This window comes from Periophthalmus magnuspinnatus, chromosome 22 (genome assembly GCF_009829125.3).
Source record: "Periophthalmus magnuspinnatus isolate fPerMag1 chromosome 22, fPerMag1.2.pri, whole genome shotgun sequence".
NCBI lineage: Eukaryota > Metazoa > Chordata > Actinopteri > Gobiiformes > Gobiidae > Periophthalmus > Periophthalmus magnuspinnatus.
Window position 1 is genome coordinate 21603454 of NC_047147.1, and position 144179 is coordinate 21747632.

Consider the following 144179-nt stretch of genomic DNA (forward strand, 5'->3'; position numbering starts at 1 on the left):
ATAGACAAATCGAGCGCCTTCTTTCCCCGAGGTAGCTCCCATTAGCATTAGAAATACGTCCGCTCCTTGCTAAACCAGTGGTGCGGGTGGGAAGGGGCGTGACCTTTGACAGCCTCGCTCCGGATTGGCTCTTTGGTTGCTATGATACTCGCGGTCAGAAGTCCAAATATGGAACTCGGGTCCAAAGTCACCCCTATAACGGCTCTAGCCTCGATGAGCTTCATTTGACTGGAGCTGAACGCTACGGGTGACGTCACACTCTATGATATTATTCCATCAAATTAAGTCAGAACTGGAGAATCATCAAAAACCTGGCACACTACTTATGGAACATGATTCAAATTGGAAAAAATAAACATAAAAACATAAAACTCAAGGTAAGATGTGGTTCAATTTGTTACGCATTTTCAAAATTATTTCTCTTCCACATATATCAAAGTCTAATGGCATAACACCTCACGGGTATTAATATATTTATACCCCTCAGATATGATTAAAATTTAGCATTTGTAATAAAACTGCTCTTTCCTGTATTCCTTTTAACATTTGAAGCACCACTTGCCCTGTGGTACTGCTCGCATTTTTCATCAAACAAACATGACTCACAAATGAAACAGGCGCTCTGCATTAAACAGAGCTTCAGACAGCCCATTGCCTCACCTCCTCAGAGAATGTTGATGACATTAGCTGTAAATTATATAATTGTATAAGCAGCTCTTAAGGTCAAAATGTGTCTACTATGCGCTGTCTGTATCCATAAAGTGTTTAATTGTCAGAGAATCAGGAAGTGTGTTAGCATGCTAGTTGCTGTGAGCATTACCATGACAGAATAACTCCGCTTTGGTGTCTGAGAGGTGTGAAAATCACTTATAAACTCATCGTGGTGAGTAATTAGGATGCTCTGAATGCATAAGGTAAGTGAGGAATAACTTTGGACCACTTAGCTCTGTTTTTCACATTTTAAAGACAATAAAAGTTCATTTTTATTGCTCAGAATTTTTACTGTGAGCGGTGTCGCCTCTCCACAGACATGACCTGTAATGTCACCTGGTAGACATGTTTAATGCCATACTGCAGAATTTTCTATACAAAGCAATAACAGTTACATAGAGACAAGCAGATGGGGTACAGTCTTCTAGAAAATGAGCACTACGTAATTTTTCTGTTGCGGGGTTGTCTCCACGGTGATGTAATCGTGTTGCCTGAATTCTCCACAGTATGGCATTAAATATAATTTCCATCTATTTGGCATTTATTGAGTTACAGGGGTGCGTACTGCGAAAATAAACGTCTAAAACCTCTAAAACATGCATTCTAATGGTGAGCTGGATCGCCTCTCCACGGATGTGACTTGTAGCCTTGTAGCTTCACCTGCTCGTTGTGTTGATAGAGACAAGTTTTAGATGAGCAGCTAGGGCAAACTACACTGTCGCCACCTTGGACTAGCTTGTTTTGTTTGGAAAATCTGACTCTAATCGATACTGAAAATGGCATTGAAACTAGATACTCATCTGCACAGGTATCGATACTAAAAAAGTCACATTCACAGGACAGTAATGAACCTTTATATCGATATCGAGCCTATTCCTTAGTGATAAAAGCGAGTCATTTTAGCATCGTGACAACACTAGTTCTTAGCATGTCTGAAAATCAAACAATGAACGTAAATAAGAGTTGCAAAATGGCCTTTTTTATTAGCAATTATAAAAGTTTAAGTGTCAGAGCTGAATTCCTAGATGCCCCTGAACGTCTCGTAGCCCCCCGTTCGCACCTATTCTGTTCTTGGATTGGGTGTAGACTGGTGGTCTGACAGGTTCTGGAGCAATCTGAAGTTGTTTGGCGCACTTGGGAGCTCCTTGCGCATATAAACGTAGTAACTCGTATCTCTTCGTCACCCTGTAGTAATGATACACCTGACAAACATGGAACTCCGAGCTTTTCTCGAGGTGTTAAATCGATGGGTTGTAAGGAGCGGGGGTTAAAAATAGCCGGGCAGACTTTATTACTCCCAATTAGGAAGTGGAGCGTTGCCATGGCAGCAGCCGCCTCCACACGGCCTGGCAGTGTTCCAGACAGAAGAAGGAAACTACCAGTGAACTTATGAGGAGGGGAGGTTTGACGCTGCAGAAATCCACATCCACATTGACTTTTTTTTTTTTTAGCTTTATAACATTATCCCCTCATCAAAAACATACCTGGAGTTGTATTTACGTTCAGTCACGCTGGTTTCTATACTCCTCTGAGCTGCAGATAATGTGCAGTTTGAATTTTCCCAGGATTTGAGATGGTGTAATCCCTCATTCGTTCAGGAGAGGAGCAGGTTTCAACGGTGGTCATCTAGACACTGTTTTTGCAATCCCATCCAGAAGTCATTTTACATTTGCTGGTGCTGGCTCTAGAAGAAGAAGAAGAAGTTCTAGAGTGAAACTGACTATCCTTATTTACAGGACAGGTCAGGTCATTATGGGTCCTGGACATGCGCTGGAGGAACTATGTCTCTCGGCAGAACTGGGAATGCCTTGGAAGAGCTATAGGAAGTGTATGTAGAAACGGAAGTCTACGCATCTGTTTAGACCACAGCCTTTGTGACACGGCGCCGGGTAAAGCAGAAGAAAATGGATGTATGGATGTGCCCCGATACACAATAGGTGCACAATGACCCATATTTACTCTAAAACTCCTTTCCCAGGATTGTGATGTCACAGGTAGAAACAATGTTCTTTTAAAAACTCTTTTCAAGTACATAAATCATCACCAGACTTGTTGTCAAATCACACCCATTACTACTTACTGCATGCTCACATTAATGTCTTAAGGCATGTTCGTTATTAGCTAAGATTAGATGTTTTCCCACATGGTGAGTCGCTTTGCTGCCAGTAAAGGGAGTCCTACACCAGCCCATAATAGATGTTGTTTAATACATCAGGATTATTTAGCATTTTTCAATATATTTTTTCTGGTTGAGCGTCTGCAACGCGCTGCTTGTCGCCATGGAGATGTTGTTGCTTTGCTTGGAATGTGCCGCAGTATGTCATTAACATATTTGTCTAACTTTTTTGTTTTTTCAAGGTATTTTTTTTTAGCAATAAATGTCTCTGTAATTTAATAAAGGCAAGACGTGGTGAGCTAACATTCCATTCAAAGCAATGACATCTCCATAGAGACTTGGAAAGGCTTGGAAAGTGATGCAGTGTACCTTTAATTCAAGTTTTAGTTTTTTTTTTTTTTGTATTTGGAAGAAAAAAGAAAACAAAATGGTTTGAAACAAGTTTATTTTGCTGACTTTTTATATAATTTTTTTTACAAAACCTTCAAAATATGATAGATTACAAGCCTAGTATGTGCTATTTAAGGTGTGGCTTTTGAGATAATCCAAAGGCTGATGGATGTGGATGTTACTGAGTCTATGTTACTAAAGTACAATAATAAACAAAAGCCTACACATTTCAATTGCCCTTACAAATAAAAAATAAAAAAACTTGAAGAAATATGCAGCCAAGTGGTGGTCCATCTTTCAAATTAAGAAGTATCACTGTCCAAATGTCACTGCAGAATATGTTCCTCTGAGGACAAGACAGGAGCAGACAGGAGGAAACAGGAGGAGACAGGAGCAGGGAGGAGGACGCAGGAAAGAGCGGAGGAGGCAGGAGAAGACAGAAGGAGGCAGGAGGAGGCAAGAGGGAAAAGGAGGAGGCAGAAGGAGACAAGAGTAGAGAGGCAAAGATAGGAGCAGACAAGAGAAGGCAGGAGCGAGAGGAGGAGACAGAAGAGCAGAAGAACAAGCAGGAGGAGATAGGAGGAAACAATATAAGAGAGGAAGAGACAGGAGGAGGCAGCAGGTGACAGGTGCAGAGAAGAGGAGGCAGAAGGAGAGCTGAAAGGACAGGAGGAGAGAGGAGGCAGGAGGAGAGAGGAGGAGGTAGGGAGAGAGAGGAGGAGACAGCAGGATACAGGAAGAGAAAGGAGGAGGCAGGAAGAGCACTGAAGAGACAGGGGGAGAGAGGAGACAGGAGGAGACAGAAGGAGGCAAGAGGAGAGAGAAGGACACAGAAGGAGGCAGCAGGAGAGAGGACGAGGCAGGAGGAGGCAGGAGCAGAGAGGAGGAGACAGGAGGAGGCAGGAGGAAACAGGAGGAGGCAGCAGGAGACAGGAGGAAGCAGGAGGAGGCAGAAGCAGAGAGGAGGAGGCAGGAGCAGAGAGGAGGAGGCAGGAGGAAGCAGGAGGAGGCAGGAGCAGAGAGGAGGAAGCAGGAGGAGACAGGAGCAGAGGGAAAGGACCAGTTAGGAGTAGAGTCAGGTGAGCAGTCAGGAGTAAACAGGAGGAGACAGGAGCAGAGCCAGAGATGCGCCTCCTCATTTTAGTCCAATATTACAGAGAAGCAAGAGGAACAGTGCCAACAAGACTGAAGGAGACAGAAATGGACAGGTAGACGTCTGGTAGAGTAAGTTTTGTTGGAGCTGTCATCGCCCCTTTCGTACCAGATTCCCACTTAGCGCCTTTAGCATTTAGCATCTATAGTAAGTTTACAGATTATGATGTTTATTTTATAACACAGACTCCAAAATGAATAAAACAGTATTGAAGGTCTTATAAAAAAACACAACTCCAGGTCCGTTTGTGATGAGGAAACAACGTTATAACATAGATCTAAAAATAGCCTAATATGAGCTCTTTAAATAACAGGTTTAGCTAAAAGTAGGAAAGAGGCGATGACAGGAACGTGGCCAATACCGTCTATAAGCTCAAAACTAATGTAACTGATTCCTATGAACATTCAGTTTGTATTTACAACACCTCCTCACTCATTTGGGGTCGACCAATCACACGGCAGTATTAGCATGAGAGTGGGCGGGGTCTAGATTTACACTGTAACGATACTAATAGTAACATGGTAACTACATGGTGCACATTTACAAATTCAATCAAAAATATATTGTTTACTAAATCCATCTGGTTTGGGAGTTTAGCTACAAAATAAGAGGAGTTGCTGCGATTGGCTAAAAAATCCTCAGCGTGAGTCCCTTTTTTTTTCATAAACTATTTAAAAATAAGCCTTTCCACAACAGCCAATCAGATACATCGACAAGTATGGACATTTCGACAGAGGTGGATAGAGCAGCCATCATTTGTACTCAAGTAAGATTACTGTTACTTACACATAGAAAGAATTACCTTGGTGAGCAAAATATCGATTCAGCTGATATCCTCGTCAGGCCTTTAATTTGATGTTATACAACTGTACTGGCTGATGTAGGCCTAGGACGTCTCTTAATGTTTGAAGTTTTATTTATACAAAGTTGTTTTGTAATTGCTTGCCAGATAATAATAGTTACATGTCACAATATGTTACCTGTGTTTTGGGGAGAAAAGGCCATTCTCAGAGCCTCACGGGTATCGGTTGATATTGGGTATGAGCAGAAATTTAAAGCCAAAGTATCAGTGTCAGACCTGGAAAAGCTGGATCAGTGCATCCCCAATTGTCTGAACATAACATTTGATATCTTATTGAAGTTGCTGAAACTAGAATGTTGCGTTCACACCGGGGCATCAGGGGCGTTGAGTTTACATGCAAAGTCTATGGTGGACGCGCGTCTTGGCCGCCCTGCGTCTTTACAGCGTGTTTTCAATCGTTAGAGCAGCGTGAATCTGGCGTTGACGTGGAGTATCTTGAGCATTCAGGCACCAGATGCTCTGTTTGCACACCCAAAACGTCTGACGCCAGAGTTGAAAAAGCTGAACATTTTACCTTTGATGTGCAGCGTCAACCAATCAGAGACTACGCTCCAGTGATTTAGCAGTGTCATTATCAGGAAAAAGTAGAAAGACATCAGCCAGAAACAATTTAATTAGTATAGGTAATTTAATGATGCCAGGCGGACCAGCTAGCATAAAGGCTAGTCACAGACCCAGACATGCCACCACCGAGCGGATCGCCTCCGTTGATGAGTTTTATGTAATAAATACACTAAAGCCAGTCTCTCAACCTGGTCTGTATAGTTCACAAAGACACAGAGAAAACAAAACATCCAAAGGCACCACAACGGACGCTCTGGACACGCATCAAGTATTTTTCTCCGCGTCCACGGCGTCCATGATGCACGTGGGAGGCGTTTGTCCTCCCACGTGCAACGCATTTTTGACGTCCCGGTGTGAATGCACCTGAAGGTTCTGTACAACCACAACTGAACCTGTGCTGCCAGAGCTTTAACCTGCAGATGAAGGACATATGCATTTTTCTCATACTCAGCTTATGGACAGGCCTCATGTGAAAGCTCAGAACCTCCAGAATTCACTCACTGAGCTGCAGAGGCTGCACTAGCACTAATTCATGATTGGCTGCAGGTGCTGGGTTTAGGTAGTGACCATTCAGATCAGAGAGAGTCATTTTAGGTTTAAACCAACTGGAATTCAGCTTTGAAACTGACAACCAAAACAAACGGCTTATTCTGCTTTCTGATTGGATAATAATAAACAACACTACATATGTGCATTACAACTGTTATCAATAAAACCTATATTTTACCTCATATTTACGGACACAGGTCATGTTTAAATATGGTTTCTTTAAATAATGCACAAATTTGGCATTTTCAAAAGCCACAAAAAAATCTGATCTGAAGGAGCGGTGCAAGAAACACAATTATACAAATCATTTCATATTGTCGACATAAAGCTTTTGTCACTTGTCGACTTACTCACAGTGGGAAGAGGAACCACAACTTTTACTCAAGTAAGAGTACTATTACACTGCACAGTACTACTCAAGTAAGTGTATGATATCTAAAAAGTGACTTAAATAAAAGTACTTGAGTAAATATGACTGCTATCCACCTCTGCACTTCATAAAATAAAGAGTTATAGCTCAGTTTCCACTTGAATATTAATCACACGTTGGCCCTTCTCCCTCAGACGTGATAGTACAATCTTCTTAATCTTTTTTCCACTTGTCAAGACGAAGAATTCAAGATTTCAAATTCTACATCTCGACATCTACGAAGCTATCACAAGTTCATCCGATTCCTCAACATTCCCTCTTCAGTCCATCCCTCATTCGATCACCCTGTTTGTCCATGGTCCTTGTTTAGGGGCGGGCCTATGTATCAGAAGGTGCAGGCATAGACCACGCCCACCACCACGATGTTGCCGATGGTTGCGATGATGGCGATCCACAGCCAGATGGCGTCGGAGGACATGCTCTGCTGCTCCTCCTGCTGGCTCTGTGCTGACGCTGCGGCGGCAGCTGCGTGGACGTTAGCCGAAGAGTTGAAGAGAGAGTGTTCTCCGCTGTAGTCATCGTTCGGGGAGGAGTCCATGAAGGCCCCCGTCATCACTGGGATCTGCAGACAGACAGAGAGAAAGAAAGGATCATATCTAACTCCAGGTAATAAGGTAATATTCAAGGTAATACTCTTATGATCAAGTTTGGGTCATGTTCTGATGAATCATATTGTGTATGACTGTACACTGCCCTCCTCTGGACTCATAAAAAAGCCATTCTCCAGAGGCTGCAGCTGGGTTATAGTAACGCTTTACGGGTGCGACTGAGGAGGCCTCGATGGACTAGTGTGACCAAGAGGTTTTGTCGCTGCATAAGTGAACATTTTACAAGGTGTACTAAGAACTTTAAAGTACAGATTTATTTGCAGCCGAAAATAAAATAATAATGTCACTCACAAACATAAGATTCAGTGCAATCTGCTATTAGTCCAAGATGTGGAGACACTGGTATTTCTGTCTTTTTAAAACGTAAATGTTTACTGTCTTTTTTTAAAAAATGGACCATGAGTCCGGAAAAAAAAAAAATATTGAAATTGTCACTCCCGCTAGCAGTAGCAACAAGTTTGATTGACAGCTTTGCTGCGGGCCGGCCCCCTGCTAAACCAGTGGTGCGTGCAGGAAGGGGCATTACCTTCAACAGCCTCACTCCCGATTGGCTCTTTGGTTGCTATGATATCGGAAGTTGAAATATGAACCTCGGCTCAAAATTCGCCCCAATAACTGCTAACCTCGATGAGCTTCATTTGACTGGAGCTGAACGCCATGGGTGACATCACACTCAGTCCACTTCTTTACACAGTCTATGGTCCAAACTCGTCTGAACTCTGGCCTGGTTAGTACTTGAATGGGTGACCTCTAGGAATAACAGGTGCCACAGTTGCTCGAGTGCAGCCCGTAAAGTCAAACTTTGCCCTCCAGGGTTTGGTGAGATTTGTAAATCAATTAATTAAATTAATTTGCAAATTTGAAGTAAAATGTAGAAATTAATTTAATTTAATACATTTTTGCATCTATAGTTGGATGAAAGACCAAACTAATTCTCTCTAAACAATAATCAAATACAATTTACTTTTAAAGGGCTCTCTAAAAAGTAGGCATTTTGGCCAGTCAAGGTCAAAGTCAAAGAAGAACTATAGCGTTATGACATCACAAAGTGGGACAGACCATTTTGAGCTTTGGAATGGAATGGAATAGACAATGTATGTAGACAAACTAATAATAAAGGATTATTCAAACATGTGTGAATGAAACAAAACACAACTCCAGGTATGTTATTGAGGAAGTAACAGCATTATAACATGGGTTAAAGTTCACAAGAGTCCATTCTGTGTAATATATGACCTTTAAGCGAGACACTTCACTTTGATACAGGGCTAGGCCCTGTATCAAAGTGAAGTGAGTGATTGAACTTCAGGGCAGCTGTGGCCACAATAGCAGTTTATTGCCACCAAGCCTGACGTGAATGAATAATGTTCCCCAAAGTGTCTTTCAGTGTCCAAAAAGGGTTATATAAATAAAATGCTTTATTATTTATTTTTTCTCTGTTGTGTTGGTAAATCCAGAGAACACATTTCAAATATGTATTATTTAACCAAATACTTCAACAGACTCTGTGACTTGTGCTGTGTTCAGCCTGTGATGCAGACGCAGGACCAGATGGAGCAGAGCTAAACTAAGGCTCAGAGCCAGAGGAGCCAGAAGAGCCAGAGGAGTCAGAGCAGCCAGAGGAGTCAAACGAACCAGCGGAGCCAAAGGAGCCAGAGGAGCCAGAGGAACCAGAACAGCCAGAGATGCTAGCGGAGCCAGAGAAGCTAGAGGAGCCAGAGGAGCCAGAGGAACCAGAGAAGAGTCAAAGGAGCATCCAAACCTCTACCTACCCCACCTTCTATTATGGGATGACATACTTCCTAGCTGTCCCCTGGCATGGAGACACCAGGAAACATCTGGAAACAAGGTCTAAAACCACCTGCACTGATCAAACTGGGCTGTATACATTTCAGACCACTCAACGCCCATAGTAACAACACAACATTTGGACCTTCAAATCCAAACTATCCAAGTTGAAAACTGTTTTGCTGTCAGCAGGGGGAGCTCTAATACCAATCTGAGCAACATTTCAACAAAGGAGGATACAGTAGCCCACAATAAAAAAATAAAATAAAATAAAAAGTAAAAAAAAAAAAAGTCCAGGAAGTAGCGTTAAGTTCTAAAAATAAACAAAGTAAAGGTTTTATTTGTCAGAAAATAATTAGCCTATTGTATTGAATTAGCTTTAGTGCGGTTGCTAGGTAACAGTTATGGCATTACCTCTATGTAGTTTTATGGAACCGCCAGCAGTGACATCATAATCAGACGTTTTTAACCCCCCCCCCCCCCCCCCCCCCCCCCCCTCGTCACACGCCGCTCTGTTTAGGAAGCACGCCTTAATTACCCCCATGAATATTTCAAACGCACCCAGAGTGAGTGATTTATGGCTTTGGACAATGTGAGCGTGGTGAAGGTTGGCTTGTTGTGTGTGTGTTCGTGTCAGAGAAAGTAGAGACAGGAGGCCAGATGATGCATGTGCAGAGGAGGACAACAATGCTATAAATATGCCATTCACACAGCTCCTCCACTCCGCTGTCATGCGCCCACGCTCAGAGCACTTTTAGGGGGAAAGACAGGGACGCACCCACACGGAAGCGATGGATAGATGGAAGTTTGGAGGCAATTAAAAATGTAATTCGCCCATCTCAGGACAAAAACATGGTGGACAAAAAGTGCACGGAGACATCAGCTGTGTGGCACTACAACATATTTAGATCACCGTGTTGCATTTTATTGTTTTGAAAGTGCTATATTCGGCAAAAACAAGTTTCAGTTTTGAGTCAACCCTCCCTTTGCTCCCCCTTTAGAGTGCTATCACAAGACCATCAGCTTGCTAATGAAACTAATTCACATTGCGCCAGGTTTGTGAAGTTGTAGTATACAGTTTTGTAACATGTTTTTGTATATTTATGGAGAATCGTCGTGTAAGAGCACGGTTGACATAGGCTTGTGGGCGGGACATTGGGCAGAATCTTACTGCTAACTGTAAGGACGGTTTGAAAAGTGCCTGGGAGAGATCGCTAGATTACTCAAACATGCGTGACATCTAAGGTAAGGTAATGCCCCATCCCACTGGCATCGCTGGTTTAGCAAGGAGCTGTCAATCAATCCTAGCGGTGTAAAGTCAACTGGAGCCAGAGTTGATGGAGCCAGATACTCACTTCCTGTTTGGAACGCATCAGCTAGCACGTTAGCTATGTCCATTTATATATACAGTCGACGAGTAAAACGCAAGACTGAACAACAGCTCTTTGGGGATTGGTTTTGGCTGTGCGTACTCTCTCAGGCGCCCCTGAATTCAACTACCGCACATCACATCAGGTTTGTCAAGTTGTTGTGTACAGTTTTATGTATTGCTTTTGTGTATTTATGGGAAACTGTCATGTGGGAGCGGCTTGTGGGCTGAATCGTACAGTTAAATGTACAGAGGGTTTGAATAGGGTCTGAAAGAGATCACTAAATTACTCAAACATGCATGGATGGCATCTAAAACATCTTCAGGCATTTTTTTGATGTAACATAACATGGTAGAACTCTAAAAAAAAGTCGATTTTGCATAATACTCCCTCTTAAACATCTTATTCTGGCTTGTGTGGGCTCATGTAAACAGGGTTACAAATCCCAAATGCATGACTATTACCTCCTGCTCATTTTACACTAGAGTTTGGTTGTTTATGAAATACTTGAGCTGCTAAAGACCTCTAACTTCCAAATCTTTGCAAATAAAAGCCAAATAAACAGACGATGTTCCACAAACAAACGCTCCGGTCTCTTTACAAGCTAACGAGTACGAGTGCGTCTGCTGCAGCTAAACCACAACACACGCCTCTCTAAAGTCAATCAAGAGCGTGACCCTCATTTTTATGCTAATGCGGGTGACCCATATAACCACCCAAAAGTTTGTGAATTAATGAGTTTCATCCCCAGACAAGTTGGTGTTAGCTTTAAGAGACAGAGAAGGGTAATATGAATGATGAGATAAAGGTGCACTATGTAACTCTTCAAGTGGAGGGTCTGCCACTTGCTTGTTTCCACGGAGATTTTTCCACGGTTTTCATGTTTTTCTAATTATGACTTGGTAAATATTTAGGGTTGAAATTATCCCAATTCTAGTGAAGGTGTATGGAGCTTAAAAAGACATTGAAGCACTTCCTGTATTACCAGATGACATCACAAGGTGGAACAAAGTGTTTTCTGTTTGACAGAAGAACTCAGCCTAAATATGTAGAGTTTGAGTGTTAAATATGTGTGAATGAAACAAAACACAACTCCAAGTCTGTTTGTGATGAGGAAACAACATTATAACATAGATCAGAAAATAGTGTGATACGCGCTCTTTAAGTAGCAGTTTGTGGGAGAAAAGTGGAGACAAACAAAAAATACCTCCACCTATATCATCAACACAGAAACACGACATTTATGTTTAGGTATTGTGCACTTTAGACACATTTTGACCCTCGTTAACATTGTTGCCAGGTAATAGTTGTTACCTAGTAGTTACCTCATATGTCATATCAGCTGCTCGTGTCCAACCAGGAAGTAACATGACAAACCTTTTACAGTCTTAGGAAGTTCACTCATTTTCCCAGTAACAACCCAAGAGAATCTAAAAATACTACACTCTTACAGTTAACCTGCTACATATCAAATCCCAGCCCATATGAACCGTGACACACACACAGACACACACCGACACACACAGACACACACAGACACACACCGACACACACAGACACACATAATGGGTTTCCATGCTTTTTGGGGACATTCCATTGACTTACATTCATTTCCTGGAGACTGGTCCAACCCTTAACCACAGTCACGACTTTTTTTTCCCCCATGTGTTTGTGCAAAATGTGTCTTGCCCCAGTACAGATATATTGTATAAGCAGCTCTATATGTGGAAAATAAGCCTGCTAAGTACTGTCTGCACCTGATTTTTGTCCCCATAAGACAGGCAGGTCCCCATAATGTAAATGTAAGTCACAAACACCCACGGACGCTCTGAACGGGGTCTTCCCTCTCTCTGCGGGGGGATGGGGGGGAGCTCATTGGCCCCTGGTGGTGAATAATGGCATGACACATGGTCTGAACCCTCCTTCTGTTCACATGAGCGTAATGAGAGCGGACAGGCGTGTACCCCCCCCCCCACACATCTCACCCCACACACACACATACACACACTTACCCATCACATCCCCCCTCCTCCCCCCTCCGCATTCCACGCTTTCCCTGCCACAACAGTGTACTCCGCATTCATCACAAACATCTATATTTATAAACTGTCAGAAATAGTCTGTTGCAGATTTGTTCACTTGGTTTATGATTAATATCCCTGTAATTACTGGGCCTATTTAAGGTTTCCCCTGGCAGCACAAATATGTATTTATGCCGCCTCTACTGAGTTATAAAAGGGCCTACATTACACAAAATGTATTCTTGTGAGCTTTAAGCCATGTTATAATGCTGTTACCTCCTTAAATAACATACCTGGAGTTGTGTTTTGTTTCATTCACACATGATTTTTTTATTCGTCTGTCTACATTGTCAAAGTATCAGGTTTGTGAAGTTGTAGTGTGTTGTTTTGTATATTTATATTAAAAAAAAAAGTTAACCGTAACCGTAAGGCGGGTTTGAATAGGGCCCAGGAGAGATCACTGAATTACTCAAACATGCATGGATGCTGGAAGAACAAAGATCGAAGAGTCGTTTATCGCAGGGGTTATGTTCTAAAAATAACCCGCAATAGGCGAAATCCGCAAAGCAGTCAGCTTTATTTTTTACAATTATTCTACATGTTTTGCAGCTGTAAAACCTCTCACCACACACTTTATACACTTTTCTCACACAGGAATTAACATTTTCTCACATTTCTCTCTTGTTTAATTAATTAATATTGACTTATGTGTATTTCACGGTTCACGATTTTTGTCCTAGTGCCACTCTGCTGTAGTGTTGATCCAACATTTATGTAAATTTGTCTGAACACATTCTGTACTGTACAGGAGACACGGCACGGAGGAGACTGATGGACAACGGTCTACAGTCCCTCAGCCAATCAGAATGCAGAACACAATGCACGTTCATACACTGTACAAAAAAAAACAAAAAAAAAACAAAACAAAAAACATGTAAAATTGCACAAAAAAACTCCATGAAACAGCGAGACCGTAAAAGGTGAACTGCGATATAGCGAGGGACCAGTGTAGTTCAAATCTGAAAACATCTTTATTTTGTTAAATGAAGGTTTGTAGGGTTAGAAAAACATGTTCCTTGTAAATAAATTGTTATTGACTTTTGGATGGAATTATAATTGAAAATAATAATTATCTAGTGTGATGCTATCAATGTTTTACACCTCAGCTTTTCCCACAAACTGCCATTTAACTGAAGTAAAACTATAATAAATATTGGCCCCAGATCAGTAGTGGAATATAACGAAGTAAAAGTGGTAAAGTACTTTTTAAAGTGAATACTCTACTTTTACTTCACTATCTGTACTTTCTACTCCACTACATTTTTGAGCAAGATAAAGTAAAAGTATTTTTCATGATAGTTTGAGACCTGCTGAAAAGTCTGAGGGTTTATATTTCACAAGTTCATAATATGAGCGAACAAAAATATGCAAATCAAAACAGCTAATTTCTGTTGAATAAAATTCTGCTCAAAATCACTACACTACTACATTTGAAGCTTTATTAGATCTCAAAACCTGCATTACATGCTTTAACTTTTTGATCTTTAAGTACATTTTAAACAGGTATTTTAATACTTTCATTTAAGTAGATTTTTTTTTATGTGCTACTTTTACTTGAGTATTTTTTGGCCCTGGTATCTGCACTTTTACTTAAGTAACAAAATGGAGTAGTTCTTTCATCTCTACCACAGGTACTATCCCACTAAAGCAAGTCAGAATTAGAGAAACATGGTCTGATTTTTATAAAAAAAACTTTTTTAGCCGATACCAATATTTGATATTTGTCTTGCTGGTAACTGTTTTCCGATATTGATATTAAGTTTTTAAAATCCACAGCAAGGACCACATTTATGTTGCATTATAGTGAAGCTTCCAAATTAAGTTTTAAAATAATAACAACATGCATTTTTATCTAGCATTTTTTTTCCACCTTCAAGGCACTCAAAGCACTTTACATCAAGAAAACAATCACCCATTCACACACACACACACACGCACGCACGCACGCACGCACACACATTCATACATAAATGTACACAGACAGAAAAAAATATTGGTGTCAAATATCGGTAAAATCTTCAACATCGCACCAATACTGATGCCTCTTACTGGTATAACCAATAACTTATAACCAGTCCCTTTGACACCCCATAATACACATCTCCAAACGGCTGTATAATAATCCTAAAATGAGAAATGAAAGAAATAACAAATGAAGAATAGGACGTACAAAGGGATGAGAGAAAGTGAATCATCAGTCCATCATTATTCATAAGCACATACATAGTTTATGTTGAAGACTCCTGAAGTGCACTCACACAACAGAAGACTACTGCAGTGTGTTCACACAGATGTTAAGGTCTAATCAAACATCGAACATAACATCAGCTACCTAAGATTTACAGGCACTGAGCAGGTCTCCGGCTACAGGGGGCAAGCATGAGAGGCTCTTAAAAAAGAGAGATCTTATATATATATATATATATATATATATATATATATATATATATATATATATCTTAGGTAGCTGATGTTATGTTTGGAGTCATTAAAGTGCACAGCAATGGGATAGTCGGTATCGTTCCTGTGAATAGAGCTCTTATATGTGCACCAAGTCAAAACTGTTTGGGACATCTGAATGTTACAAAACATAGGACTAAACCAGGAACATAACCAGGTCTATATCAAGTGTAAACGCAGCCTAAAACATCAGTTCTCAACCAAGTCATACCACACCTACTCCAGAACTAAACCAAGTCTAAAGTAGGACTACCCCGGGTCTAAAGCAGGTCTAGATTCTGTCCCAATTTGATGAACATGATCAGACATAGGAGCTGGAGGATACAGGATTGGAGGTCACTCAGTGGAGCACTTCTGAGACGGATTTGTCCCTGGAGTAAAAACAAGGTGCAAGGACATGGGGACATTCATGCCTGGACTGATATATTGACTTAAACACATATAATGCATTCCTTTTTAAACCTGCTTTTGTTCACCTTGGGATAAGTGTTTCAAATTGTATTTTTTGAAAGTTTTAACCAGCCAAGCAGAGTGCATTAAATCAGGATCACAGTGAATTTTACAAAGGACACAGCTGAATGTCAGTATTTTACATGTTTTAACTGAATAATGTCTGCATTTGGGAAATATATTTTAGAAACAAAATCTCAGTTGCCAGTGAGGTATTTAGGCGTTGAATTACATGACCCAAATACAGGACAGCAGAACTCTGGCCTTTGACGTAACAATCCTGGGAAAATCTAAATTGCACGTTTTTGTAATGCTCAGAGAGACGGTACTAAACAGGATTCATCATACAAGCATGAATGAAGCTAAACACAACTCCAGGTATGTTTTTAATGAGTGTACATCTGGACTGAACTAGGTCAAGACTAAGGCTGTGTTCTCACTTTGAAACACACATAAAAATTTGTATTAAACCAGGTGTGACTGAAGCCTCAGATTACAACGGGTCTCAAACCAGTCAAACAAAGATTAGACCATGTCCAAACCAAGACCAGAACCGGACTAAACCAGTACCGAAATGGTCACTAGCATTAAGAGTGAGGGTACAAGAGGGTACAGGACTTGATCACTAGCCAGGACAAAACAAGTTCTAACCCAGTAGGAAGGAATAAACCAGGATTACAATAAATGGCACATATTATACATTGTTTCATCTTACTATTGACCTTTAAACATGCTGAAAATGGAGTATCTTTGGCATTTCATGATTTAGAACTTAACGTAAGACAATGGAGACCTTGTTCCTACAAATGTGCTCACTATATTTGAAACTGATGTTAGGGCACCATCTACTGACAGTACAGGGAATTACTAATGAAAAAAGCAAACAACTAGGATTAGCAGTCATAATGAACACAATTTGATATGTGAGTCTGGTCATGATTTATAGGAAAGCTCTCGACTTTTACCTGTGACGTAACAATCCTGGGAAATTCAAAACTGCATGTATTTTTAGTGGACTTACTAAGCATGAATGAAGCTAAATGCAGCTCCAGATATGTTTTTGACGAGGGAACAATGTTGTGACACAGTTAAAAGCTCAAAATAATCAATGTGGCTTAATTGTATCCTTTAAGACCCCAGCTAAGACTAAACTCAGCCAAGGAGTTTGTGTCCTAAGAGACATAAGTCCCGTACGACTCAAACAAAGCAACAATTGGTCTAAACGACTCTGCATCACTAGTCCGAGTGCATCCCTGGAGTACTGAGCTCTAGGCGTGTTGACATCTTCGCATGGCTGACTAATCCTCCATCAGAAAATATACTCAAGTTTACACCACACTATAAACTAGGACCAAACCAGCACTCAAGCAGGTTTAAACTAGGTCCAAACCAGGACTGTACCCTGTCTGAAAATAGAATTAAACCATGAGAAAATGGTCAACCAGGTGAAAACTAGGTCTAGGATTACACAAGGCCTTAACCAGGACTAACATTAATAAAGTAGGTCTAAATCCGGACTAAACTAGGTTAAGATTTACCTGTTCTCACACTTTCACAAATCACATCGGGATTAAACCAGGACTAGAAAAGGACCAAACCAAGACATCAAAACTAAACTGGCCTCAAACCAGACTAAGCTTAAGACTTCTCAACCCAGTCAAACAAGCACTAAACCACGTCCAATCATCTACTGGCTACAGAAGTAATTCTATTGAAAAAGTAAATAATAGCTAGGGTTATCCACCTTTTTTGATGTGTGAACACAAACACACACTTGTAATGAATAGCATTTGATGGCAGAAAGCCTTAGAACAAATCTGGTGATGATTTATGGACTAAAAAACTGCACAGGAGCGAAGGAGGACTTTTACCTGTGACGTAACAATCATGGTAAATTTAAATGTGCTTGTTTTTTTTTTTTTGAGAGGACTTAATAAACTCATCAAACAAGTGTGAATGAAGCTAAATACAACTCCTGGTATATTTTTGATTAGACAACAATGTTGCAATATGGCTAAAAGCAAAATTTCTATCTATTTTGTATGAGCAGAGCAACAATTTGGTGTAAAGAGCTCTCCATCACTTCTGGGGCCTTCCGAGTACATCCCTGGACTACTGAGCATCAGGAGCAGAGCCGTGTTGACGTCTTCGCATGACTGACTGCTCCTCCATCAGAAAATATACTCAGGTTTACCTCATGCTAAGATGAAGGACACAACCGCGAGCTCTCCTGGTTAAATGGACTGAAACTAATTTATAAATGCATTGGAATAATATTTGAATGCATGTGCAGGGAGGTTTCTTCACATAATGCATTAAGTAATAGAACAATATCTGTAATTTAGTAAGATTTGAAAGATGTTTAAAGATGTACTAAGTAACCTTTCTGCTTTAAATGAGAAAAACATTACTATTTTTTTCAGTTTTTTGGTTTTTGGTCAGTTTGGTCTCTCAGAATCTAAGCTTTCATGAGGAAACAATCATCTACAGGTGTTTTTTTTACATCCAAATAATTTTTTTTATGTAATTTAATCAACCAGCATCCATCAAGTTATAGTGGACACTAACTTCAAAGACAAATGTGTTTTACCCCCATAGAGACATAAGGATCAGCCCTTCATACACCAAAATTTACAATTCTGTACTTAACAAGATTTTGAATGAGGTGAAATCAGATTTTTTCAAAAGAACCAGTTTACTCAAACACTAAAAAGATATCCAAAATCCCCTCTGTTATTTTTTTTTGTCATATAAACAAAACAAAATGAAGCAAGAAATTAAATTAAGCTAGAAATTTAAACTCCGGTCTATCGATTTTGGAGATTCAGATGTCCCAAAAATGGTCAATTTTGGCTGTTTTTTGGCTGTTTTTTTTTATAAATGAACATAGCTGCTAACTGCCCCATTCCAAATAGGAAGTGATCATGGGCACACTTCTGACTCCATCGACTTTTCACTTTACACTGAAAAATTCTCCCCTCTGTCTGTAACTGCTGCTGTCACTCTTGTCATTTTGGTTTTGGAATATTTGTATTAACCCGCTCTACATGATCTTGGTGTTTTTATTTCGCCATTTTGTCCATGATTCAAGATACGAACATTAATACTAGAAAAATCAAGTGGTTTAACTGGTTTAACTGATAGTGTTGCTAAGCGCCCGCTCCCTACCAAACCAGCAATCCAGACGGGAAGGGGCGTTACCTTTAACAGCCTTGCTCCGGATTGGCTCTTTGGTTGCTATGATACTTGCGTTGCGAATTTCAAATGTGGAAGTCTGCTCCAAATCCGCCCCTACAACTGCTAGCCTCGATGAGTTTCATTTGAATTAGTTTATAAGCGCTTTTCAAAACTTTCAGAAGCTAGAGTGGAGTTTACTGTCATGTAATAAAAACTAGCATGCTAAGAACACACTTCCTAATTCTTGAAGGGTAAACTTTTATAATTAGATGCAGACAGTACACAGCGGTCTCATTTTGACCTCGAGAGATGCTTGTATCGTATATCTACACTGGCAAATTTCACTCAAATAAATGGAAACAATCAGGTAGAGGCACTTTAATCCTCCGGCTGGTCTCATTATTACTAAAGTACACTGAGATCCTCCCTTCTTTGTTTTGTCCCTTCAGTTTTGTACTCTTTGCTAATGTGACGAGCAAAACCACTTCTCATTTGGCTCAAGAAAATATAATGAAATATAAGTCTTATGTTTACTCCAGCTCAGAACACAGGGCCGCTAATCATTTTGGGCTTGTTTCAAATTACAGTCTGCTGCTGCCAACGCGCCCCGTCCCAGTGAGGAAGGATCCCAGACGGAGCTAGCTTTATTTACTTTATATTTACAATCCATTCTGCCAGTCCAATCGTAAAGCGCTGTGTGGTAAGCTGAGGTCGAGTCCGCCATTAGGGAAAGCGCCGCGGGATCATTTTGAGTGGCGTTCGAGTGTCGTGATGAAATAAAAGCAAGATTGATAGTACCATTAAGAGCTTTATATAGAGAAGGAAATATTCAAGTGACAATTGAGTGGCGAGCACACTTTCCTCACATCAAGAAGGTCCCGGTAATGGAAGTGTAGGTGGAGTTTGTATGTTCTAACTAAACTAACATAGACAATATTAAAGTTTTCTTTTTTCGAGCAAAATATGTCTTGTCTTTGGGTCATGTTTGGAGACCACAGGAGCTCCTCCAAATTTGTGGCCATGGTTCTCGACCGGAAAAAGATAAAAAGATGGCGCCCTCTCCAGGTGGGTGGTGGGTCCTTGCCTCAAGTGGAGGGTTAGAGTTAGGGTGAGACTTCAAGTATCTCGGGGTCTTGTTCATGAGTGAGGGACAGATGGAGCGTGGTAAAGAAGGAGCTGAATCGAGGTCAGTCTACGTTCTCAGGACACTTTTGAGGGCCTATGTCTCTCGGCTGGCCTGGGAACGCCTTGGGGTCTCACCGGAGGAGCTGGAGGAAGTGACTGGGGTGGAGGAAGTCTGGGAGTCTCTGCTTAAACTGCTGCCCCCACAACCCAGCCCGAAATAAACAGAAGAAAATGGATGGATGTGCCTTTCTCCAGTACAGATATATTGTAGAAGCAGTTCTTGAGGTCAAAATAAAAGCGCTGAATACTGTTTGTGTCTATTTATAAACTATTTATAATTACAAAGTGCTTGGTTAGCATGGTGATTGTTGTTAGTATTACCGTAATGGCAAAACTCTGTTCAGGCCTCAGATTTTCCACCAGCTTGTCTCTATGCTTGGAATAGAGTTGTCAAAAGTATCGAAAATCAGATACCAATCGATACTAAAACAAGTATCGAAACTAGATACATGTCTGAGCAGGTATCGATACTAAAACAGTCACATTCACACGACAGATATGGAGCTTTCCTGAAGAACTTTAGAATGATCTTGAGCTCCATCAGAACAAGTATAAGACACACAGACACCCATGGACCAGCATGGAACCTACCTGGACGACTGGTATAAGGCCACAGGGGATTATAAAAGAAAGTACTACTATTTAATGTTGAAAATCACATTCCATTGTCTAAATAAAGCCTGTTTTTAATTATCATCATGGTATTGGAATGAATTTTAGATATGTTTAATGCTATACCGTGCAACATTCCAGGCAAAGAAACAAGGTCACAAAAGGTTAAACATAATTAAAATGTATAATGGGTGAATCAATGTTAAACTAGTTCAACTTGGACATTAAATTTGAAAGCTATTGTGAAATATGTTTCAACCAAGACAGAAGCAAGACTAAACCAGAACTAAACCAGAACTAAACCAGAACTAAACCAGGACTAAACCAGGATTAAACCAGAACTAAACCATCACATTCAAAGCTCTCCACAACCTGGCCCTTCCTTACCTCACAGACCTGCTCCACCACCACACTCCATCTCGCTCCCTCCGCTCCTCCAGCTCCAACTTCCTGTCCCTGCCCTGTAGGACCAAGCTCCTACAGGGCAGGGACCAACCTTGGGGGGATAGAGCCTTCTCCATCGCTGCCCCCACCTTCTGGAACTCACTGCCCAAACCCCTCTGTGACTGCTCTGACCTCCCCACCTTCAAAAAAACACTCAAAACTCACCTGTTCAAAATTGCTTTTAATGTTTGATTTTATGTTGTAAATTTTGTGATTTTATTTTTATTTTATTCTTGTATGTATTGTGAAGCGACTTTGAGTGTCTTGAAAAGCGCTATATAAATAAAATGTATTATTATTATTATTATTTGGACTAAAACAGCACTAAACCAGGACTAAACTAGGACTAAACCAGAACTAAACCAGGACTAAACCAGAACTAAACCAGGAATAAACCAGGATTAAGCCAGAACTAACCCAAGACTAAACCAGGATTGAACCAGGACTAAACCAGGACTAAACCAAGATTAAACCAGCTCTAAACTGGCACTAAACCGGGACTAAACCAAGACTAAACCAGCACTAAACCAGAACTAAACCAGGACTAAACCAGGACCAAACCAGAACTAAACCAGGATTAAACCAGGACTGAACCAGGACTGTTTACATCTTGCATTTCAAGATTATAAATAGGGATTTTTTTCCTTCTTTTTTTTTTTTTTTTTTTTTTTTTGAGCTGTTACCGATATCACATACTTGTCCTGAGGAGTAGCTGATAACTGATATGTGACTTTTCCAAAGCAAACTCACTGAAACATATTTAATCCCACTTGGCAGTAAAACCTCATCATTTCTCATTTGCTTACCTCCAATTCACCCCAAAACATAAGCTTATTTTGACTCTCTGTCTCTTTTTGTCCCGTTGTCGACAGATTTATGACAAACAGAGCGCGCACCGTCGAAGCCAGAGGAAATCAATGGCCTCCGTGTTATAAATCTGCGCTCGGACCAGCCTTAAACGCGCTGGGAACGGTCCTGACCACGTTTACTGCATAGGAAGCATATATCATTGTAAACGCTATTGTCTCGGCTATAGGGAACGTAAACTGGGGTTGTTTAGTAGGCCAACCCTCCATTCCCGTTTTATTACAGCGAGATATGGATGGGGAGTTTGATGGGCTTTGTTTTAATCAGAAAGCTGTCAGAATAAAGGTATATTTGAATAAGGAGTGAAACATCGCCTCATAAGAGTCATGTTGGGTCCAGTCTTCCATTGAATAACTCTATTAAAATGTCTCTCTAGTAATGCATGAAAAACCAGCCCCTCGTCCAATGATCTAAGAGGAAAACAGGACCTAACCAGGACTAAAACAGGACTGAAACAGGACTAAAACAGGACCTAACCAGGACTAAAACAGGACCTAACCAGGACTGAAACAGGACTAAAACAGGACCTAACCAGGACTAAAACAGGACCTAACCAGGACTAAAACAGGACTGAAACAGGACTAAAACAGGACCTAACCAGGACTAAAACAGGACCTAACCAGGACTGAAACAGGATCTAACCAGGACTGAAAGAAGGTCCTAAATTGTTCTAAATCAAGACTAAACCCCATATATATATATATATATATATATATATATATATCCAATTTAATCCAACTTTATTTCTAATGCACTTTAAAAACAACAGAGTTGACCAGAGTGCAGTACACAACAGACATTTTAAAAACACAGATAAATGACAGACATACAAATAAATAACTACAAACTGTACACTATAAAAGTCAACATATCAATAAAAAGTTAAAGAGAAAAAGTGCGTTTTAAGAGCTGATTTAAAAGTAGAGAGTGACTCAGCCTGTCTAATGTGCAGGGGCAACACGTTCCACAGTTTGGGACCAGCCACAGAGAAGGCCCGGTCCCCTCGAAGTTTCCTCCTCATTTTTGGGACCACTAAGAGTGAATGATCTGCAGACCTGAGCGATTATATATATATATATATATATATATATATATATATATATATATATATATATATATATATATATATATATATATATATATATATAAATAAATCCAAACTGATCAAAGCTACAAACATTTGCAGTGATAATATTATGCAAAAACATATATTGATGACTTTTGTGTTTTCTTTTGAGTTTTATTTTTTAGGGAAAGATCCACATTTTTCACTCTCAAAACATTTTTTAATCTCTTTTTGCTACTCTATCTCTGTCTTTTCCAATCCCTTATCTCTCCTACACACATTCACGCAGAAGCACAGGCCAATTATAATAAAAGAATATTAAAAATCATACTTTCAGTCTAGCTCAGTGAAAAAAAGTAAGTACATTGCTTAACTGGTCTGTTTGCCGTTCCATGCTGCAAATGTTTTCATGCATGTATTGATTTTTTCCTACATTGTTTAGTCAAATCACGAGCTGATCACCCATCAAAATATTAGACCTGAAACCCGTTAGGACACACCGTTACCAGATATCGCAGAGATGACACTTTCTAAGCTCATAGTCCTACTGAAGCCATGAGCTGAAACTGGACCTAGACAGGGCTGTTTTTTTTAACATGACCTGCATTTGCCTTTGTATATTGTTAAATCAAAAAGTGAAGACTATGAGTTTGTTTTTGTCTTTTGTACGGACGAACAGACACTGCAAATGAGGCTTGCTATAAATGTATGGAGTATGTTAGATGTCCATATCAAACAAACAAACAAACAAACAAATAAATAAATAAATAAATAAATATTGGGCTCATTTAAACTAACAAAGTAATTAGTACAAAGTTGTTGTTTTTTTTGTGTTTTATTTATTTTTTTCACATCTACAATACAAATCAATCTAAACAAGTCAGAGGCTTTTTTGCTAAACCCACATTTCTAAGTTATTGTTTTTTTCTATCTTTGCCACTCACAACTTATATCCATCGCTTATCCTTCTTATCCTCTGATCCGTTACACCCTGACTCAGAACACAAATAAATCTGCTGTCAAAACAATATGGTAGAAATCTATTTTTCATGTATTAAGGTTTGCCTTTTTTTGTATGTTTCAGTTTTTGTTTTTTGGAGGAGATTTTTTGGCAAAAGACCCGCATTTACTTCCGAGCACTGCGTTGTTATATCACTCTCTCTTCTCAGATTTGTATCGTTTCCTCTTCCTTATCTCTCCTCACATTCGCTCAGAACCACAGGCCTGTTTTAATAAAAGAATATTAAAAATCCAGCTTTGACTCCAGCTTTTTCATATTGTCCAATAACATGATGTATGGACCTAATGCCTCCTGTCGTTATGTAGATTAGACATCACAACTCTGATACAGACACAGGAGTGCCACATGCATCAACAGACCTGAACCAGGACTGAAACAGGACTTAACCGGGACTGAACTGGGACTGAACCGGGACTAAACCGGTACTAAACCAGGACTGAACCAAGTCTGAACCGTAACGGAACTGGGACAAAAAACAAGACTGAATCAGGACTGAATCAGAGCTGAACCAGAACTAAACAAGGACTAATCCAGGACTAAACCAGGACTAAACCAGGACTAAAAAAGGTCTAAATCAGGGCTAAACCAGGACTAAACCAGGACTAAAATAGGTCTTAAACTGTTCTAAACCAGGACTAAACCAGGACTAAACCAGGACTAAACCAGTGCCACATGCATCAACAGACCTGAACCAGGACTGAAACAGGACTTAACCGGGACTGAACTGGGACTGAACCGGGACTAAACCGGTACTAAACCAGGACTGAACCAAGTCTGAACCGTAACGGAACTGGGACAAAAAACAAGACTGAATCAGGACTGAATCAGAGCTGAACCAGAACTAAACAAGGACTAATCCAGGACTAAACCAGGACTAAACCAGGACTAAAAAAGGTCTAAATCAGGGCTAAACCAGGACTAAACCAGGACTAAAATAGGTCTTAAACTGTTCTAAACCAGGACTAAACCAGGACTAAACCAGGACTAAACCAGGACTAAAATAGGTCTTAAACTATTCTAAAGCAGGACTAAACTAGCACTAAAACAGGTTTCAAACTATTCTAAACCAGGACTAAACCAGAACTAAACCAAGATTAACCTTCCCTCACCTAAACCAGGACCATTTCCATAACTAGGGATGGGCCTATATAGATTTTTGTGCTGATTTCTGATATTTGTCCTGCTGCTATGGCTGATAAACTGAAGAGTTGCAAAGATCAGGGCAGTGGCAAAAAAAATCTGTATCAAAATTAGTCAATATCACCTGATATGATACTGGAACCGATATATCACCCATCCCATCAGGACAAATAATCAAGACTCATATGGACGAATAACTTATAAATGAAGTATGGCCCTTAATGGCTGCCATCATTATGTAGATTACACAACAAATCTCCATGATAAATACACAGTAGTGCCACATGCAGATCAACAATTTTCTCCTTATTATTCATACCATGGCCTCGTTAAAGAAACATACACATTTATTACCTTTCATGCATATTTGATGCCGTCTCTTGTAATTGGTCAGGTTTGGAGTAGCTGTTTTGTTAGCTGGTAGAGGAGAACTTGTGTGGAGCTGAATGAGCGATAAATCAAATGTTGTTTTGAAGATCAGCGAAATTACAACGTGGAGTCAATGTATTAAAGGCAAAGGTACACAAAATGGACTCTTGTGAGCTTTAAGCCATGCTATAAGGCTGTTCCCTCATCAAAACACATCTGGAGTTGGGTTTTGTTTCATTCACACATGGGGGTAGGTGAAAATATATTTTCTGAGCAAGCCTCAAATGCAGGACAATACAGGATTACTCAAACATGTGTGAACCAATTGAAACACCACAATAACACAATTTTAGAGACAGCGTGAGTAAAATTGTGTTATTGTGGTGTTTAACAGCTAGCCCCACCTCTCCATAGTAGCAGTTTACTGTCATAAGTCTTTGATTTTTGTTGTGGAAAAAAGTGCTATGGATAACATTTTTTGAACATTTGTGTTTGATCTGGCGTCTGAAATGTAAAAGTTTATGATGCTCTCCTTACTGGGAACTGGTGCAGCTCACCATCTTCTGGCATCCAAGGGAATTACCATAAGACAAACAATGAAACTAGGTAAAAATGAACATGCCCCGACATGTTCACGTTAGAACTAATCGAAATTAACAGCAGAAGGCTTAGAATTAGTCTTTATTCTGCACTCTTCTCTTTTAATGTGTCTTTTAATCTGATGATTATTTATCTTTTGATTTGTTGTATTGTGATTTTAATGTATTTATTATTCTGTAAAGCACATTGAATTACTTTGTGTTTGAATTGTGCTATACAAATAAACTCGCCTTGCCTTGATGATTTATAGACTGAAAAAATACAGGGTTTCTAACTGTGACACAACAATCCTGGGAAAATTCAAACCAAGTGATTGGTGGCGGTTAAAGGGCAAAGGACTCTTTATGTTTTTAATGATGTTATCATTAAATGTTATGTTATATCATTAATGTTATAACATGGCTATTTTGCATAATATGCGTCCTGTAATTCTGCATAATTGGTGGTGGAATTAGCACAACAAGACATGGTCTGCTGGAGCGGGGTTCAAACCGGCAACCTCCTGGTTATGAGACAATATAATGTATGGCTTCATCCAAGATTTAGAGATAAGGAGACAAGGAAACATGTTCAGAACTCAACCAGAACTCAGGACTGGAACAAGACTAAACCAGGATTAAACCAGAACTGAACCAGGACTAAACTAGGACTGAACCAGGACTAAATCAACACTAAACCAGAACTCAACCAGAACTTTACACAAAATAAAGAAACGACACATTTTTATTCAAATGTGTTCAAAGTCATAATTATCATAAAAATAACCAACATTTGACACATACATTCTGGTCCATCTCTCACCTTTAGTTCAGATAAGCGATTCCCAGTCCTGTGAATAAATGATTGATAAAGCAGATATAGGCTACAGTGTGTGAAATATGCATAAGCGTTGTGTTGTGTTGTGCAGTAGCGAGCATCAGCAGACACTTACGACTCTGGAGGTTAGCCTGTGTATGGTGAGACTCGTACTTTACACTTCTGCATGGTCCGTCTGGAATAGAGAGCACTATGTATCTAGGTAATATCATTATGAAATAAATGTAAATAAATGTATAAGACAGGTGAGAATACTGATTTCATTAAAACGTAACTAGCATCATTATATTTACGATCTGACTAAATATCTTACCTACTTTTTTGTAGTGTTTACTTTCAAGTTCATAATTTTACTTCCTGGTTGGACACGGGATATGTAGAGGTAATTCCAAAACTGTTACCTAGCAACCATCATGTAAACAAGGGCCAGACCAAAATTCCATAATTGTTTTTTGCAGCTGTGCAAATATCTCATGGATATAGGAGCAGTCTGTGCCATATTGGTTCTATAAAAGGGTTTTTTTAAAGTTATTTCTCATGGACTTTTAATGAGAAGGGGCTGTTATTCATCTAAAATTTTAAAGAAAATACTGAAATTTTCATAGATTTTATGTTTGCTTACATTTGCAACAAGAACCAATATGGCAGCAAGTGGCAAAAATAAACGTTAGTTACGAATAAGCTAATATAGTAAGCAAGTCATAATACGTTAATTTTGTTAACTGACGTTTCCTTTTGCATAGACCGTCTGCATTTTGGATGGAAGTTCCGTGTTGGTGACAGACTGAACCAGAACTGAACCAGGATTGAACCAGGACTGAACCAGGACTGAACCAGGACTATACCAGGACTAAGCCAGAAGAATATATTTTTTATATTTTAGTTTGACCACTCTTGCTCCAGTATTCTCTTCTGGCTGAACATTAAAAGCAGTTTTATTAGAGGCAGGCAGAGTAGCCAAATAGTTAACATTACTTCAAAATAATGTTACGTTAGTAGAAGTACAAAGTAGTGGTCCAAGAAATGACTCAAGTAAGACAAAAAAGTATTCTGGAAAACAACTACTCAAGTAACTGTAATAACTAACATCAGATTTACTTTAAGTTAATGTAATTTGAAGGATAAAACATGAAATAATCCACAAAATCTGGTATTTTCAAAAGACAGATGCAAACATGAGACAAACTAAATCATATCTGAAGAAGCAAAGCAAGAAACACAAACGTTCAAATTATTTCATATTGTCAACATGAACCTTTTGTCACTTGTAGACTCACTCACAGTGGGAAGAGGAACCAAAGGTTTTACTAGAGTACTGTTAAAAATATCTAAGAAATATCTAGAAATATGCTGCTAAAAAGTAAATATAACTGAGTACCACCCACCTCTGAGTATTATGACTATAACATTTCAGAAATTCCCACGTATTGTCAGCTTGGAATTACTCTTTTTGCCATGCTCCCAGGTTTGGAAAAGTCTATTTTACTACTGTCCCTGCTTCTACTGTGGCGAGTGTTCACATGTCACACTGGCTGTCACTGTGTCCCTGTAAAACACTATGGGAGTCATATGTAGCATTATTGCTAACAGCACACATGTTAAAAATGCATAGTGGTGGTGTAGCTAGCATAAGCAGACACGTAGGACTCAGGAGGTTAGCTCGACACTCTCCTTTCTCGTTTTACACTGGGAGCTGTCAGCTGTTATGGAGAGGCCAGAAGGGGGTGTTATAACTTTCCTGGAGTTTTACGTATAAAACGTATTTATCGCCACGGAAACCAGCAGGTAACCACACTGTGCCAAGTATTTTTACCAGTATACACTTGAAAACGAATATGTACATCATAGTTAAGTGAAAGATGAAGTTTAAATCTGTCAACTGGACAAATCGTTGTAGGAGTGAAGACGTTTTGCTGCTCATCCAAGCCGCTTCTTCAGTTCTGGTCAGATTACTGGTGGACACTGCCTTCGATTAGATTAGAAACAAAAGAAAACAATAGGAGGGCCATTAAAGGTTGAATAGGGTTGTTAAGGCTGAAACTGGAAACAATAGCTGTTTACAGTTTCAGTGTAGTTAGCTCCTCCCTTCAGATAAATATAAAACAGCGTCCACCAGGAATCTGCTTAACATGGGATGAATGGGATGTTTTCAAATTATTTTCAACAAAAAATCCCATCCGTTTGATTTACACTCTTCATGTTGGGATAGGGCTAGAGTTGATAAAACCTCTGAATTAGTGGGCACATGCTCTACCACTGAGCCACTGCCCATAATTCCACTTTGAATTACTCAGATATTATTACATGTAGGTAAGAAAACACAATACCGCATGCATTTTGTAATAATTTGTCTCAAGATGTAATAACTCTTGTTTATTACAAAATGGGGTTTTATTACTTAATCGATGGACAATTTTACTACTTATGGATTTTTATTTATTGTACAGCCCCACCACCCGAAACGTTAGAGAGATAAAACATTATTGTCCAATTATTGCACCTTTAAGGTTTTTCTATTTAATGAAAAAAGTGCCATCAGGACCATGGACAGCGCCCTGGGGAACATACACAGAGATGCTGAAGTAATGTCTGCTTTCCTTATTAGGTCCTCTCGTACAGCTCCGGTCTGTAGTGTCCCAGGCCCATCCTCAGTGTGAAGAACCAGATCAGCTCTTTAAAGCCCATGTGGGTCTGACTTGTACTCTTTTACACTGTATCACACATGAATAATGGGTTGGGTTTATATCACATGAGATAAACTGACAGGTTCCATAACAGCTCATGCATTCACTCTGTAGAGGTGGGTAATTTCAACAAAATTGAATATATTTTTTATTTGCTTTTACTAGCCCTATGAGAATATTTAGACAATGTTATGCAACCCATCATAAATGTGTTAAACCATGCCTGTAAATGTTAAAGTATTGCACAAAAACCACACAAGTGCAGAAACACGACTATTAATAATAATGCACTGGTCTTATACAGCACTTTTGCAGACGTTCAAAGTCGCTTTACAGTTTCGTGCATTATTCACTCACTCCGCGCTCGGTGATGATAAGCTGTTATTGTAGCCACGGCTGCCCTGGGATGGACTGATGGAAACGAGGATGCCAATCTGCACCATCGGCCCCTCCCACGACCACCAGCATTCACGCACCCCATTCACATCATTAAAACACAGTAGAACATGTATTTCCTCTTTTGTGTGAACACCACATTTCCACTGGCATGTTTCATTTATTTTTACGCAGGTGCAGGACATTCATTATTTTTCTCAGCTCATGTGACCACAAAGACACGCACCTCACTGGCTGTCAAAAGAAAAACAAATTCATAATGGACATTTTAAAGTAATTACCGTATTTTCCGGACCATAAGTCACACTTTTTTCATAGTTTGTCCGGGGATGCGACTTATACTCAGATGCAACTTATATGTAAAAAGTCTCACATCTTCATTATTGTCACACTGACAACTGCGCGAGGGCACTTTAGGCTAGTCTACTACTCTTGCATCATTAAAAATTAAAATTTTCAACATTATGGTAATTTAAATGACATCTGAGAAAGACTGAACCCCCTAAAAGAAAATCGTATTATGCAGAGGCTGATGACGGCCACGCAGAAGAGGAAGAGGTAAGAGAGAACGAGAGTTTGGTAAACTTGTTAGCTTGTTTTTTATGCTTTAGTGATCTGATTAACTGTTAATATCTTACATTAACAAACTAGACATGTATTCAGTTCTGTCTATGCGTTATGTAGCTGAATAAATATAAATGTGTTATGTGAGCGTGCTGTACTGCTGTTCAGCCTGTTATTCTCTATTTTTTTATTATTATTATTATTATTATTATTGTTATTATTATTATTATTATTATTATTATTATTATTGTTATTATTATTATTATTGTTATTATTATTATTATTATTATTATTATTATTATGACTTGCCTTTACAGATAATAATGTCTGTTCTTGTCTTGGATTTTTGATAAATTTCTGCAAAAACTGTGACTTATAGTTCAGTGCGACTTATAAATGTTTCTTCATTATTGTGCATTTTTTGGCTGGTGCGACTTATACTCCAAAAATAAATAAATACATAAAATGAGTACATTTCAACACTAGGCAAAGTGGGTGAAGTGTCTTGCCTAAAGACACAGCAACAGTTATGCTACCAGTGTCTGGGCAGTTTCCCATTTAGGTACCAACCAGGCCCGGCTCTGCTTGGCTTCTGAGATCTGACGAGTTCAGACTTAACTAAATAAGCTTCTTTAAAAAAATCACATTATGAGTTTATTTTATTTTTCTATCTGTTCTTTCTACAGCCTTTTTGCACAGCTTACATTATTGACGATATATTCTAATTTGTCCAAAACAGCATTTGCAGTATTGACCATTCCTTAACTTTCTACTCAGTACTGACAAACTGCCACGTGACTGAAAACCTGCCCAGCAACACATCACTTACCCACACACATGTATATGCAATGTGTGTGAAGTGTCTTGCCAATGGACACCCCGACAGTTTGCCCTGGTAGTTTTTTTCAAGTCTAACACCTGAACCACGTCGTCTATATGAGGAAGTGCATCTCATACAGAGGATTACATAACATCACACATCCCCCACAGCGCCCTCTTGTCTTCACAACTTGTATAACACTTCACGCAGGAAACACTGGAAGGTAACCCCGCTCCCAGAAGAGAACGGAAGTGAATTTAATGTCCCCACAAAGCACGGAAACTTAACGTGTGTGTTGTGTGGACGTGTGTGTGCGTGTGTGTGTGTGCGTAGTGAGGTGTGAAGTCCCCTCCAGCGCCTCCTCTGCTCGCTCGCTGTAAATGCACGCGGCCCTCAGCGCAGAGACGACGGCTTTTAATTGGACATGGTGTTTGATAGTGAAGGAGAGGAGGGAGGAGGGAGGAGGGGAGGAAGGTGGCATTATGTGCGCACAGCCAAAAAAAAAAAAAAAAAAGAAGAAAAAAAAAAAGAGAAAAAAAAAGAAAAAAGGTTAAAGAGGGGGTATTTTACTTTTATGGGGAATTATTAACATACAACATATTTACTGTAGATCACCATGTTACCTTTTATTGTTTTATAATGCTATATTCACCAAAAATGTATTACTTGTATTTGTTTGTTTCAGCTCTCTACGCTAAGTCACTCCCCCTTCAGAGCGCTATCACAACACAATCAGCGTGCATTCCGCTAATTAAACTACTGCACATTTCATCAAGTTATAGTGTATTGTTTTGTATCCTGATTTTGTATATTTATGAAAATGGCCGTGTGGATGACTGCAGACCTCCACCCTGAAGACCGTCACATGACTTACCTCCATCCACAGATTCCTTAAAGTAAACAAACAGCGTGGCCATGCCAAAAGATCGCCAAAGTCATGTTTCCTGACCGCGGAAGACAAGCCCAAACCATTTAGTCTAATCTTAAGCAGACACAGGGCGTACGACAATACATGCATGGACGAACTACATCTATATATGCCTATGCTATAATGCCCTTGCACATGTAGGCCTGTGTTGACAGTTAAATATCTGTTTTTGTTTGTGACAGCTGATAGCTAACCTACACACGCAGAACAAAGCATGGACAACACAAAGCTAGTTCACTCATTTATAGTAAACTAATGAAAAATGGTGAGGGACGTGTGGGTGGAGGTGCATCCTGGTAGAGGTCTGCGTGGTAGGGTCCTCTGGGTGGAGGTCTGCAGCTAGACTCTCTTGTAAGACACTGGCAACCAAGGTTTAGTTGTGATTGTACAAGCTGTTTAAAAATGCTAAAGTGCAGGCTGCAAACGGTTCCTTTAATCTTGATTTGTGTGGGGCGTGCTGTACAAAAATTACGCAGACACGGGAATAACTCTTGATTTTCCAGGTCTTTAACCCTGAACCATCTCACAATGACCATTCAGTGTCTACCATGCCAGCAAAAACATACCAATGGTCACATTTTAGTCACATTTATATATAGCACTTTTCCACCATCAAGGCATTCAAACCGCTTTACATCAACCACTCTCCCATTCATACACACACACACACACACACACACACACACACGTTCATACACCAGTGTACGCAGACACTGTCTTGCCCAAGGACACAACAACAACATTCACCTGTGGGAGCTAGAATAGTAAATCAACACTTACTATGCATTTCTAACTTAAAATAATGTATGGTGATGGTTTATGAAAGTCTTTTTTTTTTCAGTGATGCAACAATACTGGCAAAATGCAAACGCAGCATTTTTGAGTACTCAGAGAAGACGAATGTGAATGAAGCAAAATACAACTCTCTCTCTATATTTTTATATTTGTGTACAAGCTACCAGAAGTCCCCAGTCCCGTCTCATGGTGCATTCAGTGTAGGAGATATGCCGTTTCTCCTCAGTGTCCCTGAAGTAGCACGCCGCATGCCGTAAACGATAATTAGCACAGGATCATTAAGAAGAGATGGAGAAAATGTATGCTGTTCCGGTCGTGAGGTGTGCGGGGTTATACGGGCCTGGAGTGGAGTGAGAGACCACCAGAGAGCCTGAGGAACACCCGTCTGTGGTCACATTCCTCTGAGGTCATGAAAGACGTTACTAAGCTTCTACGGGCCTGCGTCAGAGTCCGAGCCATGACCAATGAAACATGAAAACGAAAACTTGAACATACAGAGGTGGAATTGTTCTTTAATATCTTGTGTTTTTCATAGCAACAGTTTTAATAGTTGGCAAAATGGCGTCTAACCTTTACAAACAAAGAGGTTTCTGGATTTCATAAGTCCATTCCTCATGTTGGGAATGGGACAAAAAGTGAAGGTGTATGGAGTTTAAAAACACAGTGGAGCAATCAGATCTTACATACAGATCCTTTGAGAACTAACAAGCAAAACGCGCAAAAAATCTACACAGAGGTTTTGCCCGAAGGATCTGAAGTCGTAAATGTATAAACAGATTTGAACATCTGGAGTACTTCTCCACCAACACTGCCCTCCATTCCAACTCCGAGGTATCTCCAAAGACTTCAGCTTGAACAGGAGATAAAAGTCCAGCATACATTAGTGCGTACAGTGCGACAGGCGTGCTCGGTTCTAAGGGCGTGCACAGAGGTATAGGCATACGTGTGTGGGGCATATTGAGCAGTCTCATTGATGTTCTTCAGACTGATCTCCAAAGCCCGGCTGCTGTTTGAAGATGGCTGACGGAGAACGTAGTGAGAGGAGCAGAGAGAGGAGGAGGGGTTTTGACAGTACGCTGACATTTACAAGGATTAGGGATCTACCAGAGGCGAAATCTGCAGCGCTGTTTCAATTCTTATGGTTTCAGTATAAGTGAATTAGGAATATACAAGATTTCCCTCTCCTTTTCATCTATATATCTGCTATAATCATGAAACCTGTTTTCAAAATACATGTCAGATTCGTTGCATTCTGGGGCAGTTGAAAAGTTTTCTGTAGCTGGATGAAGTTGTAAATTGCCTCTGTCCTATCTCATGCACCTACTGTCAAACCTATTTTGTAAAAGAATCCTCTTTAGCCATTTCAATTAAAACATATTACACAGTTGTGCAGACGTGGACACTGCAAATTTGTAGGTGGAGGGTGTGAAGCTGTCTTTTCTCAAGCAGGTGACAACACCAATTTTAATGGCAATAAAACGCAGTATGGTGTTTGCTAATAGGGTGAGAGAACCCATTAGGGGCCTGAAGGATTATGCAAAATATGACTCTGGCACAGTTCACACTTAGTGAAGCTCATTAGACCTATCGACAAAACAGAAACTGTAAACAGGTGTGTTAGTTTTAGTGTAGTTAGTTCCTCCCAAACCACATGCTATAGCTGACAGAGGACTGGCTGCAGACCTGTTGAGTAAAAAGACCAAAGCTGATCATGTACCATTTTCAACTACAGAATTCCAATAAATGTAATGGTTAATTTTTTATATAGCGCTTTTCTACCTTCAAAGCACTCAAAACATTTTATATCAAGAAACCACTCACCCCTTCCCACACCAGTGTACACAGACAATGGGGGCGAGGTGGGTGAAGTGTCTTCCTAAAGGACGTAACGGCAGCATTCATCTGTGGGAGCTTGAATCGCACCGCCAACCTGTGGGTCAGTGATCAAACACTCTACCAACTGAGCTACTGCCGCTGCGCATTAAAAATGTGATTTATTGCACCGTGCCAGTATAAAAGAGGACATTAAAGTCACAATATGGCATTTGCAACATTGGAAAATGGTTAAAATGTACCCAGATTTTATCAGTTTTATTTTTATGGTTTATGTCACTACGATGAGTAAATGCCGTAAACCATTCTATGGCTATTTTGATCTTTCTATAGAACCAACATTTGGACATCTGCCTTTGCCTTCTACACCTGAAGTCTGCCATCTCTCCTCCTTTGTTTGTCATAAGTCTGGGTGGACAACATCATTTCCTTTAACAGCAGCCTAGAAGATTACACGGCGCTGTAACCTACCCTCCTCCACCCTCGCTAATGTCATCTCGCTTCTCTGGTGGCTGCTACAATCACATTTTCCCACAATACACCACTCCTCCTTCCTGCCTGAACCTCCGTGAGCGCCTGGGGGTCCAGCCTTCAGACTGCTGTTTTGTTTTTTTCATTTTTTTTTATTTTTAAGCTGTGTCTGCTCTGACCTTGTCATCGCCAGCCCCCTCCTTGTTTCCCCCCCTCCTCGCCTCTTTTCCTTGCTTCCTTTTCTCCCTGAAGGCTTGGGGTTTGGAGGAGGTGTGGTTAACGCTTTTCTTCGCGCGTTATGGTGCTAGCGCTCACGCCACTCACGGTACATCAGATCACAGGGTCATGCTCACTATTAGCACGCTCCAGGACTCTTCTTTTCTTTAGGTTGCACTCCTGTCTCTGCGAGTGACAAAAGCTTTAAGCACATATTCCGTAGATGTGATATCCATTGTGAGCTGTTGTCACGTTACATTAAAAGGATGGTATGTAAGGTTTTGATTTTAAACTCCATGAACATGACCTAACAGTGTCCCCGCGTACAAGCTAGACATGTTCAAGTCAAATATAGCTTTTACTGGTAACAAAGTAACGCTGATTTATTCTTAAAGAGCTTTTAACCATGTTATAATGTTCCATCATCAAAAACATGCCAGAAGATCCATGCATGTTTCTGTAATTTAGCAATCTCTCCCGGACACTATTTGAACCCTCGTCACGGTTAGCTGTAAGACTCTGTCCAATACTCTGCCCACAAACCTACATCACCCATGCTCCTACACGACAGTTCACCATAAATGTACAAAAACATGATGCAAAACAATACACTACAGCTTCACAAACCTGATGCGATGTGCAGTAGTTTCATTAGCGGCACACACGTTAATTGTAATGTGAGAGCGTTCTGGAGGGGAAGTAACTTTTGGCTCAGACTATCAAAAACGAAAGTGAAACTTATAAAGCATATTAATATGTTGACTGTACCATTATCAAAACAATAAAAGGAAATATTGTGATCTAAATATGTTATGTGTTATGTTCAGTAAATATACCATAGAATTAAAATACCCACTCTTCAATAAAGTGTAATCCCTCAGTTGCTATGTCTGATCCATAGCAAAAGAGAATTAAGACAGTTTGAAATTCCGGTCTATTTCAAACCTACAAACACTTTAAGACGGAAACTGGTTCAACCAAAAGACAAAACTCCGAGCCACAAACAAAGTAATGTGGTCTACTCCATTCAGTGTAGTGAAGAGTGCAGTGAGAGTTACACTGGAGAAACTAAACAGCCACTTCACAAGAGGATGTACCAACACCGGCGTAAGAGCTCCTCAGGACCCCAGTCTGCTGTACATCTCCATCTCAAAGACACTAACCACTCCTTTGAAGATAGTGACGTTCAGATTTTAGCCAGAGAAAATAAATCGTTTGAGAGGAGAGTTAAAGAAGCTATTTTTGTCAGAAAAGACAATCCGTCCTTGAACAGGAATGGGGCCTTAGACATCAACTACCCCTCATCTATAACTCTATCCTCAGACCCAAAACAAAGAAAACACACCTCTGCTAACAGGTATGAAATCACTCATTAGGGGCTTGAATGACTATGCTTAGTAGGACTCAGGCACAGTGCACACTTACGGTAGCGCAATAGACCTAGCCTAATAACAAAACCAGAGGAGACAGAGCCTTTTCTGTGGCTGGTCCAAAGCTCTGGAATGTTCTGCCTCCTCACGTCAAAACAGCTCCCACTGTGGAGTGTTTTAAGTCTCGTCTTAAGACCCACTTTTACTCTCTGGCTTTTAACTCTGCGTGAGTTGTATGGTCCTCTGTTGTCTTTTATGGATTTGTTCCTTTTGATTTTATTTGCTTGTTTTATTTGATTTTATTGGTAATTGTTTTATTGCTTTTATATACATATTTATTATTTTAATTTTGCTATTTATTCTAGTCTAAATGTTGATTTACTTAATTAGTTGTTTTTATTTATATGTGCAGCACTTTGGAAACTGCATTTGTTTGTGAAATGTGCTATATAAATAAAGTGGATTGGATTGGATAACAAAAACTGTAAACAATAGGTATTTTTTAGTTTCAATGTAGTAACTCCTCCCTTCAGACAGATATAAGGCAGTGTCCATCAGTAATCTGACCAGAACTGACGAAGCGGCTTGGATGAGCAGCAAAATGTCTTCACTCCTACAACATTTTGTCCAGTTGACAGATTTTATTTTTCTTTTGCTTTACTGCCCAATGCCCCTCATGGACATTTAAAGTTTTGTAAAGATTTTGATTGATTTATAGTGTTTTTTTTATACCTCCAATGAGCACTCAAGTGATAAAGGAACCATTCACAGGCTGAGGTCTATAAGGACGCTCATTAAAAACAGTTTGGACCTTTGTTTTGGTTTTAATAATGACTCTTAAAAGATATTATTACATCATCTGCACTTCAGGCACTTCTCTGCAATTAAAGTGGAACTAAACACTGAATCCATTTTCACCACTAAACTGTGTATATGGTGTATGAATAGCATTATCTACTGTTCTTAGTAGTTTTTCTTTGCAACTTTACCACAAACTGGCTACATTTGCAAAATCGTCAAAATCTATGTTTGTGCTGGCTTCAGTGGCCCCTGCAATTTCAAGCACTACATGACATCACACATGACTACCATGGTTACAGCCTGGTAGGGGCAGAGTTTGAAGTGTGGATAGCTGACCGATCACACTGTTCCTCATATCTCCAGACCCTCCTCCTCCTCCCCTGTCACCCTCGGCTTTAATCCTCCAGGTACGGCCCGATTTAGCAGCTCTATCTGAAATGTGGTTGTAGGTGGAGTTTATGTGTTCAGTCCCACTTAAAATAAAAAGAGAAAAAAAAGAAAATATTTATTGCGTAATCTCTCTGCTCCTAAAACGCCATCAAACTCATATTAGTATACTCCGATTAGCCAAAAAACAAAGCCTCAAGATGTGGAATAAGGTCTCGGAGTTCCTGGTGTTAGCAACAACAACATAAAGCTAACACATTTAACTCCTCTATGAACCGAGTGCATGGAGTGTGGCATTGATCACACACTTGTATTGAGCGCTTTACACACAGGGCCCACTGTACAAACATTTGTGTGACTTATTGGGCAGAGCGCCTCGGAGCAGTGCATCCATCTAACCTCATTCGTTCTGCCCTGAGCACAAACCGGGGAACAAAGCCGGTGCGGCCGCTACACACGACCACAGGCTGCAAATTAATACCGCTGTACGCCGTCCGTCTACGCTCTCAGAACTACAATCACAACTGAGCCAGACTTTTTCCCATTTGTGTCGGAGCAAAATGATGTACTGTCACTGCCAGAACAGATATATTGTATGAGCGGCTGTTGAGGTCAAAATAAGTCCAGTGTGCATGGTCTGTTTTATTGTACGATAATCAGGAAGTGTGAGTTAGCATGCTAGTTGTTAGTGTTAGCTATGTTACCACAAAACCCCACTCTTAGCTCCTCCCCCAAAAAATGATGCGTTGATTTTTCAATGATTAAACTATTACATAAATCATGAGTATATTTCACATTACATGACCCAAGCTCTCACTGTAACTGACCTGTTTGAGTTGATTCTACTCTATTGCTGCACAGTGTTAATATTTCACCATAAGCACTTTATATTTGCACATAAATCCTGCATTGGCCCGTGGTATAGGCAGACTGCTGTTATGGTGCAAACATCGTTCTTAGACTCTGTTTGTGGGCCACGTAGCAGACCCCAGCCAACACGAGGTCGCCACATCCAGAGGGTCTTATCTGAATGTGCTGTGATGAATGCTCCTGTGGTCGGCATGGAAACGGGACAATGATAAAACACATGCAACGCCATATAGTACAAATGTAAAGGTGCATTATGTAACTTTGACTGTAACATTACATTTGTACATTACTGTTTTACAATACTGATAAATACACATTGTAACTAGGGATGCACCAACCCAGGTTTTTCTGTTCTGATATGGCTTTAAGTATATGCCACTATCGATCAATACTGCGGCACATAATTTATTTATTTTCTTTAAAACAGCCTAAGGTCAAAATCATCCAATTGTTTTTATAATGATCAGATATTTATATATGTATCAGGTATTTATCATATACTTTAATATTATGAGGTGTTTTGGGCCAGTAAATCATCTCAACAATTTATATATCAAAATGAGGTACTGACTGAACCGATATATTGAAAGCTGATATTCAATACCAGTATCTTATGGGTGCATCACTAACTGTAACAATGTGTTTGCAGACAAAGACACAAAAGTTCAGTCTAAGTGACAGTGCTATAGTCCAGGTCCAGGCTCCAGGCAGCGATGGAGGAGTGAAGTTTTAGTTCTGAAATGATCAGCGTCCGGCCTTAATAAACGCATCTAAATATATTCCAACCACTATTTTTTGGTAGTAGTGAAAGTGTATCAATGTGCATAGTTTATTATGAAATGAGATCTTAAAATAAGTCAGAATTATTTTACAAGACGTAAACACTAAATCTGGCGCTGATGCTAACCACTCTGCCAAACCATGGACTTTGTGCTAGCTTTCACATTTTCCAGGCCTACACCTCCACACTGTAGCTCGGAATCGATTTAAATTGGCTGGCAGGGTCATAAAAAATTCATAATTTTCAGGGGGAAAAAAATCAGAGTTGGTGTGTTTGTGGCGTCCGCTGGGCATTCCCTGTCATCTACATATGCATCTGTCATATACACATTAAAACTGCATGTGCGGAGAGTAGGTCACTATGCCTCACGTACGACAGGATATATGCTAAAGAGGAAGGGAGGAAGGGAGGAAGGAGAAGGGAGGAAGGAGAAGGGTGGAGAAGGGGGTGATGGAAAAGAGGGGACAAGGAGTATGGGAAGTTATGAGGAGAGAAGAGGAGTGGACTATGAGGGGCGGAAGAGGAAGGGATGAGTGAGGAGGAGGTAAAAGGAATGGGCTAGGGAGGAGAGGGGATGGAGGGGAGAAGAGGAGTGGGCTAGGGAGGAGAGGGGAAGGAGGGGAGAAGAGGAGTGGGCTATGAGGGGCGGAAGAGGAAGGGATGAGTGAGGAGGAGGTAAAAGGAATGGGCTAGGGAGGAGAGGGGAAGGAGGGGAGAAGAGGAGTGGGCTAAGGAGGAGAGGGGAAGGAGGGGAGAAGAGGAGTGGGCTAGGGAGGAGAGGGGAAGGAGGGGAGAAGAGGAGTGGGCTAGAGGGGAGAGGGGAAAGAGGGGGAGAAGAATGAGAGCTAGAAAAAGAGAGTAAAGGAAAGAGGGTCCAAGGTAGGACAGGGGAAGGAGTAGAGGAAGGTAGGGCGTGAGGAAGAGGAGTGGTCTAGGGGGGAGAAGGGGGGAAGGGGAGTGGGCTAGGGAGGAGAGGAGCAGAGTAGGAAGGGGTAAGGGGAAGAGGTGTGGAGTGTATTGGAGGGGAGGGGGAGGAACAAGGAAGGGAGGAGAGAGGAGGAGGGGAGAAGAGGAGTGGGCTAAGGAAAAGAAGAGAAGGGGAATGGACTAGGAATGAGGGAAGAGGAAGGGAGAGAAAAGAAAGGAGGGTGATGAGGGAGGAGCAATGGAGAAGAGGAGTGAACTAGGGAGCAGGAGATGGGTAAGAGGAGTGGACTAAGGAGGAAAAGAGTATAGGAAAGAGGGTACAAGGAAGGAGGTTAAAAAAGGAACATGAGGGAGAGGAGGAGAGAAGTAGAGGAAGGTAGGAAGTGAAGAAGGGAGAAGAGGAGTGAGCTAAGGAGGAAAATGGAGGAAGGCAGGAGGTGAGGAAGAGAGGAGAAGTGGAGGAGGAGAGAAGAGGAGTGAACTAGGGAGGAGGAAGAAGAGGAAAGAGGAGTGGACTAGGCAGAGGAGGAAAGAAGCGAATGGGTGAAAAGAAAGCGCGGGACAGAATGGGAGGAGGAGAGGATGGAGATGAGCTGTGTACAGTGGTAATGTGTGAGTCAGCTGCCCACCAACCACAGGATCAACAGTTCAAATCTTACCAAAGTTCATGTTATGGCTGTGTCCTTGGGCAATACACTCTATATAATGCAGTATTTTGTCTTTTCAAACTTATTCTGTACTGCTTTTGTAACACTTAGACTTTTTGGTGTAACTGCCAACGGAGAAATCATGTTGCACAGTTGATACGTTGCAGATGATGTCATCAACATTCCCTGGAGGGTGACGCTTACTGAAGACACTGTGTGTGTGTGTGTTTCCCCCAGGCCCCAAAAACTCTGTCAATGAAGAAAACATCTGCACTCACAAACAGATCACAACATCTTATTCAAAATCTTATAAAACTGGCTGATTTTAGCTAATTGTCTTGCACAAAATGTCTACATAACCAGGTCAAACTCCATCTATAATAGAGAGAAGAGGAGCATGTTTATATAGTGGGAGGAGGCTGGACCTGGGGTGAGAGAGGACGGGAGAGAGGTGGAGGTATTGAGGTCACCGGAGTCATGGAGTGAAGCTGTAATTAGCCTAACCCGGTGCGGCGAGGAGCTGTTTAGAGATCTAACATGGAGATCCACACACGGAGATGCTAGTGCTAGTTGTGATAGGATAGATTATAGTGTTTACAATCTCAAAATGCTCTGTTCACGAAGCTGTAGTTTTCTAGATAACAGCTACTACTTTTACATTTTGCTCAGTAAAGATCGGCAATTCCTGGTCTGAAATGATCCAAATGATTCTGGTGAAGGTGTGTGGAGTTTAAAAACACAGTGGAGCACTTCCTGTATTATCACATGATGTCACAAGGCGGTGTATTTTCAGTTTGAGAGTTGTACGTGTGAAACAAAACACAACTCCAGGTATGTATTTGATGAGGAAACAACATTATAACATCAAACAGAACTGGTCAGAACTGCTACATATGATCTAATACAAAAAGCCTGGCTGACCAGACTACAATTTCAGAACCTTTTTTTTTTTTTTTAAATAATAAGATTGTGTTAAATCTTCACATTTTAAACACATCCAGAAGAATTGACAAAAAGACTGAAATATGAACTTACAAACTAACACAAGAATCACATTTCAGAACATGTTTGTACAGATCTAAAGTACAGGGTTATCAGATTTTTTTTTTTTTTTAATGCAGAATAAGGAGATTCATGAAGGAAATTATGGTACTTCAAAACGGCACCCTTTGCGATTTGCTAATTGCGTCCACTCAAATCTTACAGCCCAAACAGAAGCCATTCCTCATGCTGTCAAAAGATACAAAACATCTACACACACGGCACATAAACTACTTTTGCTTGTGTAAAAAGACACTGTAATAACACACAGGTAACGTGACCACAGACCAGAGAGAGTGAGCTCCAGGTCTGACATAATCAACAGCAGCTATAGTCACATACAGAGCGAAAACCTTAAACTTCCACAGATCTGACTTGCAACTTGGAGTGGTGGCGCAAATGTTTGTCTCTGTGGTTATGGAAGGTCAATGCCGTAACGCGGAACAATTCCAAGCAAAGCACTAACATCTGCAGCAGAGAAGTTACCTTTAAAATGCCCCTTTAAACAAGACCTATTGTGTTTGCTCTATAATTATAATCTATGACACTCGTGGATCATTATGTTACAATTGGACATTTTAAACTGTGATATTCATCTAAAACGACTTAATAAAAGAAACAAGTTGGCTAACTTACGAGTTGGAAAACAGCAGTGCCCAATGGGAGCTGACGTCGCCGTAAACGTCTTCGCAACAAAGCGTCATGTAGCTGTCGGTGCCTCCTATGGAAAGCTGAACATCACACTAGCGAGTAGAGTACTAGCATGATTTTTTTTTTTTTCTGATTTGTACCAAAATGATTACGTGATCCTACGTGTATCAGCAGCTAAGAAATTAAAACCGGAGAACAAAGTAAGTACAGAGCAGTGGGCGTACGCTGATGGCGGTGAATACGTGGGCTGATCGGCAAACGGCGCCTTGAAAATAAGCTATTAAACACTGCTTAAACATGCACAAATCACTCCAAAAACAACTTCCAAAGGGTGAATGAAAAGAGAAAACAGCTATAGCGTAGTTAAAGGCACTGAAAACTTGATTTCGAAGAATAGGTCTGCTTTAATACCATTTAGCTTTCCGAGTATCACCAGGTCTAAACCAGAACTATTCCAGGTCTAATCTAGGACCAAACATGGCTTTAAAGTGAACTACTATTTCCACTGTAGTTCTACATAAAACTGGATAAAATGAACTCTAAATGATGCAAACCCACAAATTGAACCTCCAAGTACTACCTAAAGGCACTTGCATTCCAGCAGTAGTACAAGTATCACAGTTTGAGAAACACTAAACTAGAGCATGGATAAAACTTCAGCAAATGATCAAGTTTACATGGACACAAAAGTATAAAATAACCTTACCATCATGACCATAACTGGATCAGACTGGACCGGGTTCGCCGTGGAACTATCCCCCACACGGCTGCTCAGTGTGGGCAGCAGGTCGACAGTGGAGTGGTGGTCAGCAGTGGTCGCTGTGGTCTGGAATGCTCTCCCTGACCTCTGACCTCTTGAGTTTACAGGCAGCTGGTCATACAAAGCTGAAGTCACTCCACACATATTTTTAGCTTGTACAGTCAAGACCTACTCTATTTCCTATTGTGCTGGTGAATCCCATGTTTTTGTGCAGTATGTGATATTATGCAATTGATCAAAAATGTGCTAAAAGTGTGCAAACTTTTATATATATTTTTTTCATTTTTTACAAGAAACTGACTCTTGTGAGCTTTAAGCCATGTTGAAAAGTTGTTCCCTCATCAAAAACATACCTAGAGTTGTGCTTTGTTTCATTCACATATGTTTGAGTAACTATTATAAGTCTGTTACATCTCCAAAGCTCAAAATGCTCTGTTCCACATTGTGATGTCATGAAGTGGTAGTTTAATTAACAGCTACTTTTTACTTTTTGTTAAGTTAAGATTGGCAATTACAGAGCTGAAATCATTTAAACGATTCTAGTGAAGGTGTGTAGAGCTTAAAAACACAGTGGAGCACTTCCTGTATTACCACATGATGACATCACAAGGTGGAACAGAGTGTTTTCTGTTTGAACTCGGAACTCAGCCTAAATACGCAGGGTTTGTGTGTTAAACGTGTGAATGAAATAAAACACAACAACTCCTGGTCTGTTTGTGTTGAGTAAACTACAGAGGTGAAAAGAGTACTTAAAATGTGTACTCGAGTAAATGTAAAGTTACATGTCTGTGTAATCCCTCAGTCGTTCAGGTATGAGTTAGTTTAGTTAGTTTAGCCATGTAAATTTAGTTAGTAAAGGTACATGGCTAATAATGGACTTAATCTGAAGTACCAAAAGCTAAAACTGTACTTAAGTAAAAGTAAAACACATGCATGACAAATACTACTCACTAGTACTAGTTACTTGTACTTTTAGTTACTCATTTTTAACATTTTTAGAAGCATTTCAGATCACACTTTTATACAAAATCTGATCAATCTGAAAGTATAAAACTGTATTTAGTCATTTTAAACCATAATCTGCATATTGTCTGAGCTCTGGCCAATCAGAGCAGGTGATGCAGTGCTGTTATGTGAGTTGGTCAGTATAGAGAGAAGCAGAGACTGTGTTTTGGGACAGATGGGACTTGTTCAGTACTCTTCTGGTAACTTTTATGATTTTAAATAAAACTAATTATAACGTCCTCAATTGCAAGTACAAGTACAGGTCTAAAAATCTACAAAAAAGTAAGATTACGCCAAAAATTTACTCAATTACAGTAACATGTAAATTACCAGTGATGCCATTTTAAAAAATCTGGAGGCGACGTGGGTTAAGTTTCTTGCCCACGGACACAACTACAGTATTCATCTGTGGGAGCTGGAATGGCACCGACAACCTGTGAGTCAATGGACCTGACCGCTCGACCAATGATGTTTATGTCGCGTCAATAGTGTGAAGAAGTAGACTAAGGCGACTCAATTTGTTACAGTACAAAAGCAAAAGATAACTCTAGTAAAAGTTTATCTCTAAAGAACATCGACAAGAATAAATGAGATTTTCAGGACTAAAGTGTTGGAGTCAGATGTGTAATGGTCTTGAGGATACGCTGTGCCGATGTAAGCACTTTCACTTTTCTTCTTGGTCACTTTGTACCACAGAGGGTGGATAAAAAACAGCAGTGAGGCCTGAAAAAAGACCTCATCCTCAGAGCACATGGCTAATTATGCCGAGTTAACAAAGTCCGTGTTTGCGTGGTTGCCGTGTTAGCGTTATTGTTGCGCTGCATTCTCCGTAGTTATTTTACCAAGTTCAACGTCCACTCCAAAGGCTAAATGAAGCTATCAAAGAGGTAACACAAATGTCCTTTCTGTCATTATAAGTGTGTTTTAAGTGTCTGCAGACCCTTCACAGTCTGCATTTAACCTGCTCGGGTGTTAGCGTTAGCATTTAGCCACTGACATCAACAGCGAAATACAAATCGGTATTGGATAGGTGATATGGTCTGCGTAATTGTCGATATCGATTGCTGGAAAATGTGCTATGTCGAAGCTTTTGCCGATTCTGGTATTGGTGTCAGAACAACTCTAGTAATTAGTCCTTTAATTAGTCCACCCTTGATCACCTGCAAGCCACCACGTTCCAAAGCAAGGGAGCAGACGTAAAATGGCTCCTCCCTCTGTAACTGCTGCTGTCAGACTCATCATTCTGACCTTAAAATGTTCGTTAACCCGCTCTGTATGTATCCTGGAGTATTTATCACACTAAATATTGTAACAAAATCAAGATATAAACATTAATAACAGACCAGTCAGGCGTCTTCTTTGCTAGCAACAGGTTAGATTGACAGCTAACGCACATCGCTATACTGAACGGTAAATGGTCACATTTTTATACAGCGCTGTTCCACCTTCAAGGCTCTCAAAGTGCTTTACATCAAGGAACCGCTCACCCATTCGCACACACCGCTATACGAGACACTGGGAGCGAGAGTTTTAAGTGTCTTGCCCAAGGACACAACGACAGCATTTATCTGTGGGAGCTGGAATCGCACCGCTGACCTGTGGCTCAGTGGATCTGACCACTCAACCAATGATGTTCATGTTGAGAGCGGGTTTCGAACCGCCAACCTTCAGATCAGTGGATAAACATTCTATGAACTGAACTCCTCCTCCAAACCAGTGATGCGGGTGGGAATAGCCGTACCTTCAACAACCTCATTCCTGATTGGCTCTTTGGTTGCCATGAATGCTCACTTTATATTAGCTCAGAATTGGCTGCTATAACTGCTAGCCTCGATTAGCTTCAATTGGCTGGAGCCGAATGATTAGCTTCTTTTAGTCCAATTCTATACAATGTATGAAGTACCTAGCCGGAGGGTGTAGCGTTTTGTGCAAGTTTTAGGTTGAAGAAGAAATCAGACGCAATGACAACACGCAAACTCCTCCCTGACATCCGAGAAATGATCTGGGAGCCTTCTCGTTATGGGGAGAATGTGCTAACCACACTGTCACACTTTAACATGTTTTCTTGTTATTGCTCAGCCCATCAATGATAGATGCTGATTTGTTATCATTGATCGGTTTGATAAGCCCTAACTCTGAGATCGATCGGACTTAATTGCCCTAAATCGATTGAGAAACGTGCTGTGAAAATGTCAACTCTCCTTCCACACAACCAGTAGGTCACGGGTTCAATTACCAGTTTATAATGATTTGATATGGATGCAAACGCTATGGACGTAACACCAATGCAGGTATTAAGACTATTAAAATTTTACTTCAGATTTGTTTATTATTTATTACGTTCATAATTTCAGCAGACAAAAATATACAAATAAAAACAGCAAGAAAAAAATGATTGACTCTGCACAAATCTTTATCAAAATCACTATATTCCAAGCTTCATAAGATCTTAGAATCGACAGGAAATACCATTTTAAAAAGTGCTCTATGTAACTTTTCTGATGGGGGATCCACCACTTAGTTGTTTTTATATTGCTTTTTGTCTAAAAAAAAATCATAATATGGCATTAAACTTCTTCCACAGAGCCTGAAGAGTTTCTAGTTGTTCATACCAATTACTGACAGCAGAGGGAGCTCTAATGCCTATATACCTTATTGGAGACAGAGGTGTAGTTTATAAAGTGTGGTTTCAAAATGTAGATTATTTTGAGTTAGAAAATGTGAAATACTAATCCCAATGTGACCAACGACATGTTTTAAAGAGGATTAAAGCGACTATTTAAAATCAGATTGTCATTACATCTGATTGGATTTTGGACGCTCCCGTTTTGTTCATCCGCCCTGTTGTATTCTCACATTACACCGCTAGATGTCATCGATGTTACTGCAGTCTGATAGTTCGCCAGGTTTGGCCTGACAGAAGAAGATCAGAGAGTGCAGATGATATGCGTTCTTTAAAAACACACAGGAGCTGTTCTTAGTTCCCATTGCTTAAATATTGCGCCATCTTCTGATCTATGTTATAATGTTTCCTCATCATAAAAATACCTGGAGTTGTGTTTTGTTTCATTCACACGTTTAACACAAACCCTGCAATATTTAGGCTGAGTTCTTCTATCAAAATGAAAACTTTGTTCTACTTTGTGATGTCATGTGGTGATACAGGAAGTGCTCCACTGTGTTTTTAAACTCCATACACCTTCACTGGAATCATTTGGATCATTTTAGCCCTTTTGCGTAATATAGGAGAAATTCACATCAGTTCACAACGTCCCAGGATTGAAAACACAAAAAGCACTTAGCATAATTTAGTCAACATAAAAATCACACCAGCCATTTTACATAACAACTTAAAAGCCAGGACAAGCTAAGGTCATGTTTCTGTATAACTTTACATCGCCGTCACAGTCCATTTACAGATGCTTTCACACACAGAGCGCCCTCCTCCCGCTAAGTCATCCATCATCCGGGTCCGCAGCAGAAATATAAATACAAACATGTATTCATACCCGTAGCGCTAGGAGTGTCCACCCGCGCACGGAGCAGACGACGCGCTGGATGGATCATTAAGCGTACCATTACATTTGCACGATCGCAGCTAAAGTGAGACGCCGCCACATATTCGTTATTTAAAATGTATTTGGAGCTCGGGTGGAGACTTTCGCTCTTGTGGAGTAATGAAAGGTTCCACTTTGACCACAGCGGCTTATTCGAATCAGACCATGAAGCTAGAAGTGCAACTGTTTCGTCCTTATCCCTCGGTGATTCTTAATTCCCGTACAATTTAAAACAGACATATGTAAATCTCAGCCTTATGCATTTTTATATAATGGTTTTCCTTCATCGTGAGCTTGTTTAGAATCGTTTTTGTTTTCTGTCGAAGGTTACGTTGGTGTTTTAACGTTTCTGTACAGAGTGTCTTGTGTTTTCGTTTTGGTTTCTATGCATTTTTGAGATCTGGTAGCTTCTGCGAATGTCTCAAGTTACTCAGAGTTTTATTTCAGTTGATTCGTGCAGGTTTGAAGACTCGTGTTGTCCTGCATTTGAGACTTGAGTGCTCAGGAAAGGAAAGGAGGTTTTCAAATACGCCACGTCCATAGCTGTGTACTCACTTGAGATTATTAAAAAAAGAACACTCCTTAGAGTTTAGATCCTGTCCAAAAATATCCAGTCTGACCTCGCCTGAGCACGTACTGTCCAAACCCATCTTGGACCTGAATCATTCCCTGAATACTCAACTCAAACCATTCGCTTACAGAAACAAGAGCAGACCTATTGTCCTTGTCCTGTCTTATGGATAGCTGCACATCACACTAGCGAGCAGCAGATTTCTTTTCATTTGTACTAAAACGACTGCCGAATCCTACGTGTATCATCGATTAAGACAAGAAAACTGAAGAACATAGTAAGTTCAGTATTCATCCAATCAAATACTTTAAAGTTCTCTGACTTGATCGACTTGTCCACAGCTAAGTTCATGCACAAAGTCAAACATAATTAAATTCCTCATTCTGTGCAGGCCATGTTCACTCAGAGAGAAAGTAAATACAATCTAAGGGGAGCTTTTATGTTCAAAATACCACATGTAAGAACTACTCTTAGCGAAAGGAGTTCAGTTATCGAACAGTTGCTGCAATGAGCTAAAACAAGCTATTTCTTTTCTCAAAATCATTTTTAAGCGAATAGCAATGGAGAAAATATTTGAAAAAAATAACAATATTTCCCCAGAACTGAAGAAGTGGCTTGGATGAGGAGTGAAACATCTTCACTCTTACAACGGTTTCTCCAGTTGAAAGATTTAAATTTTGTCTTTTGCTATGGATCATAGCGCAAGTTCCCAGTATTGAAGCTCGCCTCTAGAAACAAGATGTCTATGGTCACAAGATAGTCATTTTTGTGAGTTCAAAAACATGAAATGCCGAAGTAAAAGTACTCAAAATCAAGGCTGATAACAACACAATAAATAAAGTATGGCATTAAACTTCTCTATCTCCATGGAGACAGCTCTATGGAAAGGCGAGCCCACTCACGCAATGCCAGTTTTCCATTGTCTTTGCCATAAACGCATCTCTAATTGAAGATAGCTAAGAAAAGTGACACAGTGCTCCTTTAATGTATTGTGTCATTGCTTTTTTTAATATTCCCAAATAAAAGTACATGTAAAAGCTCTCTCATCGCAGGCAGCTGTTTCCGTAGCAACTAAAATCTGAATATAATGAGAGGAGTGAACTATTGAACTTGAGTGTTCACAGAATGAGGGAGTGGTGGGAACTTACTCTGCAGCTTTAGATGGTTCTTGTATCGGTTGTTATCTTCTCCACTCCTCCTCTTTATCTCCTCATTTCCCCCTCCCTCCATCTCTCCATCACTCCATCTTTCTTTGCACTACATGACCTTGTGATATCTCATTTAACAGAATCTATCTAACTGTCCATCTTGAACTGTAATCACATTGTAGTTTAATAAAAGACAGGATTTTCGGTAAGTTTTTATCAATCTCGCCAGATTTCTTTCACTCTATCTCTCCATCATTGTATCTCCCCACCCTTGTCCCCATCTTTATCTACCATTCGCCATCCCTCCACCTACACCCCCACAAACTTGCACAAAAATGCCTTTGTAATATCATCACATAGCAAGCATTTTTATTAGATTCTCCTTCTCTCTACTGTGTCACCTATATCTCACCATCTCTTCTTTGTATGATTGTTCCATCTTCCACTTCTCGTCTTTCCATCCACCTATCTCTCCTTCTGTCTCTCAATCTCTCTAACAATAAAAAGTGTAGTTTTAAAGTAGAAAACAAAGGATTATGCAATATATGTCATTCACATATGTCTTTCTCTCTTATCGTTCCTTCAGCCAATCTTTCCCTTTTTCAATATGCTCATCCTTGTCTTTCTACCTTTCACCTTCATTTTTTATCTTTTGCAGTTTTTTATTGCGTGTAACCCTGGACTCCACAGAGATATCATTTCTTTGCCTGGGATATTCTGCAGTATGATATTAAACTTCCATAGAGACCCCACCAAGCCAGGTTACAGGTCAGGTCTGTGGAGAGGTGACCCCGCTCACAGTAAGAACGTTTTCAAGACATTTCTGAGCAATAAAAACACCTGTGATTGAATAAATGCAAGAAGGAGAACTGCAGTGCCTTAATGCTGAATATTTCAGGCAAACTGATGACATGTAGGAGCCATATTTACATTGCAGTGCATGTTGGACTCCACAGGGCTGCCCTTTGTCACCGGTTCTGTTCATTATATTTATGGACAGAATTTCTAGGCGCAGCCAGAGGCCGGAGAGGGTCTGGTTCGGGAACCACAGAATCTCATCTCTGCTGTTTGCAGATGATGTTGTCCTGATGGCTTCTTCGAGCCAGAACCTGCAGCAGACACTGGGGCGGTTTGTAGACAAGTGTGAAGTGGCTAGGATGAGAATCAGCTCCTCCAAATCCAACGCCATGGTTCTTGACCGGAAAAGGTGGTTTGCCCTCTCGAGGTGAGTGGTGACTCTCTGCCTCAAGTGGAGGAGTTCAAGTATTTCAGGGTGTTCTTCACGAGTGAGGGAAAAATGGATCATGAGATTGACAGGCAGATCGTTGCAGCGTCTGCAGTGATGTGGTCGCTGTATTGGACTGCTGTGGTGAAGAAAGAGCTGAGTTGACAGGCAAAGTTTATGATTTACTTGTCAATCTATGTTACTACTGTCACCTATGGTCATAAGATTTAGGAAATGACTGAAAGGACAAGATTGTGGATGCAAGTAGTCAAAATTAGTTTTATCTGCAGGGTGGCTGGGCGAACCCTTAGAGATAGGGTGAGGAGGTACATGGGAGGAGCTTGGAGTAGAGTCGCTGCACCTCCACATCGAGAAGAGCCAGCTGAGGTGTCTCGGGCATCTGTTCCGGATGCCTCTTGGGTACATCCCTGGGGAGATGTTTCGGATATGTCCCACCGGAAGGAGGCCTTGGGGGAGACTCAGGACACGCTGGAGGGACCATGTCTCTTAGCAGGCCTGGGAACCTCCAGGAGCTGGAGGAATCATCCAGGGTGAGGGGAGTTTGGAAGGCCCTCAAAGTCCAGCCCCGGCTAAGCGGAAGATGAATCGATGGACAATTGCAATAAAATGTATTCTGACTCTGATTTGACGGCAGAAATGCTCAGAGTCTGGTGATGATTTATGAACTTAGAAGCTACACAGGGTTTCTACATGTGATTCAACAATCCTGAGAAAATTCAAACTGTATCTTCTGAGCCTCAGAAGCGAAGGGCTTTTTACAGAGGATTAATAAAAACAGCGTGATTGAAGCTAAATACAATTGCAAGTTTTGGATGAGAAACAACTTAATTATAAAGCCATAGTTACCCAATTAACCGTTTTGTTTTTGTTTTGTTTTTATCACCAAAAGCCTGATGAGCTATGTCAAAAAGATGAGTTAACAACATGAACAATGACTGAACCATACATCAATGTATTAATTTTCCTGACAGGGCAAGGACAACCCAGCTGTCTTTGTTTACTCTGCATCAGTCTCACTCATCTCTCCTCCATGTCTCCTCTCACTCAATCACATAAGATGGCACCCTGTCAGCAGCACCCATGGGCGCAGCTGTGTGGGACCCCATCAGGGAGAGGGTGATGAGACAGTGATGAGCTGTCAGCATTCACAAGAAGAAGCATGGATCCTGCCTCTGATACTGACCAGCAGAACGGGCATAAACTGATTATATAATGCACATATTTCACAACACATCCAAAAATAGCTCTTGATAAATTATCATAAACAACACAGTTATACAAAATTATTATTCCCTCATCAAAAACATACCTGGAAATGTATTTTTTTTTGCATCATTCACACTGGTTTCAGAAATCCTCTATAAAAAGTCCATGCCTCTGAGTCTTAGATAATGTGCAGGTTGAATATTTCCAGGACTGTGACGTCATAGATAGGTCGATTCATCATTGACAACTTTATCATTAAATAACTTCCTCAAAGTCAGTGAAGTGTCTTGCTCATAGACACAATGACAGGATAAGTACTGTGTGAGGTTTTTCTTTTTTTTCCCCTCACAAATAATGCCTAATAATTGTCCTGCACTATGCTTGGAATGCATATGGTAAGTCATGAATACCTTTGGGCCACTGCAAACTGCTTAAAATGAACTAATTCTGTTTTTCACATTTTTAAGACTAAAAATCTGCTACAGCATTTAAGTTTTCTCTGTCCCTACAGCTACATTAAAAATTAAATTTGCTGTACACATCAATTTGCACTCATTTATGAAGGTAAGGCCAGTGCTGTCAGTATCCATTCACCCTCTAACCAGAAGATAGCCAGTTCAGAAAAAGAACGATATTTATATAGCACAATTTGTACACAAAGTAATCCAAAGTGCTTTACTGAATAAGAAAGACATTCAAATCACACTGCAAACAAATCAAAACATAAATAATCATCATGAAATTGGCTTTAAAAGAAAATAAAACCTTTCAGTCATATGCACAGTTAAACAGAACCTTTTGGAGCCTGGCCGTCGTCTCATGCTATATTCTGTGTATCCAGGCATGCTAACCACTCTGCCACCCATCTTATCATAACTGCTACATATTGGGGTCAAAAGTTTAAATAGCTTCCTCTAGCACGCAGTACAATTCAATTTACTTGTCTCACTCTAGCCACTGCAGTAGATTAAGGCCTGTGGGGTCATGGCAAAGTGGTAAGCAGTCATTAAGATCCTGTCTGCACCTGTCTGCTCCTGTCTGCTCCTGTTTGCATCTGTCTGCTCCTGTTTGCTCCGGTCTGCACCTGTTTGCATCTGTCTGCTCCTGTCTGCACCTGTCTGCTCCTGTCTGCTCCTGTCTGCACTTGTCTGCTCCTGTCTGCTCCTGTCTGCACCTGTCTGCTCCTGTCTCCTCCTCCAAACTCCAGTGTAAAGCAAAGCAGATTACAACCCATCCATCTAACTATCAACTGCTATTCTTGGTGGCAAAAAGATGGCAGGATTAAAAGTGACAAAATAAATCCAAAAATGATCGTACTATAATACGATTTCAGTCTGGAGAAGGTTAGGCATTCATAGTCATGTTTGTCTGGGTTTACTTCCTGGTTTAGTCTCTTATAAGTTGATCTCAAATTTGCATTTTGTTCATTGGACACCACACTAGTGATGCAAAAAGGATGATTAATAGAAACCAATATTTTTCTTTTCCAAACTTTAGAACTGATTGGCCCTGGCTCGTCATAGTGACATTTCCTCATAAGCAGACATATTTCTTTAGACGTGACGGACCATGTGCTTCCCTGAATGGCTAATCCACCTGTCAATCACAGCCATCTGAACTCGGGGAGATTCACCGGTGACCAGACTCACAACTTTGTAAAGTACTGAGGAAGTGTGCTCTGTATCCAAGGCAAAAAGAATCCTGCTGTATATATGATTAGCTTGAGAGGTTATCATTTAGGAGGCTGTGATTGGCTGACAGTGACAGACAGGTGATAGGAGTCGCGAAAAAGGATAGAATTCAGACTTCCTGGTTGCATTTCCACCTCATTTGCAAAGGCTAACCGCAGAGGGCTTTGTACACGTTAGTATTCCGATGTGGATCGGCCCGTGTCACATTCAGACCTGTGTTTTGAGATGCTCGCGATGCCACCGCTCAGGCTAATGAAGTCTGCCCTTTTCTGTGCTAAGCAGTGAGACACGGCTGCTAATGCTAATCATGCGCAAAGAGGAGACGAGAGCGACCAGAGGAGCCAAGTCCGTCGAAAAAAGAAGAAAGACATCTTTGTGTGGAATGAGTGATGTTTAGCATCCGAGTTAAAGAGGGGTTTATTTTTTTTATGTTTTTGAGTAAAACGTGATAATATTTGATTTAATTCATTGTATAACCACCTCTCTGTGTGCTCTCTGCATCTAATTATAAAACATTGTATTGTTTGAGTATCAGGAAATGCACGTTAGCAATGCTAGTTGTGGTTAGTTTTACCGTGACAGCAAAACTCTAATCTCTGAGAGAGAGATTAAAACTACTTTAACATGTTATAAGTTTCTCAGTGTCGCTCAAGTGTCTTGCTCATGGGCACAATGACAGGATAAGTACTCAGGCGAAGACGCTCATAAATTCTGCAAAAACCCACAATGTTTGCCGGGCCCCTTTTTTCCTCGTAAGCGGCCATATTTGTTTTTATACGGACAGACCATGCGCATCCCTCATTGGCTAATCCACCTGTCAATCACGCCCATCATTGATAACACATTTTTAGAGATTAATGCTTAATTACAGTGTTTTTATCATTACACAACACTATCACTACTCACTTTTACAATACTCCTGTAGTCTGGAATAGTCTGGAGCCGTATTCTGTTTCCCTGATAGCGGTGATTAACAGTGAACTAACCAATCAGAGGAAAGCGTGGTCTGTTTGTGTCAGAATAAACATGGCGGCTTACGAGTAAAATAAACAAAACGAAACCCCCCATACTGTTTATATTTTATCTCATGGTTATATTCAATGTGAAATGCAGGTGACGGATTACACAGATATAAGGACACATGGGAATATAAAAGAAAGTTGTTGCTTAAGGACACAGCAACAACAGTATCAAGTTCCTTAGTATCGAAATCGTGTTTGAAATTCTGTTCAAGTTTCACATTTTCAACGCATCCAGAAGAACTGACAAAAAGACTGAAATATGAACTGACAAACTAATACAAGAATCACATTTCAGAGTGTGTTTGTGTGGATCTAAACTACAGGGCTAGCAGATTTTACGCAGAATAAGACAGGAGATTTTTGCTGTTTATGAAGGAAATGGTTATGGTTCTTGAAAATCTGCAGTGTTTGCGATTTGCTAATTGCATCCACTCAAATTGCGATTTCGATTTGATTGTGATTAATCTCGCAGCCCTAAAATGGGAGACAAATTATTTTCCGAGTTGGAGCTGCTGCCACCTGCTCTCTTTTGCCTGTCAGAGGGAGCGGTTATGACTGCATTTGTCATCCAGTCTGGGCCGGTCTAACGACACAAGCCCAGCCAACCCGAGCCCAATACAAGAGATGGATGGAGCCTGGTTAGCCATTTACATCACTTCCATTATAATCTACTGAGAAAAGCAGTCTGGTTTTAAAATAAACACAGCACCTATCACAGTCAGGGGGTGTTTTGTTTTTTTGCAACACTATCCGATGATGTTTCTGTAAAATAACAATTCAAGATGGCGGCCTCATCAAGTACGCTGTTTTGAATTACGCATGAGACTGCTTCACTGTTTTGATTCACCTGCAAAATATAGTTTAGGACAAGCCAAAAAGTTCAAACTCACGCGCTTTCATCTACACAGCCAATGGTAAGTTCGCTGTGTCGCTTTTGAGCCTCACATCACGCCAGGTTTGTGAAGTTGTAGTGCATTGTTTTGTATGTTCATGAAAAATGGCTGCGCGGGAGCATGGGTAACGTACGCTTATGACCAGAGACTTGGATAAAATCGTACTACTAAACGTAAGAAGGGTTCCAATAGTGCCTGGGAGAGATCGCTAGATTACTCAGACGTGCATGAATGACATAAAATCTCATCAGGCATGTTTTTGATGAAGGAACAACGTTACAACATGGTAGAAAGCTCCCAAAAAGTCGATTTTGTGTAATAATCTTGGTTAAGCTTGATATAATTAAAGGGATGACGTTGGTAATCTTTTGGTCAACTCTATTTCGGTTTGTCCTGTCTTCAAATTATGCTCAAACAAAGCAGTACCAAATGAACTTCCTTTGTTGACAGCAGTGGGAAGAATACTTTGAAAATGTATTTAGTTACACAATATTGAATACCAAAGTGATACCTAAACGTAACGATTACCTAAACAGCTTTATGTTTGTTTGCCTAAATTTTGTGATCAGTTACCACCGTGTGTTCCTTTGATTTATGGAAAGTAACTATATTCTGAATACCACCAAATGAAAAAGTAACAGTAACGGAATGCAGTAACTCTACTCTAGTATTCTGATGCGTATTCTCGGTACATTTATTCAGTTACTTCCCAACACTGTTTGTAAAGCGCTAAGGCAAACTAGCTAACCGTGTGTGTAACCAGTTTCCAAAAACAAGTGACACTCGTCATTCACAAAGCGCAACTATTCTCGCGGCGGCCATTTTGAGCCGAACAAAGGCAGCGGAATGAGCCTCACCTCTGCTTTTTTCGTCACTGCCAGGTCGATGTTTTGCAAGTCTCAAGTCCGAGTCAAGTCCAAACTCAAAGACAGGCAAGTCCAGGTCGAGTCCCGAGTCATTGCTCCCAAGTCCAAGTCCTCTGCTTTGAACCTCATGTCATTTCAGGTCTTTAAACCAAAGTACTGACTACAGCTTGCATTTTTGTAATTTATATGCTTTTTAAATTGTACTAAAAAGTCATTCAACAAACAAAGATGTAACAATATCCAAATCTCATGGTATATTATGATATTTTGGAGGGAACAAAACTGTATATATCTACATATAATCTAAAGAATTAAGATTTAAAAGTGATACCAGTTACATCGTCTGCCTTAAAATGGAGCAAAGGATCTTGGTCTATATAGTACCCTGTGTTTTCGCTGTTGCTGCATCAAAACAGTGTATTTGAGAAACATTTGACGATACAATATCCCAGTATTTCCATTACTGTTACATCCCTAGTAACGCCTTTGAGGAGGAGCATCGAGTCGTGTCAAGTCACAGGGCTCAAGTCCAAGTCTATTCTCGAGCCACTGATCTTCAAGTCCAAGTCGAGTCCCAAGTCTTAGCCCATTTCATCACGTTGAGTCTCAAAACAGTGACTCAAGTTTGACTCTGGTCCAAGTCACGACTCGCAAGCCCCCGCCTCCGGTCATTACCTCTCCAGAGCCGGCTGGTATGAGGAATCGCCCCACATCTGTGCAAACCCAGGTATAATTAAGGCCTAGGTTATGACTTTTAGCACAATTTGTCATCTGCCGCTAAGCCTGTTAGCGCCGAGCCGGGCCGGGGTACTGCGTATGGGTACTTGGTGGTCCCCGGGCGTCAATACGATGAGTGTCATTTAGAGTAGTCCATTCTGCACGGTGAAGGCTGGCTGCGGTCGCTCTTGGCTTCCGTTGAAAGAGTTGGAGGCCGTTTGATAATCGCTCACGTCGTAAAGAGCCGTGTGCGGGGATGGCAGGCATATGCGAGCTCATTTGTGTGTGAGCGACCGGGGATTCTGCAGGATAGGGAACGAGGATGTTGTAATGTTCGGCTGTTTATGTGGCAATGGGAGTAGGATTCTCAAATTCTGTGTTCAGTCGGGGTTTTATTATACATTCGGATACGCTCAACCATCAACTGAGCTCATGTTTTTGTTTTGTGTCCTCAAGCAAGACACTTACAGTGGCTTATATTGCAGTTTTTTTAATCTGTTATAATGTTGTTTCCTCATTACAAACACACCTGGAGTTGTGTTTTGTTTCATTCACACATGTTTAACACACAAACCCTGCATATTTAGGCTGAGTTCTTGTCTCAAATAGAAAAAACTCTGCTCCATCTAAGTGATAAAACAGGAAGTGCTCCACTGTGTTTTTAAAATCTATACACCTTCACGAGACTTATTTTTGCTCATTTTAGCCCTGTATTAGTCTAACATTGAAGTTACAGCTATTGTTTTAGCCTCATTTAAACTGCATCACTCCTCGTTCCACACGCAGATATTAGAGACTTTCAATTGGCTCTTAACTGTACAAAAAATCTAACAAAAATATTCAGAAATAAAAGCAACAACATAATCTAGAGCATTTAAGAGTAAAGCGGTTCACCAGACCATGCATCTCTCTGATTGGTTAATCCACCTGTTGACCACGCCCTCTGGACCTCTGGAATTGGGGAGACAGTGCACGGTTCAAAACCCACTCGTATTTGTAAAGTTTTGTCAAAACATGTGGTTATGGACAGAAAACCAATGCAGGACAATCATAGACTGTATAAAGACATGGGCTAAGTGAGTGTGACGTCACCCACAGCGTTCAGCTCCAGTCAAATGAAGCTCATCGAGGCTAGAGTCGTTATAGGAGCCAATTTGGAGCCAAGTTGCATATTAGGAATTCTGGCCACGAGAATCATAGCAACCAAAGAGCCAATCAGGAGTGAGGCTGTTGCTAACGCTGGCAGGCGCGACCTTGGGGAAAGAAAGCGTCTGATTTGTCTGTTATTAATGTTCATATCTCAATTTATGGACAGAATAGAAAAATAAAAACACCAGGGTTATGTAGAGTGGGTTAATACAAACATTTTAAGACCAAAATGACGAGGTTAACTACAGTTACAGAGAGAGGGGTGACAATTTTTCAATGTAAAGAGAATTGGAGCCAGAGTCACTTCCTAATTAGAACGCAGCAGCTAGTCGGTTATCTATGTCCATTTATATATACAGTCTATGAGGACAACACAGGATGTAGGGATGGGTGATGTATCGGTTCCAGTATCAGTATCGGTCAATAGCGATTCTCTTTTATCCTCTGCTCCATTTGACTCTCTCATCTCTCCTGCATATTTTGCTCTAATCAACTAACTTTCTGTCCTACTAGACTGAATCCATACATTTTGTATTTTAAAGATTTGTCAAATCGTGTGGTTTTGGACAGAAAACCAATGCAGGATAATACAGGATGGTTATATTCGATACCAGTATTTTTGGGATGCTTTCCCATTCTCTGTGTGCTCTTTTTGAGTCATGAGTCAAAATTGATACAGAAAAACATGATATGGTGGTATGTTCAAGATAAATACATTTGCATGAAAGTTAAAAGTTCATTTGTGTTTTTTATTTCAAGTGACCATAAATTTATGGGCCTCGCTGTGAGTTTCAAAAGCGTAACATCGGTATCGGCAAATATCAGTTATCAGTGGATGAAGTACTCAACTTTGTTACTTTGTACTTTTGTTCTTTAAGAGTAAAAAGTAAAAGTATTTCATACATGTGCAAATAAATGCAGTGATATTGACTAAAAAATGATACATATTTTGATCAACAGTAACAATATGAATCAATTTCTTCGTATTTCTTATTTCTGAATGTTGTTTATTTATTTTTGTTTGCTCAAAGCCAAAGCGTGAACTGGAAAACTTTAGTCAGGATGTTTCCAAGAACATCGTAAAAAAAAAGAACTCCTCAAATCATATTCGTGCTTTTTACTTTTCAGTCCAGTTCAAATATGTAGTAGAGTAGAAAGTACAGATACTGCCCTCAAATGTAGTGAAGTAAAAGTATTAAATATATATCAGCATCGGCAAAAAAAAACCCAAAAAAACCCATACATATTGGCCCATACCTATCAGGATTACTCAAACATGTATGAATCAATCAAAATATAACTGTGAGTAAGTTGACAATAAGGTACACATGGTTTAAAATGCTTCTTGAACAGTACAACCCTCAGTGTCCTGAAGAAACCCAGCCCAAACTCCTCTGGCCCTATAAGTCACAGAACTGCACTCCCAAACTTTTATTTTGGACGCAGACTTTTTGAATGTGTTTGTCAGAGTCCCCTGGTTCAATTGTTTTTGCTGAAAGTTTTGGCTGATAACAGCAAACAATACATTACACGCTTATCTTTTTGATGAACAAAATAGAGCTGCGGGGATTGCATCAGGAAATATATGTTGCCACAATAATAGCATTGTTTATATAGAGGGACAGCTTGTCTCATTATAAAGTGTCTGGGGATTCAAGGGTTGTTTTGTTTTTGTCTCATCTGCATCGTCTGCTCCATCTGGGCCTCTCCTCTACATCCTCTTCTTCATCTCTTTCTTCTGCTCCATCTGACCCTCTCCTCTGCATGCTCTTCTTCATCTATCCCTCTCCTTTACATCCTCTGCTCCTCTGACCCTCTTATCTGCATCCTCTTCTTCATCTGACTCTTCCCTCTGCATCATCTTCTTCATTTGACCCTCTCTTCTGCTCCATCTGACCCTCTCGTCCACATCCTCTCCTCCATCTGACCCTCTCCTCTGCATCCTTTGCTCCTCTGATCCTCTCCTCTACATCATGTGCTCCATCTGACCCTCTTCTCTGCATCCTCTGCTCCATCTGACCCTCTGCTTTGCAAACTTCTCCTCTATCTGACCCTTTCCTCTGCATCCTCTGCTCCTTTGACCCTTTCCTCTGCGTCTTCTCCTCGATCTGACCCTCTTCTTTACATATTTGGCTCTTATAAACTAACTCTCGGTCCTTCTAAACTGCATCCATAAATTTCCTTTTTGGTTTTCATCAAGGTTTCATATCTGGCAACTCTTTTGTCTGTCCTGGCAAATGCTTCAAGGTCATGATATTTTGATGTATTCGAGACCACAAAGATCATTTTGCACACACCGCACTTTCATTTTCCCTTGTTGCAGTACTCTTATTTGAGTAAATGTTTTGGTTACTCTTCCCTCTGTGAGTAAGTAAACAGTGACAAAAGTGACCAAAGTTTGTGCTTTGTGCTTCGAGTGCCTTGGTGAAAAAGCACTATATAAAAATGTGACCAGACCGACATCACTATTACTTTTCCAATTGGCTTTTTATCTTGACTTTAGTAAATAAAAATCTTTCTTTTGCACTCCCCAACCCGCTCTAACACAAACTTGTAAACTACATCACCCATAACTCGCAATCCCTTTACCTCTTCATTTTTTTTTTCTCAAACTCCAAAAAACGCAGATATCCTCCTACGCTCCACTGCTTTTCTATTAAGCCCTGCCTGATCGAAGATTGGGTGGCGTCTACCATCTCCTCCCTCCTCCTCCACCTCCCTTGGATAACGTCGCGGGCCCCGGTAATGGCATCTGGCACCGGGGATGGGCAAACGGGAGGGCACCAGACACGAGGAGCTCCAGCCAGACGGAGGGGATGGGGGGAGGGGCAGAGGAGGCCGGGGGAATGCCTAATGAGCAACCACCGGCACAGGCTACATTAGCTAACTGCATTATTCAAGTGCACAGCTATTTATACAATGGGATCACAACACAGGAGACGGCGCATTACAAGTTTGGGATTGTTCAGATTGGGGATGCGGCTGAGTGGGAAAGCGGTGATTGGTTGAAGTGCCTAAAAAATGGCCTCTGACAGGGTTTTTTTTATTACGATTTGGTTCGGTGGGATAGTACCTGTGGTCAGTATTTATCATAGTTTTACATCAGTTAAGAAAAGTACAAAAATGCAAAAAGTAAACAGTAAATGGTCACGTTTTTTTATGTAGCGCTTTTCCACTTTCAAGGCACTCAGAGCGCTTCACACTCACCCGTTCACACACGCATTCATACACCGGTGTACGCAGACACTGGGGGCGAGGCGGGTTGAGTGTCTTGCCCAAGGACACAACAACAGCAGTATTCATCTGTGGGAGCTGGAATCGCATTGCTAACTTTCTCTGGCAGTTGGTGTTTAGTGTTGTCATGTATTAGTCAAATTGTAACTATTTTTGGGTCTTGATAATGTTATGGTTGCTAGGTAACAGTTATGTAATTACCTCTGAATGTTTGCTGTTCATTTACAAGCAAACAGTATAATAATTTCAACCAAATTAAATAACAACAACGATGAACAACGACCGGCTCAGCTAAGAAGGAGAGAACAGTAGGAACAGTACGCCAGATGTTGACGTGACCTACAAACTGTTATGTATTAATGGACCAAAAATAAAGGTTCAATTCAAGATGAACTAAACTGGACTCTTAACTCTTAAATTATCCAAAGTTTGTAATAATAACAATAACAGTGAAGTATTTCAAAGAGAAATATTACAAAAGTCACTGCAGCTAGACTAGAAACAACTAAAGAGTAATAAGAGACCCAGAAACGGGTGGAGAGCTGGTAACAGAATGACCCAGCCATCCCGAGCCGGTATCAGACAGCCTGTTTCAGTGGACACGCCCCCTCAGGTAGAACTCCTGGGACAGATGGAGCAGTAAGGTGCCTGTCCAACCCAATGCAAGGACAGCTACAACCAACTAGAGTCCGGGTGTAAATCAAAGCAGCGAATTGTGATCTGGGACTCACCAACAGAATTTGCACCCACAGAGACAAAGGTAAAGAGAACACGGGAGAGGCAGGTTGCATCACAAGAGGGACATGGACCGTGACATCTGCAAAGTGGAGGTGCTCGGAGTCGAGCCACTGATCCCCCACGTGGAGAGGAGTCAGCTGAGGTGGCTCGGGCATCTGTTCTGGATGCCTCCTAGACGCCTCCGTGGGGAAATATTCCAGGCATGTCCCACCGGGAAGAGGCCCCGGGGAAGACCAAGGACATGTTGGAGGGGACTATGTCCTGGAAACACCTCGGGATCCCCCCGGAAAAGCTGGCGAAGGTGTGTGTGGAGAGAGAAGTCTGGGAGTCCCTGCTAAGACTGCTGCCTCTGCAACCTCACCATAAAGTGGAAGAAATTAGATGGATGGAGGAGCACGCAAAGTGTGAGGTGGCAGTTCACACCTTAGGATAGTTCCCTGGACTTAAAGTTCATGTGACAGGTTAGACAACAAATCATTTCACTCCCTGCTTACACACAGGCAGCAGATATAACACACACTGAGGGAATTCCATTATAGTTATGTAGCGACCATAAAGGGCAAAATCTTCCACAACAGTTAAGATTAGACTAATAGCCTAAATATAAATGGCAGCACCTTTATTTTGTCAAATGAAGGTTTAAACTGTCAGAAAAAAGTGCCTTTCTGTGCTTGAGGCGACATCCAGGGTGTGTCAGTTTCAGTGTAGTCGGCTCCTCTCTTCAGACAGATATAAATCAGTGACTTACAGAGCCCTGTCAGAACTGAAGAAGTCACTTGGATGAGCAGCCAAACGTCTTCACTCTAAAAACCTTTGACAGTATTCCTTCTTCTTTGACTCTCCGTACACTCACTACAAACTAACTCCGACTCAAAAAATCTCAGCTCTAATGTGATGCATTTTATCTGGCGGCTATTGTTTTCTCTGCATATTAGAGGACCTTTAATGAACCACACAATAATACAACAGCCTGGATGTGCTAATGGGAAACCAAACAATGAGTATAAACTGGAACTTTTTTATTTTTTTTACTTAATTTTAACACTTTACTTTACTCCATCAGCTTATGGTTCAGTAACTAGTGTTGTCACGATACTAAAATGTTAAACTCTATTTCGATACTGGGAAAAATACTCTATACCGATGCTATGATGATAGGAAATGGTAAATGAGCACATGTTTATATGACACTTTTCCACGTTCATCAAGGAACCACTCACCCATTCAAACACCAGTGTACACAGACACGGGGGGCAAGGGGGGTTAAGTGTCTTGTCCAATGACACAATGACAGTATTCATCTGTGGGACCTGGAATCGCACCGCCAACCTGTGGATGAGTGAATCTGACAGCTCAACCAGTGATGTTTGACGATGTTCAGAGCAGGATTTGAATCGTCCACCTTCAGATCTGTAGACAAACGCTCTACTAACTGAGCTACTGTCGCCCTGTACTTTCTTTTCTGTGTAATCCTTCAGTCGTCCAGTAGGTTCCATAGTGGTCCATGGGTGTATACTAGTCTATGTGTCTTATACTTGTTCTGAAACAGCTCAAGATCATTCTAAAGATATTCAGGAAAGGTCTAAACTTGGACTAACCATAAGGAGGTTTCAAATCGGGACCAGGAGAGATTGCTAGATTACCCAAACTTGCATCTAAAACCTCTTCAGACATGTTTTTGATGAGGAAACAACATTATAACATGGTAGAAAGCTCCAAAAAGTTGATTTTGCATTATACCCTACCTCAGGTTTGTTACTTCATGCTACGGTCCCAACCTCAGAGTCGCAGGTTAAGCCCATTCACGCGATGAAGCCTGGGAAACACACTGTCCAAACTGAAGCCGTTGTTTTTGCGTTTGCACCATGGAAATACAGGGAAGTAAATGTTTTCATATAGAAAGTGCAGTTTGTTGATTTACAAACAAGAACGGCTCCGCTCAACATTTTTCACAAACTAAATACTCCGATGTGATTTGAGCAGCTTGTTCAAAAATGTAAAATCACAAACAACACAAGTCATCAAGCCAAATTTTATCGGTGCACTGTGTTACATTTCTGGTGAAGGATCCGCCACCTGCTTGTCTACGTGGAGACATTAGTGCGTCCCCTAGAATGTTTAATCTATAGTATGATATAAAACAAACATATTCTTACTGTGAGTGGGACTGCCTCCCCACAGACCTGATGAGTTACTTCGCCTGGTTGGAGCTGCATGGTGCTGTTTAATGCCATACCTGGAATATTCAAGGCTAAGGTTGTCAAAAATATAAAGAAATCTGATACTAATTGATGCGAAAACTAGTATCGAAACTCATTTGAGCAGATATTGATACTAAAAAAGCCACATTCACAGGGCAGAACCTTTCTTGAACAGCTTTAGAATGATCTTGAGCCGTATCAGAACAAGTATAAGACACATAGACTAGTGTACACACATGGACCACTATGGAATCTACTGGACGACTGAAGGATTACACAGAAAAGAAAGTACAGGGGGACAGTAGCTCAGTTGGTAGAGCGTTTGTCTACAGATCTGAAGGTGGACGATTCCAATCCCACTCTCGACACAATCAAACATCATTAGTTGAGCGGTCAGATCCACTAACCCACAGGTTGGCGGTGCGATTCCAGGTCCCACAGACGAATGTCAGTGTCATTGTGTGAAAAGGCCACATGGGAATATAAACGAAAGTATTGCAATTTAATGTTGAAAATCACATTCTATTAAAATGATAAAGTTGTTTTTGTTGTTTTTTTATATCAAAGTGGTATTACAATTGGTATTTAGTATTGAGTCTATTCCTTAATATGAAACTCAAGCTTGAAATTTTAACTCCTGGTAAAGCTATCTCCATGGAAACACTGACAGACCCTCTTCTTGAAAAGTTACAAAGTGCATCTTCAATCCAATGAGTCCATCTTGTTTTTTTGTTTTTTTTCACACAGTAGGCCTATTTAACAATGCCAATTCATAACATGATATAAGCTCAAATGTCTTCCAACGCGTGCCTTATATTCTCAGTCAAAACATCCATCCATAACTAGTGCCACTGCCTTTACGCACAGCCACACATCCACAGCGCTGACCGGTCCAAACCCGTGCGTCACCGCCAAAGACCCGTGCGTACGTGGGTCGCTCCAAAACCCCAAATCCATCTTGAACCTGACCCCTCTCGCCCGTGACACCCACCCACCTACTCATCTACTCACCTGCGCGGCCATAAACGACAGATCCATGTTCGTCGCTCCTCCGTACGCGCCGACCAGGCACTCTGCCAGGGCGAAAACGTGCGTCTTTTAGTCCGCCTTCCTTCTCTAGATCCCCGGGCTTTTTCTCACAGAGTGTTCTCGGTTTACGTGAGAAGCATGGCGAAGAGAAAGGAACACAATCAAAGCGTTAAAACAGTTGAGGAGGAGACGCGTCAGGAGAGGACGGTGCGCGCTCTGACTCGCTCCTCACCGCGTTTGCTCCTCATATACGCGCTCACTCATTTGCTCTTTTCTCTCCCCGTATACTTCGCGCTGGAGACGGCTATTTTTAGCAGCAAAACAGATGGGGATTACCGTCAGAGTAGTATCAGCTTTGGGGCCAAAATGTGAAGCTGAAAGAAAAAAATAAATAAGTAAAAAAAAAAAAAAAATGATTTACAATATGCAAAATGACAAGCGTGTTAGAGCTGGAGAAGGGGAGATTATTGCCTAGTGCTGGTTGTTTTCAGTGTCAGATGGAGGTTGGAGACAGTATTTTGAATCATATGAAGGATAGTGGTAATATTAAAGGTTTGCTTTGTAACTTTTCTGTGGGAAAATCTGCCACCTGCTTGTGTAAACAGTGCATATATGTATAATTACACAAAACGGTGCATTTCTTGGTGTATTACAGTTTTGTTCATACCTGATGTTTAATTTTATGTGCAGCCTTGGTCCTTCAGCTGCTTCTTCCATGTTTTTCTTTTCTTCCTCGTGTGTCCTTCACCTTGCCCCTGGTGTAAATTCAGGGTTTGACTGCCGCCTCTTCCCTTTACAAATCCAGTATTGGGAAGAGGTCAATCATCTATTGTAATCCCAATGTTAAAGTGTCGTTCCGTTATTATTTTTGCTTTTATTTACATGTGTAGTTATATTTTACTTGTATTTAAGTTGATATTGTGCTCATTTGTTCTGTTGTTTTTATTTATTCATGTGGGAAAGTGCAGGAGATGCAGATTAAAGGTGACTGCCTCCAAAAGTTCCCGCTGTGTCTTGTGGTTCCTTAACACCTCGCAACACAACGCAGAAGTCCACCAGTCACACTTGTCTCTATGCAAATTTTATTGTTTTTTTCTCCAGAATGCTCCACAATATGGCACTGAACTGTTATCTTCACGGACAAAGGTGCATGGATAGAGTATCCGAAAAGTACGAGTAGTTCTAAATGATCTTACTCAAGTAGAAGTATAAAGTAGTGGTTTAAGAATTGAGTAAGAGTAAAAGTGTATCTGAGAAGAAAAAAAATACCACTTGCAAATGTCTGGACGTCTGATTTATTTATAGAAGTTAATGGTAGAAGGGCAAAACTTTAAATAATGCACAAAATCTAGACGGGGTTGACACAGCAATGAGACAAACTAAATCATATCTGAAGGAGCTGCAAGAAACACAAATGTTCAAATCATGTCATATTGTCAACGTAAAGCTTTTGTCACTTGTCGACTTACTCGCAGTGGGAAGAGGAACCACAACTTTTACTCAGGTAAGAGAACTGTGCTGTGGCTTTCTTTAAATCTTTACTTGTGTTTTTATGGAGCTCTTGTTTGTGCATGAAGCCCTAACCAGGTTTGCACTACGGTTACTTGGGTGGACCAAACAACACTACTAGGGACAACAGCTCTTTGATTCAATGAACCAGAATTTTGATTCAAGACAATTTCTCTGTTGATTTTATATTTTTAAGGTTTTTACTATTAGAAATTCCACAATTTCTGCAATTTTACACCTTGGTGAGGCTAGCCTGCTCATAGTAACAGAGCAAGAATGGTATTTTAGGATTAAAACATTTAAATAAAATAAAATAAAATAAAATAAAATAAAATAAAATAAAATAAAATAAAATAAAATAAAATAAAATAAAATAAAATAAAATAAAATAAAATAAAATAAAATAAAATAAAATAAAATAAAATAAAATAAAATAAAATAAAATAAAATAAAATAATAAAATAAAATAAATAATAATATAGACATTCCAGACAAGCATTTCCATACAGACAAGTTGGTGGAAGTCCTATATTGTTCTGCATTCAAGGCTTACGCTGAAAATCTGTTTTCACCCACCATACATGTGTTTTTACTTGCAGCTCTTCTAAATATTCATACAGGTCATATAATTGGGGTTCAAAAATGTCACATGACAATTTTTTCAACAATTAAACATGTATGACGAGGCGGGGTTTATCAATCCTGCAGTTTTGAGCAGTAAATCGATTGACCAGTTTCTATTGATCAATATCATGGCTTACAATGAACACAATGTAAAATAATTATCTATGTATGCGGTAGTTTCAAAAATTCAGAAAAAAAAACATAACACATCTAATATTAATCAGAATCAACCTTTTGGAGTTTCAGCCATGTTATAACATTGTTCCCTCATCAAAAACATGCCTGAAAAGGTTTTAGATGTTCATACATGTTTGACTAATGTAGTGATCTCTCCTGGGAACTATTCAAACCCTCCTCGCAGTTAGCTGTACGATTCCGTTCAAAGCTCCGCCCACAAGTCTACGTCACCCATGTTCACACACGACAGTTCTACATAAATGTACAAGAGCAGGATAAAGAAACAATACAGTGACTACAACTTCACAAACCTGACGCGATGTGATGTGCAGTAGTTTCATTAGCGGCATGCACGCTGATTCTGTTGTGATGGCACTCAGAAGGGGGTGTGAGCAAAGAGAGGGGGCTTCAAAAACGAAAACTGAAACATATTAAACAGGTTGATACGTTGTCCTTTCAAAACAATAAAAGCTAACATGGTGATCAAAATATGTGTTAGCAGTTACTACCTCACTGCGTCAAATAGCTCTTTAACATTTAGATCAGGCATGTACTTCAGTTCTTCTTTGTGTATGACACTGAAGTTTACACTGGTGACTGTTTGGGCTGTTAGAATGTCTCAAACCTGATGGATGCAGCCGGCTGTGCTCACAAACTCAAGACAAAGTCATTCATTAAAGAGGGAGCTAGATTAAAAGTTTTAATTGCTCTGTGCCACCACCAGCCTTCCCTCTATTGTCCTCACACAGCTATTCTTTCGGCACGCTACACCATTGTTAATAACTCATTTGAATACAAAGAGCTGTGAAGCGTGCAAGACCTATTAGTTCAAATTTAGTCCAATTAAAAATAGTATATCTTAAATCAATCCCACGCAAAATGTCCATCCACCCATTTTCGTACGCTTATCCAGGGCTGCAGTCTAAACAGGGACTCCCAGACTTCCCTCACCCCAGACATGTCCTCCAGCTCCTCCGGTGTTTTTTTTTTACTGTTTTACTGCAGTATTCTGAAAATTGTTTGGAAAATGAATTGTTATTGTAGCATTCTGGTGTAAGGAAACACGCCAAATTTCTTCTGGTGGTTTATTTTTTGGACACAGGCACCAAAACAAGAGCAAAACAACAGCAGACTTAAATCACTCGAGCCAGTCTCCAAAACAAACCAGGAACTGACCAATGGAACCTTCACAGTGAGTTGTCGGCATAGCAACCAAGTGTCACATGTAAAAGCAGCTACATTAACCAGACATAAACACTTACAATAACAACAAAAGGTGTCAACTGTGAACTGAACGTAAAATATCAGCTCATTACACTATTATTAATTTGGTCCGACCTCACCTGGCACAAGAAAAGCAAAAAATGTGCTGTTGCTATGGAGACTAATGTTATATTTCTCTATGTTTTTTAATTCTTCACTGGACATTTTAGGCGTTTTTTTCCCCAACTCTAGTCCAGCCTCTGTCTGACCTGTGCTGGTCACTCTGCAGTCAACATGATCGCCAGTTCTTCTGATTCGTCCTGACTCAAATGGATGGTTAAAAAAAAGGAAAACTGTTGTCCCAGAGTGCATTTGGGCTGTCAGGTGACCTAGATCCAATCAGTGACAGAAAGTGGACTTATGTTTTGACTAAGGTTGTCAAAAGTATCCAAAAACAGATACGAGTCGATACTAAAACTATTATCAAAACTAGATACTCATTTGAGCAAGCATCAGTACAAAAAAGTCATATATCCCCAAAATTCAAAATGCTCTGTTCCACCTTGTGATGTCATTGAGTGGTAGCTATTTTAGCCTAAGTGTAACAGATTTACTCTTCACTCTAAAACACCCTTGAGTTGTTGCTTTTATTTTTGAATATTGTTGTTTTACCTTTAGTACAGCTGAGGTTGTCAATAGAAAGTATCTAATAGCCACTTAAAAACACAGAGGAGCACTTCCTGTATTACCACTTAATGACATCACAAGGAGGAACAATGTTTTCAGTCTGAGAAAATAGCACAAGTTAAATATGCAGGGTTTGTGTGTTAAACATGTGTGAATGAAACAAAACACAACTCCAGGTCTCTTTTTGATGAAGAACCAACATTATAACATAGATGCAACATAGGCCCTTTAACTTAACTAGGAAATTTAAGCTCAAGTACACGCTTAAAAGTATAAAGTTTGTACAGACACTATAAGAAAAGTTTTTTTTGTGTACAAGTCCCCATACTAATAAAAACGCGCTGTTGTAATGCTGTGAACTAGTCGATGATTTATGGATTTACAACCTGTGGAGGGTTTCTACCTCTGACGCAACAATCCTGGGAAATTTCAAACCAAGTGTTTTGACAGCTCAGAGGGAGTTGACCTACTGCAGGGGAGTACAGAAACCAGTGTGAAGGAAACGAAATACAGCTCCAGGTATGATGGTGTGACAGCATCTTTCATCATTTTGACCAAAAGATCCACATTTTTAACACAATATGTTTTCCAAAACATATAAACATATATTTTACTTCTATGGGGTACTAAAGAAGGGGTATTTACGTCTATGGAGTATTAAAGGAGGTGTTTTCCTTCTATGGTGTATTAAAGTAGGTATTTTACTTCTATAGTGTATTAAAGAGGGTATATTTTACTTCTATGGGGTACTAAAGAGGAGGTATTTTACTTCTATAGTGTATTAAAGGGGGGGTATTTTACTTCTATGGGGTATTAAAGAGGGGGTATTTACTTCTATGGGGTATTAACTGCTAACAAAACATGTTTTATAAGTTTTTTTTCTCTCTTCAGAGCTCTATCACAGCGCAATCCTGCATCCTGCTAATGAAACTACAACACATCACATCAGGTTTGTGAAGTTGTAGTGTATTGTTTTGTATCATGTTTTTGTACATTTATGGAGAACTGTTGTGTGGGAGCATGGATGACTTTGGCTTGTGCGCTGTACATTACACAGAACTCTAAGGAAGGTTCAAATAGGGCCCAGGAGAGATCTCTAGATTACTCAAACATGCACGGATAACATCTAAAAGGGATGCGTCATGAGGAAACAACATTATAACATGGTAGAAAGCTAAAAAAAGAAATATTTCCGTAATACCCCGTCTTTAAATGAAGGTTTTGAGTTATTTTGAATATACTTTTTGTTTGTTACGTTCCATATGTGTCCATTCGTCGCATTGATGCCTTCAGTCATGGAAATAAAGACGTTTTTTAATTGGTTGTAAAAACGTATATTGAGTTGACATAAAACTCCTCTGAATTCTTTTGTTTCACCATTTTCTGCAGTGGAATGAATTGTCCAGCTCCCTCTCAAAACCATTTACTTTTACTTCTCATTCCTGCTGACTATGCACCAGATTCACCGGGCGCATCCTGCTTTTCTACACCTACCTTCCTCTTATCAACTCCATCTTTCTGCAAGTTCACTAAGCGCTGTCTGCAGGTGATGTTTGCTCCTCGTTGCAACATTTCAACACGATTTTCACCAAATGGAACCGAGCACATGCCTGGAGTAAGCCGTTTTATTGGCGGTTGGGGAGGACTTTAGAGCTCGAGGTTACTTCCGACTCAATTTCAGCTCATATGTGGGAGGACAAGTCTGCGATGGGTTTATTGGAGGGATGCCGAGTGAAAGTACAGTATAGTGGAGAGTGGAGTATATTTAACATGTGGTCATTTATCACAGAACTGCTGGCTACGGGGAAGAGTTTATGAGCTAAAACATCAGTGTATATGGATCAAATGTGAAAGTAATGTACTGTCCTTCCTGGGGAGCTGGTATTGTTCTTTGAGTGAGTTTTAGACAGGGCTGTTTCTATGTGGAGTTTGCATGTTCTCCCTGTGTCTGGACGGGTTACTTTCGGGCACACCAGTTTCCTTTATCAACCTAAAACATGTACAAGTCAGGTCAAATCCTCCAGCTAAAGTCGTCCTGACCAAGACTAGCTCAAGATCTCGAGATTGATCCCACTGCTCCTGATGAGGTGGCCCAGCAGCATTGAAGGATGGGTCAAATGCACAGGACAAATTTCGGTATAAGGATAGGAAAGCGTGCCTTGACCTTAAACTCCTGAGACCCGAGCTCTTGCAGGACTTTATTTGCAAAAACTATTAAGTGCTTGAACACATACATTGTGTAAAAAAAAAAAAGAGAAACAATTGTGCCTCTAGGAACAATGTGCCTCATTTGTGCTGCTGACAGGTGCAGGAAGACATATGCCTTTAAATAAAAAAATATATATAAATAATAATCAAATAAAAAATACAATAAAAAATACAAAATATAATAAAAATAAATAAAAATACAATAAATAAATAAAATATAAATAAATAAATACAAATAAAAATACAAAATAAATAAATATTCTAAACTCTTAGAAATATTCAAAATTGAACATGTTCTTGTTGCTGTTCTTCTAAAAATTTGCACTGTGGCCTAAACAACCCAAAATGTTGTTGTCCACAGATGAGGACACCAGGTCTCAGGAGGTTAACCTAAGATCAGAATGAGTTTTAATTTCTTGCATACAGGGTAAAACCAGTTAACATTGCAATAAACTGATATATAAGCCATACTACAATTCAAAATATTAAAGTTGGTTGACAGTATATTGACAGCTATATAGAGCGTGGAAATTGTTAGAATGAGTCTGGGGAATGGGCATGAGCTTCAAAACTCTTTTGTAGTCATTATTGAGAATTTATTTAGCTATTCATTTTACAAAAAGATCCCTTGGAAAACACACATGACCTGGTGGCTTAATCCACAGGGATAAATAAATGTAATGCCGTACTGTCTGTGTGATCCAGGTATGATCCATAGGAAAATTCAATTATGTCAACTGGATAAAAAGTTTTTGAGTGAAGATGTTTGGCTACTTCAGTTCTGGTCAGATTACAGGTGGACACTGCCGTATATCTGAAGGGAGGAGCTAACTACACTGAAACTAACTGCTGTTTGTTTATAGTTTCAGTTTGTTGGCTCGGTCTATTGAAATATGACTGTGCTTGAGTCATATTTTGCATAATGGTTCAGGCCCTAATGGGAGCTCTCACACCTATTAGCATACTGGCTAGCTGGATTGTTTTCCTTGTTTTGATTTAGGCCTGAGGATGGAGTTATAAATAGAAGATAAAAAATGTCTAAGGCCCCTATTCCTGTTTAAAGATGGATTGACAATCCATCTTTAAACAGGAACGGGAGAATGTCTTCCCCTCGCTTCACTCAAAAAACTTTTTGTCCAGCTGACAGAATTGAAATGTTGTTTTACTTTATATGTGGAATACCATACTGTGAAACACACTTGGTAAAAAAGTACAAAATGTCCCTGCAGAAAAAGTTTATCTCAACATTTGACCCATCTTGTCAGGAGTGGGCAACTACAGCACACAAAGACATTTTTCATGTCTGGACACACAGACATGAAATACCTGAAATGAGTTTTGTGCTGGTAATATGGTGCAAACACGATACAGTTCCAGACTGTAACAGCTTTGGATAGCATTTATTTTATTTAAATTTTATTGTTTATGTGTATAACATTGTTAAAATGTGTACTGTTGGGCTTCCCAGGCAACTTGAAATCGACCCTAAGCATGTTAACCAAGGCTTTGTTACACCTTTATTCGTATGTAATGCAACATGTAGTATGAGGGTCAAGAGTAGCTCTGTTGGTAAAGTGTTTGTCCTTTCATACGAAGGTTGGTGGATCAAATCCCGCTCACACCATAAACATCACGGGTAGGGCCCCAAGTTGGAGTTCCAGCTCCAATGATTACTGTTGTGTCCTTGGGCAAGACGCTTAACCCATCTCACCCCGAATGTCTGGATATGCTGGTACAGTTTGTGAAATGGTGAAATGTGTAAATGGGTGAGTGGTTCCTTGATGTAAAGCACTCTGAGTGTCTTAAAGGTATAAAAGTGCTGTATAAATGTGATCTTTTATATATATATATATATATATATATATATATATATATATATATATATATATATATATATATATATATATATATATATATATATATATATATATATATATATATATATATATATATATATATATATATATATATATATATATATATATATATATATATATATATATATATATATATATATATATATAATATGTATATAACCTTAGCTAGGGTTATGCAAAATATAAAAAATCTGATGCTAATCAATACTAAAAATAGTATTAAAACTAGGTGCTAATTTGAACAAGTATCAATACTAAAAAAGTCACATTCACAGGACAGAAATGAACCTTTCCTGAATAGCTTTAGAATGATCTTGTTTACACCCATGGACCACTATGGAACCTACCTGGACCACTGAGAGATTACACAAATATAAGGCCACATGGGAATGTAAAAGAAAGTACTATGATTTAATGTTGAAAACCACATTCTATTGTCTAAAGAAAGTGTTTTTATTATCATCGTGCTATCAGATTTGGCATTAATTCTATACCTTAGTATGAAAATCAAGTTGGAAATTTCAGTATCGTCACAACACTACTATGAGCACACTTCCTGTTAAATCTGTAGAGTAAAACACCGTGAACCTTGTGGTTGGTAGGCAAACACTTAACACACTGCACCATTAGCTGTTTAGTTCCTTGCACGAAATAGATGTAATATTTGCATAGACATTAGCAGAACCATTTCTCAGCGAACGCCTCCTTAAGCAGTTCAGAGTGTACCACGATGCCACTTACCCTCGCAAACGAACAGAGCGGAGGCCATAGCAGCATGAAATGAACGCCGCTCTCCTCCCACTGTAGCGAGCGCTGGCTAATTGACTTTTTGAAGAGGCTCTGCTCTGAGTAATAGCTGCATCCTCTCTACTCGCGGCTTAGTTAATTCAAAGCGATGTCATTGGTTTTAGGTCAGGAGTTTTCAATAAGTCTCCGGAGCCGCGGTGGAAAGAAACTCAAAATGCACCGATGTAAACAAATGTAAGAGTAGTGTTGACGCGGTACTAAAATTTCAAACTCAATTTCAATACTTTTATATCACCTTGCAGCCTTATATCTGTGTAATCGCTCAGTTGTCCAGTAGGTTCATACTGGTCCATGGGTATATACTAGTCTATGTGTCTTATACTTGTTCTGATACAACTCAAGATCATTCTAAAGCTGTTCAGGAAAGGTACACTTTTGTCCTGTGAATGTGACTTTTTTAGTATCGATACCTGCTCAAATGAGTATGAGTTGTGTAAATTAATTTGAAATCTTACTTACAGTTCTTTTAACCTGAAAGCAAGTAGCAGCTTGTCTGTATTGGTGTAAAAGACATAACCGTTTTTATTAATTATTTTATTGGATGATTTGAAGTCATTTACCTGGGATCACGAATATGAACTTCTTCAATACTGGTCACTGGTGACTATCCTCGTTTTCAAATGGCTGTGATTGACAGGTGGATTAGCCAATCAGAGACATGCACGGTCCACCAGTATCTAAAAAGAATAAAGGAAAAACATGGCGGATTTCTGCAGAATCAATCGGCAAAACACTAAACTGATTCTATTTGTAAATCATAGGTGACCAATGAGTTCCTTCGTTTCACATGTGTTACTGAAAAAGAACAGATCTGATTGGACGATCACATTTGACCGGGCTTGAGACGCAACGAAGGACATGGAGACAAGACTCATATAAATCTGTATAAAAACTACAGTGAGATTGGTCTGAATATGTGAGGCAAGGAACTCATACACATTTGCTTTCAATTGAGGAATAAATGATGAATCGAAAGTGCAGAAATTCCAAATGACCCCGGGACGAGTAGCTGACGCAGTACGCCACCGCCGCTAATGGACAAATAAACAATAAACAACGGTAAAATAATACACAGAGCTGAGCCACTGCTTTTAAACCGCTGAATATGTTGAAGAGCTGATATAGCCCGAGGTGCAAATCTAATGCACACATCACATATAGTGCTGACCACTCACAACTGTCACCGCGCTGTTGGGACGGCGAGGTCCACATCTGTTTGACATTGACAATAAAATGTTGTGCTTCCAGTGGTGTGTTCAGAGAGCTCAGGAATCGTACATGTTGATGTGCCTCCAAGGTCTTCTATGACGTATTATTCAGGTTTGATAAAGTTATTTTGACACCTTAGCCTTGGTATTTCAAACTAAAAATAACATGTGTGAAAGTATTTTTGAAATGTAATTATTTGTCTGTTAAAAAGTCTTCCACCAGGTTTTTCCCATGCATTTGAGTAATCTGTATGTATTTGATATATGGTATAATCAGTTCTTGAGGTAAAAAAACAAAACAAAAAACCCCCGCTGTGTACTATCTAATCAGGAAGTGCATGTTAGCCTGCTATTTGTTGTAAACTTTACTCCGCTCTTGTAATTGGTCACATTTTTATATAAGGGTTTTCCACATTCAAGGCACTCAAAGCACTTTACATCAAGGAACCACTCACCCATTCATCCACACATTCATGCAAAAATGTACACAGACACTGGGGACGAGGAGGGTTAAGTGTCTTGCCAACGGACACAATGACAGCATTCATTCTTCAGATCAGTGGACAAACAATCTACTAACTGAGCTAATGTCGCTCCAAGTTTTCTGAAACCTGTGCTTACTTACTTTACCCTCATGTGGTTAGAGGGCAGGGGTGGTTCTCTGTTGCGGAAAGAGACTCAATAATCGATGGAGCCAGTGTCCAGTATTTATACAGTATATACAGTCTGTGGACCAGAGCGGAGTTTTGCCATCATGATAAAGCGGACAACTAGTGTACTAAGCAAGCATTTCCAGAACGGGACGGTGCGCAGTGGACTCCAAAAACTTCAACACTAGCTTCTACATCAAGACGTGACTATGCACCAAGTGTCCCTCTCACAGAATGTGTATATAAATGGAAATAGCTAACCTGCTAGCCGCCGCGTTCCAAATAGGATGTGATCATGGGCGCGCTTCCAGCTCCATCCAGCTCCATCGACTCTGGTTCTTCACTTTACATTGAAAAATTGTCACCTTGGTGTTAAAATGTTCATATAACCCACTCTACGTGATCCTTATGTTTTTATTTTGCTATTTGTGTCTGTAAATCAAGAAGAATGAGGCGCCTTTTTTACCCGAGGTTGCTCCCGCTGGCGTTGGCAACAGGTTTGATTGACAGCGTTGCTAAGTGCCTGCTCCGTGCTAAACCAGGGTTGTGGACGGGAAGGAGCATTACTTTCACCACCCTCGCTCTGGATTGGCTCTTTGGTTGCTATGATACTCACGGTCAGAATTCCAAATATGAAATTCACCCCTATAACCGCTAGCCTCGTTGAGCTTCATTTGACTGGAGCCGAACGCTATGGGCGACGTCACACTCCCTTAGTCCACTTCTTTACACAGGCGATGGTCCCTCCCTTGGTAAACAGGGTTATTTCGTACATCTCTCTGTCTATCTGTCTGAGGGGAGCGTGTGATGTGGGCTCATTACACTCTACAGACACACTGGTGGACGGTAACACGGCATTACAACCACATACTGCTGCAACGCTGTCAATACATCACTCCAATAATGAGCAACTGCCTTTCAAATGGGCCGCTTCTACTACCGCTATCGGCTTCTTATAAATAGACTTTATACCTCAGGAATCATAACTCACGAGGGTAGTAACACTCGTATACGCTCACGGGGCGTATTACTGCGTACGGCTGTCGTAGATTTAACCAAGGGAAGAGGAGCCAACAGGTAGGTATGATTTCTGTTGCCGACGCTCAATCAAGAATAACAGGCGCTACTTAAAGTTCCTATATACGCAAAATTGGGTGGTACAAAGTGTTTTCTGTTTGAGAGTCAGCCTAAATATGCAGAATTTGTGTGTTAAACATGTGTGAATGAAACAAAACACAACTCCAGGTCTGTTTGTGATGAGGAAACATTATAACATAGATCAGAAAAGAGCGTAATACGGGCCTTTACACATTGAGTAAAAAAGACCGTGTAGTGATTATTATAAGACTCAGACTGGGGTATTGAGGGTTGGCTGCGTGCCTTGAAGTAGTTGGTAAACACCCAACTGAACTGTGCCAGTGTAGACAGCTAGAAACAGTTAAACATGTCGTATTGTTTCTTCAGGATTATGCTGCCCAAAGGGACGGCTTGTTCAGTGAGCCGTCAGATTTGAGCTCAAAGCTTTTCCTGTTACAACTGTATACTCAGAGTCTTGTGTTTCTCGCTCCATCATTAGAGCTCTGATTAAATTCCTTTTCTCCACTGACAAATATTTGAGAATCTAAGTGTTAATTAAAGAGGGGGTCTTATGCAAAATCGATTTGTTGGGGCTTTCTACCATGATAAAATGTTGTTCCCTCATCAAAAACATGACTGAAGAAATTTTAGATGTCATCCATGCATGTTTGAGTAATCTAGTGATCTCTCCCGGACGCTATTAGAACTCTTTTTATGGTTAGCTGTAAGATTCTGTGTTATGCTCCACTGTTCAGTATGTGCAGTAGTTTCATTATGGTGTGTTCTCACTGAATGCAAATTAAGCAAAACAATAAAAAATAAAAAATAAAAATTTGTCAAATGCCCTTAGTTGGATGCTTTAATTTTTTGAGTTGTTGGAGTTTGGGAATTTGATCGCACGAGTAAATTCTCTCACTCTGTTCACCCCAGAAAGATCAACTGCGGCTGTGCGATGCCCTTTTCATCTGTTTTCATTTTGAAAAATTGCAGATTTGGACTACATCCAGAAAACAGCATTTTTTTACTTGGCCTTTGCACATTTATTCGATCAGTATTGCATGTTGTTGTCATCTAATATATAGGAACATATTTATATCTATATAAATAAATATTTTCATTGCACTTTAATGTACAGAGCTGTTTCAGTAGAACCAATGACTACAGATCACGTGTTATCTAGTGGGTTAAGTTGGTTATGTCATCTACTTTTACTTGTTGGGTTGTGCTTATTTGACCAAATTTGAAAATGATTAATTGTATATGGGAGATTTTTTGTACACAACTAAAATAATAATAATAATAAAAAATAAATAAAAATTAAAAATTACAATAAAACAGACCCAAAGGACACATATTATTTATATTATATGAGATATGATTTATTTCCAACCTGGAAGGCAAAATATTCATATGACCATACCAAGATACCATTATATAGACCACACGATGATTCCTGATTGGTTGACGCAACATGAAAAGACGCAGAAAGTTCAAAATGTTCAACTCTGACGAATTCTCCGCTTGAATCACCTGCTTAAGCTTGAACTTGAAAACCTTAGCCAGAATATTACCACAACATGGCAAAAATAACCCCTGAAATAATTTGAAAAGTGCTTTTTACTTTCAGTCCAGTTTAAAATTGCAGTGGAGTAGAAAGTACAGATAGCTGCTCTCAAATGTAGTGAAGTAACAGTAAAAAGGATCCCCTATAATATTGATTAAAGTAAGTAAGATGCCTAAAAATTCTATTTAAGTTCAAACTTTACTACTTGTACTTTGTTACCTTTCACTGACTATAACACTGGCAACCATCTTGAATCCTGTTTTGTTTCTGTGTTTCTCTATTTGCAGAATACTCAAAGCTAGAAATGCCCCAAACGGACTTAGCATCTGGAAGCTAATATAGGCTTTATCAGTAGCTTCCCCCTGCTCCTGGCCATCCCATGTCCCTAATACCCTGCACTGTCGCCTGGGTAAAAATAGATTGATACATCCCGTCATGTTCTGCTCCAGATAATGACTCAGAGTAACATCAGACCTCCTCCTCCTCTCAGAATACACTCTTTATGATATATATGTGTCATGTTATATAGCTTTGTCTAATTCTGATGGTGCTGTCAAAAGCTAACGAGATAGCTTACCTTGCTAACAATCCACAGCCTTAAACAACATGCACCGCTCCTTGTCGTTTAATACTGATATAAAAATACAAATAATGCATAATATGTGTCAGTATTTTAGTTCTGTGGGATATTTACTGCACATTTAGATCCCCATGTTACCTTTTATTGTTTTGAAAATGTTATATTTGCCCAAAAACATCATGTTAAAATGCGTAATAAGTTTCAGTTTCTCTTTAAGTCCCTCCTCCCCTTATTACAAGACAATCATCCTGCATCCTGCTAACTAAATTATAGCACATTGCATCAGGTTTGTGAAGTTATAGTGTATTGTTTTGTGCCATGCTTTTATATATCTATGGAGAATTTTCGTGTAGGACCATGGGTGATGTAGGCTTGTGGGCGGAGCTTTGGATAGGATTGTACAGCTAAACTCCAAAAATCGATTTAGCATCATACCCTCTAACAAAAAAGCTAAAGAAATCTCATAACCCAACATTGTTTTCTATAATAACCCCACATAGTTACACAGTACGATTTCCGCATAGCAGGCAGAGCGGGATTTGTCCATGTCACTCATTCGTCCCAAACATGGCTGATCCTCGGGGACGGTTCTATGTCACATCCATGAATAGTATTAGCGCTGTCAGAAATCTATTTGTAATCAATCACCAGGCAATTTAAGAGGCATCACACGGGATGTAGACAGAGCCGAGCGTGGGGAGAAAGTCCAAACACACGCCCGCAGGCACGTTCTGTCATTTGGGAAAGATTCAGAAAGAATTACTCTGAAACTGAAGTGTATACACAACCAGGAAGACTGTGTATCCTCTTGGCCCTGTCACCTATCTGCCCCTGTTAGCCAATCACAGCAGACGACACGTATTATACAAATATGACTTCTTTGAGCTTCTAACCATTATATTGTTGTTCCCTTGTCAAAAACAGATCTGCAGTTGCTTAAACTTGTTTACTCCATTAATCCAAAGGCATTTTATCTGAACACTCTGAACTACATTTTGCCTGGATTGTTGTGCCACAGGTAAAAACTATAGACCATATATATAAATGGATTAGCCACTGTGTTCCAAATAGGAAGTCATCATGGCTCCATCGACTCTGGCTCCAATTCACTTTACATTGAAAAATTGCCCCTCTCACTGTAACTGCTGCAGTGAGCCTGAAATGTTTGTATTAACCTGCTCCACGTGATCCTGGTGTTTATTATTTCACAAATTTGTCCATGAATGAAGATATAAACATTAACAGACAAATCAGGCACCTTCTTTCCTCGAGGTTGCTCCAGCTAGCTTTAGCAACAAGTTTGATTGACAGCATTGCTAAGCACAGCCCCCTGCTAAAACACCGGAAAGGGGCAACAGCCTCACTCCGGATTGGCTCGTTGGTTCTTATGATACTCCAAATGTGGAACTCGGCTCCAAATTCACCCCTATAACTGCTAGCCTCGATGAGCTTCATTTGGCTGAAGCCAAACACGATGGGTGACGTAAAAAGTATATAAACATAACATAAACTCATTCTGAGTTCACAACGAATGTATACGAATACGAGCGTACGAATGTATGAATGTATAGATATATTAGCTTAGCATTCACATTTTGTAAGGGTTTCATTTGTTTCATACTTCATTCTTGTTGCTGACAGCAGGGGGAGCTCTAATGCCTAAATACCTGATTAGGAACAGAGGTGTATTTTATAAAGTGTAAAAGACAAACATTATTTTAAGTTAGAAAATGTGAAATTGTTATCCAACGGTGGGCAAAAGCATGTTTAAAAGAGAATTAAACTCACAAGGATGCGTCTGAGGATGGAGACAATCCTTCCTTGAACAGGAATGGCGCCTTAGACACCAATTATCCCCCATATACCACTCCATCCTCAGACCCAAAGCAAACAAAGAAAACAATATATCGAGTCAATAGGGCCATTAAAGGTTGAATGTAGAACATTTGGCTGAAACTGTAAACAATAGCTGTTTACAGTTTCAGTGTAGTTAGCCCCTCCCTTCAGATAGATATAAGGCAGTGTTCACCAGTAATCAGACCAGAACTGAAGAAGCGGCTTGGATGAGCAGCTCCTACAACTTTTTGCTTTTACAACTTTTTGCTTTTACTATTAAAATACAACTTTAACACTGTCTCTGCTGCTCTCCAGCTTCAACTGATCTAAACATGAAACCTGTGCAAGTATAAATAGACTAAAGAAATTATGATTGTGTTTATTGCACTGAAAAACATATAAAAACATGCGCTCTTACCGTAAGCAGGTTTGCATTTCCACAAACCTGACACTTATTTGGCCTGGAGTAGGGCTTCCTCCTACTTGTTGCCCTGGAAATGTTGTTCGTTGTCAAGAATATTTCACAGTATGGGATAAAACGTATCTATCATCATGGAGAATGTGCCAAAGTATGGTTTTAACTTTCTATTTCCATGGAATCATGCAGGGGACTTTCTACCTTCAGAAAGTTACACACTGTCACTTTAATACATATAAACAATGTATTTTTTTATTATGTTTGGAGAACTTTTAAGCATATAACTGATACTTAATTACCTCAGTCGGTTTTGATACATTGATGTTTGGTATTTATCTGCCCTTCTCTAGTTGATCATTTAGTTGTCATTTTGAAAAATATAAAATGCTAAGACTAACTATAATTCAAAACATTCTGTCTCTAAAACAAATCGAGCATTACAGACAGAATAACCTGGATGCCCTTCTCTTACACTCCCGGCCTGTGTTTGTGAATCTTAGTCGGTCATGGAACATTCAGACTGATGGATGGTCCGTGTCTGCTCCACACTCATCCATCACATGTGAGCCCTGCATGTCTCTGTGCACATGGCACAGACTGTGTGGGGATCACTTCTTAAAGCTGCGGTACCTCATTTTAAAGAAGGAAGTAGGTATTAAGTAGGTATCGAACTTGTTTCTAGCCCTCACAAACCTTTTGAGGCGTTGTTAATATCCACATTCATACACTTTTTGTCCACTAGCACAGCCTTTTCAGACACATGAAACAGATGGATGGGCTGTGTATGTATGGACTTTAGGGGGTTTAAAACCAAAATTAAAAAATGAAAAATTAGTTGTTATTTTACTTAAATTTTGAAGGTGAAATTTTATTAGCTTTTTGCCCATGTTTTTTGCTCATTGTCCACTGACCTGAATAATCCAAGACCCGATTGTAAGGTTGTATGATAGATGAGTTTAATGCCATACTTTGGGACATTAGACTTAGCAATAACATCTCCATGGAGACAAGAAGTGGAGTGGTACAGATACCTGCTTTTAAACACATAGTATTTAGTAATAATAATACCATATTTTCCAAACTATAAGTCGCACTTTTTTTCATAGTTTGTCCAGGGGTGCGACTTATACTCAGATGCGACTTATATGTGAAATAATTCAAATATATCATTTCACATCTTTGTTACTATCACGTTTCCACCAGTATGACAGCGACATGGAAGGAGCACTTCATCTATTTAAGGTCACGAAAAGCACTTCCTGTTTTCCGGTTCAGTTTCTTTTTTACGCTAATGCGAAGTCTTACCCGACAAAGCACTATTTAAGAAACAATTGAAAAGTAAAATATAAAGTTTTGGGTTCAGTGGTTTGTTTAGGAGGCCAGAGTGGTTTGTATATTTCCCATTCATATGCAGTTTTGTGTGTATATGTGATATGAGCCAGAGCTTATGTTATATTTTCTGTGTTTGCTAGTTCTACAGTGTGATGAAGAAATGAGACCACAGTAAACATCAGTGAAAAGAACTCTCGTGTCTCTTGTGTTTGTGGACAAGCCAGCATATATTACATTAGCGTAGCGTATCTGATTAACTGTTAATATCTTATGTAAACATACCAGACATGTATTCAGTCTCTTGTGTATGTATTATGTTAGCGTGCTGTACTGTTATTCAGCCTGTTGTTGTCTATTTTATTATTATTATTATTATTATTATTATTATTATTATTATTATTATTATTGGTATTATTATTATTATTATTATTATTATTATTATAAATTGCCTTTAAAGATAAAATGTCTGTTCTTGGTCTCAGATTTTGTAAAATAAATTTCCCCAAAAAGTGCGACTTATAGTCCAGTGCGAGTTATATATGCTTTTTTCTTCATTATTACACATTTTTCTGCTGGTGCGACTTATACTCCAGAGTGATGTATAGTTTGGAAAATACTTTTAATAACATTGCTCTATCTCTATTTGAACTTTGTATTTCCTTTGGCAAACCATTAAATATCGTGAAATAAAACTAAACTAAAGCATGCATACACACACACACACGTATATCCCTCTGCCTCCATGTCCCTGGACTGTAGTGAGTCCTGTTATTGGTTGGTCACATGTGCTGAAGCCAGCGGCACCGAACAAGTACATGTACTATTGTTGTGTGTTCTGAAGGCTCACAGGGACACGCCGGAGAACATGCATCATGAATAAAGAGCGAACATGGAAAATGGGTTTTACTAACGGCAAGAGGAAAAAAATAATAGGGTGTTGTTTTCTTGAGAGTGAAGACAACATGGGAGAGCATACAATAAAGAGTGGGAAAAAGTCATTTGCGCAGTGAGAATATTTTTTTTTCTTCTATAGAACATAACTGTTTTAAAACAATACAGCTATTTAAAGAGGAGGTTTCAAATGCCATCCATGCTTGTTTCAGTAATTTAGCGATCTCTCCCTGACACAAATCGAAATGTCTTTAGATTCTGTGCAGTGCTCTGCTCACAAACCTACGTCATCCACGCTCCAACGCGACGATTCTGTATGTTACTCTTAGGTCAGCAAAAAGCTTACCCAGCCTTTATGAACCTGTTGTACTTGTACGTGATATAGTCATAGCCTGTCACTCCATGCATTGAGTTTTTATATTTTACTATGAGCCAATATAGTACTACATAATAAACATTAATACAAACAAAATAATAGCTATATGTCATGATGCCTGTATTTTCTGTCTCCCTGTGTGCTCTCCCCCTCCCCTCACCTGTCTGAGCCTGGAACTGGGCGGAGTTCCTGGCTCCTCCCGCGCGCACCTGGAGCGCATCAGCGCAATTACCTCCACCTGCTGCGGAGCATAAGTGGAGCCAGGACCAGACACTCAGTGCAAGATCGTCTGCTTATCTACATCCTGTTTGGTGCCGGTTCATCTGCGTATCATCATCTGATCCTGTCACCTGCATTGCTCCAGCTCTCGCACTCCCAGCTCCGCTCCCGCCTGGCTTCCCCGACCTGGTATGGTTTCATCTTGTCTCCTGCACACTACGCCCCTGGACCTCGCCCTGCACCCTGCTCCTTTCCCTGGCTCTGGTCTACTGGTCTTTGCCTCTGTGGCCCACGTTCCCGGATCCCGGCTCGTCCTCCGCACCTCGCTCCGGCGCCGTACCGCGCGCTCCGCTCCTGGATCCTGCCCTGGACTCTGGCTCCTGTTCCCCGCTGGATTAATTATTGTGTTTGAACTGAATTTCACCATTTTGTAAATAAACACTGTAAATCTGCCCCGAGTCTGCACATCTTTGGTCCTCCCAACCCCACCGGTTACGACAGCTATACAAGCCTTTGTCGTACCTAAACTTTGAGAATAATGCAAAACAATGTTACACTTTTAAATCAGGCCTATTCTGCAATCATGTTATAACTGTTTCCTTCTTATTTACCCTCTTGTTGTTGTACTTGGAGTGATTCATGCATGTTTGAGCCATCTTTAATCACTTATTTTCAAGATGCCATTTTTGCTGATCAATCCCCGTTTTCACCACCGATACACGCCGACTGCAATATGCCTACTTTGTTCTCCAGTCTTATTTTCTTAATCGATCATATGAGGAGGATTCGGCAGCGTTGTCTTAATTTGTGGCACAAATGAAAAAACAAGTCTGCTACTCTCTTGTGTGATGTGCAGCCATCTGACAAAACACAACTCCAGGTGTGTTTTTGATGAAGGAACAACATTATAATTGCTTAAAAATTGCAAGAGGCAATTTGGCGTAATGTAGGACCTTTAAAGAACAAGGACATGATGTGAGATACTGGTTGCTTGGTTTCAATGCAGAAGTAGTTTCCCTTGAAAAAGAGTCTTTATACTATCCCTCACCCCTGATATTATGGACCGACCACCCTGGTAATTAATGGCCACAAGACCTATAATTGTATTTAAGATTGTATTGCCTTCTTAAAGTGCTTTTTGGACTCTCCATAGCAACCGCGTTATGGATAACACTGGGTTACAAACATTAAAACATTTTTGAAAGTTGTCTGTGTTTTTTCAACTGAATTAGGACCATTTAGCACCGCTGAATCCAAAAATGATATCCATTTTTCTCAGTCAGGTCAGGTTTTTATGCTAATTTGATTTTGAAATATCCGATCTTCTGACTAAATTGATTACAATTTTTATTATTATCATTTGATTTTCTTTCATATTTCTCATCCAAAAAATGTTTTAGGAGATAAAAAATAGTTTTTAACAGAATGTATTAATTAAATGTTACGTTATGTTAATTGATAAAGGTAAGTTCATGTAAATTGGAACGTTACGTTATCATTGTGCAAAATTCAGGACATGAACTTCTGTTTCTATGAACCCCTTGAATGCTCAGCAGCAGAGATGTCTCTCTTCAGAGTCCAACAGTAATCAGCCATCATGACTGCATCCCAGCGTCCCTGATACCTGGTCCCCATCTCTTTTATGTCCTGATGGAATCTCTCCACCTGCTCATCACTCAGTGATCCCAGATTCTCGGGAAACCTGAACATTTAGCTCCTTTTGGGAAAAAGGATGTGGAGCATCATCATTAAAACCACACTGGAGGAATCTTTGTCACTGATGTCAGGAACTTGTACAAAGACAGGTACTGGAATTTCATCACAGTGAGCTACAGGACGACGTGCTGATTCACTGTCAGGATACTTGAGGCTGCTTCGGTTCTTTCTGTTGATCCCAGTCACATCAATAGCCCAGAAGTAGCTATTGATGTCGGCTCCCTCCAAACCATGGGAATTCCAAACTTCAGACAACTCTTCTTGCCTTTAGTCCACTGACGCAGATACTCGGTGCATGACTTACATGCCATGTGTGGCGCCCAAGCTTCATCTTGGTCACCAAGTTTAATACCAAAATAAGCATGGTAAGCCCGCTTTATGAAACTTGTGACTTGATTCCTGTTAGGAGAATATGTCAGGCTTATTTTTGCAAGATCTTCTAGTCGAAGCCATTTCATTCACTTGTAATATAAAAAACAAAAACAATTAGTCATAAGTTGGCACATGCAAAATCTTCAGAATTTGTTTATAGCGAGAAATATAACAGCATTTTGTATCATATGACATGAAAATACTCATACATGTAAACAAAATCATCCAAAAACAAATATTTAGCTTAGTTCAGAACATTGACCTGATTGAGCAAAACCAATGTGATTTTTGGATTCAGCGCATCAAAATTATCCTAAATCAGCTAAAAAATCTTAGACAATAAATTTAGTGTTGACCAGTGTAATAGTCCCCAGGTAGCTCGTTAGCTTCTGCGATGCCTTTGAATTCTTAATATTTGAATTTTTCCAAAAGTCTACGGGAAAATTAATGAAAAACTTACACCCAGAAACTGGAGTGGACTTAGAAATGGGTGGGACTGTTGAACTTTACTTGGTATTACATCCATGATCGTGATTTTCAGAAGAGAGAGCTGAGGTTGCGTACAGAGTTTGTTGGGTTGTTTGAGTTTAACAAATATTCTACATGTCCCTCCCTGACCCCCGTTGCCCCCATACCCTTCTACCTCTCCTCCCCCCTTTGTCCCCTCATCTGTCCTCTCAGAGTAAATAAGTGTGTACTCCAGCTCCACCGGTGACGCAGCTGCTCCTTTTGGCCCCTAATGCTCTCTGGCGTTCTCTGGGGTAGGGCTAAGATTACCAGTCACATCCAAACACCTGAATGCCAGTCTCTCCCGCTGCACGCCCGATTACAACTGCATGAATCCGCGCCTCTGCCCAAATGGTGGTCAGGCAATGGGAACTGTCTGCTTTCTTGGATGAAATAGCTTGTGCTCACATAGAATTCGACACAACCTTTGAACAAAATCTACAAAGAAATGACAAAAAAAGGTTGAACAAGATCAACCAGATAGATGTTTGTGGTTTAAAGACCCTGATGTATTGTAAAAGTAGCTCTTGGGGTCAAAATTAAGTCCGCTGTGTGTTGTCGGTGTCTAATTATTAAGCATTTTACCGTTTTATAATCAGGAAGTGTGAATTAGCATGCTAGTTGTTATTAGCTTTTATCTGCTCTGCTCTCTGAGAGTTGTAAAAAGTGCTTATAAACTCATTGCGGCGCTGGGAATGCATACGGGAACTGAGGAACAACACTGCTGCGAAGAAGACTCTTTGCAGTCGAAATGCGTTGCCGTTTTTGTGATAAAATTGTTATAGCTAAAACCAGATGGGCCTCAGATATTTTTCTCTGCTTCATTAATTGCTATTTTTCCCACGATCTCGAAGAGCGCAGGGTAGGCTACTTAACTTTAAAGATCCAGTGGGCACTCCTAGCCTCCTTCTTCTAAGTGAGGAAGAACTTTGGATCACTGCAGACTGGAACTAGTCAAAGGTCCAATATTACACAAAACGGACTCCTGTGAGCTTTTGGCCATGTTATAATGCTGTCACCTCCTCAAAAATATACCTGGAGTTGTGTTTTGTTTCATTCCCACATGTTTGAGTAACCCTGCGTCTGTCACATCTCCAAAGCTCAAAATACTCTGTTCCACCTTGTGATGTCATCAAGTGGTAGTTTTCAAGTTAACAGCTCCTTTTAACTTTTGTATGGAGTTTAAATACACAGTCGAGCACTTCCTGTATTACCACATGACATCACAAGGTGGAACGGAGTCTCCAGTTTCAGCCTTAACCACCCTATTCAACATGTAGTAGTCCTCCTATTGTTCTCTTTGTTTTTTTGTTTGCTTTGGGTCTGAGAATGGAATCATAGATCTGTGAGAGATGATGTCTCAGCTGATTTCCTGATTGGTGAACGAATCTCAAGTATTAATAATAATTTAAATAATAACTTTATTTGTATAGCACTAACTAGTTACAAAGTGCTTCACAACATGTAAATACTTCATACAAGAAACAATAAAACACTAATTAACCACCTAACAGCAATAACACACTTTTAAAAATGAAAACACATTTTAAAATACATTACACATCAGTTATTCCATAAAAGTGTTTTTTTTTTTTGGTCAGTTTTTTTTAATTAGATATAATTAAATTTACATAGCTGACCTGCTACCCGCTGCGTTACAAAATAGGAAGTGACCGGCTTTATCGACTCGATGGCTCCAATTCACTTTACACATCTGTTGTCGTCTGTGTCTCTGTAATGGCTGCATTTTGGTCTTAAAATGTTCGTATTAACAAGCTCTACATGATCCTGGTGTTTTTATTTCGCTACTTTTCTGTAAATCAAGATATGAACATTAATAACAGATAAATCAGGCGCCTTCATTCCTCGAGGTCGCTCCTGCTAGCCTTAGCAACAGGTTTCGATTGACAGTGTTGTTAAGTGGCCACCACCTGCCAAACCAGCGGTGCGGGCGGGAAGGGGCGTTACAGCAGCTTTGCTCCAGATTGGCTCTTTGGTTACTATAGACAATTGTGGTTGAAATTCCACATATGGACCTTGGCTCCAAATTGGCCCTATAACTGCTCTAGCCTCGAGGAGCTTCATTTGGCTGGAGCCGAATGTTATGGGGGACGTCACACTCACTTAGACTATGGGCAGGAGTGAGGCCTTGGATGGCTTTAAAAGTAATCAGCAGTATTTTAAAGTTCATTCTAAAACTTAGTGGGACAGGAGTTATGTGCTGATGCTTTTTGGTTCTGGTTAGGATTCGTGCAGCAGCATCAGCTGGAGACGGACGATGGATTTCTGACTCAAACCTGCAGAAAGTGTCTTGCAGTAATCCAAACGGCAGAGTACAAGAGCATGAATGAGTGTCTCTAGGTCTGCACAAGGAATATATTTCTATAGTTTTTTGTATTTTGACTATAGTACAAATTTGATAAAAGCCTAATTGGACAGTCTGTAAGTAATTCCCAGTATTTGTATGTAATTCCCACCTACAACCTCAGGCACTTTGTTCAATAATTCCATTGTAATAAGAAAGAGCAATTTTGCACTTGTTGTGACAGAAAAACAAGCGGTATCAATAATCAGTCAATATGAGAGGTGTGCTGTGTGGGCCACGTCACTTGTTAATACAGACAACAAATCAATACACGACGAGTGAGGGTGGGGAATTTCTTCATCAAATTTAATATAGTTTGTGTAATTTTTTTAAAATAAAACAGTGTGATGAAATTGGAGACAGGAAATTGAAGGTTGGATGAAAAACTGGCACGGTGTGTTGTATTGGCTTTGGTATTGATTCTTGCTGTTCATATGTGGCTATTGGACATTTGTTATGTCTGTCATTGATTTATGAGCTTTCATTTATTGGGTGCCAGGTGAAGAGAGGGGGAGGGAATGCTAAATTAAAAGAACAAGCCAGGAGAGTTTTACAGACTAGCAAGAAGGCTACGCTACGGTTTTCAAAAACAGTTTAGTCTAACTTATCCATCCTTCCATTTTCTTCTGCTTTCTTGACCTTATTCTGTCCTGCCCACTTTTGCCATAAATGCTGCTAAACCACGCTTTCCTTGTGGTGGCAGTTACTGTTAAGTAGGAATCCCATTCATTTCAATGGGGAATTTGGAAAATAGTTTTGTTGCTAAAATAAGATATACAGTAGAGTGATTTTTGCAAAATGTTCAATGTTCATGTGACCATCAAGTTAACACTGCAATGCTTCTCTGGAGGCTTTAAAACAGCTTTGTACTCCTTATAGAACTTATTTGCTGTCGGCAGTAGCATGCAAAATAACTCCAATAACTAATAACTCCAATGACGATGGCGGCGCACATGGAAACTTCTGGAATAAGGTGGATACGGAGCCAGATTGTGCAGGCAGCAGTCTAGGTCAAGATGTCCAGACTTTCTTTCCACACACACTTGCTCCAGCATCTCTGGGGGAATCCTTAGGAGTTCCCAGGCCAGCCAAGAGGGAGGCCTCCAGGACTTATCTGAAACATGGAGGAGCAGGGGGGTCTTCTCTGAGCTCCTCCCCCTATCTCTAAGGGAGCGCCCAGCCACCCTGTAGAAGAAAATCTGATCAGCCGCTTGTATCTGCGATCTTGTGCTTTCAGTCATGACCTAAAGCTCATGTAGACTGAGCAGTAAATGGAGAGCCTTTGTCTTTGTACTGAGCTCCTTCTTCACCACAACAGTCCGATACAAACCACATCACTACAGACGATGCACAGATCAGGTGGATGTGGAGGATTTCAAGTATCTCCTGTTCATTTATTTATTTTATTTATATTTATTTATACAGGGGGACCCAATGAGAGCACTTGGGCTCTCTTTTTCATGGGTGCCCTGTTTAAAATACAACACAAACCGAAAAAACATCAATAACAAGTAAGTCCATAAAAAACATCAATAACAAGTGCAGGTGTGTGTATAAAAGTTTGTTATCAGATTATTAAATTGCAATTGTGTCACCAACGTGTCCAGTTTTGCTTTTCCTTGGAGCATATTCCATTTTTGTGAAGCAAAACAGCTAAAAGCCTCTTTCCCATCTCAGTTCTGCTGTGGCTCGTCCTTAGCCTTATGCAGTCAAGTGATCTGGTATTAAATGTTCCGGTATCAATAATTAACAAGCAGGTGAGGTATTCTGGCAGTTTTTGAAGTAATCCCTTATAGATAAACTTAATGCAGTGCTGTTCTCTTCTAACAGACAGTGATGGCCAACCTACTTTTTCATAGAGCGTACGGTGATCATGAGTGTGGAAGGATGGAGTACTGCAATTTAATCACTGATAAATTCACTTAATATTGTGCTATAGACACATAATTGCTTTGTGGTTTCATACATTATTCATTCATTTTCCTCACTTGGTGGTAGTCATCTGTCACCTGGCTCTGTCAGACAGTCTCCGCTCAGGCCAGTAGGTTGTGTTTACATTATATCACAACTTTCAAAATGAGCTAGAGGTGGATCTGAATTCAAAGGGGCAATTTGCTGATTTATTAACAGATCACGTCTGTTTTGAACATTAAAAACAAGTTTGTGGAGCCAGTCCTTAACAAATAATGGTAAGGTTCAGCATTTATGGATCATTAGCTTGTGTAATTCATAAGCCGCTGTCCTGCTTTTGATTATAATTGCACTCTCTCCTTTTATCAGCAGCGTGTCCAGACATTTTTTACTGAGGTGGTGAAAGGGCACTTAAGCTTGCCCAAATTTTCAAGGCGAGAATTTTGAGTGTTTAATATATTCATGTATACATACAACTCTACAAAGACAACTCCAGCAATCATAACGCTTACATGCAAAAGGAAATCCGAGTGTGCTAAACTACCAAATTCAGTTTCCCCTGATTTATTCAGCTCCTGCCCAAACTTAAAAAGGCCTAACTTCAGACAAAAGGACGCTTGGACTCGACTAAATGTCACTGCTTTTATCCATAACAAATGAGTTGATGAGCTTTCTCAGTTTCTCTTGGAGTTTTTGACTCTCACTTTTAAAAAGTATTTCTTTGTCTTGACTTTTATTGCCGTTCCCCCAACTCTTTGCACAATTAATGGGATATTTTCACCGTCCAAGTTTAATCTTCTGGCAGCCCTGTATGTGATATATTTTGTATCTGAGACTGATGATAGTTCCGAGCTTTTGGCCTGTATTGGAAGTAACTTCCAGCAGCATTAGAATAGCTGGTGGTTCTTTTAGCCTGTATTCTCCATTAAACCAGGAGTTTCACCTTTTGAATTACAAGTAGCAGCCATGTTGGAGAAAGTCTTTCCGCACTTTTCTGCCAATTCTGGTGAGAGTGGTCATGAATCTTTCTTGCTCCTTCGTGAGTCTGCTCTTCCTCTGGTGTTTGTCCATGTCATCCCTTTAGAACAGAGAAAGTAGTGGTGGTCGGAGGTATGTTTACTGTTTGTTACTTCACTCATTATTAAATGGAAGAGAGCATTTTGAGCCCTGGAGCTGTAGACAGATAATAATAAAGGGTCAAACATGTGTGAATGGAGTAAAACATAGCTGGGTATGTTTTTGATGAGATAACAACATTCTAACACGACTTAAATCTCACAGGAGTCAATTTTGCGTAATATAGGACCTTTAATACTCCTCCACTCTCATATTGAAAAAGCATTGTGCAGCTGGCTCCTGTTTCTGTTTTGTAATCAAGCTCCAGCCCTGTGTCACCAGACAGCATGAGACGGTGGGTATGCGCTGCTCTTACTGATAAGGCTTTTTGTCAGATCCATTAGAGATGCTACAATGGAGCACTGCATTAAACATAATTGTTATAAATCACCCAAGAGAAATAATTAGCCTTCCACTTAGCGAAATGATCCATTATGATGAGTAGATTAGAGTGAAACGTGAAGGACGAGTCTCATTTTCATGCCCTTTATCTGTCAATGAATCAGCTTTGGTCTATTTGATTTGCATTTTTAGATACAATTGTTGTAAATGGAACGTGTTCTCTGCATTAAACCCATCTTTAAAAAAGTCCTATATTAAACAAAATTGACTTTGTGAGCTTTAAGTCATGTTATAATGTTGTTACTTACTCAAAAACATACCTGGAGTTGTGTTTTGTTTCATTCACACGTTTAACTAACCCTTTATTATTAGTCTGTCTACATCTCCAAAGCTCAAAATGCTCTGTTCCACCTTGTGATGTCATAGCGGTAGTTTTCAAGTTAACCTTGACTTTTAACTTTTAGTCTGGTAGAAATTGACAAATCCAAGGTTGAAATTATCCACATGATTCTAGTGAATGTGTATGGAATTTAACAACACAATAGAGCACTTCCTGTATCACCACATGACATCACAAGGTGGAACAGAGTGTTTTCTGCTTGAGAGAAGAACTCAGCTTCAAGATGCAGGGTTTGTGTGTTAAACATGTGTGAATGAAACAAAACACAACTCCAAGTATGTTTTTGATGAGGAAAAAACATTATAACATTGATCAGGACTTAGCATAGCCCTTTAAACCAATGTCATTAACCTGTTAGCTCCTTGGGATCCAGAATACACACTTCTTCAATACTTTGCGGAGATGTGAGTCTGTTCACCGGCGTATTTCCCTGAGTTCAGATGTGTGCGACTGACAGGTGGATTAGCCAATCAGGGACACGCATGGTCTGTTCGCATCAAAACAAATATGGCTGCTTATGAAGAAAAATAAATAAATTTCACTGGGGGACTGAAAAACATGGCAGAGTTCGAAGCACTAAACGGTTAATCTGAGGTGAGGGAAGCTTGATTTTGTACAAATGGCATTCATATTTTTAAATGCATGCACTTAGGTTTATTGTTATCATAGTTTATACTGTATGTACTATTATTATTCGTAGTTTCATGCTGCACCATTCCACCGATGCAAGATCCTACATTATAAAGTTTCTTCGATAAACTTTTGGGGATTTTTGATACTGACTCAAAGAACTGAACCCAGGACACCCTCTTTGTAGGCAAGCAAAGCTCTCAACTGCATCTCATCTCTGAACCGCACAATCTACAAATTATTGATACAAACTCTTGATATTTGTGACCTTCAAATCCAAGCAGTCTGAAAGCGTATTGGGATAGCAGGATCAATAGACAGTGCGTTATGAGCTGCCTGCCTGAGTCAGTGAGATAGACTGTTCCATCTTGTTTAGCAGATCTCTGGAGCAGGTCCCTCAGGTGGTGTTTAAAGCAGAATCATTTGTATCTGCTGCCGTCTAAAGCTCTCCGTATGAGGAGGAGCTCTGAAGAAACCTGTGAAGTAGAGTTTTAACCTTGTCTTTTCTAAATGCATGTGAGTTACTGTTTAATTAAAACGCGCAAACGTTATTCCGCCTCAGACTGCAGTATATGTACTCCTACACTAAATGAATGACTATGGTCTTACTTTGAGGCGGGTTTGAGCAGTACTTCATTTGCTCTGTCGTTTATACCAGCGTGATGTCTTTGCAATGCACTAACTTTGTTCATGGTTCTCACTGAAAGCGATTGAGAAAACAGCAGCTTGTTTGGTGAATTCTTGTAAAGTAAGTCCACTTTCCCTACGCCCCATGAAAGCATAAAAATTCCCTGTTTTATGACAAGAAGTAAAAGTCCAGCTCTCCTGCAAGTCCAGACGACTCTGTTTAAGTCCATAAATCAAAATGCCTCATTTACTCTGTTGTTTAGCCCCGTGTGATGTCTTTGGAATATGTCTGTGTAAACCCTCAGTCGTCCAGGTCTGATCCATAGCAAAAGATGAACTTTAAATCTATCAACTGGACAAATCGGTGTAAGAGTTTGGAATACAGTAATCTGGCTCATGGTTCTCACTGAACGCAAAAGGTAGAACGTCATGCCAGTCATCGAATGTGATTGGTGGAAGCGTCACAACAGCGGAGCAAGCTGAAAAATCAAACTTTTGTTAAATCCAGTTGAGAGTAAACATCTTCCCTGTCCACAGATGCACAAAGAGTTACCCTCTGCGCGTTTTTCACAAACTAAATAGTCCATATTGATGCTAAAATAGGAGAAGGCTAAGTACATCTGTCAGTTTCTCCATGTTTGTTTTGGTTCATTTGGGCGCTTCAGCTTAAGCTTCTGGCCAAACTTCATAGCTGCTCTGTGATTGGTTTGCCAGGCAGTGTATGGTCCATTTTTGTCAAGACAACATGGTGGCTTACATGTAAAAAAAAAAAAAAAGAAAAAAAGAGGGGTGGGAAACCAAAGCAATAAACTGTTATTTAAGGTAAAAGAAGTTATATTTTTTGCTGAATGATACGAGAATTTTGGAGAGGAGACGTTTTCTTCATTTGAGACACGTTACACCAACTAGAGGCTATGGTTGGACCGTGCCAAGTTAGAACAGAGGTTTGTCACGCTGTAGAAGAATGTAGAAGGGATTGTCTGGTCAGGCAAGTGTATCTGACAGACAGCACAGGTGTTACGTGACACCTCAAGTTTAGCTTCGGCTCGCAGCTCTGACTACACTCACTCTGATTGGTCAGCACAGTCACGTGACGGCGCTCACGGCAAAACCGTCTTTACTTTCTGGGGTCCTATTGCCAGTTTAGATAATAGATTAGATAATCTGAGTTTGAGCCTAAAATACTTATACTATTGACTGAACTGCTTGACACGCGCAGGAGCCAACCCCGCAGCTTGTTTTTACTTTGTCTATTTTCAAGAAATTTGACTTTCAAATGTCCTTCCGTCATCACTCTGCTCTCCCTAAAACTCCCTTCTCTCCTGGCATAATCCATTCAAGCAAAGCAAATTATTTATAAGATGCATACATATCGGGCCAGAACTGCATTTGGGGATTTTATTTACTTTTTGCACAGTTTGGTGAAGTTTTGGTTGCTGGTCAGAGGCTATGCTTTTTGACCCTCACTGCCCCCTGTAGTGATAATGTTGCATATGTATAAGTGTGTGTTCAGGGCTCAGCTGGCACAGGTGCATTGTGGGTAGTCATGTGTGAAGCGGGCCCTGGGTGATTCCAGCGTGTTGTCGGCCCCTCTCCTCTGGTCTCAAAGCCATTTCCAGAGGAGAGAGAGGCCAGTCCAACAATGTGCCGTACAACTCCATTTATGTAAAGAGATAGACAACGTACAAGACGGCTGTGCTTTTAAGGAACGCTTCACTAGCTTTGAACCTTTTTTGAAGTTTTACCCATCTTATACGTTGTTCCCTCATCAAAAACATACCTGGAGTTGTATTTTGCTTTATTCCCTCTTATTCGATGAATCTTTCACTTTCTCTAAGCCCCATAAAAACATGTAATTTTGAAATTCCCCATTTTGTGACGTCAGAGGTAAAAGTCCATGGCCCATAAATCTAAATCTGAGCATGTCTGCCATCAAATCGCGTTCCTTACAACTGCATGCAAGTGTTAGCATGTTGGAAAAAACAGCAAATGTTCAAGTGTGTGATTCTTCAAATGTAATTCTCTCTGCTGCAGGTAGAATGTAACATAACCCAGTTCACAGCATTGTAGAAACACTTTAGAAACAAGATGTGTATTGTCATAAAATGGGCATTAGTTTAAGTTCTAAAACATGCGATGCCAAAGCAAAAGTACTCAAGAGTATGTCTGAATGACTTAAAGTGTTCAAATAATGCAGAATATTTGGGGACACACTCCTGTAGAGCTCAGGACTGTGTTTTCAATGATCCTAATGTTAAACCAATGGAGATTTTAAGATGCTAAACATTAGCCTTAGCATTCATTCAAACAATATCTGACACTTCAGAGTGATAGTAAAAGAAAAATCATATCTGTCAACTGGACAAGAAGTTGTAGAAGTGAAGACCAGTCCAGTTGACAGATTTTGAATATTTCTTTTACTATAGACCATACCTGGACGACTGAGGGGTTACACAGATATAGAGTAATGTGATTGTTTTGACTAATATATCTCTATGAGAGTTTTGCACTGCTGCCACAAACATGTTAACAGATGTGTTTTGACATTCTTACCCAAACTCTATTAAAGCAAAGCTACAACTGTCTCCAAGAATAAAGAAACAGCAGCAAAATGTGACTGGGCCAGTGACATTTTCACTTCCAGTTATGAGTACGGGTGCATGCCAGACACTACTACAGGAAGAACAGTCGAATTATTACACAACTAATGATCAAATAAATTCATACAGTAAATGGAGAAAAGCCCTCACATTCCTACAGCCTCCTCTCTCTGGAGACTCTGGTGTGAGGTGAGCCAGCACAAAGACTACCACTACTGCTACAAACTGCAGGTGTCCTCCCTCAGCACCTCCTGGTCTGAGGCGTCTCCTCCTCTCACCACAGTCACTGTTTTGAATTTACTATTTTTAAACTAAAGATTTAAAGGAGCTGTACCAGATTTTTGATTCTGTTTTAAAAACATGAAAAAGGAGTTCATTCGTTTGCAGTCGTCCAAAGTTATTCCTCACTTACCTTATACGTGCAGAGCATCCTAATTATTCACCATGATGAGTTTATAAACATTTTGACAACTCTCAGAGACCAGGGCAGAGTTTTGTTCTTACAGTAATGCTAACGACAACTAGCATCAAGCTACTACTCCGCACTATGGCAAGACAAATTTTAATCAAATACATGGGAAAACATTGGTTAAAAGACTTTTGATTGGAAAACAGAATTGCTTTTTTGATTCTTTGTTTCATGAAAAAAAAAAGAACAATGGAATTTTATTTATTTTTCAAATTATTTTTCATTGTTAAAACACATACATTACCAGTCAAAATGTGGATGCACCCTCTTTTTCAAAGTTTTTTTTCCCCTTATGTTTGCTACTTTCTACATTTTGGATACATACGGACGACATCAAATATATAAGATGGAATAACTGTTTAAATATGTTATATATAGTTCAACAAACAAATGAGATATTCAGGCTGTTTATCAAGTAGTCCCTATAAATACATTTTATACAGTGTTATCTCTTCTGACAGATAGAGAGTGAACAGAGGATACAATATGTGTTTTGAGAGGGGAGATATGTTTTTAAAGGATAAGTTTTGATAGTTTTAAAAGGGAATACATCTGGCCTACATCTCCTGTGGGAGTGTAGCTCATGTTTCTGTCCCTGTGTCTCATGCAGAGGGCGTGGCAGTGGGGATGGCACCTGTACCTGGGCGCTGAGGTGTGTGGGTGTGTCAGAAGAGAGTCAAAGAAAAGAGTGCTGCCTCCACGACGATGGAGCCTGATCATGATATAAGAGTTAGAAGACGTAAGAACATTATAACATGGTTTAAAGCTAACAAGAGTCCATTTTGTGTAATATAGGACCTTTAACTTCAAATTATAAATCACACTCTTTAAGTTACTCCTATTAGTAGTTTCCCCACTACCACTGCTTTGTACTTCTACTTGAGTAATATTATTTTGAAGTCTGTCTGCATCTAGAATCTGAAAACCACCAAATGACTAGCTCGTCTGAAACATTTTTTTAATCAGTTTTGTTTTTTCCATTCAAGCTGTGCCCCTTTGCATCATATTGTATCGGTTACAACACTATTTCATGTAGCGTTGATTGACACACGGTCGTAACACACCTGAAACGTGATAAGTAAAGACACATAGGGACCAAACGGGAGCTCGGCTGAGGCTTTCTTGTTCTATAAATATCCGAGCAATTACCCGAGGAGCGCTGTGACCTGACACACGCTGGAGGTGCAACACGGTGCAACCAACGGTAAAATAACTCCAAACACACACACAGTTTATACTATCTCAGTGTATGTGTGAGATAGTATTAAATGTACTACAGTTGTTTTTCTTATTTTTTGGTGTTTTTTTGTTTGTTTTTTGTATCGTACTATATATAAATTTATAATTATACTGTAGCGCCAAAACAAGAGCAAATAAACAGCAGTCCTCATATCAGCTTGTCGACATACCAACCAAGCGTCACATACAAAAGCAGTTAATTATTATATTAACGACAACCAGTGGTGGAAGGTAATGAAGTAAAATGGCATGATCTCAGTCTGCTTTGTGTTTTTGTGCAACCCATCCGTAAATAAGCTGCACCTGGGGAGGACAAAGGGACCGAGGACCTGACACTCAACGCCACTTCATCCGTGTATCCTCAGTGGTACTGCTCTGCTTGGCTTCCTCTTGTTTTACACTTATGAATTTTGTACTCAGTTGGATATCTTTTGTTCATCGCCAGATCCCGCTGAACTTGCACAGTGCCTCCGCCTCCGACCCAGCTCTCCAAGACCGGTATGGACTCCCTCGTCTCTGACCCCGCCCCCCTCTCTAAGACTACTGCATACAACGCCGCTTTCAACTGTCTGCTCCATCTAACTTCATTCATATTATTGTGATTGTAAATAAACTTTGTTCAAACATTCCGCCCGAGTCTGAATCTTTGGTCCCCCTGTCAGTCATTTCAACATAAAAGTAGTCAAGTACTGTACTTAAGAAGAATTTCTAGGTATCTGTACTGTTTACGCTACTACATTTTTGAACTGAACTGAAAAGTAAAAGTAGTGGATGTCACCCATGGTGTTCAGTTCCAGTCAAATGAAGCTCATCGACGTCAGCAGTTATAGAGGCCAATTTGGAGCTGAGTTGAATATTAGTAATTGCGACCATGAGTATTGTTATGGCTTTCTTTAGCATAAATCTTTATTTGTATTGTTATGGATATTTTCGACCTAACCTTTGTAATATCATCTGTTGTTATGTATAGGGTGTATCTCTTGTTCATGCGTTTAATTAGACTAAACTGGCAAGATTGTTTTGATGGTATAAATACACTGTATGTATTTACATTTGTCAGCTGAGGGCGAGACGACACTGCTAGGGACAACAGCTCTTTGACAATTGTGCACAGTCAATTCAATAAACCAGACTTTTTAGTTCAAGACAACTTCTCTGTTGATTTTATATCTTTAAGGTTTTTTACTAAATTCCACAACAGTATCATTACAACCACAGAGCCAATCCGGACCGAGGCTGTTGAAAGTAATACCTCTTCCCTGCTGGTTTAACATGCAGTGGGCGCTTACACACTGTTGTTACACACTTTTTTGGATTATATGTCGATATGTACAGTTTTGTTCTCTCTAAAATATCAGAATAAATAAAGTTCCACACATTCTTTTTTGGATGCGTTCTAATCTACATCCTATTTTACCCCTTTTGACTTACATATATGACTTGTTTATACAAATTTATACTGTGTACATCACGCCTTCTATAATATCACTTAACCCATTGCTCTGAGCGTCCATATTGTGTCCGTTCTCCTCCTGACCTCATCACTCTGCCTGTAGCACTTTCTCTCCTCACACTTCCAGGACAAAAGGTCAATCTCATGGCACTCCGAGAACGACCCCTGACTCACCGCCTCACGACCGTAAACGCCACGTACAGCCATTTTGATTTGCGCTCTATTTTGGTGTCAATTTCTTTTATTACAACGCCACGCACGAGGAGCCAAATAAACATGAAGGTCGTTTTGTGAGAGACTCGTTGCTTTCAATGTCACCATAAAGTGCTCAGGATTTAAGTCCAAATCCCAAGAGAAATATTACATAAGGAATTATATTTTTTATTTTAGGTAAGACACTATTCTAAGAGGAGATATTCTGCAAAATCGATACATTTTTTTTTTAGCTTTCTATTATGTTATAATGTTTCCTCATCAAAAACATGCCTGAAGAGGTTTTAGATGTCATCCACGCATGTTTGGGTAATCTAGCGATCTCTCCTTCTTATAGTTAGCTGTGAGATTTTGTCCAAAGCTCCGCCCACAGGCCTACGTCATCCATGCTCCCACACGACAATTTTCCATAAATATAGAAAAACATGATACAAAACTGTACACAGCAACTTTGTAAACCTGATGTGATGTGCAGTAGTTTCATTAGTGGGTTGCATTGTGTTGTGATAGTGCTCTGAAGGGGGAGTGACTTAACATGGAGAGCGAAGAGAGCGGAAACTTATAAAATATGTTCTTTTGGTGAATGTATAGATAAGATAACATAAGATAACATGATGATCTAAATATGTTAGAAAAAGAAGAAAGACTGTGGTTTATGTGAGCTGGGAGAGGTGGAAAGTGAAACTCATTTTTTGTTGTATTGTCCATTTTATGATAAATTTAGAAATCCTTTATTCAATGAAATCTTCACCCAATGCCCTGATTTGTTCTGGGGTAATGACGACAACAAGATGGAATGTTTATAAGTTGCCTTCATTTCTCTGTAAAGCCTGGAAGAAGCGGCAAATGAGTTAGTTTAAATGAGTCTATTGGCGTTTGTAACACACTGTGGTATTTTATTGTATTTTATTGTAGTTTGTTAATGGTGTCGTATAAGCCGATTAAAGGGCTCGACAATTTTTTGTATGCAAGACACAATAATGAAATAGAATCAATCATGTTATGTGTTAGCAGTAAATACCCCATAGAAGTAAACTTTTATAAATTTCTCTTTTATATGAACAGATGTCATTATTTGTATTAATTCAACAGCTTTTCATCAGTCAAAAATTTGGACACACCCTCTGGTTCAATGTTTATTTACCGGTAGATACATATGGAACACATCAAGTACTGTCTATGAGGCAACAAGTATGGGAATATGCAGCAAGAAAAAACGTGAAATAACAAAACTGAATGATTATTTTTGTATATATATAATAATGAAATCCTCAAAGTAGCCACCCTTTGCTTTGTCGACAGCTATGCAAACTTAATGAAGTCTCCTGGAATGATTGTCACTTCACAGCTGTGTGCCTTGTCTGGGTCAAGAACTGCAACTGTCCAAAGCAGCGATCAAAGCAAAGGGCAAAGGCTGTTTTTCAAAATCTACAACGTATCTCTTGTTTTCTTCACTCCATATGGGTCGAGTCATAGTTGTGATGCCTTCAGTGAGAATCTACAATGTCAAAAATCCTGGAAATAAAGAAGAAACATCAGTGAAATAGTGTCCGGTCTGATTAATAACGGAACTGTATGAGGCTTTTCCATTTTAAAAATTTGCTACAATCACAACTGAACCGGTGTTACCAGAGCCTTAACTTGCAGATAAGAGGACACATACAAGTTTTTCTTATTCTCAGTATATGGACAAGCCAAGAAACAGTGTTCAGAGCTCATGACGCTACACACGCCCTTGTTTTGAAGGGTACGAGATCTTGACGACCTTCATTAATTTGATATATTTAACCTGAGGCAGAGATGGGAAGCGTTAGGTTTATAAGCTCCAGTGTCCTTGGAAGACCTCATCTTCTAATAAGAACAGCGACACGTCAACAAGCATCAGGGCCACTTCGTACTCTAAATCAGAAGTGGGAGAACGCAGGCGTGGGGGTTGTAAACATGTGGAGATCTGCAGTAAAGATGATCCTCGGGTTTAGATGTGGTCTGAATGGGTCTACTGTAAGTTATGTTGTAGTGGTGACAGTAGGAGGGAGTTGAATATGATGCATTACGATGGGTCTGTACTGTGTAAGGATTTTGATTTGAAGTTTATTCATTCGTATCCTCATAAGTGTAACATCAGTGCTCATGACACAAGGTTAGTACGCTTAAGTCCTGTGTCATGGACCGTAGACTGTATATATAAATGGACATAGCTAACCTGCTAGCTGCTGCACTCCAACTAGGAAGTGAGCATGGGCACGCTTCCGGCTCCATCGACTCTGGCTCCGATTCACTTTACATTGAAAAATGTTCACCTCTCTCTCTGTAACTGCTGCAGTGAGCCTTGTCATTTTGGTCTTAAAATGTTTGTATTAACCTGCTCTACATGATCCTGGTGTTTTTATTTTGCTATTGTGTCTACAACTTAAGATATGAACATGAATAACAGGCAAATCAGGTCTCTTCTTTCCCTGAGGTTACTCTGGCTAGCGTTAGCAACAACAGCCTCACTCAGGATCAGCTCTTTGGTTGCTATGATACTCACTGTCGTAATTTCAAACATGGAACGGCTATAACCGCCTCTATAAGCCTCAACGAGCATCATTTGACAGGAACAAATGATGTTCCACACTCCCTTAGTCCACTTTTTTATACAGTCTGTGGTCTGGATATACTCGAGCATCGGCCCACCTTCTCCAACCGGGCCAAAGTACGAATCGCACCGTTCCTGGGTACGGTTCGATTATGCTCACACTGGACAAATGTATGAAAGCTTCAAGGGTTTTCAGTTTTATCGAAGCTGTTCCGGGAAATTCTAAGACGTTCCCAGATCAGCTGAGACATAGTCCCTCCAGTGTGTCCTGGGTCTTCTCCTGGGTCTTCTCCTGGGGCCTCCTTCTGGTGGGTCATGCCTAGAACACATTTTTTCCGTGTGGTAGAGCAGCAACTCTACTCCGAGCTCTCCCGTGTGAAAAATGCCTTCCTTGTGCATAAATTGTCCCTGCATTTTGGATGGAATTTTATGCGTTGATGACATAGATAGATGTATTATATTTTAGAAGTCACAGCTACTTCCTGTATTCTTGTATTTTTAACCTTTTTTTCCACAAATTGCACTAAACTATGTAATTAGAAAAACATGAAAACTCATCATACGCACTTTAAAGAGATTTCATGTTCTCTAAATACTAAAAACGTGGTGTCGGTTGCAATGATATCACAAACCAATATTTGAGATGAAGGAAAGATTAGAATTGTGAACCCCCCACAGCAGGCTGCTCGCTGTGTCTGTGTGGAGGGCACACACTGTGACAGCACTTAATCAATTCATTTCTACGGGCGGAGCAGACAGAGGCAGAGACGGGGAAATAAACATTTGACACACAGGGGCCTACAGCAAGGAGACTCAAAACACTTGGTAAAAAACATATTTCTGTAATTTTTAAATCAGAGTTGTATTTCAGCTCCATAGATACTGCAGCTCCTGGAAACTTCGGCCCACAAAGAATTCACCCATAGAGCATTTCAGGGCAAAGACCTTTGCAAACCTGTGGATGGTTTTGTAGAGATTCTTTTGTATTTTGTGAACAGGTCTCTCCATGGCCTCGCACCAAAGTACATCTCCGACATGTTAGTGCCATATGAACCATCTCACACTGAGGACTTCAGGGACTGGCCTCCTGCTGGTGCCTGAAGCTGTTTTCTGCAGCTAAAACCTGGACCAGTCTTCCTGAAGATGTGACACAGACCTCTACTTTGACAATGTTTAAATCTAGGCTCAAAACAGTTCTGTTTAGCTGTGCATGTGACTGAAACGTTTTTATTCTGCACTCTTCTAATGCTAAATTTATGGAGATGATTTATGTTTTGATTTGTTTGTATTGTGATTTTAATGTCTTTCTTATTCTGTAAAGCACTTTGAATTACTTTGTGTACAAATTACACTATACAAATAAACTTGCCTTGCCTTTTCACATTTTTTTTAATCCTCAAAGTATCAAAAAGTTAGCCTTGTAAGATATAGCCTAACCTCGCTCTGAGCCTGTGCTAGCTCCGCTGTAGCACCTCTCGCTCTGATTGGTCAGAACTGATCACACGGCACATGTTTTTGATGTTCTACTAGGCCAGTATTCAGGAAGTAATGTGGAAGTAATGCATTTCACGCTAATAAGCTTAGACCATTGGAAACAACACGCCGCCATCTTTGATTCAACTTCCAGATCTTATTATACTTCCATTGTTATTACATGAGAAAATGTCAAATGAAAAGATATTTTACAGTATCATTTTTCTTATTAAGCTGCTTTTACCACAACACATTATGTAAAGAGCATTTATCTTGGCAAGAATCATCTAAAACCAGGTATAGGCTCTTTAATTTTCTTTTTATCCCACGTGTCAAAGGCATGATCTTATTAAATCAGACAGATGTGATATTGTTCAGGTTCAGTATTATGAACTTGTCTAGATATTTTTTTAAAGTTCTTATACTATGCAAAATTGACTTGTGGGAGCTTTAAGTATGTTATAATAATGTCACCTACGTTAATAACATTATAACATAGATCAGAAAATAGTGTAATATGGGCCCTTTGGTGTAGTAAAGATACTGCGCTTTAAAATGTCCCAAATTAAAACTATCCACGGATGTCATAGATACACAACACAGCAGACACAAGCACGTCCTCTTTAACACCACAATTCTTGAACATGAGCCATTGTGCGGGTGTGTAAAGCCTGCACCTCATTGTTCCAGATTGCGTTATTACCTTGTGGCGCTCAAACCCGACTTGACTTAATGATATTACCCACAATCCCCTTCACCATGACATTTAAACTGGAAGCAGCGGCGGTTTCTAAGCAACAAAGAACAACAGGCCACACGAGAAGCGCTCATTTAATTAACTTTTATTTATTAAGCTCAATATCACAACTGTCACCTCGGAGCGCCTGTTACGGAGCAGGGAGGGACGCATGGAACCCTCTGGTTTAGACACTTCGATTTTAAAGGTGCATTATGGAGCTTTCATGGTCTTATCTTGCATTTATTCAAATACAGTGTTGTTAGTGCTAAAGGTTGCATTGAACATTGTGACTGTGAATGTGGCTCCTTTTCCACAGACCTGACCTGGTAATCTTGAAAACTTGAAAATATTCTAACTTCATGGAGACAAGTGAGTGATGGCTGAAAATCCACCTCTTCTCCCTGGTATTTAATACTAGCTAGGCAGGTAACTGGGTGTTTTATTGTCTTGTATTATTATCTGTCTATATGTTTTTTTTTTACTTTTTATATGAAGCACTTTGGTTGAAGCTGAAGTTGTATTTTAAAATGCTTTTTACAGTGGTCCCTCGCTATATCGCGGTTCACCTTTCGCGGCCTCGTTGTTCCGCGCACTACTAACAAGAGAGAAATGTGAGAAAATGTTAATGCCTGTCTAAGAAATGTGTATAAAGTGTGCGGTGAGGAGTTTTACAGCTGCAAAACATTTAATAACTGTAAAAAATAAAGCTGAGACTTTTGTGGGTTATTTTTAGAACATATCCCCCGTGATAAACGAGGGACCACTGTAAAATAAAATTGAATTGTATAGTGATGCTACCAGCAGTACCAGTCATAGTACAGGTCAAATCTGTGGATAGGCAAGCAGTAAGAATGTTATTCAAAGTATGTATGTGTACGTAGTAAACGCTAGATTGGTTAATGTAACCCACGTGACTTAGCGGCCCCCATCTCTGCTTCCTGTTCCGGTGAGCCCCTTCAATATCACCTGGGCCGGCCCCGTCACTTTCTGTTTGCTGCTCCCTGCTGCTGCTCACTGTGGTGCTGGTTGCTGCTGTTTGTGCTCTGGAGTTGGCGTCCTAACTTTTCCGTGGCTCATTCTTCCACATCTTACCGTCCATCTAATCTTCCGCTCATCGGTGAGTCACGATATCATGTTAAGTTGCCGTTGTTTTAGTTAAACAGTTAAACACACGCCACTTTACCGCTATCTTGCGTTTGAGTATTCAAAACTCCTTGGAGGCCGCAGCTAATTCGGCTAATGCTAACGCGTTATTAGCGCGACATATTAGCGTGTTTATTGATTAAATACGGACATTATTTGATTTATTATTCCTGCCGAATTAAAGGCCAAACCTTTAGCATTTAAAGGACACTTTCATTTATGTTATGTGGGCCCGTTTTAGTGTCCGTTTGTGTTATTTTGCGTTACTCTTTTGGCGGCAATGATAGTTTTCTACTGTGATGTATTATGAATGAATGAATGTAGCTACATATTTTGATTTTTTTTTTTTTTGCGCAAATGATATCTAAGTGAATTTGATTTGAAAATATTTGATAAGCTTTTAAAGCTATTGATGAACTGTAAGCTTTACATCTAATTTTGATTTAAAGGTGCACTTTGACTTGTTATTGAACTCAGTGTTGTTAATATAACAATCTAGGAATTTAATTTCTAAATTTATTGAACATTTAAATTTATGGCATTTCAAAATAATTGCTAATTTATATTTATGTCATTAGTTCGGAGGCTTACAGCTCTAATTAATGATGTGAATTTAATTTGTTTTTGACCATGTGCAGGTCAGGTTTTTCTTTTCCCTCCTTCAACTTCTGGTAAAAGGATATTCCACTCTTCACTCCCGTGATGCGAGCTAGAAACACCACTTTGTGGTAGGAAATTGAACTTTATTTATTCTTGGATTGAACTTTGAAGTTTGAAACACGGTTCAAAAGACATGGACATATTGCAAAGAAATGGACATTCAGTAGGTTCACGGGACTAGAAATATTCGGCACTCCTGAAGTTGTCCTTTTGGTTTGATTTTCATTTCATTCATTGCATATCTTCCTGTCTATAATATATATTAATATACATGTCTATCATATACACATATTGCTGTTGTATCTATTTAATATTATTGCATACCTGGTTATATGTATATGCACATTGAAATATCTATAATATATTCATATTTTCATTTTACCCTGTGTCCGCTTTTCATTCATACAGTTTATGGCTCTTTTCCGAATTTAGTTTTCTGATCACCTCTACAGTAATACAATGTTACTTAACTTAAGCAGTCAGTCCGCCTAGCTTACTTAGCGTTACATTAATGTAACACCATACTGTGGATTATTCTAGACAAAGCAGCAGCATCTCCAGGGAGACAAGCATGTGGCAGTTACATGGAATATATTCTGAGTAAAATGTTTTAATGCCATTATTTAAGTATTCATGTCATCACAATCACTTTAAAGTTTCTAACCATATCAGTGCGATGTCCACTTCAACTTACAAATCCAAGAAGAGCCCCTCCGACGGTTGCCAGGTACGCGGTTTTCCTGTGGAATTGGGCAGCTAAAGATCTGCCGTGGGTGAAAAGCGTTTTCCATGTAAAACATACTGATTTTAAGATAATCCTAATGTGTGTCCTGAATTCTGCTGACAAATCCTCATATCCAAAGCCATCATTGCTCTGTGGAACTTCTATTTGTGCGAGAGAGAGGGGACCCCTCAGTCTGTTTGGGTGGAATCATGTCAGCACACGTGTGTTTGTCAAACTTCCAATAACTATATTCAGGCCCGTTGACAGAAATTTGGGGACATGGGGCAAGACACCTCACATGGGCCCCCCTCTAATATAAATGAATAGGAATATTGTCCAATTCTGGGACCCTAAGACCCCGGGGCCTGGGACAAAAGATCACTTCTTTGACTATATTTACAAGAGTGTGAACATTTGTTGAAGGTCACTGGATGAGCGATCACATCCATTTACCCACAGGTTGCTGGTGTGATTCCAGCTCCCACAGATGACTGCTGTCGTTGTGTCCTTGGGCAAGACACTTAACCCCTCCTCGCCTCCAATGTCTGCGAACACTGGTGTATGAATGTGTGTGAATGGGTGACTGGTTCCTTGATGTAAAGTGCTTTGAGTGACTTGAAGTTGGAAAAGCGCTGTATAAAAATGTGACCATTTACCAATGTGATCACGGCGCATAATGTAACACATTATGGCATTAAAACTATTTATCTCCACGGAGACAAGCAGATTAAATCACAAGGCCAAGTTACCGCCTGGATCAATGGAAAAGCAGCTGGACCCTCTCCTCCTCCCCGCCTGGCCCTCCTCCATCCGCCTCCCTCTCCTCCTCGCCTGGCTCTCATCCTCCTCGCCTGGTCTTCCTCCTCCTTGCCTGGCCCTCCTCCGTCCCCCTCCCTCCTCTTCGCCTGGCTGATTTTTCTTGTTTTGTCTGATTTTTCCTGTTGTTTGATTTTCCTGTTTGTTTTTGTTTGTAGGCAGTGCGGTGGCTGAGTGGCAACACTCATGCCTCTCAGCAAGAGAAGAGCCTTTTCCAGCTCATCCCAAAGATTCTCAGTGGGGTTAAGGTCTGGACTCTGTGGTGGACAATCCATGTGTGAAAATGATTTCTCATGCTCCTGAACCACTCTTTCATAATTTGAGCCTGATGAATCCTGGCATTGTCATCTTGGAATATGCCCAGGCCATCAGGGAAGAAAAAATCCATTGATGGAATAACCTGGTCATTCAGTATATTCAGGTGTCAGCTGACCTCATTCTTTGAGCACAGACTGTTGCTGAACCTAGACCTGACCAACTGCAACAACCTCTACCTATTTACTTAGTTAAATCCAGGTGGCGACTTTTTCTTTTTCTTTTTTTTTTTTTTTTTTGGCCAGGCAGTGTATGTTATCAATATCACGTCAGGTTGACTCCTGAATGACGCATGGATTTAGTTCAAAGCTCTCCTAAAATCACAATTACACATAAATAACCACTTGTTCACAAGAGCATCTTTTAAATTAAAATAGTAAATGGTCACTGTTTTATATAACACTTTTCCACCTTCAAAACGCTCAAAGCGCTTTACACCAAGGACCCACTCACCCATTCACTGACACATTCACACACTTGCCCAAGGACACAATGACAGCATTCATCTGTGGACGCTAGAATTGCACCTCCAACCTATGGGTCAGTGGATCTAACCGCTCAGCCAGTGACCTTTTAACAAATGTTCTTATAAATATAGTCAGGGAAGTCGACAAGGGGGGGACAAGAGGTATGTTGTCCCGGGCCCCAGAATTAACCAATGATGTGTACGTCGAGAGCGGGATTCGAACCACCAACCTTCAGATCAGTGGACACTACCAGGTGAAGTGTGTCACATGTAAACTTACCTTGAGTACATAGCTTGCCTATAGAATAAATCATTTTCATTTTAGGCTTTACCCGCTGACCCCATGAATTATTTCTCTCAGCGCAGAGACATTAATTATTTGTTATCTCTTTTTTCATCCAGAATAAGTTTGACTTTCTGTACCAAATATAAGTAAATAAATCAATAAAGCCCAGTGCGTTTACCTGGGCCATAGATCCAGAAGTGTTTGGCTGGTGGACCTCATTTCTCCAGCTCTTCACATCTTCTCCTCTGTAATTACATTATACATTCATGGATTCTGTTTATACTGCTCTTAGTCCTATAGGCTCACAAAGTAAAAGCAACGCAAGAATTACAAAAATATGATTCAAATGAGAAATGGGCTGTGGAAACGTCTTCAAAAGTTGTATCTTTAGTTTGTGACAGCTTGAAGTACTTTTTAACTCAAATATTTGTTGACTTGGTTTATGGTAAATATCTCTGTAATTACTGCGCCTATCGACATGAAACAAAAACTGGCACAAAGTTCAACGTCTTTTCTAGCAGTATTAATAAACAAATTTGAACTTTTTTTTCACAATAGCTTCAAAAAGAGGTAATAATTTTCAAGTTTTAGTCATAAAATTTAATGGTAAAATGGTTAAAATGCATTTTTATATAGTATTTTAGTGTTTTTCCATCTTCAAGGCACTCAAAGCACTTTAAATCAAGGTGGGTTAAGTGTCTTGCACAAGGACACAACAACGGCATTCATTGGTGGGAGCTGGAATCGCACCGCCAACCTGTGGGTCAGTGGAGAAACACTCTACCAATTGTGCCATTGTGCCTTAAATTAATATGACAAGTTTGTGGAGCCAATCCCAAACAAATAATGATAAGGTTGAACATTTGTGGAGCAGAAGTTTGAATATTTATTTTAAAAAAGTGAAGTTGTATTATTATTTTGTATTTATTTTATATTATTATTATTAATATGTTTGTTTTTTTTTGTTTGTTTTTTTCTTCCCATCTATATTCTCTATATTTTCCTTTCTTACCTACAAAAGGCTAGTACTTGCGCTCTCCTCTCCCATCTTCACCTTACCCCTCTCCAAAATCACGGAAATGTCACACACACACACACACACACACACAACACAGACTTGTAACATAAAATTGTAAATAGCTGTTACGTTCACAAACCATGTTATGTCTTGGTACGTCTTGTATGTCTTACCACCACTTGTCACTATTGTATATGTATGTTCATTATGTTTGTATGTTTTAGTTAGTTATAAAGGCCCCGCCCTCCATCTGAGATTATGACATCATCAAGTACTAGTTTAAACTACAGTACGATGAGGCCGAGGCATTAGTGATGGACCTGTGGTGAATATTTACCAGTTTTACATCAGGTAAGTGGCAAAAACATTGTTGAAGAACGGTACAAAATGCTGAGGTCGAAAACAGAATCCCTCCACCTCTGTCCTACCTATGATATGCAAAATTCAGGGACAATTTACGCACAAGGAAGGTGTTTTTTTTGGCACTTAAAATGTTCATTAAATAAAATAAAGGTGTCATTTATTTCTATTAGTCAAATCATAACAATTGCGCAATTTAGACAGGAAAACTACCGCTTGATGACATCACAAGGTGGAACAGAGCATTTTCAGCTTTGGAGATGTAGACAGACTAATAAATGGTTACTCAGACGTGTGAATGAAACAAAACACAACTCGAGGTATGTTTTTAATGAGGTAACAACATTATAACACGGTTTAACGCTCATAAGAGTCAATGTTGCGTGATATAGAACCTTTAACACACAATACATGACCTTTAAATCCCCAACATGGCCTGTTGTGATGTGTCGTCCTACATTTATAGCCAGTAGAAGACAATTCACCCCCCAGCTCCTCTCACACATGTGCAGTTTATCACACAAATCACAGCTCCATGATGGCGCCTGCTTTGTCCTTACTGTGGACTATGAAACACCCCACCAGTCAGAGTCCTCGGTGTATCTCCGTCAGCACCTCTACCCCCATGACCTTTGCCCTCTCCAGCCTCTGCAGCTCATATTCTCATATCCCTTGTTTACATTTTTAGGTAACAGTTATGAAATTGCCTCTAGACCTACATATGTCATATCTCCTGACCGTGTCCAATCAAGACGTTAAATTATAAACCACAATTGCAAAAAGATTGGCCCAGTCCTCACACTGCTCACTTCAATGAAATAAAGCGTGACCAGACGTCCTTATTTACCCATTTCTGAGCTCTGTGTCCCCTGTTCCAGCAGATTTAGCCAAAACCATTGATTTGCCCCAGTTTTATACAAGAGGAGTCCCTATTTTTGACCAATTTGATACCAGTCAACAGAACAGCATGACTGACACAAATGCGAATGGACAATGTAATGAGCTAATTTCACTATTTTATTTATACCAACTGTCGCTACCCGTGTGTGTCCCAGTTTGGAATTTTCAGTATCTGGTTACTCTAATGAAGTGTGCATTTTCTGAAAGTGCATGAACGAGCAGGAGTGAGTATAATGAGAATGGGAACAGTCCACACTTGAGATGAAATAGGGAAAAGAGCGCGTAACCTTGTCCAATCTCGACTCACATGGGACTTCTGTTGGTGCAGTTTTTTGCCTTATGCTCATTTTCTGTATTTTAGCTAAACAAATGATAGTATATACTGCTCTCTTTACTGTTGATGGGTTTCAAATTGGTCAAAAATAGGGACACCTGGGACATTTCTTGTATAAGACATATCCATGGTTTTGGATGAATCTGTTGGGACATGGGACACAGGGCTCAGAACTGGGACTGTCCCGGGTCAATAGGGACGTCTACTCACCCTATGGTAGAGTAAACATTCAAGCTGCGTGAAACAGCTGTCAGCGATGTTGTTAAACTACTGTTCAGACAGCCACAGTCTAGCACTGTTTGAATCAATTGCTGAGTAGACCATAAACCATACACTGTATATATAAACAGACATAGCTAACCTGCTAGCCGCCGTGTTCCAAACAGGAAGTGATCATGAGTGCTCTTCTGGCTCCATCGACTCTGGCTCCAGTTCACTTTATATTGAAAAATTATCACCCCTCTCTCTTTAACTGCTGCAGTGAACCTCGTCATCTTGGTTTTAACATGTTTGTATTAACCCGCTCTACATGATCTTACTGTTTTTATTTCACTATTTTGCCCGTAATGCATCATATGAACATTAATGACAGACAAACAAATCAAAGGAGTTGAGTGAGTTCAGGCCGGTGGCGCTCACATCACTTGTTATGAAGTGTTTTGAACTGATCTTAAAGACTCACATTTTGTTTTTAATTGAAGGAAAACTGGATCCACTGCAATTTGCATATCAGCCTAAGAAAGGAGTGGAGGACGCGAAGCTTTTTTTATTGAACACTGTCTATAAGCACCTTGAAAACACTGGAGCCCATGTGAGACTTTTATTTGCAGACTTTTCCTCTGCTTTTAACAAAATGCAGCCCCATGTCCTGGTTCAAAGACTGGCTGTGGATTTTAATTTACCAGATCAGCTTCTTTTATTGATTTTAAACTTTCTCACTGACAGGGTCCAGCGTGTCCTTGTAAATGGACAAATCTCCTCCCTCTCCTCCCCCAATCTCTAACACTGGATCTCCTCAGGGTTGTGTACTGTCGCCTCTCCTTTTTATTCTGTACACGGACAGCTGCAGATCCTCAGAGGAAAACAGATTCCTCATTAAATTTTCGGATGACACGGTCCTGGTGTTGCTACTTGCAGGATCTGAGATAAATCATGGCCCTGCGCTGGGGCAGTTTGTCCAGTGGTGTGAGGACAACTACCTGGATTTGAATGTCGCCGAAACGAAGGATATGGTTATTGATTTTAGACGTGCACCTTCTCATAGTGTCAGTGTCATACATGGAGATGTTGTCGAAATTGTCGATAATTACAAGTATTTAGGCACCGTGATAGACAACAGATTGAGATTTGATCTAAACACTGAAAGCATTGTTAAACGAGGGCAACAAAGAATGTATCTGTTGAGAAAACTGAACTCTTTTAATGTAAACAGAAATATTCTCAACAACTTTTATTGTTCTTTTATCGAGAGTTTGCTCACTTTTTCCTTCATTTGCTGGTTTCAGTCTCTGTCCTTGAAGGATAGGAACAAACTGCAAAACATTGTTAAAACCTGCTCAAAAATTACAGGGGTTAAACAGAGGGAGCTGCATTCTCTGTGGGAGGAGCGGGTGCTGAGCAAAGCCAAGTGTCTCCTGGCTCAGCCCCTCCATCCTCTGGCTCCTGACTTCATCATGATGCCTTCAGGACGTCGCTTTTATGCTCCAATAAGGAAAACTAACCGTTTTTCAAATTCTTTTGTGCCCTCAGCGATTAAATTGTTAAATTCCAAGGGTAGGGGTTCTTGAAGTTTTGCACTGTTGTTTTTATGTATATTGCTCCTATATTGTGCTTGGACTGACACACTGTGTGTTTGCGTGTATGTTGAATTGCTCGGAGTATGCTGCAAATGAATTGCCCTCTGGGATCAATAAAGTTTTCTGAATCTGAATCAAATCAGGCGCTTAGTCCACTTCTTTTACCACTAGTTAATGCCATAAACTAGTAAGATCTGTGTTAACGTTTTTACAGTGTTGTTACCTGGACAGTCCACGTATTTGTTTAAAATCGTATCCATTTAACTGCCAAACTATTCCTTTGCGTTGCATCCACTTAGCGTTTGCTGCTAAGTTGCTACAGTGTGAGAGCTGCGCTGTTTGAAAACATTTCAGTGAAATGCATCATGGGGAATACGCTTGCCTGAAGTCCGCATCATGGAGAGAACATATGGAACAAAACATTCTGAAGAACTGGGACACATGAACGCACTTGGGTATTGGGACAGGGATATTTTTAGTGAAGTCCTCATATAATGTTAACTGTGTTTTAGTGAAATGAGTCTATGATGTGAGGCGGCTGTCAGTTAAAATGTGAACGTCAAATTCAAACGTGTGCATCAACTGTGTTTTGTGTGCTCTTGATCAAGAGAATATGAAGGGAAAATCATAGCACTGAACCGACCGCTTCCTTACCCCATATGACTCTAAAGTGACATGCACTTTACTTTAGTTTTAGTGTTAATTTTTTGACTAAAATCATGTTTAGTTTTAGGCAAGATTTAGTCAAATAATTTGGTGGAATGAATAATAGTTTTATTCACCTAGAAAATATATCATTTAGTTTATAATAAAATATGTCATTCCTTCATGAGACCAGTCCAGATGTGCTCTTGGCAGTGGTGTGACAATCGTGAACGAGTCGGCTCTTTTGGCCCGTTCCTTAAAGTGAACTGTTGAAATTTGATGTCATTTGTAAAAGAATGGAATCGCTTTCTTTATAGTTTTTATGCATTTTATTCTGATTAATGTTGAACCAGCACAAGAACCAGCAAAGAAGCAGAGCAGGAGGCACGAGTGAGAGCTTTGTGCACAAAAACACAATTTGGCATCTTAATGACGGTTATATTTTAAATAACTATTATTTTAGTGACATTTTTTATCCAGATTTAGAATCATTCCAAAGGGTAAACTCTCCCACTCTCAGTTTGAACCATTTTTAACACACCTGAGCCTTGGTCATTTCTCATTGTGATTAGTTTTGTAGATAAATGAGCTCTCACATATAAGAACTCACTTCTGTCATATAAATAAATAGTAAAAGAGCCAGTGTTTTGAATGGCTCTTTGAAATAAATGGATCCAAAAGATTTGGATCCCATAAAAGAGCCAAAAGTCCCATCACTAGCTCTTGGACATTGAGTTTATGGTTTGGATTGTGGTGCTGGGATTGAAAAATGCTATTTGGATTTAGTTTCCCTTGTTTCAGTTATTCATTTATGTTTAGTTTTTATTCTTCAACAAAAATAGAATAAGTTTTAGTCAAGAAATATATTTCAACAGTATGTGTATGTAATTTTACAGTTCATAGTTTTAATTATTATGATACATTTTTATTCAGTGTTAGTCAGCAAAAGTCTGACAATGACAGAAACTATTAACAGTATTTTTGGCAACAAAATGGACACTGCAGTAGTGTCAGAGGAGCTCAGCATCTGTAGTTTTTTTGCTGGGAATGTGACAGTATTTAAACAAAGATGGATCCCAGTCTTAGTTGCTCTTAGTTGAAATACTTCATCACTTCCTTTGGAGCACAGTGGCTTGCAGGTTAACTATGCCCATTTATAAATGCAGTGTATGGTCAAAATAGACTAGCTGTGTATTTTTATGAGTGGGCCTGCGTCTCCACAAATCTCACCTATAACTTGGCTTGGTTTGTCACCATAGGAATAGATACATGCAATACCATACTGTGGAACAACTCCATGGAGACAAAAAAGAGGGAGACTCCACATCAGAAAACTTCCAGTGCACCTTTAATGAACAGAGTTATAAATTGTGAAATACCAAAGCACGGTGTCACATCATGAATAAAACATCCTACAGGTAGTTAAAAGCCCCACTGGCTCCACACAAATGCAGAAGGATGGATCTCTTCTGCACACTGGATCTATGGACTAGAAGCTGAATATTCTGCAGGTTCAGCACTTGTTTCTGCTACATGCATAAGAATGAGAGTTTCAATCCCACTGTATCTGACCTCCTATCTGATGAGCTCTCATTTTGGGTTCAAACACAGGTCATTCACAATGTATCACTTACTAATTATAACTTAAATGACACGTATTGTGATTTTAAAGCGCGGGTGTTTTGCAAACTCAACTTTTTAGCGCTTTCTACCATGTTATAATGTTGTTACCTATTCAAAAACCACACTTGGAGTTATGGTTTATTTCGTTCACACATGTTTGAGTCACACTTTATTACTAGCGTGCCTACATCTCCGAAGCTTAAAATGCTCTGTTCCACCTTGTGATATCATGAAGGGGTAGTTTTCAAGTTAACAGCTACTTTTTACCTTTTGTTCAGTAGAGATGGGTAATTCCAGGACTGAAATTATCCAAATGATTCTCGTGAAGGTGTATGGAGTTTATAAACACAGTGGAGCACTTCCTGTATTACCGCACGACATCACAAGGTGAAAGAGACTGAAAGAGACTATTTTCCGCCTAAACTCTCCTAAATATGCAGGATTTGTGCGTTAAACATGTGTGAATGAAACAAAACACAACTCCAGGTCTGTTTGTGATAAAGAAACATCATTATAACATAGATCTGTAAATAGTGAAATATGAGCCCTTTAAAATCTGTTTCTGAAACTTTATAAACTGCATAATCTTGCATTTTAAATCTGCTTTTTGAACTTAAAACAACTGTGTTACGAATATTAGTTACCACGTAGCTAGTTAGCCTCCACTATGTATTTGAACTCTTAATATTTCAATTTTAAAATAGTTAAATATTGGAAAAATAAATAGAAACTTTTAAATTGTGGACCCAGAATTGGAAGGAGCTCTATTCTCGAGACCACAGCGTAAATACAATAAACGTACCTTTTTTAGCTTGCGTCCATACTTCCTGGATCCCATTGTTCCTCCTCCTCTGTTCTATGTTATACTTGTGTGGGAAGTGAAGGCTCGTCTCACTGATGACAGAGCTGGTACCTCCCTGAGCCTCTGCAGCAGATTTCCCCACAGACCCACTTCCTCTCTGGCCTCCATTTTGTTTTTCATGTCTTTATAGCCTTTTCATGTTTCCTCTTAAGCCCCTGGGTGTTCGACGACGTTTGATCTGTTACACCACACAGCAAAAACGTGAATCACACGTATGTAGCAACGACTAGATTAACTTTAAAAAGAGGCTATTACACTATTTTTTTTTATTTTTTTTTAGCTTTCAACCGCATTATAATGTTTTTCCGTCATCAAAACCATGCCTGAAGAGGTTTTAGATGTCGTCCATGCATGTTTCAGTAATGTCTCGAAGTATTGTTGTATGTTGTATCATGTTTTGGTTGATGGGGGAAACCGGCGTACCCGGAGGAAACCCATCCAGACACGGGGAGAAATATACAAAACTCCACACAGAAAGGCCTGGGCGACCTGGGGATCGAACCAAACCTTCTTGCTGTGAGGCATGAGTGTTGCCACTCAGCCACCGTGCTGCCTACAAAGAAAAACAAACAGGAAAATCAAACAACAGGAAAAATCAGACAAGACAAGAAAAATCGGCCAGGCGAGGAGGAGGGAGGGGGGCAGAGGAGGGCCAGGTGAGGAGGAGGAAGACCAGGCGAGGAGAAGGAGAGCCGGGCGAGGAGGATGAGAGCCAGGCGAGAAGGAGAGGGAGGCGGGTGGAGGAGGGCCAGGCAGGGAGAAGGAGAGCTGTCATCGTCCAGCTGTCATCGGGGCATCTGAAAGAGTTACACTCCACAGGGGGAGTGGGACAGGGGACAACATGTGAATAGCATTGCTGATGAGAAAATAGGACAAAGCAGAGGATAGTGCTCAGGTTGCCATACTTCCCCCAGCTAGTTATCTCCTACTGCAGCCTATCTTATCCCGGGTTTTAATGTCACTCCCTAACTCCCTCACTAAGTAACCTGGTCATAAGCTATACCGAAGAGGAAGGTTTTAAGCCTGTTCTTAAATACAGAGAATGTGGGGGCCTGTTTAACATCAGCAGGGAGTTGATTCCATAGCACAGGAGCTTGGTAACTGAATGCTCTCCCTCCCACTGTACTTTTGGACACTCTAGGAACATATAAATATAGGAATATATAGAAACATGATACAAAACTGTACTCAACAACTTCACAAACCTGATGTGATGTGCAGTAGTTTCATTAGGATGTTGACCAAAGTCAGGACTATCCTGGACTCTCCCCTCCACCCCCTCCACGAGGTGCTGGCCAATCTGAAGAGCTCGTTCAGCCACAGACTGTTACTGCCACGCTGCTCCACTGAGAGACACAGGAAATCTTTCCTGCCTGTCGCCATCAAACTGTTAAACTCCGTTCTGTAACCAAACACTTCAATACTCCAATATTCCACTTTGTACATAGATGTAAATAGTGTGTGATTTTGTGTGATGATCTATTTATTTATTTTGTTTAACACTGACACTTTATTCTTATTGCATGACACTTATTCTTATTGCACAATTTTATTCTTATTTAAATGACTTTTTATTCTTATTCTTAAATTCTATCCTGTGGTTGTGGCATTTGTTAACTAATAGAATTTCCCTTCGGGGATCAATAAAAGTGATTCTGATTCTGATTCTGATTCTGATTAGCAGGATGCGCGCTGATTGTGTTGTGATTGCGCTCTCAAAGGGGAGTGACTCAGAGTGGAGAGCAAAGGCAGGGGAAACTCAGAGCGTCAAAAACGAAAGTGAAAATTATAAAACATGCTAATACGTTGTCATCGGTGTAGATAGCATTTTCAAAACAATAAAAGGTAACATGTACATATGAGCAGTTAATAACCAATAGAAGTAAAATACGCCGTCTCTAAATAAATTACAGTTATTCCATGTTTCGTCTAAAGCTTTGGAGCATTCCGTGGTGTTTGATCTGGTACACCACACATGAAATACACGCGAATCACATGTACGTAGCGATGATTAGATTAGCATTTAAGTGCAGCCGCGCACTTGAACATGAGGGGTGCTTTCCGTGGGGACTTAACAAGATTAGCGATCCACCACGCTACGCTCAGAAGAACGCCCGCTTCTAATTTATCGTGCTGGTATCATGTTTGCATCATTCATCATTTAATTGATGCAATGCCCTTGTGTTAGCGGCGTGCTATGATTTGCTAGACAGTTGCATGTTATTAAAAATGCATGGCCAATTAAAAGCACAATCTATGCTAGGCTAATTAGCATGTTGATGTACTGGCAACAATATGACTTACACCAGCGCTAATGCTTCTAAATGCAAATGACTTAACCGATTGAAAGAACTCTCTAGACATGAAATATGAAAGAAAACATACTGCTGTCTACAGTTATAATCTAAGAAGGATCACTATGTTATCATTTATACATTTTAAATCGCAATATTCATCTAAAACGACTTAACAAAAGAAACACGTTCGCTGAGTTCCACGTTAGAAAACTGCGGTGCCAAATGGGAGCCGACGTCGCTGTAAACGTCTTCACAACAAAGAGCCGTATAGTTGTCGGCTCCTCATATGGATAGCTGCAAATCACACAAGCAAGTAGCGCATTTTTTTCATTTTTACAAATTCTACGCGTTTAAGAAAATAAAATTAGAGAGAGCAAATACAGAGCAGTGGGAGTATGACAGTGATGGTGAAAACAGGGGTTGATCTGCAATATGGCATCTACAAAATAAGTAATTAAAGATTGCTCAAACATACACAAATCGCTCCAAATATTGGTGGGAGGGTAAATGAGAAGGAAACAACTACAGTGTAACATGGTTAAAAGTTTTGAAAAGTTGATTTTGCAGAATAGGCCTGCTTTAACTATTATCAAAAGTGTAGAAAACCAAAATAAAATTGACTTTCAGCACGGCTAAGCTTATCGTCCCCATAGCAATATACTGTAATGCACTCAGCACTGAAAGCAACACACATCAAACTCCAAGGACCACTCAATATATGTGCGTGAGGCAGATGAAGAGCCTTGCTGAAGGACACAACAACGGTATGCACTGGTGGGAGCTGCATCGAACCATTCCACCTTTGGGTCAACAGCCGAATCATCATTATTTATATTACTGATCTTCATAACCAGTGCAGTCCCACTCAAAGACTCCGAGTCTGGAGCACCTGGAGGAATGAATCTATGATGAAGATCTCACTCAGGGTGGAACTGAAACCCATGGTCATCTTGATATAATATTAGTGTTAGCTCGACCAACTGATCTGCTGCCTCTTTGACCCGCTCTTCTGCTGCTGGAGAAATCTGTCAGGAGCAGCGATCAGACCATAGACTGTACAAATTCCCAGATTGGCCCCTATAACTGCTAGCTTCAAAGAGCTTCATTTGACTGGAGCCAAAAGCTATGGGTGACACCTTTAGTACACTTCTTTATGCAGTCTATGGGTCAAACAGTGAGTGTGCCCTTGGTATACTATATAAATACTTGGAGGAGTATGTATATATTCCAACAGTTCTCCTACCACTTGCCTGGGAAGCAGAATACACACTTTTTCAACACTTTACAAACTTCAAATGTGTGTGATTGACAGGTGGAGTAGCCAATGGGGGATAGTCAGTCCATATCAAAACAAATATAAAATATCATAACATAAAAGATTTCTGCTGAATCAATGAGCAAAGCACTAAACTGTTAATCTGAGGTGAGGGAAATGTGATTTTGTTTGTAAATGATGGTTGACCAATAATCTCCTTCATTTCACATTCATTAAAACGATAGACAGATGTCATTCTGGGCTTGCCGGGCAGTTTCTACTGGTCTACTTCAGATGGGATGTAGTGTCTGTAGTGTCTCTTCTGTCAGAGGTTGGTGAAGTCTTTTAGTCCAGTGCGTTTTCAGAAGATGAGACAGAACCTGTCTGTAAAGAGTAGTGGTTTTAGGAGACAGGGCTCACAAATCTTACTAAAACCACTGAGAAAGACCTCCCTCGGGTGAAACTCATTAATGTCCCATTTGTCCCAAGAAAGGAGTTTTAATTAAAGTTAATCAGAGTGTCTCAGAGCTCCTTTGTAGGTGCTTGGATAACACTGCACCTCAAGACACTATGAGGCTGATGATGGTATTTTAAAGTGTTAGAAGATATGTTTGTATATTATTCAATTTATACAGGGAGAGCCCAAAGAGAGTACTGCCTCTCCTTAGCATGGACACCCTGTTCAAATACAGAAGTCCATTTAAAACATTAAAAACATGTGCAGATGTGAGTATAAATGTGCATCAGCAGATTACATTTGTGGCACCAAAGTATCCAGTTTTGCATGTCCTTGAAATGTATTCCATTCCTGTCCGGAGCAGTGATCAAACCGTAGACTGTATATATATATAAATGTACAGAGCTAACCTGCTAGTCGATATGCTCCAAATAGATAGCTATGGATGAAGTCGCACTCCCTTAGTCATCCTTTATGATCTACCTACCTGGATTAATGAAGGTAAAAAATTTTAAAATGTAAAATTAAAGACAAATTGCTGCCCAAGAACACGTTTTCATTTTCACAAACAGTAAAGCACGCAGCGTATCTCTTAGACTGTAACATTATGTCATTCCTCACAACAGCCTCGTGGTGACTGGGGGAGGCTGACATAACATTTAAAAGTAGCCATCTTGAACACTGACACTAATCTGATGGAACGTTTGTGGGTTAAATGAAAACTGGGCTTATGCAGAGAGTCTGGTCATGTGACACACCAAGCCCAAGTAGCAAAGACTCTCATAATGACCAGTGTGTGAATAAAATATACGGGCTGTAGTAACTGGTGGAGCTGTTTGTATGCACATGGGTTTGACGTGTTTTGGATGACTTTGACGTCCAACCTCCGAATAATACATAGATAATAGAATAAAATATACACTGTGACAAGTAAGCAGCCAAAACATACTAAAACAAAAACAAAGAGCCATGGTTCAACTACTACGGTCATTTGTGGCCCAGTGTACATTTTTAGCTTTAGTCAAGATTTTGTCATCAAGTTTTAGATCAGGGGTGTCCAAACTTTCCTCATTAAGAGCCACATATAAAAACACAGACAAAGCTGAGGGCCGATTGAGGGCCACAGACGGGTCGCCAATACAGTGAACACTTCAAATCTGTTGGACTGAAGTTAAACTGAACCACTAGACCTTTATTCATGCTCATCCCCAATGGGACACATGAAATATATGATATGGGTTTGTTAAAGTAGATTTTCAGAAATGTACAGTAAAAAGTACTGTTTAAAGTAATATGGGCCAATTCACCTGGAAGCTTGAGGGCCAAGAAATATTAGTCTGAGGGCTTCATTTGGCCTCCGGACCACAGTTTGGACATGCCTGTTTTAGATGATGAAAATGTCTTATTTGGTTTAGTTTTAATCAGCCTTAAAATATGTTTTGTATTTTATTTATGATCAATCCAGTTGCATGTCTTTTTAGAAGGCAAGAGTGAACTACACACGATTCCCACAAGAGGAGACAAGATTTGGTTCACGAGAACAAGACAAGATTTTGTAGAATTTCACTGATGTTTTTCATTCATAATCCAAGTGATATTCTTTCCAGAAATTATATTAAGGAAAGTTTTAATTTCCTCCTTGGACCACACACACCGACAATTTCCAGTAGACATGATGTCGCTATGGAAACGACACCAATAGCCATGTTCATTTATTCTTCATCCCACACTTTATTCAGCGAATGTGTTTTTCACCATAGACTGTGAGACCAAGTGGACTAAGTTCGACGTGACCCGTAGTTTCAACTCCAGCCAAATGAAGTTCATCGAGGAAGTTATACGGGCCAATTTGGACTTCTCAAAGTGAGTATCATAGCAACCAAAGAGCCAATTCGGAGCAAGGCTGTGGAAAGTAACGCCCCTTCCAAGCCGTACCGCTGATTTAGTACGAAGTGGAACCTTTGCTGTCAATCAAACCCGTTGCTAAAGCTAGCGGGCGCAACCTCAAGGGAAAGAAGGCGCTTGATTTGTCTGTGTATGTTTATATCTTGATTTACGGACAAAATAGCAAAATAAAAATACCAGAATCATGCAGAGCGGGTTAATACAAACATTTTAAGACCAAAATGAAGAGCCTGACAGCAGCAGTTACAGAGAGAGGGGCGACAGTTTTTCAATAGAAACTGAATTGGAGCCAGATTTGGTGGAGCCGACAACACACAAAAAATACCTTAGATGAGCGTATAAACTTTTATGTGAGTAAGAGGTTCTAAATGTGATATTTGGCGTTTCCATCCCTCTTTACTTATACGTATCTTCAAAATGTGCCTTCGAAAAAAGGTGAAGGAAATGGAAACTATTCACATATTTGAGTAATCCTTTTTGTTTTTTTGTTTTGATCCACAAGACAAATCACAATAAAATTTTAATATTAAAGGACGTGAGGATATTTTTGGAGCGTTCTACCATGTTATAATGTTGTTCCCTCATCAAAGGCATGCATCAAGAGGTTTTAGATGAGTATTTTAGTGATCTCTCGCGGGCCCTATTCAAACCTTGTTTACGGTTAACTGTAAAATTCTGTGCACTGCTTTGCCCACAAGCCTACGTCACCCATGCTCCCACACGATAATTCTTTATAAATATACAAAAGCAGAATGCAAAACTGTACACTACACACATTTTTAGTAACCCTTTATTATTAGTCTGTCTACATCTCCAAACCTCAAAATGCTCTGTTCCAACTTCCATGAAGTTGTAGTTTTCAAGTTAACCACTACTTTTTCCTTTATTGACAAAGGTAAAAGAGATTGGCAATTCCAGGGCTGAAATTATCCAAATGATTCTAGTTGAAGTTGTATGTATAGATTTTAAAAATACAAAGGAGCACTTTCTGTATTAGGGAGGTGTTCCGGGCATGTCCCACCGGGAGGAGGCCCCGGGGAAGACCCAGGACACGCTAGAGCAGTGGAGTCAAACTCATTTGAGGGCCACATCAACAAGGGCCACATCAACACAATGGTTCCTCTCAAAGGGCCAGATATGAGACAGTATAAATGTAATGTAAAATAAATGCAACTACTTTTTAATCTTGTTAATTAACCGTTTCTATATGTATTACTTATTCAAATTACAAATATTACATATGGATTTGCATAGATATGAAAAAATGGCTGTGTAACTGTGTATCCCCTGATAAAGTAATATTTTAAGACAGTCATACCTTTTAATTTACCTTGTCGTGGGCCACATAAAATGATGCAGCGGGCCAGATTTGGCCCACAGGCCTTCAATTTGACACATGTGCGTTAGAGGGACTATGTCTCTCGGCTGGTCTGAGAACACCTTGGGTTCCTACTGGGGGAGCTGGACGATGTGTCTGGGGTGAGGGAAGTCTGAGAGTCCCTGCTTAGACTGCAGCACCTGGATAAGCAGAAGAAAATGGGCAGATGGGTGGATGGGTGGACTTTCTGTTTTACCACATGACATCACAAGGTGGAAGTGTTTTCTGTTTGAGAGAATAACTCAGCCTAAATACTGTATGCAGGTTCTGTGTGTTAAACATGTGTGAACGAAACAAAACACAACTCCTGGTATGTTTTTGATGAGGAAACAACATGAGAAAACGGCGTAATATGGGCCTTTTAACTGTAGCGTACCCGTGCACCTCTGAGCATCACAAAACTGTATCCAAAAAGCCACTTGTGAGATTGGCTGTGTTATATTTAGACACCAAAGGTCAAGTTGTACACGGGGATTGAAACATACTCTTTGTGCTTGTACAATTTTCTCTCCATTTGGCCCCTTCCCGCCCACATTTATCTTCCCCTGGGCGGAGCGCTCATCCCGACCCGCGTAATGCCTCCTGCTCTCCCTCTCATCCATCAGGCCCGGGACACCGTTGTTGGGAGATGAGTGAATGAGTAGAAGGCAGATTTGATGACGTCCGTAGAAGCGAGCCACGGTGCCCTAACGAGCCCCTATGTCAGCTGGGTAATTTCATCTCCATGTGAACGCCTGCTCTTATAAGTTGTGTTAATTTATGCGTTTTTTAATGTAACTTTGTCAATTTATGCCTCGTACCGCCCCAAGAATCCAGAGCAGAGGAGAGAGGAGGGCCAGAGTGTTTGTCCAGGAGCGTTTTCAGAGCTGTCCGAGATGGTGGAGTTTAGTCTGTGTGTGTGTGTGTGCGTGTGTGTGTGTATAAGTGTGCATTTGTATGTGTTTGGGCGCGTGTGAATGTGTGCATGTGTCTGTGTGTGCATCTGTGTGAGTGCTTTGGTTTGTGTGCTTGCGTGTGTCTGTGTGTGTATAAGTCTGCATTTGTATGTGTTTCTGCGCGTGTGAATGTGTGCATGTGTCTGTGTGAGTGTGTGAGTGCTTTGATTTGTGTGCTTGCGTGTGTCTGTGTGTGTATAAGTCTGCATTTGTATGTGTTTGTGTGCGTGTGTCTATGTGTGCGTGTGAATGTGTGTGCATGTGTCTGTTTGTGTGTGTGTTATATGTGCGTGTGGTTGTTTGTGTGCGTGCTTGTGCCTGTACATGTCTGCGTGTGCACGTGTTCGTCTGTGTGTGTATGAGTGTGCATTTGTTTGCGTGTGTGCATATGTCTGTGTGTCTGTTAGTGTGCATTTGTATGTGTTTGTGTGCGTGTTAATGTGTGTATGAGTGTGCATTTTTTTGTGTGTGTTATATGTGTTTGGTTGTTTGCGTGTGTGTGCTTGTGTCTGTGTGCATCTGTGTGTGTGTATGAGTGTGCATTTGTTTGTGTGTGTGTGTTTGCGTGTGTATCTGTGTGTGCGTGAATGTGTATGTGTGTGTGTATGTGTGTAGATGAGAGGCAACTTGACTTTGGGCTGTTCGTAGGTTTCAGGTAAATTATTTCTTCCTCATTTGAAGGCCTTTGTGAGGACCTTTCCCAGTCAAATGAGATATTTTGATTAGAATTGTCCTTTTTTTTTTTTTTTTTTTTATAGAAACTGATGCCAAAACCTTCAAATCAGGAATGAATCCTTTTGCCCAAAACCCTTGAACACTACGGTGACGGAGCAGCCTCACCTCACAGAAAGAAGGTCCTGAGTTTGTGGGTTCTATATAGTAAAGTTTGTTTTTTGTTTTTTTTTTCAACTAAATCTATTCCATAACAGTATAAAATCAGCTCTACATTAACTGGAATTTTACAAAAGAGCTAAACACAAATGGCAAATAGTCACATTTTTATAGAGCGCTTTAAATCAAGGAACTATTCACCCATTCACACACACATTCATACACCACTGTACGCAGACACAGGGGGTGGGTTAAGTGTCTTGCCCAAGGACACAACAGCAGCATTCATCTGTGGGAGCTGGAATTGCACCGCCAACCCGTGAGTCAGTGGATCTCACCGCTCAGCCATATATTGTTTTGGTATGACGGATCAGCTCTGTGAAATACAGTCTCACCAAAACAATTTTTTTTTTTTAGCGCTGGATTCATCTAAAAAAGTTAATTAAGTGAAATTATGTGACGACGTGTGGAATCAAACTGAAGCTATGACTTGGGAATTTCTGCTTAATCACATTTTTCTCTCTTTTTTTTTTTTTTTTTGATCCACAAAACTCATCAAAATAAAACAGTTTGAATTCTGTGTAATTTGATTTTAATACTAGGGTGTGAGGATAAAAAACAAACAAAAACAAAACAAATTAAAAATTCAAAACGTCTTGTGAATCAAAACAACCAGAGTGCTGTTTTGTTTTGTTTTTTTTGTTTTTTTAAGCTTTCTACCATGTTATAATATTGTCCAAAGCTCCTCCCACAAGCCCACGTCAGCCATGCTCAGCCAAGTGCATGATGCAAAACTGTACACTACAACTTCACAAACCTGATGTGACGTGCAGTAGTTTCATTAGCGGGATGCACGCTGATTGTGTTGTGATAGCGCTCTGAAGGGGGAGTGACTTAACACAGAGAGCAAAAGGAGGGGAGATTCTGAGCGTGAAAAGTGCAACGTACTAAACAAGTTAATACGTTGTTTTTGGCAAATGTAGCACAGTCAAAACAACAAAAGGTAACAGGGTGATCTAAATACGTGTATGTTACATGTTAGCAGTTAATACCCCATAAAACTAAAATAGCCCCTCTTCAAATTGAAAATCAAATGAAAGAATGAAACATGGACTCTTGAGATTACAGGTCCATAGCTCTCATCGCTTTCCCCGCTGAGTGCCTCTAATGCGAGACGGAGAAGTGGTGTGGCTTGTCGTGGCCGTGTAATTGCTTCATATTTAAAAAGACAAACACGGAGCGAGGGATGAGTGAGGGAGGAGAGGAGCGCTCGCGTGCAGACCTCCGCCTCATCCTGGTCGCTCTATGCACTTCTTGTGTTCGGGCAGCGGTGCAGAAAACCGTAAGCTAGCTCTCCGGATGTAGGTGTCAGGGCATTTCCTATACGCGCTCCCATGTAAACCCTGTCGGATCACGTTAGCCTAGCCGCGGCCGCTAATGCTATTTTTGGGACAATGTGAGAGTGGATCTGTGTGGTGAAAGTAGGAGATTGTGGTATGTATTTTTAAAGCTGACATGCGGTGTAAACATGCAAGATGGAACGTTTGAAATATGAAGGATATGCCCCCCTCTCTCATGGGATACACCTGTTTGAGTACCACAGGCTAGCTCGGGATCGTACCGACGCACAACATAGATTTTCAGTGAGCCTAATGTTAAATCAGTGAAGATTTTAAGATGCTAAATATAAGCCTTAGCGTTCAAATGTTTTCTGACACCGCACTGCAATCCGTGAGAGTTTTGCATTACTGATACAGACACAGTGTGATTGTGTTTAAATGTGTGCGCTCTATGGGTCCTCTTTATTTGAGGGAGTTTCTGCAGCTCTTTACTCCACCCAGAGCCCTGACGTCAGCTGACCACCTCCTGCTGCTGTGCCCAAAGCCAGAGGTGACCGAGCCTTGTCTGTGGCAGCGCCCAGACTATGGAACAGCGCCCTCTGCCTGTCAGATCCTCTTAGTCTTTAATGCAGTTTAGGACTAGACTGAAAACCCACCTCTTTTCCCTGGCATTTAATACTAGACAGGTTATCTTGGTGTTTTATTGTTCTTTGCCTATATATTGTGTTTCTGCATATTTGTTTTTTGGGTTTTTTTTTGTTAACTTATGTGAAGCACTTTGGTCAGCTGAAGAATTTTTTTTTTAATGTAATTAAATGTGAATGGCCTTTTTGATGCTTCATACCAAGGTCTATACATGGCAATACTGACAGATAAAAGACAAAATCAATTCTGTTAACTGGACTCAAAAGTTATCCGAGTGACGATTGCTGTTCATCCAAGCTGCTCCGTCAGTTCTGATGGTGAACACTGACTTATATCTATCTGTAGGGAGCCCTGGGGCTAGCCTGTATGCTAATAGGTGTGAAATCTCCCATTAGGGGCCTGAATGATTATACTAAATATGACTCCGCTACAGTTCACTCTAAGCGTAGCTCATTAGACCTATACGACAAACAGAAACTGCAAACAAATAGGTGTGTTAGTTTCAGTGTAGTTAGCTCCTCTCTTCAGACACATATAAGGCAGTGTCCACCTGTAATCTGACCACAACTGAAGAAGCGGCTTGGATGAGCAGCAAAATGTCTTCACTTGAAAACTTTTTACCCATTTGACAGAACTGAACGTTTCTTTTACCACAGATCATACCTGGACAACTAAGGGATTATACAGACAATGCAAAGAGGTCAAATGTCACAAGACGGCTAACATTTTATTCATGTTTTTAGAATTTGACTATGCCTATAAATGAGAGAATTTCACTGCATTTAAGGGATTGTATCCAGTGTTCATGCAATAAAGTAAAGTGTCAAATTTTCCCCAGAACAGATATTGTACAGGCAGCTCTCTATGTGGAGAAGTGCTAACGCTAACTTCTATTAAAATATTAAATGTAACAAGAAAATAAAATTTGTTTATAAAGACCATAAATTTTAGGTGTAGATTATTTCAGTCGCTGGTGTTATGTAATGTTTGCAATTTATTAGGCTCCAAGATTAGCATTAGCTCCGACACACAAAGAGGTAAAGTTTTCTCTTCATTTGTAAATTGAGAGAACATGTTGTCAGTGACATCCACGCGCAGCTCCCTGTCCACTGCCTAATTTGTCTGGATGTAGTGACTTTACAGGGACTTGGCAAAAACCTCAAAGACGTTACATTACACTGGAAATAAGATAAGATAAGATATGCCTTTATTAGTCCCACTGTGGGGAAATTCCAGGTGGTCACACAGACTGTCCCGCTGATTGAACTTAACCAGCTATCACTGTGCACAGGGCATAGACTGTAAATATAAATGGACATAGCTAACACGCTAGCCACCGCATTCCAAATAGGAAGTGATTATGGGTTTGTGTCTGACTCCATCGACTGTCACCCCTCTCTCTGTACCTGCTGCAGTGAACCACATCATTTTGATCTTAAAATGTTCATATTGACCCACTCTACATGATCCTGATATATTATTTTGCTATCGTGTCTGTAAATAATAACAGACAAATCAGGCGCCTTCTTTCCTCAAGGTCACTCCTGCTAGCAACAGGTTTGATTGACAGCATTGCTAAGTGCCTGCTCCATGCTAAACCAGTGGTGTGGGCTGGGAAGGGGCGTTACCTTCAACAGCCTCGCTCCAGATTGGCTCTTTGGTCGCTATGATAACCGTGGTCGGAATTCCAAATATGGAACTCGACTTCAAATTGGGCCCTGTAACCGCTCTAGCCTCGATGAGCTTAATTTGACTGGAGCCGACTCTATGGGTGACGTCACACTCACTTAGTTCACTTCTGTACACAGTCTATAGCACAGAGCCAAATAAAAACATATGATGAAACTGACTTTATCCGAGTATATCAGTCTCATCTCGTGAATATTCTGTCTCGTCGCAGCCTTCGTAAACGGGCTGTAAAAGGCTGTCGAGGTTTATCTAAATGAAGCCAATTTGAAAAGGTCACCATCCTCTCAACGAGCTCTGAATCACTGCCACCGACAACAAAATCAGACTAAAACATTTGTTTTTTGGACGCTGTAAGATAAATTCACCCGGAAACACTGCATTACTGCGTATCTGTCTCTGTTAGCCATCACAGCTAGCTTGCTACCTTGACGCTGCAAATTTACTCCTCAATTTACGTGTTCCTAGCTTCATAATTATTCACCTCAATGAGATCGGAGCAGAGTTTTGCTTTCCATGACGGTAAAGCTAACAATAACTAGCATGCTAACACACACTTCCTGGTTATTAGATATTTAAATGGATTCGGTTCATTGTAATTTTAAAGAGCTGCTTATACAACACACAGTAATAACGTACAGCTCAAATACATGGACATTAATGTGGGATTTACACTAAATACATTTTTCCTGAAACCAAATTGTGCACTTTGCGTTTTAGTTGACGTCTCTGTGTCCAAATGTCCACACTATTCCCTACAGGGGGCGCTATTTAGGGGTCACGCCGTTTTGAGTGATGTCCGAATGGCCAGATGGTGAAAAAGTAGTGCACTCAAAATGTCCCACAATGCACCTTGAAAAGCAGTGGTCATCAGTGGTGACTAGACCGGTCAATATAGACCACAATGCATTGCAAGAGTAGAGACAGTGACAGGTCTTTAACTGGACACAACAAGACTGAATGAAGCAGATAGAAGCGCTGGTTTATCACTGTTGATCCTGATTATGTATAAAACAGTCTTAAATAAGCCGTTAGTGTAAAGTTGCTAGTGTTAGCCGCTTATCTTAACTCGAGCTGCTAACAGAGCGAGAATTTTCACATCTCAGATTAAGAAATGAATAATCCAGACTGTTTACGTAGAATCCACCCTGACGAAAATATGTATGATTATTATTAGTCCTTAAAAACGTGTGTCCCAGTCCAATCTGATCATTATTTATGACAGAAATCAAGTTTTATCTGAGTTTAGAGGACTTTTTTTCACCCAGACCTAGAGTCACATGACCAGAAAGTAGTGAGCTGTGTGTCGGAATCGCTCTGTGAATGAAGTACTGTAGAAGGGGTAAGTATAACACCTGTCCCTCTATAACACCTGTCACTGTCATTATAAACAAGTATAATCCATCTACTTGCACTAATAGTTTTGCGTGGAGGTGGTGTGTGGTGATGGTGGTGATCAGAGGAGCATGGTGCAGATTGGCGGTCTTATATTTACATGTATTATTGTTTGTTTAATGTTGCGCCGTAACGCCAAAGCAGCGTCCTAGTTTGTGGATTCTGTTCACTGACAAAGGCAATAAAACTCATTGTGATTCTGACATGGGCTCTGGGGGAGGCAGCTGCTGTCGTTCCTTTACTCATTTGAATGAATTGTATGTTTTTATGATCATTTTGATGTTTCTTACAGTTTTCTGAAAGATCAAAGCATCACATTTTAATGAAGGAACTCATTATTTGTGCCAAAGCGTGGAGTATTCTGTTTGTGACCTTTTGTCAGGGATGTTTTGACAGTTGTGGTATTTTCAGTCTGTCATTAGAAGAAAAATAAATCAGCAAAAGATGTTTTTTTAATGTTGTTGTATTCTTACACTGGAGAGAGCGTTCATTGTGCTCGTCTAACTTCTACTGTCCCAGTCTGACCTGTGCCAATAGACCGTTTAAAGTCTGAAAACTAATGCATTCGACATTCTGGCAAAAGTGAAATGGAACACTTTGACTTTTGCCAGTTTAAACTTGGTTTAGCTTCAGAATAAATCAAGATAGTTTTGGCGAATGAAAAGCACTCAGCTGTGTGTGAGTCATGTCAGGGCAGGTTTAAACATTTTTACAATACATTTATTTAATAAGTGATTAGTGTTTGTATGTTACATTTTAGCTCAAGTCAAAATCTTTATTTTTAAGTTTTTACTTTGATACTTTAGGGTTTTTCTGTTTTTTTGTTTGGTTTTTTTTGTATTTGTGTTTCATGCTAAACGGTTTGCAAACTAGAAACAGTTTTTCAGTCTCTCTTTTTAATGGAGAAGAAAACTAACTGACATTTCTTTTCTGGAAATTTACATTGTAGTTAGTTGGACATATCTGTGTCCCCAGATACGAGGTAATCATGTACAAATCAAATATAACTTTTACTGTAATGCTGATTTATTTTTAGTCACAAAAACATTGAACAAAACATTGAACATGGCAAGTTGTTCATGTTATAATTTGGTGTCTTGTTTCTCAAATACTCATCTAATCAGAAAGCAAAATGAGCCTCATATGAGTCTGTCATTTGTGTTGCCAGTTTAAAAGCTGAAATCCAGTTGTTTTAAACCTAACCTCTCTCTGATCTGAACAGTCACTGCCTAAACCCTGGGGACCTAAACCCTGGGGACCTAAACCCTGCGGCTCAGTGAGTGAACTCTGGAGGCTCTGAACTTTCACATGAGCCATGGCCTTTCCATTTATGGAGAAAAACTGGCAACCCAGGTTCAGTAATGATTGCAGTATCTTTATTAAAAAAAAGAAAGAGTGCAGGGTACATACAGTTCCTTTAATTTTAACCTTAACCTATTTTATTGATGTATTTTTATTTATCTTTATTTATTCAGGGAGACCCAATGAGCGCGCTGTTCAAAATACAATACAAACTAAACAAATATGAAGTCCATATGAAACAGTTGCCTGGCGCGTGTACGAATGTTTGTCACGGATTATTAAATTGCGATTGTGACATTAAAGTATCCAGTTTTGCATTTTATGAATCAATTTAACCCATATCTGAACTTTCAACCATATTGTAGATCTAATAATTAACAATTTATGCCATGGACCAGATTATTGTCCACATAAGGCAGCAGGTCCCCATGATGCCAGTGTGTGTACAGATTTTAGCCCTCACAATGCGATAAACGCCCATCCATGAAAAACGTCCTCATATGGTCTGAAATCAGCCCAACAACCCCCGTATGAACCAGCTCTCTGCAGACTGGAGGCAGATGGTGGGATTTGGCTGTTAGTCAGGGAGAGCGTCCAGGACACACAGTACCTGCACAGGCTCCTCTGCGCTGGGCACCACAACACCACAGTGCAATTAACTCCCATGCATCATTCAGGTTTACAAGACAATGGAATATTATGAGGACTCGGCTAATGGGCTCACACGCTCTCCCGGTGTCCTCCAAAGAACAGCAGTTTACTTAGTTTCATTGAAGAACCTGCACCTTTACATGACACTTAACAATCCAAAACTGACTTTATTTCAGCTTTATAGCATTGTTACCTCAGCAAATTGTCCCTGGAGTTGTATTTTGCTTCATTCACACAAGTTTCAAGAGTTCTCAGTAAAAAAAATCCGTTGCCTCTGAGCATCAGAATATATGTCGTTTCAATTTTCCCAGGATTGTTGCGTCACAGGTAAATCATCAGCAGACTTGTTCAAAGCATTTCTGCCGTCAAGTCGCTTTCATAACAACTGCGTGCTTACGTCAACATATCAGGGCATACTCCTCATTTGCGAAGATCAGTTTTTTACCACATTGTAATTCCCTCTGCTGCCAGTAGATGGAGCCCTACACTAGATTCCTGTACGGGGAGCACTGAAACTGGAAAATAATATCCGGTTCTAAACATGGTTATTATTTTAAGTTTTACAGGAGACAGTATCTTAGTTGGTAGAGTGTCCAATGGTCTGAAGGTTGGCAGTTCGAATCCCACTCGCAACATAAATGGGTCAACGGTCACATCCACTGACACTCAGGTGGACAGTGCGATTCATTTTGTTTCATTCACACATGTTTAACACACAAACCCTGCATATTTAGGCTATTTAAGCTCTTCTCTCAAACAGAAAGCACTCTGTTCCACCTTGTGACATCATGTGGTAATACAGGAAGTGCTCCACTGTGTTATTCAACTGGAATCATTTGGATAATTTCAGCCCATTTCTACTGAACAAACTCTCGTACAGGATGAGCAGGTGTGTTACAGTGCGGACTCATATATCTTTATACTCAGAATGATGAATGTTTAATGTGCAGGGCGTCTGTGGCTCAGAGCAGCACAGTTTAAATGGAGCATTAACAGGTCACTGAAGCTGATTGTGTCACCAGAGGATCAGGATCTAAACCTGTCTGACCTGTGCTTTTGTGGAATATGACACCTCATATTTAACATAAAGTATATATGTATGGAAATGTACGGAGCGTTCAGGAGGTGGTAAGTCACCTGAATGCAACATTAAAAGCATACTTACATACGGTACATTCTCCATGGAGGTAGATAAGTGGACGCCATACTACGATGTAAGTTGTAAAGCCACAAGATTCAAGATTTAAGATTCAAAGCTTTATTGTCATATGTATAGTAAACAAACACATTTCCCTGTACAATGAAATTCTTACTTTGCTGCCCACACTGGATGCCAAGAGTATATAAAAAAAAATGTATAAAATAGATATATAATAAGATAAAGAGAAGTAAAAATATAATCTTTACAGACTATGAAAAATATAGGCTATATGCTACTCTTGTGAGCTTTAGGCAGCGTTATGATGTTACCTCCTCAAAAACAGACCTGGAGTTGTGTTTTGTTTCATTCCTACATGTTTGAATAATCCTTTATTATTAGTCTGTCTACATCTCCAGAGCTTAAAATGCTCAGTTCCACCTTGTGATGTCATGTGACGGTTGTTTTTTTCATATTAACAGCTACAGCTTTACCTTTTGATTAGTAGATGTTGGCAATTCCAAAGCCCTTCCTGTTTTACCATGTGACATCACAAGGTGGAACAGAGTGTTTTGTGTTTGAGAGAAGCCTAAATATCAAAAAATCATGTTCGCAACTTTCAGAGACCAGCGTGGAGTTTCGACGTCACATTAAAGCTAACAACATTGAGCACCAACACGCACTTCCTGATTATCGGACATTAAAACGCTTTATGCTTAATCGCAGACAGTGCAAAACAGATTTATTTTGACCTCTAGAGTTGCTTAAGCCTAGGAATATATTAGCGGCTCTGTACCAGACCTAGCTCATTTTAAACAGTTTGCAGTAGTCCAAAGTTATTCCTCACTTACCTTACGCCTGTGTATTCATCGTAATGAGTTTATAAGCGCATTTCACAACTTTCAGAGACAAGCGCGGAGTTTTAACATCACAGTAACACTGAAAAGCGCACACAGCGGACTTATTCTGACCTGCTTATGCAATATCTCTGTACATTTAGCTCAAATACATGGGAAAAAATTCAGTACAGCACTTTTGATTACTGACAGTGTTGGACAGTTTTCCATATCTGAGGTGAAAAAGCAGAGCTCCTCCTCCTCCGGGCCGACTCTATCTCCTCATTGATCTGCACACGGGGATAATGAGCTCATCCTGGGCTCGGAACAAGTCTGCTGCTAATTACAATTACACTGAGCCGGCAGCCGATTAGAGCAACAACAGGATTTAACAAAAGCTTCCTTCTCTCGACACTCGCACTCCGATCCAGATGAGTCCCGTAGCTTGAGTTTACATCACTTATTTTCTTCTTCTGTCTTTTTTGTTTGTTTATTTATACAGGGAGAGCCAATGAGAGTGCTCAGGATGTGTCCAAATGTCCACACTATTCCCTGCAGGGGGCGCTTTTTAGGGATCGTTTCGTTTTTAGTGCTGTCTGAATGAACAAGGAGTGAAAAAGTAGTGCACTAGTGTTTAACCGGACAGAACACGACTGAATGAAGCGCTGGTTTATCTCACTGTTGATCCTGATTATGAAAAAAAAATACTATTATATAAACTGTTGCTGTGTAAAGTTGGTAGTGTTAGCCGTGTTAGGTCGAGCTGCTAAGAGTCACGTGACCCTAATGTAGTGAGCCGTGTGTCTGAATCGCTCTGTGAATGAGTCACTAGGGGAGACATTTGGACATTTAGACTCTCTTTTTCAAGGGTGCCCTGTTCAAAATACAATACAAACAGAAAACAAGTAAATAAGTCCTTATAAAAATTAAAAACAGGTGCAGGCGCATGTATACAGTTGTCCCTCGCTATATTGCGGCTCACCTTTCGCGGCCTTGCTCTTTTGCAGGTTTTTTTGGTTTTTTTGTGTGCATTGTGTTCTGCGTCCTTTTTTTGGCCCCTCTTGCTTTTGCTTCTATGGAAATGCTGCTCCTTTGGTTATAATCTCCATGGAGAATGTTCCGAAGTATGGTTTTAACTTTCTATTTCCATGGAATCGTGCAGGTGACGTGCCACCTCCAGAAAGTTACAGTCTGTACCGACTCATATCAAATTTGTTAAAAAATTACAATGCTCTCTTTTTTTTTAGCAATGTGGAAATATAATATTATTAATCCATCAAATCATACATACATAGAACCTGAAATAACTACAATTGAAATGTGCCTTAAATCCATGAATGTATGTTTTTTATGCCATATGTGAGTGAAATTTGGTCCTGTTATAATAAGTGATATATCCTCACTCCTGCAGCTGGGGGTCAGCATGAGGAAAAGTCTACATGCTTTTACTCATGTTATTTTAAACATACTTCAAAAATAAGATACTTCTCCGTCTCCCTCTGCTGTATAAATGATGGTTGATGAAGCAGTGCATTTTGTTTTGATGTTGTACCAGTCTCCACCAGCAGAGGGCAGCATGTGTCCACTGTCTCCTCCACTGTGTTCAGAGTGAGACAAGGGAAAAAGAACATGTGAAATTTTTTACATGAAATACAAGCTTTCAAGGACATAAAAAGTCATATTTAGCATGCTTAAACTTTGAGATTTTGTGTTGACTATTGAAAATTATTTCTACAAACAGAATTTTGAAAAATAAATAAATAAATTAAAAGCAAAGTAAATTAAAATATATACATACAATTTTTCCTACAATCAAAATCCTTTATTTATTTATTTATTATTTTATTTAAATTTATTTTTTTTATTATTACTTTTTTTTATTTTACATTTTTTACATTCAGTTAACATCCTTAGATTTGCTTAGACTTTGTGTGGCAGCTTCATTTTTTAAAGTGGGGATATTTACAGAATCTTTTTTTTTTTGGAGCATTTTACCATGTTATAACGTTGACCTCAAAAACATACCAGATCCATGCATGTTTGAGTAATCTAGTGATCTCTCCTGGTCCCTATTCGAACCTTCCTTACAGTTAGCTTTAAGATACATGACAATTCTTGATAAACATAAAAAAAAACATGATACAAAACAATACACTACATCTTCACAAACCTGGTGTGATGTGCAGTAGTTTCATTAGTGGGATGCACAGTGATTGTGTTGTGATAGTGCTCTGAAGGGGGAGTGACTTAGCGCACAGAGCAAAGGCAAGGGAGATTCAGAGCATTTTCAAAACAATAAAAGGTAACGTGTTGATCTAAATATGTTATGTGTTAGCAGTTACTACCCCATAGAAGTAAAATACCTCCTCTTTACTTCATTCATATTTATGTGCTTAGTTGTGGTACGAGTTTAATCGTGAGAACAGATTTAGTGATTTAGATCTGGCCTGAGGGTCTTTCATATGGTCTGGCCTTTAGCTGTGATATTTGGACTGCCCTTTGTAAATAAAGAAAACTCCATCATATCTGCCAGACTCAAAAATACTGAATGGAAAACTATATTTCAAGTCACTTTTTAGGAGTATTTTCAGATGAAACATTTTCTTAAAGAAGAAGTGAAGCTGTCACATAAGAACAAACAATGGAGAGTTTGTCACAGACGCCTGAGGTGCATTTATTCAATAAAAAATTCACAATAGACATGGAATTTGGAGCTGGTATGTAAAAAAACAAAAAAACAAAACAAAAGTGCCTCAAATAATTATCGACTCATTTAAACATGATTGAACTCACATTTGCCATAACTTAAAACTCAATTTTGAGAAAACGGCCTTTGAAGTGACATTAATTAAATTCAATATTAAAACATCTTTTGGCGCAGAGTAGACAGTTTTGTTGTTTCCACATGAAAGCTTGTGAGACCAAAAAAAAATGTTTCTTTTTTTTTTTTTTTTTTTTCTGGTTTAGGCCTGGTTTATTCCTCATTTAGTCCCGGTTTAGTCCTGGATTAGTCCTGGTTTCGTCCTGGTTTGTCCTCATTTAGTCCTGGATTAGTCCTGGTTTAGTCCTCATTTAGTCCTGGTTCAGTCCTGGTTTAGTCCTGGTTCAGTCCTGGTTTAGTCCTGGATTAGTCCTGGTTTAGTCCTGGTTTAGTCCCAGTTTAGTCCTCATTTAGCCCTGGATTAGTCCTGGTTTAGTCCTGATTTAGTCCTGGTTTAGTCCTGATTTAGTCCTGGTTTCATCCTCATTTAGTCCTGGATTAGTCCTGGTTTAGTCCTGGTTTAGTCCTGGTTCAGTCCTGGTTTTGTCCTGGATTAGTCCTGGTTTAGTCCTGGTTCAGTCCTGGTTCAGTCCTGGTTTAGTCTTGGTTCAGTCCTGGTTTAGTCCTGGATTAGTCCTGGTTTAGTCCTGATTTAGTCCTGGTTTAGTCCTGGATTAGTCCTCGTTCAGTCCAGGTTTAGTCCTCGTTCAGTCCTGGTTTAGTCCTGGTTTAGTCCTGGTTCAGTCCTGGTTTAGTCCTGGATTAGTCCTGGTTCAGTCCTGGATTAGTCCTGGTTTAGACCTGGTTTAGACCTGGTTTAGACCTGGTTTAGTCCTGGTGTAGTCCTGGTGTAGTCCTGGTTTAGTCCTGGATTAGTCCTGGTTTAGTCCTGATTTAGTCCTGATTTAGTCCTGGTTTAGTCCTGGATTAGTCCTCATTTAGTCCTCGTTCAGTCCAGGTTTAGTCCTCATTTAGTCCTCGTTCAGTCCTGGTTTAGTCCTGGTTCAGTCCTGGTTTAGTCCTGGTTTAGTCCTGGATTAGTCCTGGTTCAGTCCTGGATTAGTCCTGGTTTAGACCTGGTTTAGACCTGGTTTAGTCCTGGTGTAGTCCTGGTTTAGTCCAGGTTTAGTCCAGGTTTAGTCCTGGTTTAGTCCAGGTTTAGTCCTGGTTTAGTCCTGGTTTAGTCCTGGTTTAGTCCTGGTTTAGTCCTGGTTTAGACCTGGTTTAGTCCTGGTTTAGTCCAGGTTTAGACCTGGTTTAGTCCTGGTTTAGTCCTGGTTTAGTCCTGGTTTAGCCCTGGTTTAGTCCTGGTTCAGTCCTGGTTTAGTCCTGGTTTAGACCTGGTTTAGTCCTGGTTTAGACCTGGTTTAGTCCTGGTTTAGTCCTGGTTCAGTCCTGGATTAGTCCTGGTTTAGACCTGGTTTAGACCTGGTTTAGTCCTGGTGTAGTCCTGGTTTAGTCCAGGTTTAGTCCAGGTTTAGTCCAGGTTTAGTCCTGGTTTAGTCCAGGTTTAGTCCAGGTTTAGTCCTGGTTTAGTCCTGGTTTAGTCCTGGTTTAGACCTGGTTTAGTCCTGGTTTAGTCCAGGTTTAGACCTGGTTTAGCCCTGGTTTAGCCCTGGTTTAGTCCTGGTTCAGTCCTGGTTTAGTCCAGGTTTAGACCTGGTTTAGTCCTGGTTTAGTCCTGGTTTAGTCCTGGTTTAGCCCTGGTTTAGTCCTGGTTCAGTCCTGGTTTAGTCCTGGTTTAGACCTGGTTTAGTCCTGGTTTAGACCTGGTTTAGTCCTGGTTTAGTCCTGGTTCAGTCCTGGATTAGTCCTGGTTTAGACCTGGTTTAGACCTGGTTTAGTCCTGGTGTAGTCCTGGTTTAGTCCAGGTTTAGTCCAGGTTTAGTCCAGGTTTAGTCCTGGTTTAGTCCAGGTTTAGTCCTGGTTTAGTCCTGGTTTAGTCCTGGTTTAGACCTGGTTTAGTCCTGGTTTAGTCCAGGTTTAGACCTGGTTTAGCCCTGGTTTAGCCCTGGTTTAGTCCTGGTTCAGTCCTGGTTTAGTCCTGGTTTAGACCTGGTTTAGTCCTGGATTAATCCTGGTTTAGACCTGGTTTAGACCTGGTTTAGTCCTGGCGTAGTCCTGGTTTAGTCCTGGGTTAGTCCTGGTTTAGTCCAGATTTAGTCCTGGTTTAGTCCAGGTTTAGACCTGGTGTAGTCCTGGTGTAGTCCTGGTTTAGTCCAGGTTTAGTCCTGGTTTAGTCCTGGTTTAGTCCTGGTTTAGTCCAGATTTAGTCCTGATTTAGTCCAGGTTTAGTCCAGGTTTAGACCTGGTGTAGTCCTGGTGTAGTCCTGGTGTAGTCCTGGTTTAGTCCTGGTTTAGTCCTGGTTTAGTCCTGGATTAGTCCTGGATTAGTCCTGGTTTAGTCCTCATTTAGTCCTGGTTTAGTCCTGGTTTAGTCCTCATTTAGACCTGGTTTAGTCCTGGTTTAGTCCAGGTTTAGTCCTGGTTTAGTCCTGGTTTAGTCCTGGATTAGTCCTGGATTAGTCCTGGTTTAGTCCTCATTTAGACCTGGTTTAGTCCTGGTTTAGTCCTGGTGTAGTCCTCATTTAGACCTGGTTCAGTCCTGGTTTAGTCCTGGTTTAGTCCTCATTTAGTCCTAGATTAGTCCTGCTTTAGCCCTGGTTCAGTCCTAGTTTAGTCCTAGTTTAGTCCTGGTGTAGTCCTGGTTTAGTCCAGGTTTAGTCCTGGTTTAGTCCTGGTTTAGTCCTGGTTTAGTCCAGATTTAGTCCTGATTTAGTCCAGGTTTAGTCCAGGTTTAGACCTGGTGTAGTCCTGGTGTAGTCCTGGTGTAGTCCTGGTTTAGTCCTGGTTTAGTCCTGGTTTAGTCCTGGATTAGTCCTGGATTAGTCCTGGTTTAGTCCTCATTTAGTCCTGGTTTAGTCCTGGTTTAGTCCTCATTTAGACCTGGTTTAGTCCTGGTTTAGTCCAGGTTTAGTCCTGGTTTAGTCCTGGTTTAGTCCTGGATTAGTCCTGGATTAGTCCTGGTTTAGTCCTCATTTAGACCTGGTTTAGTCCTGGTTTAGTCCTGGTGTAGTCCTCATTTAGACCTGGTTCAGTCCTGGTTTAGTCCTGGTTTAGTCCTCATTTAGTCCTAGATTAGTCCTGCTTTAGCCCTGGTTCAGTCCTAGTTTAGTCCTAGTTTAGTCCTGGTTTAGTCCTGGTTTAGTCCTGGTTTAGTCCTGGTTTAGTCCTGGTTTAGTCCTGGTTTAGTCCTGGTTTAGTTCTGGTTTAGCCCTGCTTAGCTCATCTTAACTACATTTTCATCTCTTGCTTTAAAATTCATGTGTTACGTTTCTTGTGTGAACATTTTGACTTTTTACCAGCACATTTCAGATCATAATCTAGATTTAAGTGATGTTTTTTCATACATTGCTCATTTTTCATCTTCAGAAGCATCACATTTTGTCAATTTTTAGGATTATGACTTCCAGTTATCTCAAAAACTGGCAATAAAGACGTTCATATTTGTCCAGTTCCGTCCTCCTTCCATCTCTCCATGAAAAACGTCTTTTTGATGTGAAAGAATCTAATCTTGTCAAAATCCCTTAAATCACGATGAATATTCTGAATTTCCCTTGTACCTCGGGCATCATTTTTGCAGTGAATGACTCAATTCTTTCAGAGTTGACTTGATTTCTTCTCAGAACAGCTCAGAACGGATTGGTCCTGAGACGTTTGTGTCCCAAAGCCTGTCTCTCCTCTGCTTATCCATGCACACAAGCAAATCCCCTGATCACAGCACACACTAATCCTCTTCTCAAAGTTTGGAACAAACTGTCAACTGCTTTTTTTTCCATCAATTGTTCATTCATGTGTTATATCTTACCGTCCTACGGGGGAAATTTGGTCTGAACGTTTGACCCCTTCCCAGACCCTGTGACCAAAACCCTGTGATGTACATTCATAAAAGTCTGTTGTTGTTTTTTTGCCTTTTATTAATGTTCATATCTTTATTTACAGACACAATAGTGAAATATTTAATCACGTAGAGCGAGTTAATACCAATACCGTCATTTTAAGACCAAAATGACAAGCCTGACAGTAGCAGTGACAGAAAGACGGATGATTTTTTTTTTTTTCAATGCACGCAGATAATCACTTTCTATTTGGAACGCGGCGGCTAGCAGGTTAGCTATGTCCATTTATAACATGCCAAAAGTTGTATGTTGCTTAAATAACATTTGTTTGATTTAAAAAAAACAAACAAAACATGCAATTTTAAAGTTCCCAGGATTGTTGCATCATACATAAAAGTCCACAGGTCTCTTGCACCGTAAAAATAAATAATAAATGTAAGTATATATATTTAAATCAAAGGTTTTGTGTGATTTTTCAGTAGTGTTACGACCTGGCTTGATAGTCCACAACAAAGAATATGTGCGTGTGGTGAGAATGACAATCAGTAAGACAACGTTTTGTGTATGTGAGAGTTGAGGTGTGTGAAGGTGTGAAAGCTGCTGTGTGGTGGACTGGAGGATGGAGTGTGGAGAGAGAGAGAGAGAGAGGCAGCAGAAGCGGGTCTTTTATAAAAGTATAAAAGGCCGTAGTGGTCCCTGGAACTCTCTATCACTGCGCCTCAGGCAAAAAATAAATAAAATACCGGGTCACGTTGGAGACCTTGTATATGATCCTAGCCCCAGTTCTCGGTATAGAGAACACGCTTGTAGCAACTTAGCGTTGATTATTTCAACAGTTCTAAAGCAAGACCATATTCAAAGTCCAATAAATAATTCAAATAGTACATTATATGTGTTCTTTGAAGAGGGGGTATTCTGCAAAATTGACTATTTAGGAGCTGAAATGTTGTTCTCTCATCACAAACATGCATGAAGAGGTTTTAGATGTGATTGATGCATATTTGAGTAATCTAGCGATCTGTCCCACGCTCTATTCGGACCCTCCTTACAGTTAGCAGTACCATCCTGTCAAAAGCTTAGCGAAAGTACAAAACAATACACTACAACTTCACAAACCTGATGCGATATGCAGTAGTTTCATTAGCGGGATGCATGCTGACTGTAATGTGATAGCGCTCGGAAGGGGGACTTTATAAGTTGTTTTAGGCGAATATAGCATTTTCAAAACAATAAAAGGAAACATGGTGATCTAAATGTCTTATGTTTTAGCAGTTATAATCTTTCCTCACACTTTTGGAGCTCTTTAACCATCTCCTGGACACTGGAGTAGACCCATCAAGACCTGTTTGTTTTGCATTTAGGACGCGCTCCAAGGCCACACCGCTTAACACGCTCTGTGGTCAGCGTTACCGAGGAAACTGGGCCGTCATTATCAACCCCAACAACTTCTTTAGCGCGTTGCAAAAACACAAAATAATTGAAA

At 40.0% G+C, this 144179-nt stretch overlaps 1 protein-coding gene across 1 annotated transcript; it reads right to left on the reverse strand.

Annotated features, from left to right (window-relative positions):
- Positions 1–7037: 7037 nt before the first annotated feature.
- LOC117390984 (uncharacterized protein C14orf132) lies at positions 7038–66108 on the reverse strand. Its single transcript, XM_033988793.2, has 2 exons — positions 66027–66108; positions 7038–7337 (listed from the first exon to the last, which is right to left on the reverse strand). The coding sequence occupies exons 1-2, from the start codon at positions 66051–66053 to the stop codon at positions 7101–7103; spliced, it is 264 nt and encodes an 87-aa protein (XP_033844684.2). The 5' UTR covers positions 66054–66108; the 3' UTR covers positions 7038–7100.
- Positions 66109–144179: the final 78071 nt, after the last annotated feature.

Bases quoted from the DNA above. Each gene is read 5' to 3' on its own strand.
- LOC117390984 (XM_033988793.2), bottom strand. From the start codon at position 66,053: ATGGATCTGTCGTTTATGGCCGCGCAG. The intron at 7,338-66,026 runs GTGAGTAGATGA...GTCTGTCTGCAG, and splicing joins TGTCGTTTATGGCCGCGCAG to ATCCCAGTGATGACGGGGGC.